A 144,179-nucleotide genomic window follows, 5' to 3' on the forward strand; every position below is an offset into this window, starting at 1 on the left:
TTTCTAAAACACACATAGTTTCTGGATTGTCTCTCTGATTTATTTTCAGAACAATCCAAAATTATTAGAAAGGTAAATATGTGGATGAAATCGTTTAGTTCTCCCTCCAAAAGAACTACCTTTACTATGCTTTGACTTTACACTTTCAGTTTATATACAAGTTTTCCACATAAAGCAATGTTCAGCTTATACAATCCACTCTATGCTTGCTATGAGGTTGTTTTACTGAAGATTTGCCTAACGCATTCTGTACTATTTCTTATTTGACATACCTCTGAAAGCATTTCTTTCACGACCAATTTCATGAATTGAAACTCTCATACCCTTCCTTTTAAATCATCTCAAGGTAAGTGGTGTGTCCTCTTCTGCTATACAATGTATATCATGTAGCTGATCACATGTGCCTTTTCCTTTAGTTACCAAGGATGTCAGGGTCAAATTAACAGCTAAAAATGAGTAACTGGATAAGACCTTAAGGCTTTTATAGTTATGTTCTTTATTGACTAGTGCATTTATGTTCTTTCTTTATTGACTACTGCACTTTTCTTGGGAAAAGGCAATGGCACCCCACTCCAGTACTCTTGCCTGGAAAATCCCATGGACGGAGAAGCCCGGTAGGCTGCAGTCCATGGGGTCGCTAAGAGTCGGATACGACTGAGTGACTTCACTTTCACTTTTCACTTTCCTGCATTGGAGAAGGAAACGGCAACCCACTCCAGTGTTCTTGCCTGGAGAATCCCAGGGATGGGGGAGCCTGGTGGGCTGCCGTCTGTGGGGTCGCACAGAATCAGACACGGCTGAAGCGACTTAGCAGCAGCAGCAGCACTTTTCTTTGCTCAGATGTTGATGTATTATTTTCTTTCAATTATCTGTTTTAATGTGTGCCTGCATCCAAATGTTCTTATGGAATCAGAAATGGAGTAAATAAATTAAAAAACAAGTAAATAAGCAAATTTATTTCTCTACTTTTTGGCAAAAAATGTTGAGTATTGGGTGAATATATATGGTTGTCAAATAAGCTTGTTTTTAACAAGGTACTAAAATATAGAAAAATGATTATCTAGTTAGCTATGAAGAGAAAAATGTAATTTATTATGCTTATTAAGCTAACAGAAGAAAATTTCTCTTTAACTATAGATCAGCTTTATTTCAAAACATATTGTTTCCCCATTTCTCCTTCTATTCTTCTAAATAGTGTCTTTTGTATGACTAGGACTTTTTCTTATGTCAGAGAGCAGATTTATTAATTATCTATCTTGTCAGAAGGTGTGGTAACTATAGAAATGTAAAGAATATGACATCCCCGCTCTAATGAATATATTTGAGAATGAAGGTGTCACTAAGGAACTGGAAGCAAAAATTTTCTCTAACAAGACAGGATTCTTTTCAGAGGAAAATTTTGTTACTGTGAATGCTTGTCACCCTGGTTTCAGCTGACTGCTTGCTCTCAAGTTTTCTATAGTGGGATCCTCTCTTGACCTTATTACCATGTTACCTTCAGCTTTTCATGGAAATCTATATCTTGTCTGGCTGAAGTTTGTTCAGTCTTTCTGAGTTAAAACGTTTGAAAGTAGCTCTGCTTTTTTTTTTTTAAGTTGCCATTTATTCAAATATTGGATACTACAACTTTCAAATGCCAAACTTAAAAAAATGTATTGAGGACAAATGTAAATTACCTTTTTGTTATAAATGTTAAATATCAACCCAATGCTTACTTAGCTTTAGATGGTATTAGATAATTAATTATGTCCAAAAGTCACCTGTTTGTTTTTAAAAAATACATTCTTATTTGGATTGTCACTTTTAGGTACCTATGGCTTATTTTCTACATAAACAGTTTCAATCTTTTTGGAAGGTTAAGACTGCTTTTGAAATTTCAATAGGAAATCTATGTCCTCATACACTTGCAGATAATTTTGCTTACAATTCGTGGCATTCATGGACTCTTGGAAGTCCATTTTTATAAATCCCAAAGTAATACAAGGAGTGATTTTTAAATTTCTGCTATAAATAAATGGTCTGTGGTCTCATTCTCAGTTTTGCAACCAAGTACTGATTGTCTTAAAGTTCTGTATTTTTTAAACTGCCCTATTAATTTTCAATTTTCTTTCCTTGGAGTTCTTCCTCCAGGTCATCTTACCATCTGATCTCTAGAGAGTAGTCAATGCTGAATATGCTGAAATAAGATTAAAGAGTATTGTAATAGGATGATTAAATTTGATTAGAAAACGACTGTGGGATTTTTGTCAACAGTGAAGAAATTATCTAAGTAAGTGGAATCATAAGTGAATTGAGCATGATGATACTTCAGTATAGATAATGATCTACTGCTGGTCTATTTAATGAGTCCCATTGAAAATGAGATGGTATGTTTTGCTGGTAAACTGCTCTGTAAAGAAAAATGCACTAAATGTGTCAGTTCAGAGTGAACTTTTTAAATGAAGTTTCATTTAACTGGTTTCAATTTAACTGCCCATAAGCCTTAAATCATTTCATATAAACTGCACTTCAAGTCTTTTTTATATTTACTGTTGAATCTTAACGAATATGATAAGGTACCTTGGGCACAATGAATGTGTGATCCATAACCACAGTATAATGTTTAATTGGCTCAAGTTATCTTGCTGGGTTAAAGAAACAGAGAAATAGAATCAGTTTATTCTGCTATAGTGTATGTTTCTGTAATATGCATCAATTAATTGACAAATAGGGATGCCAAGAGAATGTGAAAATCAAGGTTTATACAAGATTTTCCCTAAAACATTAGTGTTTTGACTACTTGGTAAAGGAATTTAATGCTAAATCTATTAACACAGCTAATGCAATAAGCTTGAAGGAAAGCAATCCTATACACACTACCCATTCACTCCTTCTTCTTCCTCTTTGCTCAGTTCACCCATATGCTCTGTCTTGAACACACAGAGTGATTTCCTGATCTTTGTGCATTTGCCCTTGTTTTCATAATTTACCCTTTCCTTATGCTTTTTCATCATTCTCTCTTAACTAAAAAAATTTTGGTCAAGTTCTAGATATATTTTAGTTTCTATTTTTAACTGTGCTCGTATTTTCATTAGGTTTCTAAATGTTTTTGTAGTGTTTTTGGGAAGTTGCATGAGTTTTACATGGATTTTTCTCCAACATGATATTTTTTTCCTAAATTTTGCCAATTGTTTTTTCACTGAATAAACTTTATTTTGTAGATTAGTTTTAGGATTATATAAAATCAATCAGAAAGTACTGAAAGTTCCTCTATATCTCTTTTGCCCTTACTCCACAGTTTCATCTGGTATTAACATCTTGCATTAGTGTGGTACATTTATTACAGTTGATGAACCAATACTGACACATTATTACTAAGGTCCATAGTTTACATTAGCGTTAACTTTTGTGTTGTACAGTTCTACATGTTTCACCAAATGCATGTCGTGTATCCAGCATTATAATATCTTAAAAAAATAGTTTCATTTCCCTAAATAACTCCTTGAGCTCCATTTACTCATTCTCCTCCTTTCCCTAACCCACCAGGTTAACCCTTGGAAACCATTGTCTCTATTGCTTTGTCTCCAGAATGTGTGTATGGAGTCATACAGACTCTGTTACCTTTTTCAGACTGGCTTTTTTTCATTTAACAATAAGCATTTAACTTTCTTTCATGATGTTTCATGGCTGGGTAGCTCATTTCTTTTTATCACTTAACATTCCATTGGATGGATATACCATAGTTTGTTTAGCCATTCACCTACTGAAGGACATCTTAGTTGCTTTCAATTTTTGGAAATTAAAAGTAAAGGTGTTTTAAACATCACTTGTACGTTTTTGTATGAACATAATTTTCCAACTCATTTTGGTAAATAACTAAGTGTGTGATTTCTGGATTGTATATGGTAAGGGCATGTTTAGCTTTGTAAAAAGTTAACATGCTGTCTTTCAAAGTAGGTCTATCATTTTATGTTTCTACCAGCAATAAAGTAAAATTCCTGTTGCTTGACATTCCTCATCAGCATTTGGTATTGTCAGTGTTTTGGATTTTAGCATCCTAATGGCTATGCAGTGATATCTCGGTGCCATTTTCATTTTCAATTCTCTTATGACAAAAGATGTTGAATATCTTATGCTGATTTTCCATTTGTATATCTTCTTTGATGAGATGTCTGTTCAGATAGTTTCTGACTTTTTAACTTGGTAGTTTGTTTTCTTATCATTGAGTTTTAAGAGTTCTTTGTATAGTTTGGAAATATGGCCTTTACTAGATATATGTTTTGCAAAGATTTTATCCTTATCTGAGTCTGTCTTTTCATTTTCTTAAGTTGCCAGGTATTTTTAAGAATGATTTTATAGAACATGAGTTTTTGTGTTCAGAAATGCATGCATTGTTAAATAAGAAACACTTGTATACTTGATATCAGATTTGTAAAACCAAGGTAGCCAAACTGAACTCACATCTCTCATAAGTAAAGCTAAACTGAATGAGTATTCAGTAAGACTGAAAAAGCCTGTGATACTACGTAAAAGTTGGTATAAAATAAGTTGAAGCTAGTGGCTATGTATAAAACAATACTTAAAACTATGACAATTTTAAGGAGAAAGTATAAAGCTAATGGTTTGAGAATTAAATATTTTTTACATGGTATTCTCTATACACAGTAATCCTTATATAACTATTCCAAGACTTTAGATGATGCTCAAAGCAATAAACATTCGGGAAGAATAAAGTCTGAGTTTTCAGAAAAGTTTTGGACAGAATGTCAATCCTGGGACTGTCAGAACATCTGTCCTCACAGTACTACCATGCATCCTTAGTAATATGAAGGAAACTCTGGGGAACTCAGAATTGAGATTTGTTAATGGAGCAAAAAGTATGAAATAAATTACAAATTTCTTTTTTTTTTAATACACTTAGACTTATTTAGAGGTGGAGGGATTCCTGTCTCTAATGGACACAATGAATGAATGAACAAATAAACATAGTTATTCTCTCCTTTGTTTTGGGATATCTCACAACATATACTAAACAGCTTAGACATTGTGCCAAGTATTATTTATTGATACTCAGCATTATTCTCACCCTTCTGAGCTCCCTTGTATGAGACATTTCTCACACTCTGCTAATTCTAACCTAAATTCTACTTATGAGAAGCTCAGATATAAAATTTAAAGGAAGGGACAGAGAAACCACTAGTCTCAGCAACTAGGTATCAGCAAATGGCAGATAAGATGTTATACCAGCAGCTTCAGGGCATAAGGAAGTTCTGAGACTTACCTGCTGCTACATGAAACAAAGATAATTAGTGGCGGTTCCCATGATTCCTGCCCTGCTTAATTTTTCAAACCCTAGCAATAGTTCCTGGACCTTTGCTCCATCAATCGCACAAATTATTGTGTAAACCTCCCTGTCTTTGTGCATTAGATCCTACATGAAATGCCTACAGCTGGATCAAAAGCTTTTATTTCTTTTCCTGACTGAGTACTGAATAAAGAAAGAAGTAAAATCATGGAAATATACCTAATCAACTCTGTTTATATACATCAATATGTTTACAGTTATGCATATAGACATATATATTTTTAACATGTTTAAACAGTTTGTGAGTTGAAATATGACATGAAATCACTTCAGCCTACCAGTCTGTAATACACCATGAAAAATATATACATCTGTATACTACTAAAAAAGTATTGTTTCTAACAGAGTAAGCTCTTATGCAGCTATAAGCAAAAGTATCACCCTTGTTATAAAGGGTTGCAAAAGGGTAGAATTTTTGGATTATGTTCCATTTCATGAAACTGTGGTAATAGAAACCCAATGCAAGGCCTAAAGGGAATGGAGGTTCTTTTTCTCCCCAAGCAAGAAGTTTTTATATAGGCACTCTAGGGCTTATACGCTGGCTCTGTGAGGCCCTATTTTTGTATATAGGAATACAAAAATAGGTCCTAGGTTTGTATATAGGCAGTCTAGGGCTTATCCACTGGCTCTGTGAGGTCAGGCTCCTATTTTTTTCTGATTTGCCATCTTTAGCTGGTGGCTCTTGTCCTCAAACCTGTTACCTCATGGTTTTAGAGGGATACTCCACCATCTAGCCTCACAGGAAAGCAGGGGGGCAAAGAACTTATTAGGAAAGCTTCTTCTAGCAATCCAAGCGTATTTATCCTTACAACTTCTTAGAGTTGTGTCCTATGACCACTCCCAGTATTTTAGTTGGGCATATTGCTACTAGACAAATTGTGGTTCTGTCGTTAAAAAAAAAAAGGAGGGAGACTGGATATCAGGCAGGAAACTTGTACTGTTCTACAGTAGACAGCAAAGGAACAAAAAAAAAACCAGTGTAAAGGATGTCCTCAAGAAAGAGAAAAATATAAAGCTGTGTTTGTGTGACCACACTGTAGACTACTGAAGCAAATTGGTTTTTACAAAAAAACTTTTTGACTATCAGGATTAAGTTTAGCTGTGCTTAACAGTAAGACTCCAAATAGTAGCATATTAATCAGGATAGAGGATTTCCTCCAACTGAGAACAAGCTTGAGATAGGACTATGAAGGTTGTTTGTGGTGGCTTCATGGTGTCATCAGAGACCCTAATTCTATTTTCCTGTTCTAGCAACGTCAGTCCTTAGCTTTCAGTCATAAGCTCACTTCACGGTTCATCATGGTTGCCAGTGCTACAGACATCGTTTGTCCATTCCAAGCAGCAGCCAGAGGAGACTAGAGAGGACAAAAGTGCCACTCTTCCAGTTAGGTCAGTCCCTTCTAAGGAACCTCCTCCTCAGTCCTCACAACATTCCTGCTCATATTCTAATAGCCAGACAATAGATGCGTGGCCACGCACAGTGGCAAGTGAAGCTAGGACATTTGGACTTCTGTATTCACAATCATCTTAAATAAATTTCTATTATCAAATAAGAGGAATATGGATTATATTAGTTATTAAGTCTATCATTACCATTTACAGCAGCAGTCCCCAACCTTTTTGGCATCTGGGACAATTTTTCACGAACAGGGGAGGGAGGGGGTGGTTCGGGTGGTAATGTGAGTGATGGGGTGGGGCAGATGAAGCTTTAGTCCCTCACATGCACTCACTTCCTGCTGTGGGGCTGGGTTCCTACCAGGCTCTCTGACTTGGACTGCTATCTGTCCGAGTGTCTGGAGTTGGTACCCCTGATTTATAGGATTATATTCAAATATGCATGACAGTGTGTGGATTAGACCTTATTAGTCAACACTCTAAGAAATGTATTGTCCCTTCTAAATGTGGTAACTAAACATTGAGAAGACTCTTGAGAGTCCCTTGGACTGCAAGGAGATCCAACCAGTCCATTCTGAAGGAGATCAGCCCTGGGATTTCTTTGGAAGGAATGATGCTAAAGCTGAAACTCCAGTACTTTGGCCACCTCATGTGAAGAGTTGACTCACTGGAAAAAATTCTGATGCTGGGAGGGATTGAGGGCAGGAGGAGAAGGAGACGACAGAGGATGAGATGGCTGGATGGCATCACTGACTCGATGGACGTGAGTCTGAGTGAACTCCGGGAGTTGGTGTTGGACAGGGAGGCCTGGCGTGCTACAATTCATGGGGTCGCAAAGAGTCAGACACCACTGAGCGACTGAACTGAACTGAAACATTGAGAATGACCTTGCTAAAAAGGGCAATTAAATTAAAAACAATGTTTGCTACACAATAATCATTTTCATGAATACTCCTTGAGCTAGAATACCAAATTTGGAATAGTTAAAAATATTACCACATGGTATCATGGCTTTGGACAGAGGAAACCTAATTCATGAACTTACTACCTGAGAGGAGGGGGTAGCTATGCCTATAGGAAGGAAAGTAGGGCAGAACATTTAGAAATTTGCTCTTCTGATCTTTCTTTTAATGGAGTTACTGGAATGAGATTGAGGAAAAGACATGGTGATTTAAGGAATTAGAAAGAAACCAACATGACATTGTAAAGCAATTTTCCTCCAAAACAAAAAGACAATGAAAAAAAATTGAGACTCAAGTAAGTACCCAGGAATTAAAGGAGTGTTTAATCTTCAAAGGAGAAAACTGTCCCAATATTGCTTACAAAAATCAAAAGTAAATCTGTTAATGGGCAATGATCCTAGCATTGTAAAGTGGAAAAATGAAACAATTATTAAAGGAATTCAAGCAACAATGTTGGTATTACCTGAATTATTTGAATAATTGAAGTGAAAGTGGAATTCCTGCCCGGATTATTCAGATAATTGACTTAATTCTAAACTTCTCTTAACTAGTAGAGAACTTTCTTAAGTATGTAATTTTAATATGATAAATGCTAAAAATGACTCCTAAGTTACACAGAGTAATAGGAGAAGAAGGGAAGAAAAAGAAAGAAAAAGAGTAAGTAGTTAATTGTCAGAATAAATCTATTCTTTCAAGTGATAATAACCAATATCCACTTTTTCATCACAGAATGAGCTTCTATGGTGAAAAAGTGAACTATATATGTATTTCACATATAACCTGCAATATTTTTTAGTTATAAATTCCTTTCTTAGTTTCAGTTTTCTAAAGTTGGGAAACAGTGGCTTCAAATTCAGCCATTTAGTTTTGTAAAGCCAAGTAAACTGACTTTAAAAACATACCATTTCTTTGACTTCATATTCTTGGTCTTTGCCTTCAGTACTTAAAGCCAAATTAAAAGAATGCTAGTGGCTACTCCATTCTCTTCTTTGGTAGCAGAACCATAGGCAATGAGCCCAGTTGCCAACCTCCCTTACAGATGGGTGTGTTGTGTTGTTACCGAGTCCAAGCTCGCTCTGCTTGCCACAGGATAGGTGTTGAGGCAAGGAAGAGACTTTAATCAGGGAGCCGGCAGATCAACCAGATGGCAGGCTAGTGCCTCAAAATAACCATCTTCTTGGGGTCTGGATGCCAGGTTGTTTTATAGATGAGAGAGAAAGAAGCAATGAGGAACTAAAGTCAAAAGCAGAATAGAGAGGGAGATGCAGTGGGGAAGTAAAGTGAAAGAGTCCTCAGTCTTGCAAAACATCTCCAAGGGAATGTCCAGCCTTGAGAAAATGTCAGCCTTCAGGAGAAAAGGAAAGATATACCCATTTGAATGCAGAGTTCCAAAGAATAGCAAGGAGAGACAAGAAAGCCTTCCTCAGTGATCAATGCAAAAAAAAAAAAAAGAGGAAAATAATAAAATGGGAAAGGCTAGAGATCTCTTCAAGAAAATCAGAGATACCAAAGGAACATTTCATGCAAAGATGGGCACAATAAAGGAAAGAAATGGTATGGACCCAACAGAAGCAGAAGATATTAAGAAGAAGTGGCAATGATACACAAAAGAATGATACAAAAAAGATCTCCATAACCCAGATAATCACAATGGTGTGATCACTCACCTAGAGCCAGACATCTTGGAATGTAAAGTCAAGTGGGCCTTAGGAAGCATCACTACGAAACAAAGGTAGTGGAGGTGATGGTATTCCAGTTGAGCTATTTCAAATTCTAAAAGATGATGCTGTGAAAATGCTGCACTCAATATACCAGCAAATTTGAAAAACTCAGCAGTGGCCACAGGACTGGAAAAGGTCAGTTTTCATTCCAATCCCAAAGAAAGGCAATGCCAAAGAATGTTCAAACTACCACCCACTTGCCCTCATTTCACACGCTAGCAAAGTAATGCTCAAAATTCTCCCTCCAAGCCAGGCTTAAACAGTAGACGAACCGTGAACTTCCAGATGTTCAAACTGGTTTTAGAAAAAGCAGATGAACCAGAGATCAAATTACCAACATCCACTGGATCATAGAAAAAGCAATATATTTCCAGAAAAACATCTACTTCTGCTTTACTGACTATGCCAAAGCCTTTGACTCTATGGATCACAACAAACTGTGGAAAATTCTTAAAGAGATTTCCTGACCACCTGACCTGCCTCCTGAGAAACCTACATGCAGGTCAGGAAGCAACAGTTAGAACTGGACATGGAACAACAGACTGGTTCCAAATGGGGAAGGGAGTATATCAAGGCTGTATATTGTCACCCTGCTTATTTAACTTATATGCAGAGAACATCATGCAAAATGCCAGACTGGTTGAAGCACAAGCTGAAATCAAGACTGCCGGGAGAAATATCAATAACCTCAGATATGCAGATGACACCACACTTAACGGCAGAAAGCAAAGAAGAACTAAAGAGCTTCTTGATGAAAGTGAAAGAGGAGAGTGAACAAGTTGGCTTAAAACTCAACATTCAGAAAACGAAGATCATGGCATCTGTTTCCATCACTTCATGGCAAATAGATGGGGAAACAATGGAAACAGTGACAGACTTTATTTTCTTGGGCTCCAAAATCACTGCAGATGGTGACTGCAGCCATGAAATTAAAAGACACTTGCTCCTTGGAAGAAAAACCATGACCAACCTAGACAGCATGTTAAAAAGTAGAGACATTAGTTTGCCAACAAAGGTCTCTCTAGTCAAAGCTATGGTTTTTCCAGTAGTCATGTAAGGATGTGAGAGGTGGACTATAAAGAAAGCTGAGTGCTGAAGAATTGATCCTTTTGAACTGTGATGTTGGAGAAGATTCTTGAGAGTCCCTTGGACTGCGAGGGTATTCAACCAGTCTATCCTAAAGGAAATCAGTCCTGAATATACATTGGAAGGACTGATGCTGAAGCTGAAACTCCAATACTTTGGCCACCTGATGCGAAGAACTGACTCATTTGGAAAGACCCTGATGCTGGGAAAGATTGAAGGTGCGAGGAGAAGGGGACAACAGAGGATGAAATGGTTGGATGGCATCACTGACTCGATGGACTTGAGTTTGAGCAAGCTCCAGGAATTGGTGATGGACAGGGAAGCCTGGCATGCTGCGGTCCATGGGGTTGCAAAGAGTCGGACATGACTGAGCAACTGAACTGAACCGAATCTCTTCTATTCACAAGAGAGAAGGGACAAACTATCTCTCCGTGAGCTGAACAAAGGCACGTTAGTTTAACAGGGAGGCAGGGTCCTCCAGACAAGCCACTGAGTATGATTATAATAATAAAAGCAAATCAAAGAAACAGTTTCCAACATGGAGTCAGAATTGGCTTCTGCCCTGCAATAATGCGACTAAGTTTTGACCTGTGAATGGGAAGTGTTGTGTGAGACTTCTGAATAGGAGCCTTCTTTTCTGAACAACTTCTTGCCTTCAATCCAGACAAGATGCCTAGATCTCCAGTAGCCAGCTTGGGCCCTAGGGTGACCTTTAAAATGTTTGCCACACACTAGGGTGGTGAAAGGTCAAGAAAGAAGAAAACTGTTCAGTTCAGTTCAGTTCAGTTGCTCAGTTTTGTCCGACTCTTTGCGACCCCATGGACTGCAGCACACCAGGCCTCCCTGTCTATCACCAACTCCTGGAGCTTGCTCAAACTCATGTCCATAGAGTTGGTGATACCATCCAACCATCTCATCCTCTGTCATCTCCTTTTCCTCCTGCCTTCAATCTTTCTCAGAATCAGGGTCTTTTCCAATGAGTCAGTTCTTCGCATCAAGCAGCCAAAGTATTAGAGTTTCAGCTTGAACATCAGTCCTTCCGATGAATATTCAGGACTGATTTCATTTAGGATTGACTGGTTGGATCTCCTTGCAGTCCAAGAGACTCTCAAGAGTCTTCTCCAACACAACAGTTTAAAGGCATCAATTTCTCAGAAGAAACCTGAGTCCATGATAATTGTGGAGCAACTATACCTGCTCTGGGATGCCTTCTTCTACACTATTTTTACTTAAAAGAGTAATAAATTCTATCTTGTTTAAGACACTATTATTTCTAGACTCTGTTACTAACAATGCAATTTCTAAATGATACACAAATTATTAGTTGAAAATATTTTGGAATTTTAGTATTAAATTTCCAGGTATGTGTAATATAATGGTTCTTTCCTTAATCTCCCTCCATCTCCCCCTCTCCTTTTCTGCCACTCTGTTACAAATACATTTCAATTTGTAAGAGAGAAAACTGGGTAGTTATGTGAGGTTGCATCAGTAATGCATTTTGTGCCATTGCAAAGGATGAATTTTGTAGTAGGAATTATGAGAAAGTAAAAGCTAAATCATTACTCAAGATTTTTCAGTATGTGTATATGGACTTAAAAAAATAAGTGTGGAAGGAAAATATAGAAATGGAATGTAACAATAGTATGTTAGCAAATGTGTTTAAAAAATTTTTTTTCACGTTTTGCTAAGGTAAGTAAAATATAATAGCAAGTGAGGGAGGAAAGATCAATCTATAGAGCAGTCAGATGGAATAGTAGTTATTCAACATTTTCTCTTCAGAAGCTGCCCTAGTTCTCTCCATCTTTTGAGATTCAGCTCTTCTGTAAAGTTCTCACGGATCTCCCTATAGAAATTAACCTCTGCCATTTATGCATTTATCAGGACTAGAGTTAAATTACAGCAAGGGAGGTACGTGTCTTAGGTACATCATTTAAAGGATGCCAAAAAGCTCAGTAATCAAGATAAATATTTTAATGAAACATTTTAATTAGCACACTACAGTAATGCAGGCCAGAGTCCTGATTTTGTAAATAAATTTTAAATTATACTTCATATTTGTCCCAATTACAGCACTCAAATAGTGCTTTTTATAAGTGTTCTCCCCTAATAGGGAATAGACTGTATCTAGTTTTGTATTCCTCATGTTCTTACTACTCTGTTTTAAGCATAAAGGCCTCTTAAAAAATATTAAATTGAATTTTTTGAGATTTTGCAAGAATATACAAGAGACTGCAGGTTTGTTTTCATCTTAAATTCAGTAACAGCCAAAGAATAACAGAGAGTGATGGGTGTTTTGAAAGTACTTACAATTCAGTTCTATGAAAACCACTTGACTTTTCTTTGATTAAAACCCTGCTCAGCCTGGAGAGATAGGGAATTGTAATACTACTTTATATTCATATAGCAATTTGCCCTACATAAAGTGCTTTCTTTTAGTCCTCATCTTAATGTTGCTAGGTAGGTATTATTATCCTTACTTATTATGGAAAGATTGAAAAGTTAAGTGACTTGTCCAAGGAGTTACAGGCAGACAGTGGCAGAGCAGGGGTTGTAACCCAGTTTTTGTGTGTCAAAAATCCAATGACTTCTGCTACTCCAAATACTAAATCTTGGGAGAACTGACTGAGGAGAAACAATTCATGCAGTAACAACAGCCTGTGTTGTGTTTTTGAAACAATGTCAGTGGCACCCTAAACAGTAATATTTTACCAAGTGTCCCCATCTGATTAAAATTGTTCTGATTTTCATGTGTGTGCGTTTGATGAAGTAACTCTTCTGGCATAGAACTGGCTGTTTTATGGTATTTTTTAGTTGAAGGGAAAAACCCCTACACATTGAAATGTCAAGGAAACAGGGTAATTGAGGAAATTATGTATTACTTGGGTATTAGTTTCTAACTACAGCTTTACCGCTAATGTGTGCATGATATTTAGCAAAGCATGTAAATCATACATGTTTGCCTCTTTAGGAAAAGAAAGGTTTGGTAAGGTCTTTGAACTTTTCAGCTGAAAAAGGTTATTTCAATGTGAAATATTATTATGGTACTCCCAAGTTAGAAGTTGATTAAGTTTAATGAGTTTCTTTTTCATACTTGGTGGGGGGAGGAAAATCTATGCCTATATTTTAAAACTCCATACGGTAATTAAATTTGTTTGAGAGCCTGTAACTGCTTCAAACAGAATTTCCATCAGCATATAATAAACACAACCAAACCCCCAAATGTTCATTATTGGCTAGTCTAGTAGGTTTCTTAGGAAAAGTATAGATTCTCCTCATTGATTGCTGCCTGGAGAATTAAAACCTTTAGTCTTCTTTTTGCCTTATTCTCTAGAACAACCAGAACTCAAAGGAATTCAAAGCCATTCTTTCTGGTGAATTGCAACCAGTCATCAATGACTATTTATTGAATGTCCACAGGGTGCCTAGGCACTGAAGTAGCAAGTGATTTATTTGCATTATTCAAAGGATTTCTAAGGGGAGTCTGAAGATTAGCAGACGTTTGTAAAGATGCTAAGCGGTGGGTGCTTCTCTAATTTAAATTGCCCCTACAGGAAATGATTAGAATAGTCTAGGTTTCAGAGCCCTAGGGATTTCTAACACCCAGAGCCGACTTTTGTTAGTGAAGACCCCCCCGGGTGCCACAGGACTGAAGGGGCTGGGGCTCAGAACACTGCCCTACCACGGGCTTCAGGACAAACCAAGCCCTCCTTGGGCAGGGGCAGGACCGACTACGGCCATGGTGGCTCACACACGCCACCAGCCCATCCTTCTACTCCCCTCCCCGCGCACTCCCACTCCCTCCCCTCTACCAGCTCACACCATCTCCCAGTCTCCCAGCCCTGACTGGTTCTCGCGAGATCCGGGCAACTGAGCGCTCGGGGCCTTTTCAAATCGGGATCCGTTACCGCTTTGCCGGCCGCCGCCATTGTCGCGCTCGGAGCCCCTCAGCGCAGGCGGCGGAGGCGGAGGCCGTGGCGGTGGGATGGCTGACGCCGACAAGCCCGAGGTGCTTAGGGCCGCTGGCGACGACAGCCCGCATCGGCAGCCCTCGGAGCCGCCGGGCGAGCCCCGGCGAGAACCTCACCCGCCCGAGCAGGAGAAGCAGCCTCCGCAGCACAGCAGCAGCTCCAATGGCGTTAAAATGTATTGTCTTTTCCTCAGGGGACTGGGACGAGGTGGGGGGCGGGAGATCGACCTGGGGGCGGGGGGTGCCGAAGCCGGGGCTGAGCCTTGGCGGAGGATAACCGTCCCCGGGCCGTGGGCGGCGGGTTGGTGCAGGTGCAGTCGGCCCTCTCGCGGGCCCTCCCCGCCCGCACCGAACCGGGGGAACCCGGATGCGGGCCTGGGGGCTACCCTCCCCTGCTACTGACCCAAGACCGCGAGTCACCCCCTCTTCCCGGACTTCGGTTGGAGAACCCTTACGCAGAACTCGGCGGTCGCCACGATTTGCAGGAAAATGGTCCCCCCCTTTAAAGGCCAGTAGTTAGTGTTCATCACTAGGGAGTAACTAGGGATGACATCATCGGACATTGCCTCTTAACCGCCGAGAACGTTTGTAAAAGGAATATCTGCACACCCCCTCTCCCCCGTCTTCCCGGCCTCATTCTGAGCTTTATCAATTCACTGTTGTTTTCTAAAGTGTGTATTCACTTCTTAACTGATTTATATACCAAGAGGAAGTTTAGTAATGTGCTGTGAGACCGAATCCATTGTGTTATCCTTGAACTGGTGAGAGCTACTTTAAAAAGGGAACGGTGCGTGGTGCCTTGCTCCACCCCCTTCCCTACCGCTTCCCCATGTTTGTCAGCCACACAGGCTTTTAAAAAAAAACTCAGTGCGGGATGGTAGGATCTTAATTTTGGTAAAATAAGATCGTTTTTTAGTTGAAGGAAACCCACTACTTAAAACATTGCAGCTGTCATCAGTTGCCGATGAAGAATGTGATCGGTTCGAGTCATAATAATTTCCAGTTAAAAGGAAATGCTGTGCTTCCCTTTGTTCTTGTTATATAGAAGGAATATGAAGTCAGACATTTCATCTGCACATGCCCAGCTCTTTAAACCTGAAGTTGAAAGTATGTTAATAATTTTGTGAAAACACTAAATTTACTAGAAAGTAATAATGTTCACACTAAAGTAGGAAAGATAAACGTTCTTACTTTTCTTTGTATCAGAATGTTTGGAACACTATGTAAGACCTGGACCAGTCTAAGGGTTGATTGCAGATGAAATAGAGTAGGTCTCCCAGCTCGGTTATGTGCTCTTGCTCTCAATTGGATTTGAATAGGATGGGCATTATCTTCTAGGAAAAACAGAGATGTGGGTATAGGAGATTTGACCTATCTCCTAGTGGAGTTTGTTCCTGGGTGGAACCTGGTGCACTTAGAAACTGAAGACCAAAAAAGTGAATGAAGCATTTTCAACCCTTCCTGCCAAACTGTGGGCTTTCAGGGATTTGGCATCATAAATATAAGTGAAAACCAGTGGAATGAGAGATAAGAAGTACTTTGTTTTATCTAAATATGGGCCTGCCACCTCCTTATCAAAAAGTACAACCTTGAATTATGGAGAGAAGCCCTACTGTACTCGTGTATGATTAGTATAATAGTCTTGGTACAGATAAAGCTGGTGTCTGAACTTCCATGAGATCGGAAAGTCTCTAATCCCTTTTTAAGTCCCATGGGGGTGTAGATAGACAAAAGAAGTGAGAAGTGGGAAAAGAATCACTTTCACTTCTTACTGAAGCAGAGGTAACTATAAGGTGAGGAAATGTTACTGGTAAATACAAACGCAGATTCTTTTCCTATTGCTTATAACTCATCTTTCTCCCTGCCTCTTTTCCCAGTTGTGTAAAGAAACCAGTTTACTGTTGGGTTTCTTGTACTGTCTATTTCTTGAGAACGTACGACAGACCATCATGGATCACTTGGGCTTCCTAGGTGGCTCAGTGGCAAAGAATCTGCCTACCAATGCAGGAGACCTGGGTGTTTAATCCCTGGCTTGGGAAGATCCCCTGGAGGAGGAAATAACCCACTCCAGTATTCTTTTCTGGAAAACCACATGGACAGAGGAGCCTAATGGGCTACAGTCCATAGGATCACAAAGAATCAGATGCTGAGTGACTGAGCACACAGGCATGGATCACTCACACTAAGTAACTAGAGACATTTACTTACATCAGCCTAACAACCTTTTTTTTTTGACTCTGGGCACCAACAGAAGTAGTCAACAACCCAATACATAAACCTTGAGTTGATTCACCATATATTCTTAATGATAAGAACTTGTAGCACTGATAAAAATGGCCACGTATTGCCTTAAAATGTTGCTTAGAGGTGAACAGAGTGCTGTTTGTCATCAAGAGTGAAATTTTTACTGAGGCTAGTCCATAGTAATTGAGAACGGAGGCAGCTATGTCGGCATCAGCTATGTCTTACTCCTCTTTGTATTTAAAAATGCCCAGTGAACATTTTAAGAAATGCCAAAGTGAGCTTTCATATGATCATGAAACTTGAATACAGAGGATTTATTTGGCATGTTCACATCTTTTGACAAGAAATTAAAGATATTTCCCTTGGTCTAGTCTTTTTCGTTACGCCAAAATGGTATACTAGCTCTCCTTTTCTTAAGTGAATGTGAGGAAAAATAGCAATGTTGTTATAATGCTTCATTATTTATGTGTGACTAACAACTTGGAGCATATGGAGATTGAGAGTTACATTATGATGTTTGTATATTTCTTTTTTGAAATTTATTTTTATTTTACAATGTTGCATTGGTTTCTGTGATGCAACAGCATGAATCCACCAAAAGTATACGCATATCCCCTCCCCCGTAAATGTTCCTCTCACCCCTCCTCTATTATTATAGTTCACTTTCTTAACAATCAGACTATACCTTTAGCAACTACACTGATTTTACCTTCTGTAGTAATCTTAATTTGTGCATTGTAGATGAGCAGTTTAGCAATATCTTTAAGATGCCACTAATTGGGAAAAACTTGGAAGATGTCTCTCCCTCTGGTAATCCCTTGAGCAGTAAAGAGCATATCCTTTACTACTCAAAAGTGAAAGTGAAAGTCACTAGAGTCTGACTCTACTGAAGTGGGTAGCCTTTCCCTTCTCCAGGGGATCTTCCCAACCCAGGGATTGAACCCAGGTCTCCCACATTGCAGGCAGATCCTTTACCATCTGAGCCACTGGGGAAACCCAAGAATACTGGAGTGGGTTGCCTATCCCTTCTCCAGGGGATCGTCCTGATCCAGGAATCAAACTGGGGTCTCCTGCACTGCAGGTGAATTCTTTACCAACTGAGCTGTCAAGGAAGCCTTTAATACTTAAGGAATTATATTATTATTACTACTCAAGGGATTAATAATTAATGATTTTACATTATTGCTTTTTAGTGGAGTTGTCAGATTGTTGTAACTTTACAACATCTGTGTAAGAATAAAAGAACATACTTCAGAACTTTGTGCAAATTTCCTAGTTGGTTTCACGTAGGAAGAAAATAACGGGAAGGGGTATTTGGATAGGGACTGTATAGTTGTCTGCTCACCTGAACAGAGACTTTAACAATATTTGTTGAATTCAGACTGTAAATAGGTTCTTTGGGGGATGGAAAGGATTTGTTTTTGTATCTGATGTACCTGGGAAACAGAAAAGTCCTCTGTGGCTTTTGACTGCTTGCTGCCGTTTATAGGAGTGCCACTCTGTTTAGACAGGTGGGTACTTGGTGGAGTACAGTTGAGGAGATCACTTCCAGGCATGCCATTTCTAATGAGGGAAGATGCTGGATAGTGAAGTTGTCCCTGTCTAGGTCTGAAGAGGTGGCAAAGCATATTTGGCCCTCATGTGTCTTCCTTGATTTTAACAGTTTTTCTGGCAGACAGTAGCATCGTCTGTGCTCAGATGAGTATGGTTTCTTAATTAACTATTCATTCAAAAATGAACATTTGTCAAGCACGTATTACCATACTAGATACTGCTGATATCACTGCAGATGGTTTTTGTTCTCTAGCATTTTACATACTGTACTCATGGCTAGGTTGTTTCCTGCCCAGAAAAACAGTTATCTGAAAAATTCGATGTATTGTGGAACAAGTGACTACAATTAGAAGTGTGTGAAGTACTGCAGTGTATAAATCACACAGTTGCTTGGCTTAGGAGATAATATGGAGCCTGAAACCTGATTGGTTGTCAGAATAATCCAGAAAACCTAGGGCATCATTCTCAGAGATTTTTCTTAATATGGGTTAGTGAAAAATTGCTTTCAAATTGAAGTTTTAATTAAATACTTTTAAGTTCAGTAGGATCATTGGTGACTTAAAAGAAATCTGTTGTTGCTTTTGTTAAAGATTACTTTTGAAAAGTAAATTTCATTTTTAAAATGTATATCCAAATTTTTGTCTTTAGGATTTACTTTGTTTACCTACATGTTACAGATGCTTGGTGAATAGCGTCATGTAATTGAAATGTGATAAATGTCTTTCCAGTTAGGGCCTCATTAAAAAGTAGATTTATACATTTCTGGTTCATGTTACATTTAAGTACTGCTTCTCTCCTCCATCCCATCCCACCTATTATAGATATTACTCTTAATAAAAATGGCTCGATTCTGTGAAATACCCTATCCTAATTTGTAGGTTAAAACAGAAATACTGAACATGAAAATAATAGGATACCTTATCAGGTTGGTCAAAACTGGGAAGAGACAAAAATTGTGAGAGTCATATGGGGAGTGTATAGATATAGATATAACTGTGTTTTGATTATGTTTTTAAGCAATGAAGGAGAAAAATTCTGGGAGGAAACTGTTATTAACCTTTAAGATATGAACTTTTTCATTGTGTCATTTTGTAAATTAAGTTTTTAGAGTTCTGAATGAGGCCCAGAAAGTTAATTCTCCATTAACAGTGGCAGTTTTAATATACTCTAGGAATAAAATCACCCATTTCCCCCTCTTGTTAGGTTCTAACAACATTTATTAAGTAGTATGATGGGGAAAACTGGGTTTGTTTGAATGCTGCAGCTATTTAATATGGAAAAAAGAAGGGTTGTTAAATGAGAACTTTGATAATATGCTGAAATCATTGCTTTGAAAAGACATTGATTGGGTAATTTCAAAGGCAGTAGTTGACTCTCCAGCTGCTTTCCTTAGGTCTAACTTAGGGGAGAATTTTGTGAAAAGATAAATGTGAAATACTTATTTTAACATAGACTTCCACTATTGGAAGCACCACTGAGGTTTTCTTTTTGTTGTTCTGTTTTGTTTTTAATTCATAGGGAGAATGATGAATCAGTCAAAGAAGAGAAATCTGAATTAAAAGAAAAATCTACAGGGAATAAGAAGGCCAATAGATTCCATCCTTATTCAAAAGATAAGAATTCAGGCACTGGAGAAAAGAAGGGTCCAAATCGTAACAGAGTTTTTATTAGCAACATCCCATATGACATGAAATGGCAAGCTATTAAAGATCTAATGAGAGAAAAAGGTAACTATTTTTGATAAACTCATTGTTGGATGATCTTCATTTAGAATGGGGAGGGAGATAAGCAAACTTTTTTCATTCCTCTTAGCCACACAGACTCAAAAAATTGATTTTTGTTTATTTCTTGACACATAAATTAATCTTTTCCTCTTCTTTCACTTGGTACAATTTCATTACAAGGTAGTATGGATAAATGAAGTTTCTTTTTTTTTGCCATGTTAGTGGGGAAGGAGCGAGACAACATATGCATGCCACCAAGAATTTTGTTAAAGTGATTGCTTTGTCTAGTTGAAGTTTTTATAGATTTTTTAAAGGACTATTGCATTAGGTAAGCAATACATTTAGTGTGTTAAAGTATGAATAATAAGGTCTGATTATTTCTTTTTCCAAAAGCTGTTTTGTTATTATCTTGGTGGAGTCTGGAATCTGGCTGTGGAATTCATTTTGTTTGCATTGTCATGAATGCCATGATGCTGTCTCTGCAGTTCTATATTAAAATTGCGTTACTGCTGTTGCAGTTTTGTTTTCAGAATAACCTGAAAACCTTCATTTTATATATATGGTTTGTTTTGGGGAAAAATCATTTTAATACTTGATCTTGTAAAAGTTAGTTTTGTTATTTCTTGAAAAATTGAGTTTCAATAGTCATGCAAACTATGTACTTGGTTTTGAGGCTGATCTAATAAATAAAAAAAATTTTTTTGCATTGGTGTATCTGTTGTAAGGTGACAACTATTTGATTGGTTTTATTCACTGACTTTATTTAGAAAGTGTGTGGCTTGCTGTGAAGCATGACTTGTAAATTTAGTTTACTGACGGCAAACATGATTTGAAGACATTCAGGTAGAAAGTCACCTTAAAACAGCTGTTGTGTGTAGGGGACCAAAGTTATTTGAAAAGTGCTAATGTTGATGTTTTTAATATGATAGGCTAAGGGACCTTTTGTATGTATATGTGCATTTGTTCACCAACTATATCATGCTGGCCAAAATATGATCTGTAGCATGAATTAGGTTAATATGGTTGTTAGCTTTTTTTAGAGAATGTGGATGATGTACATTTCTGAAAATTAGTTAAATTTACATAGTCATTGACAGGAGGTATGTTGGTCTGGTTTTGATTGTTGGTGAATAATAGGTGCTTTTCTGTAGAGTTGTGCACAGGTGTGCAGTAAAGCAAGATACTGGTGTTTAAATGTATTGTTTCTTGGTATCTTCCTTTTGTATGTCTTATGTAGTTGGTGAGGTTACATACGTGGAGCTCTTTAAGGATGCGGAAGGAAAATCAAGGGTAAGTGCTGTGGGCAATAATCTGCTTGAGGTTTAAAAGTTCCTCAGCAGTTTACTTTTTGTATAATACTTGTACCAGTTTTTGGAAACTTAAGTTTCATTTTGTTTTACTCTATTATGAAAGATTTGAGGCTTTATACTAGCAAGTCTGACACACAAACCAAACTAGCTGCCTTGAAGAGGTGGGTTTTGAAAATGCTCATAAAAGGCATTCACTTTTCTAATGCTCTAAGGTAATGCTTCTTAGCCAATAGATTTTAATATAGGATTTTTTTTTGTTGTGTTCTGATGTCTTCAAGGATATTTTAAAAGTCACTGAAATGATAATATTTCTTCAGAGTTCCATGAGAGGCCTGTAGCTTAAAGGTGTTATTTCAGAATGTATGTTTGAAACTTGCACTAAAGAGCTTAATTTGGTAGCCTACAGGACTACAGAAAAGGCAGTGCTCTGACCAATTGGATGAATATAAAAACATTGATGATTAAATTGACAGGGAAGGAATAGGTTGATAGATTTTTATCTTTAGCAACAAAAGCAACATATTGAAGAATATAATGGAAAACTTTTTAACAATGTTTAATTATATCAGCAAAAACCAGTTGGGTATGATAAATAAAACTTCTGTAATCATATTCAAAGGGCACTTTGAATATAATAATGACAAGGAACTATTTTAAAAAATGATTCTATTACTTTGTTTCTTTAGCATTAATTTTTTAAAACATAGTTACAACTGGATGTTATTAAATTGTGTGTAGCCAGTTTTCTTTGAGAACTTTGTAAAAGTAAAATTGGAAAATTTACATTAAAATTATTTGTACACCATACATCTTTCAAAAACACATATAACAATGTAAGGATAGGTATTTGAGAGCCTGCAGTTATTTCCTTGATTGAATTTGTGCGATGACATTGCTTTAGTTTTAAAGAACAGTCATCTAAAAGTAAACGTGCTTCTTAGATGCCAGATTCTACAATCTTAAATGGATAGATCTAAAAATTTATAGGAAATTTGTGGTCATTTGCCTGTTCTGGAGATGTAAAAAACAGAGTGATTGTATTATCAGTTGCTTTAATGATTTAAATGTTAGAATCTATCATTAACTTCATCTACTGATCCAAAACTTTTTTTTCTTTTGCATATATTGACAAATCTACCTGGATGTAGGGTTGTGGGTAAGAATTTTTTTTTTTTTAGTATCTTAAGTGAAATTTAAATTTATGATTGGAAAAAAATCTTAGTACATAAACATTTCCTATAAATTTTTTTCCCTTTAAGTGTGGTTGAATTCAAAGATGAAGAATTTGTCAAGAAAGCACTAGAGACAATGAACAAATATGATCTTAGTGGAAGACCGTTGAATATTAAAGAGGTAAGATTTCTTGTATTTGAAATAATTTAAACATTTGAATAAAAGGACATGGTTTCTTTGGATTTTCATCTGGTAATGTTATTTATCTGATTACAACTTTTTTTAAAGCATAGATGCTTATTAAAGTGTTATATAGTTGATGACAGTTTGGCTTGTACATGGTTTCATATTTGCTTTTAAGCAATATCCTATGTATTTGATTTGTCACAAGTTGTTATAAGCAGAGGTGTATGATTTGTAAAAATTACAGGGTGCAGAAATTTAAAGAGGGCAATGCTGACTTTGGTATAAACGCTTTCAGTTTTCAGATTGTGTTGTCAGATTTGAAAAATATTGCAGATATTCTTGTAGTTGATAAAGTTTACTTAGTAATTCAAATACCTTATAGATTTAAATAAAATTGATACTCACTTTTAATAAAATTAACCTGAAACTATCCCCGATTAAAATTTAAGAAAAGTTATAAATCTATTAGTGAAATATATAACCAGAACTTATATAAATGGGATGTTTAGATGCCTCCCTTAAAATGAAGATATTCACTGTGTGAAGCAGTGTAAATATGTTGACAAAAGAATGATCGGAAGATAAAATGAAAAACTATTTACAGTTAGCTGTTTAATTAACCTTGGAAATGGCTAGCTTGAGTAGAAGTCATTTTCATGTCTCTCTTCAGTTCATATTGTTAATCTTACCTGAATAGTTTGATCACATACCACTTAGGCGCATATCCTTTTTAAAGTCTGTAATAAGAAACAACAGAAGATATAACCTTGGGATGCTGAAGAGTTTCCACCAACATGGATACAAATCATTGTGGAATAGTACTGTCAGTCACAGTTTAATGTAGTATGGTGTTGGTTTGAGTCCCAGCTCTATCATTTTCTAGCTGTGTGACGAGTTAACTGTAATAATTTTGACTGTTGTTATTGCTGCACAAGCTGGCAGTGTAACTTGGTCCTTGGTCTTGTGTTCCTGGAAATGAGATGAATAATAGCTTAAAATTAAAGGCCATGCTGCCAGCAAATAAAAGTATCCCTTATCTCTTTATTGGAGTCAGCTTCTGAGTTTCTCTAATTCTGTTTGAGCCTAAGGGTTTTTTCGTTTTTCTTGTTGTTAACATTTTGACTGAGAAGTAGAAAATTGGTAGAGGAAGTTTAGACTCTAGTAAGCTGTTCCATTTATTTGATATTAAATAATTTTCATGCATAAGCCAGGACCAATTTTTCAGAAATGTGTTGATACCCTAATAATTTCCCGTAAGGAAGTAACATTTGTAGAACAACCACCATGTAGGAAATTATAATTTTGAAGATTATGACTTACTTTTTTATGATGTTTCCTATTCCTCTTCAAAAGACAAGTATTACAGGGAATTCTCGGGCGGTCCAGTGGTTAGGACTGTGTGTTCTTACTGCCAAGGGCTGGGGTTCAATGCCTGGTCCAGGAGCTAAGATCTCACAAACCTGACAGTGGGGCCAAAAAAATACCCCACAAGTATTATAGGTTCTGTGTGTGTTTTGTTATTTTTTAAACTGGGAACAAAGCCCATACTGTTTGTGTTCTTTTAAGTTTTAGCGCACTGTAGATCCTTGGTAATATTTCAGAGACCCTATAACAGATTTATGTGATCCAAGGTGATATAGAATACTTCTTATCTTTAACTGCCTAAAGAGAAGAATGATTGAGTTGGCCGAGCTAAATGATGAGGTGTTCTTTATTCAATTAACTTTTCTGGAGTATTATCTCTAAAGGTTCCTTTCTTGAAATTATCTGATTTTCACATGGGTGGTAGGATCATTGCCGAGAAATACTAGTTTGAGTCTAGGGAAAAGTATATTTCCAATGTTCATTAACAGATATTAGAATTACATTTTTAAATTTACTTAATGTGCTTGATAGCAGTTGTAAACTTATAGGCTCTCTCATAGCAATAGTAGACAGTGACAGACAGACTGACACCTAATGGGAGCGGAGGACTAAAAACCACGCTGTATAGTAGGTGGTTTTACATAAGTTGTATTTTATATATGTTTTATGATATATATGTGTGTATTTTGTGTGTATATGTGTTTATATGTATGTCATACATTAAAAATAAAAATATAGCAATGTGCTTTATTAATATTAAGATGTTAAGGAGAAACCGACTCTCTTAATGGCTCATGAAGCATCTCCCCTGCTATGTCCTCCTCCTTCCCCCACGGATAACCACTATTCTCAGTTTTGTATTTGTGCAAGTTTTTGAAACCTTAGGCCTGAAGCATTTATTTATTAACTTAAAAAGTTATGTAGCATTCTTCAGAACATTTCTTTGTTTTTATATTTCTTTTTACTTCTTCATCATGATGGAATAAATTGAATGGCAGAATACCTTTATCCTTACATTCACTTCACCTTCTATTCTCTTAGCCTTCCTAGAAAATTTATTAAAGTCACCCAGCTTTCTTTTCATTAGAATTCCCTGACCATGACCAGCAGAGTAGAGTGTAGATGGTAACATGTATCGTAATCATTTGGTATTGCAGATAGTAGTCTGTGTGTTTATGTGGTTTTTGTATTTTGTACTCTACTGAGATAAGTGAGAAGTATGTTTAAGCTTGCCTTTTTTGTTTTGTTTAAAGGCAGAATGTTTCTCTTAAAAGTTAATGAACTAAAGAAAACAAAAACCCAAACAATGTTTAGTACCATTCTTTACTTGGTACTTAGCCTTTCTTTATCTTCTTCTCTCCATCTCAAATTGTAATCATTTTTGAGGTTGGAAAGTATATAATTCTCTTTTGTTCAGAAATAAAATTTGCAGATTGTAACTGTTCCCCTCTACCCCAGTATTTCTGGGTTTTGTAATAATTTGTTCTCTGTTGAAAGCTTTGCGGTAATATGAATTTGGCATTGCTTTGGGTGTATCTTTACCGCATTTTGAAAAGGAAAGAGTCACAGTAAGTATTTGTTCCTCTTTGAGTTATTTGTATGTGTATGTGCCATATATTTGTATACCTGTGTGAGGACAAAATTAAACTAATTTCAAGTTCTTAAGTGACTTTAGTGATTGGAAAGAGGTATTTAATTGATATCCCTGGAGACTGAAATCTTTTGTCTGTCCACAGGTTTTTATGGGACTGGATTCTCTGGATGAGAAAAAAGCTCACTCTTCAAGAGGGCCAGTAATTTGAGCCAGTTTGGATAGCTGCTATAGAATTTGAAGTTGTTATTTTAGTGGTATAGATTTACTGATGTATATAGTGGCACTTAACATTGACTGTGTATTATAGGATCCTGATGGAGAAAATGCTCGTAGGGCATTGCAACGAACAGGAGGATCATTTCCAGGAGGACATGTACCCGACATGGGATCGGGATTGATGAATTTACCACCTTCCATTCTCAATAATCCAAACATTCCTCCTGAGGTTATCAGTAATTTGCAGGCTGGTAGACTTGGTTCCACAATTTTTGTTGCTAATGTAAGTGTAAGCTTTACTCTAAAATTTTGCCATTTAGATATTTAGTCCTAATCATGAGATTATTAGATGAATGGGTTACAGGTTTATAAAACATTTTGCTTGTTTTTAACTAAAGTAAGCAAAATAGTAATTATTATAAACTCAAACCCAATTTGAGTCCATAAACACAAGGTTAGAGTATAAACACAAGTATTTAGGATTTTTAAAAATAGAACTGTAGAATTTATAAACAAACAGTTCTTGATATTATATACTATTATTGTATGTGACTTTAGTCTTATTGGTAACTGGATTTCTTTCTTTAGATTTGATATTTGTGAATGTGCATGTTGTCATTGGTTTGTCTTAAGCTTTTGAAAGCCAGTGATATCAATTATACTTTCCAAAATCTGAATTTCTGTCAGTAAAAATAGATATGAAAGTTTCAAAATGTACAAAACAGGACTGAGCAGCACTGAGAGGCTGTTTTTGAGAATTTAAAAAAATCAAGGGTAAGGAACAACATAGATGTAGCTTACTGATCTTTAACAACTTCAGATGTTTCTATTTGATACTGTTGATACACTGTTTTACAAGAATTAGAGTTCTTTATATTTTGGAGAATTTAGAAATGATTTGATTAAGTGGGGAGAGGGGTTAATAGATGTGTAACTTTATATGATTTTATATTAAGCTTGACTTCAAAGTTGGTTGGAAGAAGCTAAAGGAAGTGTTCAGCATAGCTGGAACTGTAAAGCGGGCAGATATTAAAGAAGACAAAGATGGCAAGAGCAGAGGAATGGGCACAGTCACTTTTGAACAAGCAATTGAAGCAGTTCAAGCAATTTGTATCCTGATTTACACTTGAGCGTTGTTTAATAAGGTTGAAGTTTGATACCATTTTGTGGGGATCATGGAATTTAAGGTTGCCTTATTTAGAAATGTATATTAGAATTTGGTCTCCAGTGCATAAAACCTTTATTATGTCCAAGTACTAAAGTCACTTTTAAAACTTGAATTAGCCATATTATACAGGCCTGGTATTAGCTTTTTCCTACTTTTTCTTGCTACTACAACTAATTGTATACATGTTGTTGACAGTAATGTATCTCATTGTACATTAACATAGTTGCTTTAAATGATGCCTAGTTAGTTTTATTTTTTCAGTGGCTGGATTAAAAGATATTTTATTTATAAAGTAAAACTATAAAGCAAAAAATTGAAGCTTTTCTTTGAGCATGTGGAAGAAACTAATACAAATAAGTAAAATATTAAAAGACGTTGATTAAAATATTAGGGGTAGTTTGATGCTAAATATGATTATTAAAAATGTGTTTGTGTTCAACTATAATTTCATAGTTGTTCTGACTGGCTTTCCTTGACTGAACCAACAGCTATGTTCAATGGGCAGTTTTTGTTTGATAGACCTATGCATGTGAAAATGGTGAGTTCCTGTATATCACTTCAACTCTCCAACCTCAAAGTTTACCTGCTTTCTTCTACATTACAGATCTTTTAAGTTATATATTAACCATATAATAAACTTTTTTGCAACTAGGATGACAAGTCTGTCCCTCATGAAGACTACCGGTCGCATGACAGTAAAGCGCCACAGTTGCCACGTAAGTGAAGCCGTTCCTAGACGCAACGCAGACGGTCATAGGTGAAACAGGACTGTCTGTGCTTGCATCCCCAGTTGCCCGCTGTGTGGTGTTTCGAGTTATGGAGCTAGTTTGTGGTAATTAATTAGGAAGACTGAGAAGATAAATATGTGCCACTTTCTGTTTCCTTTTTGTAGTTTTTCCTGATTATAAAAGCAATATATACTAAAAAGTTCGTTAAGGTCTTATGTGGGTGGGGGAAAGTCTTTGTAATTTTATTATCCATAAATAACCTCCATTATTATAACATTTTTGTGAATTTCCTTCCAGTGTTTCCTTATATATGTATTTTTTTTACATAGTTGAAAACTACCACATAAATAATTTTCTATTTTTTTTGTTTAGCAATTAGAATGTAAGCACTATTCCTTGTTATAAATTCTTTCTAAAATTTTTTTATTGGCTGTTAACCTATCATATGGATATAGATAACTATATCCATATGATACAACTCCATATCTCCATATAGCTCCATAACTATTTCAGTGTTATGTATATTTTAGGTATGTTAACTTTTTTTCCTTTAATCACCAACAGAGTTTTCCTTTTTTCTTTCTTTTTGTATACAAGTCTTTGGTATGTTTTTGGTTATTTCCTTAGGATAGATACCTTGAAGTAGATTTATAGGTTTTCAGGTGATCAGTGTTATCAAAATTATTTTCCAAAGGATTATAAAACATCAATATAATATATTTCACATCTGTGTCTCAATGCTCCATCTTTAAAATGAGGATTCTTATGGTACCTACTTTATGGATTGGCATGAGAATTATATGAGTTAATATATAAAGTGCATAGAGCAGTTCTGCGTAATGTAAGCACTCAGTAAATACTATCTCTTATTCTTTTTGTTATATTTTTCTGTTTATTATTAAAGTTTTTTTTATCATAAACTGTTTATATAGACAAATATAAAATCACTCATGTAGCTATCATAGACCATATTTGTTTTAGGTGATTTTTTGTTAACATTTTATAGATAAAGATTCTCCTCCCTTAAACCACCTCCCATTAGATAACTTTACCTAGAAGAAACAACTTATGGATACAGTGTTTATCATTTTATCTGTGTTTTAATAATTTGATTACACATTTATACATTCATAAACATTATATGAAATTGTTTTGCTGGATTCAAAATTTGGTGTGAGTGAAATTACATTGTTTATATTTTTCTGCAACTTGCTGTTTTTGGTTTAACATTGTTTTTGAGATTTCATGTGTGTTGAAAAATTGTAGCTCTAATCCCTTCACTTCAGTGGCTAATGCCACATTTTGTAAATATATGTGTGTGGGTATTTTAGGTTATTCTAATTTTTCTGTTATAAGAAACAATACTACTTTCAGGAGAATTTGTCGCTCTCCCTGAAAATACTCTGTTCTCTCAACATTGGCTAGAACTTATTTGTAAAACTGGCCCTGATGTATAGTGTTTGGGAAAAGATTTTTACTTACTAACTTTATTTACTATTATTTATATACTATTATTTACTGTATTTACTGTTGCTTCTTGAGTCCATTGTGGTAATTTCTATTTTTCTGAGAATTTACCATTTTTGTTCATTTTCAGATTTGTTGGCATAAAATAGTCTCTTTCAATTTGTGCCACAGCTATAGTTCTGTCATTTTTAAATTCCAAAGGTTTGCAATTTCTCTGTTTTTCTTAATCAGTTTTGCTTGGAGATTTGTCAGTTTTACTTGGAGATTTGTCAGTTTTATTAGTGCTTTTGAAGAAGTAAATTCCATTTTTTTATATCTTAGTTTATGCTCTTAGTTTTATTTCCTTTTCTATTTCTTTGGGTTTAGTCTCTTATTTTTGTCATAACTCCTTAAGTTGAATGTGTACTTCACTAATTTGTAGCCTCTTTTTTAATACAGATAGTTATGACTATCAATTTGGCCACTATATACAAGTTGTGCTAGAGTGTCTTTATTGTGATTTAATTTTTATTAAATTACCATTATGATTTCTTCCTAAGTTATGTATTTTTGAATTTCCAAATGTATAGGTTTTTTCTTATTAATTTCTAACTTAGTGTGGCTGTGGCTGTCTATATGATTGTGATTCTTTGGAATTAATTAATTTGGACTTTTTATTGTGGCCTACTATATGACACATTTTAATACATATTCCAGGTGTTCAGTATACTGTTGTGTGTGTGTTGTGTGTGTGTGCATGTGCAGTCGCTCTGTTGTGTCTTACTCTTTGTGACCCCCATGGACTGTAGCCCTCCAGGCTCCTCTATCCATGGAACTTTCCAGTCAAGAATACTGCTGTGTTTGCCATTTCCTATTCCAGAGGATCTTCCCGACCCAGGGATGGAACCTGCATCTCTTGGGTCTCCTGCATTGGCAAGTGAATTCTTTACCACTAGTGCCACCTGGAGAGTCCTGTGTTCATTAAGTCAAGTTTGTTAATCATTTAAATTACACCTTTGCTAGTAATTTTGTCTACTTGTGCTGTCAATTACTGAGATATATTTATGGTAAAATCCTATGCTATTAAGGTGAATTTGTCTGCTTTTTCTTAGTTTTACTTTATTTCAAAACTAATTCAGTAGATGCATACAAGTATAGAACTGATACATTTTCCTAGTGAGTTAAGATTTTATCATTGTAGAATGATTTCATATTTAGTAACTGCCTCTACGTCTTTTGTCTAATAGTAATGTAGATACAACAGCTTTGTTTTATTTACTTTATAGATTTATTTGGTTTAATTCCTATTATCTTATTTTGTGTTTTATTAGTATTTATCTGCTTTGTACAAATATTTACTTTATATTTCTTTTTCTATCTTTCCCTTTCAGTGGTTATCCTGAATATTTTAGTGTGTTGATATAAAGTCTGAAGTTAATAGGATTATTCTCAAAAGCCAAATGACCTTTGAATGCTCTAATTTTAATCACTTTCCTACTGAATTATATGCTATTATTGCTTAATGTTTCAGTTATATATTTACTTTTTATCCAGTTCCACAAAATAGGCATTATTAGTACTTACTTATCTTATTATTTACTTTCATAGATCATGACACTATTATTTTGCCCCCGAAGCGTATATTTTAAATCTCTTTCAATGAGTACCTGTTGTTAGTAAATTCTCTCAATTTTGATTCGCCTATAAATGTCTTTGAAGATGAAGTTATATAGTTTAAGATAGTTATTTTCCCTCAGCACTTTAAAAATATTCCAGTCTTCTGACTTCCATTATTGCTATTGAGTCAGCTATCAGCTGAATTGTCCTTTCTTTGTAGGTAAGCTGTGTTCTTCCTGTAGCCTATTTTAAGATCTTTGTCTTTGGCATATAGTTTTACTACATTGTGGGTGTGGATTATCCTTTATTGGGCTTTCACAATTGAGAATTCAGTTTTTTTAAATAAATTCTGGAAAATTCTCAGCTTAACGTGTCTTTGAATATTGCCTGTTCTCCCTTTGTAGGGCAGTCCTTCTCTGCCCTTCCTTATCACTTAGGGTGTCATCTTTTAAGATCCTGGCTCTGTAAAGTAAGGGCTTTCAATTTTCTTTTCCACCACTAGAACTCTTCAATTTATTTAGATTAAAAATAATCCTTTATTATATTCATATTTATTTTATATCTATTCTTTTCAAGATTTGTGGTTTTATGTACTCTTTTCTATTGAGAGGTAGTGTGAATTCATAGACTTGGACAGAATCAGTTTGTTGTTTTAAGTTAATTATTTTTAATGTGTTTATTCTTTCCTTTCTCCCTCCACTTCCACTTCCTTTGCTGAGATTATTGTAACTTGGCAAGTGGAGGCTTCTTCATTTCTTATGCCTCTGATATTCTTACTTTCTGGCAAGAATGGAATTTCCCAGATCCATGATTTTTCTTTTTCTGAGACATGAAATTGGCCTACTTTCAAAGAGTCCTGGTTCCTTTTAATGAAGAATGGTATCAAAGATGAAAATAAGAGTGTTATGTGTAGACATGAGCGTTGTTGATAGTTAAGTGTGCTATTGCTTTGAATCATTTTTAGGGACTGAACTGAAAAAAAGGTATTTCTTTTACCAGGTCACACTGATCTTCCCAATGTAACACAACATGCTTCTATACTGTGAAAAAAAAGTATATAATATATGGTTTTCTCAACCCTTAGCACTTACTAATTGCTCCATTGACTAGCAGGAACTTTAAGACCAAACTCAGAGTTAGTAGAATAAAACAGTTCCCACTGTCTTTAAGGTCATCAGATTATCTTCTTAGAGTCTATTTTCAGTGAACTTAAGTAGTTTAAGAGAAGTAAAAAGAATACTGGATTTAGAGACATAAAACTTGAATTCTAGTGTTAGCTTAATCACATAGCATTTTGCAAGTAACTTAAGGTCTCAAAAATTACCTCATCTATGCATGACATATATGAAAACACTTAAGATACATATAAATATGTCAATGATAAACCTAGGTAATATAACATTCACTTTATTCAATATTATGTTTACTTGGTGGTTGACTTTTTAGTTTCTTCTGAATCATCTAAAAGTAATTCCTAGATTTTAAGAGGGTCTACAGATTTAATACGTACATAATTTTAAGATATGTAGGTCATTTATAAAGTGATTCAGAATGCTCTTAGTATTTCATTACTCTTTTTCAACATGCATTTGACTGTGATATAAGATGAACCTGCTTCATAAAACACTTCTCTTTAATAAATGATATAGTAAGGCCTCAGTGTGCTACGTTTCAATGAAAGCAAGAACTGTTACTCTTATTTACAAATTTTCAAACTTTTAGAATTACTACTATAAGCATATAGCTTTAAACTTTTCAGTGGCAGTTAGTTGATCAAATATGAATTGACCCTTACTTGTGTTTTAGGTGGTCTTGGGGGCATTGGAATGGGACTTGGTCCAGGTGGACAACCTATTAGTGCCAGCCAGTTGAACATAGGTGGTGTAATGGGAAATTTAGGTCCAAGTGGTAAGTATTCTAACTTTATTATTTCATTTTAAATGATACATTTGCTAGATTGTAAAGCTTATACTTACTAGTTTGTAATAATGTTGAAAGGACTGTAGTTTATAATTGAATATTTAAGATGTTACTTTAGTCTGAAAAAGGAAGGAAACCTTGAGAGCAGAGAACAGGAAAGAGATTGGGCAAAGGTCAGGAGGGTTCCTCTGAGGCCAGCCATGTTACAGTTAGCCTTTTAGCACTGTGGATTTTGAATTGTCAAAGGAGAATATTCAGTATTGTCTGTGCCTTGTATATCATGGATATACTTTCTTTGTGGAATGGGTGAAATACTACCATATTGTAAGCAATTTAAATTTGAATATCTAGTTGGGAAGGTAGCTTTTCAGATAGCTGTTTGACTCTTCACCTAGAGTAATCTACAGTTTATCTTTGAAAATTAATTTTTAAGCTTTTTGGTTTCAGAACCCTTTTATAAACTTTTAAAATTTGTTGAGGACTCCAAAGTGCTTTTGTGTATGTGGTTATATTTGTCGGTATGTACTTTATAAGAAATTAAAAATTAGAACTTAAAAATTTGCATGTTTAAAATAATAAACTTATTATGTGTTAACATAAATGTAGTCTTTAAGAAAACAAAAATTAGAAGAGTGATATTTCACCTTTTTTTGCATCTCTTTAATGTTTGGCTTAATGCAAGATAATCATGCTCTTACATTTGCTTCTGAATTCAATTCATTACAATACCATCTATTGTGTAGTTTCTGGAAAATTCCACCTTATACTCAGGAGAAAGTGAAAATAAAACAGTCAATATCTTAGTATTATTTGAATAGTAAAATAGTTTTGATCTATTGAACCCTCAAAGGTCCCCATACCATATTTTGAGAATTGCTATTTTAACTGATGAACTAATAAATGCTGTCTGGTTTCTGTTTTTGTTGAGGTGCTATAGCTACAGTTTAAATTGTGAAGATAGTTAAAATAATCATTCTCATCTAAACGGGTGGAAATTTTCTCCCTTACTCCTAGGCCTTCTGCCCTCCTAAACACATACTATTTTTATTCTTTAATTTTTTACTGCTCCCTTAGCTGCCATGTTTGAAGGAGAGCTGATTTCTCAATCTGCTGTAGTGATATTTGTGTGTGTGAGCTGAAAAAATAATGAACTCTTGCCCAGTCCTAGATATTCTCTAACCGAATGTGAGCATGACCGGTGAATTTTGTTTTCTTGACTAATGAATTTTCACTGAGACCTTTTTAAAGACTCTTGCTTAGACAATTGCTATGGCACAGCACTTAAAACCATCCTGCCTGTGCCCTGCTGCTTCTCTAGTGTTCCGCTGTGACTAGACCAGTATTACATCTATTGTGCTCTTGCATTATGTCATTCTTTAGTCATTAAAATAAAGTTTATTGAAAGTAAATATTGTGTATTTTATTTGAGGTATGGGAATGGATGGTCCAGGTTTTGGAGGAATGAATAGAATTGGAGGAGGTATGTATAAGTATTTGTTTCTTTTTTTTTGGTATGTACCCATCACCATGTTGAGTGAATTAGAAATATGTTGAGAATTCTAAGGAAAACAAAACATGATTTACTATTGGTTCACGTCCTAAAGGCTGTGAGCAGAAATTTGGCCTAGTACCTACTTAAGGGCTATGGAAGGTGATGTGTTATGAAAAGTTTACTGATGAGACTTAACATTTACAAAATGCACTATTCAGCTATACAACTGACAGTCACATCTCAAACTTAATCTTTATTTCATAGGAATTGGGTTTGGTGGTCTGGAAGCAATGAATAGCATGGGAGGATTTGGAGGAGTTGGTCGAATGGGAGGTAGGTAATTGTATATAGTGGGATATGTGTGGTACATTTCATTGTCCTTATTATTAAAAATGTCCCCCCTTTACTTGGGGATGGATACCATAGATATTTTCAGAGGATGTATGGGCACTAGGGGATAAGGACAGATATAGCAGGACTGGGATATATGTGGCATAGAAAGTAGGTTGGGTGAATCACGGACTTTCTGTATTGTGACATTTGCTGTCTTTACAGTTTAGTTTCAGTAAGTTCCTAAATAGATTACTGTTTATTGATAATACTTGAAAAAGGGTTAATTTGTTGCATAATCTTTTCAGAGCTATACCGTGGTGCGATGACTAGTAGCATGGAGAGAGATTTTGGACGTGGTGATATTGGAATAAATCGAGGCTTTGGAGATTCCTTTGGTAGACTTGGTAGGGCTGGCTGTTTACTTCTCCTTTTCTTTTTGCAGGTTATATTTTTAGAGTTTGGCTCTCTTTTTTATGAAAAAGTAGACATTTAAAATGTTTCATGTAGTTTATTACTTGAAGAAAAATACTTTAGAGATTTTAATGTACTAGCTCTCTTTTTCAGTTACATATCTGAACCCTATTTCTAGAAGACTTTGTATTTTTCAGTTTTTATACATCTTCTGAGAGCATGGTACTTTGGGAATTTTAAAGTATGATTATTAATTAGTATATTATCTTTCCATCCTTGTTTAGGCAGTGCAATGATTGGAGGGTTTGCAGGAAGAATAGGAGCTTCTAACATGGGTCCAATAGGATCTGGAATAAGTAGGTTTAAATTTTACTAGAATTTTATAGTAATATTTGAGTACTTGCAAAAAACTTTGCAAGAGTAGTTATTGTAGTATAGTAATACTTTGTTCTTAAATGTTACTATGACTTGTAATTTAGAGAAACTTTGATAGTTATTGAGCTTTACTGTTTGAAATTTCTAAACTAACTTTGAATTTTACTTCTTTGACATTTCTAAACCCCAGAATATGTGTTTAATGTCACCCAATTCAAGAACATTTATTCTAGCTAATGAATCTGGGGATTTTTCTAATCGTGTCAGGAACAACATTAGCTTTAGCATCAATTTTGTTTCCTTGCTTATATTGGAGACTAACTTATTTCATCTGTGAGCATCTTGTGTCTTCTGGTAAACATGGGTGAATTGCCTCAGATCTAACACTTCTTGAGAGACCTCCTGAGTTTGAGGGCAAGATTGAAAGAGATGCTTATTTCCTTGCCTCTTAAATCTTTCCATGATAGAATCAAGAGTACCATTGTTGCAACCCTAGAGAATTCTAAATTTCTTCCCTCTGTTTCCACTACTACATTTTAGAACTTATGTTAAGCCTTAGCACAAGGCTTATAATTTTGAATTCTGCTGAACCATGTCTGTGTGAGCTCTCCATACTTTATTGACTTCCTTTACTTGATTGAAATCTCACAAATAGGAAACACAGTCTACTTGAACTGTTCTAAGAGTGAGTTTAAAAAAAATCTTGTCAGTGGAAGATACTTACTCCATTGTACTTTGCTTCTCACTTTATTCTTTTCAACATCTTTTGTCAACCTTGGCTATTTATTTCCTTGTTAAATATAATATCCCTATCTTCCTTTTTCACCTCAGTGTTTATACTTCTGTTCCCCTAATTTTATATTTGTTATTAACAGAAAACCAATTTGAGGGTGATGTTAGTTTTTAGAATGGGGATACTAGAATAGCTATGAGAAACAAGGATACATTTGAGAAAGAGTAGAATTGGAATAAAGAGGATTCAACTTGAATATAGCAATCAAGTGGGTATGAGATACAAGCTAGATTCTCAGGCTCTGGCTAAAGGGATGTGATTGTGTTTTTTGTTATCTCTACAAGTTCTGTATAACAGAGAGACTAAAAGTTAGGTTCTTTGGTTATTGGAAATTGAATTGATAATGCAAGGAGAAATTATATGTGAGAAAAGATATTGAGATAAAAGGTAAGCTAGGGAAAGAATATTATGTAGGACAGTATGATGAGAGCAACAGTTGATGTGTGAGTTGTAATTATTTGAATTTATCCCATATGTCTTTGTTCTAATAATTACTAAACTTGGTAATGTTAGAAAATGAAAATGAGGGTAAAAACCACTATAACATTAATGAATAAAGCATTAACAATTGGTAGAAAATTTATATTATGTTTTATGATACGAATGTAACTTTATAGAAGTGTATATGTCTAATGTAGTTATACAGTGGCTAGAATAAACTGATTGAGTTAGCCATTAACATTCAACTAACCTAATATATACCAAATTAAAATTTGTTCCTTGGAAGATCGTTATATCACGTGTATGAAAATAATTTTATGTTTATATATTGTCTAATCACATAAATTAATTTTTATCTCCCTTTCTTTCTCAAAAATGATTGTCTCCCTCCTTTTTCCCTCCTTCTTCTTCCTTCTCCTTTTCCTTCTGCTTTTAAAACAAAAACGCCAAACTCCCAAATCCTCCCTTCCCTTCTTGAAAATCCAGGTGGTGGAATGGGTGGCATGAACAGTGTGACTGGAGGAATGGGGATGGGACTGGATCGGATGAGTTCCAGCTTTGATAGAATGGGACCAGGTATAGGAGCTATACTGGAGAGAAGCATCGATATGGATCGAGGATTTTTATCGGGTCCGATGGGAAGCGGAATGAGAGACAGAATAGGCTCCAAAGGCAACCAGATATTTGTCAGAAATGTAAGCAACTAAATGTAAAGGATACTTAAAATTAATTTTTTCCTTGTATATCTGTTACTAATACCTTTTTTCATTCTAGCTGCCTTTTGACTTGACTTGGCAGAAACTAAAAGAGAAATTCAGTCAGTGTGGTAAGTATGCCAAACTGTAGATATATTGATATTGACTATGGAAGAAAAATTGATTTTAAACTTTTAAATACTGCTTAGATCATTACCTTTCCAGACGCTTATTCCTGGGTTAATTCCACTTCAAAGAAATGAATTATTTTGCTACCCTCTGACATAACAGCAGTGCATATTAGTACTAAATAACAAGATTTAGAGTAGAGTTTGTCATTGAGTAGAGTCTTTGTGGATAAAGAAGGTGCATATTGTAATACCTGATTTTTAAATGGTTAATATATCATCATTGGTTGCATTTAAAAGGAATTTTTTTCCTGTGGGAAATACTGAGGAGTGGTATTTTCTTTGTTTATGATGTAGTGCAGTGCATTGTCAGTATGACCCAATGAAATCCTGACTTCTAAGTGATATGGAGTTAATAGATGAGACCCATTCTGCACACTCTTGTCACTTGTACAACTCAAGTAGCTTAGGTGGTAGGTAGCATAGAACCCACTGTATAGAATACCTTAGACAGGTACATGTTGTTGGCCCTTCTGTTTCTTTTATAAACTGTTCTTGGCTATAATGATACTACCTGTACAACTATAATATGTTCATTAGCTCTGTAGAAAATTAGGTGGTTTATTACTTTTAAAAGAGCGACTTTTCTTGTGATGATGAGAGAATTAGTGCAAGTGGAACAAAGTAACAGATTTCCTGCTAATATTTGTCTGTTCTTGCATCATAACCCAGAGAGTATAGTCATTAATAGTAAGCCATGTAGGTGGCATATAATGATGAAAAATGACTAAATAAAAGTGATACATTCAGCCTGTGAGAGCCCTAGGATTTCTTTGGAAGGAATGATGCTAAAGCTGAAACTCCAGTACTTTGGCCACCTCATGCGAAGAGTTGACTCATTGGAAAAGACTCTGATGCTTGGAGGGATTGGGGGCAGGAGGAGAAGGGGACGACCAAGGATGAGATGGCTGGATGGCATCACTGACTCGATGGATGTGAATCTGAGTGAACTCTGGGAGTTGGTGATGGACAGGGAGGCCTGGCGTGCTGCGATTCATAGGGTCGCAAAGAGTCGGACAAGACTGAGCGACTGAACTGACTGAACTGAACTAAGAGTATTTGGACTATTATCTTTAATTTTTAGAGATCGTGAAGGGGATAAGTTTCAGTGTTCTCCTGTAAAAGTAGCCTTTGTCGCCACTATCACAGTGATAGTGATCTTTTGGAAGCTATAATCTGAGAGTACTTTATACTTAACTTTCTTATAATAATCTGTTCACATATTTCTTTTTCCCTCCCAGATAGAGGCTTTTGAGGGCAAGAACCATCATCTTTTTATTTTAGCATCCTTCATTTCTTCTGTACATATAGTAGGAGTTTATTAAATGTTTATGAATGAGTTAAACATTCTGAAAAGATCTTCATTCATTTATTTGCTTATTTAGTCATTAATCAGATCTCCAAATACTATATTTTTGGCAGTCTGCTTGTCATTAGGATTAGAAAGAGGAAGAAAGTAAGATATTACCACTGCCCTCAAAGAACATACAATATGAATCTGTCTATAATGTTCTAGTGGCTCCTTTTAGCTGACTATCCTCTTATTTATATTTATGTAGTTTATTCAAAGAAGAGAAACATAATTTTTCTTGATAAAAAAGTTGTTGTAAATAAGTCAGCTAGTAGTAATAGTTGCTACTAAGAGAAAGCAGAATTATGAAGTTGTTTTGAGGTATTAGTAGTCTTTGTAGGAGTAAGAAGATCTGCCAGAATGAGTAAGCAGCAGTTAGCCATGAATCCCATAGCCTACAGGGAAGTGAACATTATCAGGGCCTTAGTGAAATACATCAAATAAGGGAGCAGTGGCAGCAAGTATAGATAACCCTTGCTATTGTAGTTTCAGTGAAAAAAAAAAAACCTCCAAATATCATATGATTAAGTAGAAGTGAAACAAGATAAAGAACAAATGGGACAGATGGTGACATCAATGGAAATGTGACCAATATTGAATTGACTCTTCTTTGTCATATGTAGGCAGATTTCCTTTCGAGGTCAGACATTGTAGCACATTGAGGTCTTTGGTGGGCTTCTGTACTTGCTACTGGCATTGTTTTGACAGGAGGACATCATCGACTCAAAAACATGTTTTAAAAGGAAAAAACTAATACCTAAATCTACACTTTAAAAATCTGTACATTTTAGCTAATAAAATAAAGTGGTTAACTTTGTTATTTTAGCTCTAGTCTTATGTCCCTTGTTGATCAGTCTGTGTTATGTCACGAAAGTAATGATATTTTTTTGTTTTCTCAATTGTAAAAGCATCTGATTTTAGATTGATATTAAGGTAATATAAGAAATTTCTTACCATTTTCCTTTTTTAAACTTGAGCTTACATTAGTGGAAAGGAAAATAAGTTATGGTAATATAGAATTAAGTGTCCAGCTATTGACAACTATGAAAATTATTTATTTGGCTTGTATGAACTGAACAATTTTCTGCCACATCACTTTATTTATTTACTTTTAAATCTTAAGAATTTTTCTTTCTTAGAATGAGAAGTTTGTTTTTAATCTGCTTCAAGCCTTTAGTGGCCCTTTTTGTAGTATAAGTCAGTGTTTTGCTTTTTCTTAACTCCCTTGGACCCAATGTAAGTTAAGTATATTCTCTGGGTTACTTACTAAGAGTCTAGTGGTACTCCATGCTCTCTGCTAAAATAGTAACTGTCAGCAAATGACCCATCAGCAAGCCCTCTGATCATTAAATGTCTGTAGTGTTTAGTTTTCCTTAATGGGGCACTTACAAAGGCTGAGAAAATGTAGTATGAGTTATATAACCCTCAGTACAGCATTTCCTCAGCAGATAAAATACAGGAAAAAAAAATCTGTTCAGATCTCCAAATATAACAAGATGAGAAGTTAAGTGAGAATAGTAAAGTAGATCTTCCTTTATTCTGCTCGGTGTAATTCCTCAGAATATGCATTTTTAAGAAGGCAGACTATAATATAAGTGAACCATTTAGAGTTGGATCCCACATAGGTTTAGGTTATGCTACCGAGGTCAAATAGGCATAGCCTATCAAACTTCGTATAGCCTGTACCCTTTAACTGTACTCAGTGGTCTAGTATGATGCAGGACCATAGCATTGCAGTGCAAGGAAAGCCCATCTTAACTATTCCTGCTCTAAACTGTAACAAATGTAACATTGCGCTACAGGTTTCCATAATGTAGTTTTCTATATCAATCAGATCTGTTAACTGCACAGAAAACAGAGACTTGCGGTAGATTTTATTTTGCGGTAGATTTTATTTACTAAAATACATGCTGCTTCCGTTGTGGCTCAGCTGGTAAAGAATCTGCCTACAATGCAGGAAACCTGGGTTTGATCCCTGGGTTAGGAAGATGCCCTGGAGAAGGGAAAGGCTACCCACTCCAGTTTTCTGGCCTGGAGAATTCCATGGACTATGTAGTCCATGGGGTTGCAAAAAGTCGGACACGACTGAGCAGCTTTCACATGCTGCATCAAGCATGACTTAGTGTACTCAAGATTAACATAACAGTAAAAATAATGCAATAAGAGTAGAAACACAATATGAAGAACACTCACAGATAATCACTTTCTATTGTTTGTAAAGAAACACTAAAACTTTTTTGTCTTCTATTTCATAATTATAGTTTCTTATAGAATATCTTGATTTTGCATTTTTTCTCCCATGGTTATATTAAGCTATACTTTGGAAGTCGATTTTATTAAACTATTTAAATGTACTTTAACTTGGCCTGTTTTTGGATATGCTTTTCCATCATTTTCCAGAGTACACCCCACAAGATAAGTCAATAGACTGAGTTAAATAAAGTAGAAAGGTTTCTTTTATTGCAAGGAAGTAATTTTTGTAGTTAGTGTATGTAACAGCAATATCTTTGATCATTGTAATACTGATTTCTCATTTCATACTCTTTTGTCCTGCTTGTTGTTGTTCAGTAGCTCAGTTGTGTCCTACTCTTTGCAACCCCATGGACTGCAGCTTGCCAGGCTTCCCTGTCCTTCACCGTCTCCTGGAGCTTGCTCAAACTCATGTCCATTGAGTCAGTGATGCCATCCAACCATCTCGTCCTCTGTCATCCCTTTCTCCTTCTGCCTCAGTCTTAGGGTCTTATTTAATGGGTCGGCTCTTCGCATCAGGAGGCCAAAGTATTGGAGCTTCAGCTTCAACATCAGTCCTTCCAGTGAATATGCAGGGTTGATTTCCTTTAGGATTGACTGATTTAATCTCCTTGCAGTCCAAGGGACTCTCAAGGGTCTTCTTCAGCACCATAGTTCTAAAGCATCAGTTTGTCCTATACGATTGCTGAAATAGCAGTACTATTTTATTTTTCATGAAATCACCTAAGATCAGGAGATTTTTAAGTCATTTTGGAGTCCTCAGAGCATGGAAAAAGCCAGGGAAATCTGATAATAATCACTTAAAGCTAAATTTTTTTCTCCTCAATTATTTATCTTTAGAAAAGAAAATATCTCTATTGGTGTTTTTATGGAATTAAGAAGAAACTTGGATAACAGAACTTTCCAGTTCTATGCCTAGGAGCTTTTTAGGGCAGTCTAACCGTGAAACAAGTATCTATAAGTCACTTTCTCTATAAGCCTGAGTGTCCAGAATATAAGAAAATTCAGTTATCTTAGCTGATAGACCTTGTCAGCTGGAACAGCCTTGTGATCATTGTGAAGTCAGGAATTTGGGGGTCTGAATCATGATTCCTAAAAAGAGGGAAAATTTAAGAGGAAAAAATGCAGAAACTTGTCCTGGGAGATTAACAGATTTTTGCAAGAGATAATTACATATTTTCCTTTGAAGTTACGAAGATTTCTTGGTTGAGTGAACCTCAGTATTGCTGTTAAATCTATGGTAGGATACTTAAGATAAGAAAAACCCTAAATTTTTAGGTAAATTTAGGATAACGAAGAACCTTTAACCTTAAAAGCTCTTGAATGTTCTCCACAGTCCTCTTCAAAGTCACTGAAAAATGCTGCCATATACTAAGGTGTACTTCTTTAATTAAACGTGCTTGTTTTCAGGTCCCAGCATTTGAGTTACTAAGAGGACTCTGGAAATTGCTCTGCGTTTATCTTTAAAGCTTTTTTAAAAATACAGTTTTTTATTTCATTTTATGATATAAAATGTTTCATTTTATGACATTTATTAGAAAATACAATTTCTGTGTATTTTTTTTTTTTACTTTTTATTCCAGTTTCATTGAGATATAATTGACATACAGCACTGTATAAGTTTAAGGTGTACAGAGTAAATGGTTTGACTTACACACGTAAAATGAGTATTACAAGAAGCTCAGTGAACACCCATCATCTCATAGAAACAAAGAAACAGAAAACAAATTTTCCTTGGGAGTTAGGATTTTTTCTGAGGATTTATTCTTAACAACTTTCATATGTAGCATATAATAGTGTTAATTATATTTATCATGTTGTACATTACATCTCTAGTACTTATTTATCTTATAACTGGAAGTTTGTACCTTTTCACTGCCTTCTTCTAATTCCTCCTCTCCAGCCCTCTCCCTGCCTCTGACAACTACAAATCTGACCTCTTTTTTTTTCTTACTGAGTTTGTTTCTTTGCTTTTGAAGTTTAATTAATCTACAACTCTATGTTAGTTCCTGTTACACAACCCAGTTACTTGATATTTCCCTACTTTTTAGATGATCATCTCAATAAAGTCTAGTTACAATATATCACCATAAAAAGATGCTAGTTATTGACTGTGTTCCTCACATAGTATGTGTCATACCCGTGATTCATTTATTTTGTGATTGGAAGTTTGTATTCTTAATCTTCCACTCAGACAACCTTACCTGTTGTTTTCTGTTTAACTGTTTCTGTTTTGTTTATTTGTTTTTTAGATTCCATATATAAATGAAATTATACAATATTTATCTTCCTATGTCTGACTTATTTCACTTAGCATAATAACCTCTAGGTCCATCCATGTTGTTGCAGATGGGAAGATTTCATTCTTTTTTTGGCGTTTTTAGTTTATTTCCATATCTTGGCCATTGTAAATAATGTTGCCATGAACAAAGGGGTGCATATATCTTTCTTAATTAGTGTTTTTATTTTCTTTGGATAAATACCCAGGAGTGGAATTGCTGGATCATAGAGTATTACTATTTTTAATTTCTTGAAGAATCTCCATATTGTTTTATATAGTGTCAACAACAATTTACATTCCTATTAATGGTGCACAGGGGTGGTTTGATTTTTACCAGTTGTAAGTTAAAAATTGTTTGGATAAACTTTAACTATTGTAATATAATTTCTCTGGAAATTAGTCTTAGAACTTTTAGAAGGGCCTTCCCTGGTGGCTCAGTGGTAAAGAATCCTCCTGCCAATGCAGGGGACAAGGGTTCAATCCCTGGGTCAGGAAGATCCTCTGGAGAAGGAAATGGCAACCCATTCCAGGATAATTGCCTGGGAAAACCATGGACAGAGGAGCTGGGCAGACTATAGTCAACAGGCTCACAAAGAGTCAGATGTGACTTAGCAACTAAACAACAAATAAATTTTAGAAAACAGTTAAGGAGAAGGCAATGGCACCCCACTCCAGTACTCTTGCCTGGAAAATCCCATGGACGAAGGAGCCTGGTAGGCTGCAGTCCATGAGGTCGCTAAGAGTTGGACACGACTGAATGACTTCACTTTCACTTTTACTTTTCACTTTCATGCATTGGAGAAGGAAATGGCAACCCACTCCAGTGTTCTTGCTTGGAGAATACCAGGGGCGGTGGAGCCTGGTGGGCTGCTGTCTATGGGGTCGCACAGAGTTGGACACGACTAAAGTGACTTAGCAGCAGCAGCAACAGCAACCTGGGTTATAGGTCATGGTTTTGGCTCAGTGTGATATAATGAATAGTTAATAAAACTTGAACCATTTAATTAGCATTAAGTAGATGAGTAACTATCAGTTTAAAAAAAACAAATGCAGTAATGGGGCAAGGTGGTGATGGATGAATAAACAAAAGTAAAAAATAGTCCAGGATGTTGTAGCAATCATTCAGATCAAACTTTAAACAGGAAAAAAATCTTACTCTTGCACTCAGATTAAAAATTCATCCCATCATGTGGAAAGGGCTTATGCAATTTTTTGATAAGCCCTTTTCTTTTACCTTCCTCCCTTTTCTGACTCGTTGATTTTATTGCCAGACTAAAGTTAGCCCATAGTGATCTGGCAACTACATATTCCAAGGGGGGGAAACACTGTGGTAAGTAGTTACACACCTCATTATCTAAATCTGTGTGAACTGGGTTATCATACATCCCTGTTTGCCTGGGGATAGTCTCAGTGTTTACATCTGTTATTTGTGTGTACTTATTACTATCTCTCCCTTTTACTCTCAAGTTTCTGGTTTGGATGATGGGTTTTTATGGCCATATGTTTTTATAAATGATATGCGTTTATTTCAAATACCAGTCTGTATAGAGTCAGTAATGATATTAACTCTAAACAGAACCATTGTCTGGTTTTCTTCCTCCTTCTGAAAGTTCCTCTCTGAGGTCCTTCTTTATGCTCTTGTCATCATCAGTGTTTTCTACCTTTATTGATTTAAATCTATAGTATCTCTTCCATGTCTGTTTCCATAAATACTTGGTGCCACTCTTAGATGTAGAGTTCAAATTAAGATATTGAATAAATGACTTTGCACTGTGGTTGAAAACAGAATTAGTGGAGCCCTTTGTGGACCTGGTAAAATTCCTGGGTTGTTGTTACTGTTTTCAGGGATAAACAGTGATATGGAGGATAAAAGGGAAAGAAAAGAGATTAGGGGATTGAGTATAAAACAAGAAATTAAAAAAAAAAATTTTGTTTGGATTTGTGTTTGTTTTTAGGCATGGTAACTAGGTATTGTTTTGTGCTAGCTTACCTTATTTTGCTATAAAATTCAAGTAAAGATTTACATTAAAATTTTTCATTCTAAAAATATTAAATCCTAAGCAAATCTATTTTTATTTCAATTTTATATATTATAACATTTATTACTGTATATGAATTGCATTATATACAGAATATAAAATGATGAGAGTAATACTTATATGATGTGCTATTTTAAAATCATTAATGTTTTTAGCCAAGTTACTTGTCACTTCATAGGCTATGAGAAATTTCAAACCTGTATACTGAAATGGAACCTGTTTAAACTGACAGGTAATTCTATAATTTTTCTTTTACAGGTCATGTAATGTTTGCAGAAATAAAAATGGAGAATGGAAAGTCAAAAGGCTGTGGAACGGTCAGATTTGACTCCCCAGAATCAGCTGAAAAAGCCTGCAGAATAATGAATGGCATAAAAATCAGTGGCAGAGAAATTGATGTTCGCTTGGATCGTAATGCATAATTTGAAACCACGGTTAGAACATTCTTACATCTGTTTTGCTGAATCTCCTAGTAAATGTCATTTTTTTAAAGTAATACTGTCTGCTTACAAAAAGTTGTAAAAATGAACTTCTAAAACTCCCACCAGTTTTTAACAGTATAGTGTTAAATATACTGTGATTTTTTTGTTAATCTCAAGTTTGGGTTTTTAAGACAGCAAGTCTGGTCATTCAGTTTAAATGAATGGTTATACTGTTTTTAATGAAGTAAGCCATTTTCTTGTTATTTTCAGTTCTGCATAGTGGGATTTGTTTGTTAAAAGTGTCCCCAGCTGTTATCAACCTACTGTAAGGTAAAGCAAGGATGGTTTTTTCCAAAACTTCTGTTTAATATATGTAATTGTCCTTGAAAAGAAAGGGCTCAGACAAATTAGGAAATGATTTTGATTGGCTTTAAATAACTTTTGTTGGTGATAAAAAATTACTGTAAGTAAGTTTTAAATTCTGAAGTTCAGAATATTTTTTATTTGAGTTAAATGAAGAAATGAAGTTTTTCTTCTCTGCCCTTCCCCATCATTCACATTTTCCACATAACACTGTTAACATTAATCACCACAGCCCCTTATTTTATTGTTTCCAATAATTCCAAGTTCATATAGAACTGATAATGTTGTAAGCCCCAAGTACAGTAACAGACAGACTACTCCCAACTTTCTGTCTAGTTTCCAGCCATTGAGGTGAACTGCTAAGAAAAGGAAAACAATTGAAATGTTGAGAAAGATGGTTATGTAAGTTAGTCCTCTACTGTTCACTTCTACAGGAGCAGATGGATTTATAAATGCAGTTTTAATAAACCATGGAACACCTAGGCATAGCATATCAAAGACATTGGATCCCACGATGTTAGACATAGCCATATCTCCTTTGCCTGCAAAAAAAAAAGCATGTTGTTAAATGTGCATACCAATACTGTATTTTATTAATAAGCTTCATAAGAAAAAACACTGGATACATTTTCTGTTTGTTTTGGAAAATTATTGTATTAGAGCAAAAGTCTTACTGAATTTGTATTTTTAAATTTTAGGGGGTTAGTATTTAAAGTCTTAACATTTATTTATCTAATAATAATTATCCGTATTTATTAAACCATTTTTCAATAAGGTATGTAGATTACTTGTTGCTTTTCATTCTAACATGGTTAATTACAATTTAATTCACATTTCAGGTGAATATTATTTAGGAGATTAGATTTAGTGAAATTAATCTATTAAATAGTAAATGCTTCCTCTTGAGTTCTTTTTTCTTCAAAGGGTGTTACTGAGGAAATATTTTAAAGGTATCCTTGCTCATTGTATTTCAGTCAGGCTTTTAAGAATGGGCATTGCAGCTTGAGGGACCCAGTTCTTACCTTTTCTTGCAACCAACACACTTGCGATCGTGTCTGGTATGCTTGTTCCTGCTGCTAATAAAGTAAGGCCCATTACTGTATCTGGAATTTCTAATGTTTCCCCTGTAACAAACACAGATATTATATATTACAAATCTTATAGATTCACTAACTGTTCTCTGCAGATATTTCTTTCCTGAAAAAGAAACTAGACATATTTAGATTTCAGAACCAATATGTACTTAGATTTTAGGTAGCAAAATATTTGAATAATATTGGTGAATTGGTAACCAAGGTAGCACAGATTTTTCATGACAGATGGTGATATTTAATACACAAAATTCTACCAAGGAATAATTTCCCTATCTGGTATGCTTATAGAAGTTTTGGATGTCCACTGTTATCAAGGCTGTTGCTTAAAATATGCCAATAAGATTGGTCATTTTCTCTTTTCCTTTTTAAAAACATTTCCTAAAGAGGTCAGATTTAAGCAAATTATTTATAGCTATTTTTAGGCTGTAAATGTGTTAACATGGTATGCATTTTTAATGTTCTACTTTAGTGATATACCTTAGTTTAGGTGTTTCCTTTGGGAAATCATAAATCTGAGGAAAACAGAATAGGCTTCTACTTGAGTCTTTCTAACTTTGTGGTCCGGGTTTAATACTTCTGTTAAATCTGATGGCAGTTCATCATTTTTCATAAATGTATGCATTTTGGGAAACAACTAGAATGTAACTGCTCTTAATATTGTAATTGAAAACTTGCTTTACAATTCTTTTTTTTTTTTCTTAAAATGTTACTTAAAAAAAACTTCAAGTAGCATATTTATTGCATGCTTATATATATTGCTGTTGGAACTGTAATTGGTTGTTAATTTGTTAACTGGTTTGCCAGAGTTCATATGTACATAAATAACACTAACATTTATCATTTTGGGGACTGTTCTGTGATCTAGTACTTGATTTTGTTCTTTTCTTAATTTCCTAATGTCAAATGTGATCTGGCTGAGAACATTTATGGAGAGCTTTAATAGGAAGGCTATTGGATTTCTCTATATTACTCATAAAAAAAATGTTCTTAGAATAGCATACTATTCTGAGTCATATATTAATTTGACAAAAGTCAGAGGTCAGGAAACTTTTTTTTGAAAGGGTGAGATAGTAATTTTTTTAGGTTTTGTAGGCTATACAATCTCTGTTGCAGTTATTCAGCTCTGCCAGTGTAATGTGAAAGCATTCATGGGTAGTATATAAATGGATGGGCTTGACTGTTTAGTAAAACTTAACTCGCAAAAACGGGAGACTCAGTGTTTGGGTACACAGGTGGTAGTTTGCTCACCTCTGATTGACCTTTTTGGGAGAAATTCCTGGTTTTTTTTTGTACTTTGCTTATATTCAGTTTTTCCTTCTGAACTAGGAGTTCTTTGGGACTAGAGCTGATTATGGCCAGGCAGTAATAGTTAAATCTTAATCATGAAAGCAGTAGAAACTAAAATGAGACTTTATTTTATACCCTTTTAATTCATTTTATAGTATGTTTATATTGCCATATTAAAAAACAAAATGTAATCCAGTTAAACAGTGAATACCCATTGTTTTCTCAAAACACTGGCACCTTGCTATATGTTAAATTATGGAATGGCATTCAGTATAAAGACTATCTTGTGGACCCATGCAATGTGATTTAATTATTAGCAACATAGAAATTCTGTGAATTTGATATAGTTCATAACATGTTCCTTTGACTTGTACCCCTGGGCTGTGTAATAGTGACCATATAGCTGACATGTGGTACACACCTCACAAAACCTGAGTGAGCTTGTTGGTATATTAATATTTAATCTTTTTGTAAATAGCACTAATCTTTATTTTTAGTCTTTGCTGAAAAACAAATTTTCTCTTTAACTAGACTATACTTAGTGAATATATGCTGTTCTTATATACAACTGATTATTTTTAAATTGTGCTCTTAAGATATTATACATACCAGTTATTGTGACCATCCAAACCAGGATATATGTAAATGCAGATATCCACAGTGCTGACATAAAAAATGTTATCACAAAATACTTTCTCCAAAACTTTCTTCTACAATCTGGTGTGGTTAGAAAAAGTAGTATAATAATGGGAAGGGATAGTACCCAAAAAATTCTTTTTAAGTCTGCTTCAGGCATGTTGAAAACACTTGGCGGATCTGTTAAGGAAAAATTAAACGATTTTGAGTTTTCTCAAATGGCCAATTAAGTTAGAATGTCCATTTAAGAAGCTATATTGAAATAAATTAGCTGTATCAGTTTTTAAGAGGCTATTTAAAACATTTGAATATCTCATTACTGATATTGCTGGCAAAAAGAAGCTAATTGAGACTTCAGGGCTGACTATAAAATGTGATACTCAGCATTTCTTGATTTGGGGTCTTAAATCCATCAAAGTGTTTAGGGTCATTCACTAAGTGTGTTAGAAATATAATGTTTCTGAAGTTTCAGTTCAACATCTCTTGATTTTCTACAATGTGGATGGTTTTTAGTAACTTTTGCTTATGGGATTAACCTGGTGTCTTCCCTTAGCAACCCCAGTTGTCTCCACTTCCCAGTATTGATACCTCTAGCCTGCCCTATGTATCACAAAATGTATACTTAGGGAGTAAAAGATAGCTATAGCATAATCTTTTTATTAAGTTGAATATTTCTGATTCTCAGGTGATTTTATGGGGCTTATTTCATCATTTTCTTTCATTAATTTACTAAACAAAATTCACCACAATTCTTAGAACTTTAAGAAAATTGGAAGTAGTATTGAATCTACAGTGTAACTTATAAAACTTGAGTTTGTTTTTTAAATTCAGTTTGTTCTATTAACTTGGTGGAAGAAGTCAATAATAATATATTAGATAAAAAGGAGACTTCACTTTAGATTGTTTAAATTTGTATGGCACTTATAAAATATTGGGTTGGCCAACAAGTTTGGTTGGTTTTTTCCATACCATCTTATGGAAAAAATTGAACAAACTTGTTGGCCAGTCCAATATTTTGCCCATCTATTAGGTCACATTACAATTAATACTAGTAAAATAACTCATAATTTTTTCTTTTTGCCACATTGCAGCAAATGGGCCAGAAAGTAACAGATATAATTTTATTGTAATAAAAAATGTTTGGACTGTTTTTTTTTTTTTAGTTTCTTGTTATAAAATTTAACTTAGAAATGTGTACTTCTTGTACCTGAAAGACTAGAAACTATAATCTTTGTAAGAAGGGGAAAATTTATGTTTTAATTTTTTCAGATAATAAATTACTAAGTTCCCTGTCTAATGTACTAAATAAAATCCAGAATCTGTTTCTTGAAACTACTTTATTTAAAAAAAAATCCCTAAATATGTATTTCTGGCTGTAGCTGAATTTGACTTCCTATATACTAAACATGTTAGTTGCTCAGTCGTGTCTGACTCTTTGCGATCTCATGGACTGTAGCCCTAACAGGCTCCTCTGTCCATGGGATTCTCCAGGCAAGAATACTGCAGTGTGTAGGTCATTCTTTTCCCCAGGGGATCTTGGAGGAGGAGGACATGGAAACCCACTGCAGTATTTTTGCCTGGAGAATCCCATGGGCAGAGGAGTCTGGTGGGCTACAGTCCATCAGGTCTCAAAGAGTCAGACATGACTGACGCGACTTAGCACATATACTATAAACATTTATTTACATGTTTTGCTACTGCTTCACATGTTTAAAATTCAGCTGTCTCCTTCCTACTTTTTCTTCACACCAGCTCTTCTTCCTAAATTCCTAGTTTTTGTACGTGGTATTCTCAGTGTTCTTACTTTGTCATGATCAAAAGCCTCAGAATTATCTCTGCTCCCATGTAGCCTTTCAGTTGCCTGGTCTTGGTGACGCTTCCTCTGCATTGTCTCACACCTGTTTTCTTGTATTCCCACTGCCTTCACCTTGTCTGCTGCTGCTGCTGCTAAGTCACTTCAGTCGTGTCCGACTCTGTGTGACCCCACAGACGGCAGTCCACCAGGCTCCCCCGTCCCTGGGATTCTCCAGGCAAGAACACTGGAGTGGGTTGCCATTTCCTTCTCCAGTGCATGAAAGTGAAAAGTGAAAGGGAAGTCGCTCAGTCATGTCCGACTCTTCGAGACCCCATGGACTGCAGCCTACCAGGCTCCTCTGTCCATGGGATTTTTCAGGCAAGAGTACTGGAGTGGGGTGCCATCGCCACCTCCGTCACCTTTTCTAAGCATCTGTTAAACACATCAGTTGGTTCAGTAGCATGTCTTTTATCTCATATTTCAGTTCTGATAATTTCTCTGCAAACCTGCAAACGCTATTAATCTAGCATTTAAGACTGTCGTATTCCTTCCGATCTACTTTTCTTCTGCTTCCATTCTGCACATTCAGTCCTCCAGTTATGTTAGTACTTGACAAGCCTTTTTCCCATGTTATTTCTTTGTCAGTCCATGGAATGCTTTTTACTGTTAGCTCTGCATCATTTACTTATGACATATGAAGTCTGATAAAACTTCAGTAGCTATTACCATAAATCAAGTTGTTAAAATCTTACTAGAATATTCTACAAGGCTTAGTTTGTCTCTGTGATAATCTTTCCTATCTGACCATCCTCATCAAATTTTTTTTACCATCTGTCCCATTTAGGAACTATGTTTATGCTTTATTTCTTTCTCTTTACAGTATTTAAATGTTCATATTTTAGCTATTTTGGTTTTTTTCTGAAATATTGGAAGCTTCTTTAAGGATAGGTCTGCCTCTTGATCATCTCTAAATTCCCATAGTATTTTTAAAATAGTAAGTGTATAGTACTTGCTGAATTGAAATGAAATTAAGTTTTGCTAGTAATAAACTTAATAATGGTCATGATGTGGTTATTACCTTCACAAACCTGACTAAGACCATGTAAACTTAAAGAAAGTTGGGAGTAGCCAGAATCTTCATGAAATATTCCACTGTCAGTTCTTGATTGCCTACGGATGAATGGTTGATCCTCATCTTCCCATCCCATCAGTGGCTGTTGTTCACTTCTCTCTTCTATTGCTTTGGCAAGACAGGTACAGCAAGGACTGCATTTCTTTATAATATATTGGTTAATTTTAATGTCAAAACACAGCACCACAACATATAATCCGTATATCAAAAGCAGTAAAGTTCCTTCATACCTATAAATTAGAGAAATTTGTGTGGTTTTCAACTTAAAGTGAAAGTTATTTTAGAGTTAGTAGTTTTGGGGCAGTATCTGCTTAATTTTCTAATGAAACAATAGAACAGAAATATTCTAGATACATTTTGATTTTGTAGATGGGTCCAGATTTGGTTACAACATTATAAAAGACTTACTGATGAAAGTTCTACACTGTCCTTTTTGTATTTTAAAAACAAGGATTATAAACTCATTCTTAATTTGTAGAATCCTTCCAAATAGCAGGCATGGAAAGTTCTTTGAAAATGTGTGTTAGTCACTTAGTCGTGTCTGAATCTTTGCGACCCAATGGAGTGTAGCCTGCCAGGCTCCTCTGACCATGGAATTCTCCAGGCAAGAATACTGGAGTGGGTTACCATTCCCTTCTCCAGGGGATCTTCCCAACCCAGGGATCAAGCCTGAGTCTCCTGCACTACAGGCAGATTCTTTACCCTCTGAGCCACCTGGGAGGTCCTATTTGAAAATAATAGTAATTACAAATTTTCAAAGTGAAAGTGAAACTAATGAATAGTGATAGGGCTTCTCCACCTCAGTTCATTGAAAGAAGATAATAATTATAAGAATATAGTATACCTTCATTTCAGTTGTTTTGGTATAGGAATTCTATGCTAAATCAGAATATGTTAGACTTTGGCTGAAGCTTTTCAATTCGCTATACTGAGATTTTTTGATGATTTTAATGTAAATAAGTTTGGCTTACACCGTTTTCCTATACTCTATTGCTATTTAGAGAATTTTGATTATCTGATGCCATCACATTTGAACCTTGCATTTACCAATTATTTTATAGCTAGTGAATCACTGCTACAGCTTGAAAGCACAGAGTTCTTGATTCCCCTTATGAAAGGAGCATTACCTTGGATACTCCCACAGTCATTGTCCCCTGGCAGACAACTGCCAAGTCCCAGAAGCACTTCTGTTGTAACCAACAGTCTTTCCTTGGGAGACAGACTAGATTTCAGGAAGATTCACTTTGAAAATTTACTCCCTGCTAGGTCTGAAGTTTCTTGATAGTAGGTATTAGAGCAGCACTGCCAAACTAGTATTCCAGAGGGGTGCCATTGACCTCCACCATCAGGCAATGTATAGTCTGTGTGTCTGTGTTTTACATTTATTCATCTGTTAAGACTCATATCATAGTGATCAATACCTAACAAATACCTGGTACGTGTTAGCTGGAAAAGTGACTGTTTCCATTTTCTTAGAATGACAAGGCATGGGGAGATTATAAAGAAAACAAATAGCTTTTAGTTTTGAAACCTAAAACATTTTTAATTTTTAGAGGAAGAGGCCTATATTTCTCTTACTAAATGAACATCAGGGAAAAAGTTGGAGGAATTCAAAGGGACTTTGTTTATTTCTTTGTTATCTCTCTAATTGTGTGATCATGGCCACTTCTAACTGAGGAAAGGTAAACAACCCAACAGATGAAAAAGCCACCTGTTGGGGCTTTAACAAACATCAAAATTTGGAAACTTTCTGAGAAGGTAGTCAGTAGGGAAAAGGAAGGATGGTAACATCCACTGGTTAGACCAAAAGGAAGACTGATTTGACTGAAAAATTGCCAAGGGAGAACTACCCAACCAGCAAGTGTGATGAGGTTAGCTCAGATCTACAGGAAAAATGTATGGAAGTGGTAGATAATTAAGAAGTAAAAGAAATAACGTTTCTGAAAAAAAAGTTACTAAACTAGAATTTTATAAAAGTACTCTCTAATTGGTTTACATAAGAGTAATGATTGTTTCAAGCTTACCAGTAAACTTGGTTGTCAAATATTATGGCAAGAAGTGCTGCTACACTGATAGCATATGCCACACAGTCTCTGAATAGGGGCCAACATGATAGTGTTGAAACCTGTAAAAATAATTAATGTTTCCATTACACTATTACTTCTTCAAGTACTTGCTTAGTGTAATACTAAAATTATTTGTATATTTGTAGTTAAACATTGTTATCTTTTACATATTGCTTTTAGAGAAAGGAATTTTAAGAAAAATTGTGTTTCTAAACCTAGTCTGATTTTCATAAATTTGACCAAGAGGTATTTGTGGGTTAAAATTGAATACATGTTGTTTTTCTACTGATTAATAAACTTAATTAAACACATCCCTAGTGCCTTGTTTGTTCCAGACTATAAACAGTTCTTTTTTTTCTTTGTCTTTTTTTTAATAAATTTATTTATTTTTTAATTGAAGGATAATTGCTTTACAGAATTTTGTTCTTTTCTGTCAAAACTCTGTCAAATTCTGTTGTTTTCTGTTATTTCTATGGATGAAGCTAGAGCCTATTATACAGAGTGAAGCCAGAAAGAGAGAAATATCATATACTAATGTGTATATATAGAATCTAGAAAAATGGTACTGAAGATTTATTTGCAGGGCAGCAGTGGAGAAACAGACATGGAAAATAGACTTATGGACATGGGGAGAGGGGTGGAGAGGATGAGATGCATGGAGAAAGTAACATGGAAACATATTACCATATGTAAAATAGATAGCCAACGGAAATTTGCTGTATGTCTCAGGAAACTCAAACAGGGCCTCTGTATCAACCTAGAGGGGTGGGATGGGGAGGGAGATGGGAGGGAGGTTCAAAAGGGAGGGGATATATATATACCTATGGCTGATTAATGTTGCGGTTTGACAGTAAGCAGTTCTTATAATTTGTCCAGACAATATATTTTGTTGAATAAAGTTTTCTTACGTACCACATTAGATAGTAAGCCACAGGCTGCACAGATACCAAGGAGGTTATAGATTGCAGATCCAAGAATGGTGCTAATGCCAATATCGCCCTTTGTGATAAATACACCTATGAGCCAGATTGTAGCTAAGTTAGTGTTGTCTTGGAGAAGATCAAATAACACCGATTAAGCAAAAAAAATATAAGGAGTGGTATTTACCTAGGAAAGCAGTAACTAATTCAGGAGCTGAACTACCGGCTGCCATAAAAGTTGCACCTGCAACATCCTGGGACAGTCCAAAGGCTGAAGACAAATGAAATTATATTATGCCTGGTAGAGTGACAAACGGGAGCGCATGTTCGCAGAACTAAGTATATATCAAAGCAACACTTTCATAGAAAGCCATTGTTACTAGCTTCAACTGGGAAACAGCCAATAGAGGAAGCCTTCTAGGCACTATTTACCCTATATCAGAAAGTTAAAATTAGAATGAAAATTCAGGTTTCCAAGCCATTGATAGCAATCCTTTGTCAATGTTTATTGTTTATTATTGATTTTTGAGTCTTCCCAGACCCTCAGACTCTGGTGTGCTTGGTTGAGTCCCTGTCACCTGTAGTCAGTATTTCCTTATTCTTACCTGTGGGACCATTACCTGTTGCTTATTCTCCAGTCCATCTCAACTTCTGCTTCTCTACTGAGATATCTGCCTTTGACATTACTGATTTCTTTTTTTGTTGGTGGTGTAGCAGGTTGAATTTTATAAAAATAGCTACACTATTTCTGCCCACATGGTTTTTCAGAACCTGTCCATTCCCTGTCAAACAAACTAAAACAAAAAACAAGGTGGAGTTTTATGTATTTTGAGCCTAGATGAGCCTTTGTGACCGCTGAAAGTATTGCAGAACCATATGCCTGAAGCTAGGACATAAAAGGTGATTTTTCACCTTTCTAATTGTTCTCTCTAGGGACATTTGCTTCAGAGCCCTAAGCTACCACATAAAAACCATGGCTGCCATATAGGAAAGACGCTGTGAAGAGCCCACATACAGATGCCTTAGGAACCCCTGCTGTTTCAGCCCCTCAGTTTTGAATCCTCCCGTCCCAGCACCAGACATGCGAAGGAGGGAGCTTTCAGATAATTCTAGTCATTTTTCTGACTATCACTGCATGAAAGACCTCAAGCAAGAACCGTCCAGCTGAGGCCAGTAAACCCTTAAAGCTATGAGAAGTCTGAAATGATTGTTCTTTTAAGCCCCTAGTTTTGGGGTGATTTCCTAAGAAGCCATTGATAACTGGAACACCTGTTTATCTATTTGTTGTATTTATTGACCACCTACTGTACCAGATGCTTTTTTTATGTGATAGGAATGTGGCAGTCACAAAACAGACAAACATTTCTCTTCTGGAATTTAATTCCAGTGAGCGCAAACAGACAAGAAAAAATACGTACTGTGTTAGAAGGAGCAAAAGTCAGGTGTGAAGTTGCTCAGTAATGTCCAACTCTTTGTGACCCCATGGACTATAGCCTACCAGTTTCCTCCATCCATGGGATTTTCCAGGCAAGAATATTGGAGTGGGTTGCCATTTCCTCCTCCAGGAGATCTTCCCGACCCAGGGACTGAACCCGGGTCTCCCACATTGTAGGCAGATGCTTTACTGTCTGAGCCACCAGGGAAGCTCGAAAGTCAGGAGGGGGGATATAAAATGTCATGGAAGAAAGATTGTAATTTTAGATTGGGTAACCAGAAAGGACTTCACCGAGATGCTAACAAAGTGAGGGAGTAGCCACACATAGACCTGGGAGTCATATAGGCAGATGGAGTGCATGCAAAGGTTTTGAGGTAGACGCTAGCCTATATGTTCAAGAAACAGAAAGGCCAGAGTGTCTGGAATAAAGCTTGTGAAGGAGAGCTGCAGATGATGGAGTCCAAGGTGATAGATGGCCAGATCATATAAAGCCTTGTGGATCCTAGCAAGCACTTGGGCTTTTACTGTGAAAAATATGGGAAGTGCTTGGAAAGATGGGCTTCCCTGGTCGCTCAGCTGGTAAAGAATCTGCCTGCGAGGGAGGAAACCCTGGTTCCATTCCTGGGTCAGGAAGATCTGCTGGAGAAGGGATAGGCTACCCACTCCAGTATTCTTGGGCTTCCTTGGTGGCTCAGCTGTTAAAAAATCTGCCTGCGGTGCAGGAGACCTGGTTTGGGAAAATCTGAGTTTGATCCCTGGTTTGGATAACTTCTCCCCTGGAGAAGGGAATGACTACCCACTCGAGTATTTTGGCCTGGAGAATTCATAGAGTTGGACACGACTGAGTGACTTTCACTTTCACTTTTGGAAAGACATCTACAGTGTTGCTGGTGATACTAGCCACAGTCATCTTTTGTTTATCCTCATGAGGCTGTCTGGTCTCAGTGGTCAAACCAGCTCCAGTCAGAACTGTTTTGCTACCTGTTATGCCTCCACTGGGAAAAATCCTCTCAGGATAGTTGGAGTTACCAAATCCAGGTTCTCTATCCTATTTGCCTTTGGTCATGTTGCTTGATGAACACTATTTGTGGTGACTAATGAAGGGACAGAAGTAATAATTTATGTAAGTTACATTTCATAGCATTTCTTTAATTGGTTGGAGTGATTTACATTTCATAGCATTTCTTTAATTGGTTGGAGTGATTTTGCATGTATATATAGTATTTATACTTTTACTACAACTCTGATACATAGAAGGTCCAGTTGGTCATAAAACTTAGAAAAGATGAAGCATATTGTTCTATTAACTTCTTAAAAATTTTATGAATTAAATAATATATTCATGGCATACAATTCACTTTCATATACATAATTTAATCATCTCAGCTATTCCTTGAAATGAGTGTTAGTTGCTCAGTTGTGTCCTACTCTTTGTGGTTCCATGAAGCCTGTCAGGCTTCTCTGTCCATGAAATTCTCCAGGCAAGAATACTGGAGTGGGCAGCCATTCCCTTCTCCAGGGGATCTTCTCGACTCAGCTGAAACCCAGGTCTCCTGCATTGCAGGCAGATTCCTTACCATCTGAGCCACCAGGGAAGTTCTGAGTTGTGGTGTTTCCATTTCACATATAAAAAACAGATAATCAGAAGGTTAAGTAACTTAAAGTGACATGGAAAGTAAGGGTCTTAAATGTGAGGAGTTTGGGCGTAAACCCCAAGTCTATTGATTCTAAACATGAAACATGAAAGTGAAAATCACTCAGTTGTATCCCACTTTTTGCAACCCATGCAGTCCATGGAATTCTCCAGGCCAGGATACTGGAGTGGGTAGCCTTTCCCTTCGCCGGGGGATTTTCCCAACCCAGGGATGGAACCCAGGTCCCCCGCATTGCAGGTAGATTCTTTACCAGCTGAGCTATACCTAAGTCCAGTGTTATTTCTTTTTCACCACAGAAACTCAGTATCAGAAAGGCACTGAGGCAATTTAAGATGGGAGGTGGTTGAGTCATTTTCTTCCCTTCCTTGTGGCACTGGTACGTAACTTCCCCCATTGTATTCTTTTCTAGGGGGAAAAAATAGCTAGTGAGAGTAATAATTCAGAAGTTTTCTAGCATATTTCAGAGAATGTATAAATTTAGTGATATTACCATGAATTCTTGAATGAAATCAGGGTTAACTAATACGTGGAGGAAATTGAAAAAAGAACAAAATATGTTAAACTGTCTAAACTTGGGGCAGCTGAAGAGTGATTGGCTGATCTGCATCTAGTGCTGGCTGAAGAATGCTTCATTAGAAGAATTCAGTCTGGAGAGAGAAAAAGCGATCCATCTGGCTGTTGCAAGGTAAGAAAATAAGTGACCCTTCTGAACACTTTCTTTCTCAAAAGGCATTAACAATAAAGCTTGTTGCTATTCACTGGGCTCTGTTCCAGTTATGAAAAGAAGAGCTCTCTACAGATGAATTATAAAACTTCAAAGATATTTTAACAAGTTATATCTTAAGGTTCTAAGCATATTTTGTAGAATGGTTTATACCTTTGAACTTTAGAATCGACTGGCTTTGTCTTCACTGACCTTTGGGTAGCATTTCTCTCTGTTATAGTTTATTATTAAAGATAAATTGTTCTGTCCCCCCCCCCCCAAGAGCTATTACTTTTTTCCCCCTCTCTATTACTCTAAAGGACTAATCATATTTCCTTGAGGATATAGTAGAAATGTTCAAGGTGAGTTTTCTTTATAGGTTTAGATATTACATTGGTTATATAAAGTACAACTTTATGATAATGAACTGATTACTAAAACTCAACAGACTTTTTCTTAAGTGTTTTCTCTTCTCTGATACCGTGCTGCAAAGTTTATAACCATCTTTGCAAATCTTTTTCTGGAAATATAGAAAAAGAGTTTTAAACTAAAATGGAAACCTGGCTTCTGGCCCTGCCAGTACCTTAATGTGAGAATTTAGATAAGTCATTCAGACAAGGCTTGTATTTTGCCATCTGTAATAGGGTTGGAATATACAAATCTTTGAGGTATCTTCTAATTTTTATCAAATTTAAAAATTATAAAATATGAATTCTATGCCTTACACCTCTGGACCACCTCTTATTGTTAGATAAATTCCTTTTATAATTAAAAACCCCTAGGTTAACTGAAAATTTAGAAGATAGAGGAGAAAACAGATGGGAGGGAGCATCATTTATACTTTTACCATTGTATTTTAACCATTGCTACCTTTTTAAAAATGTATTTTCAATTCTTTTCACATGTACATTTAACAGAGTTACAAGACTAGGCTATAAGCAATTTGGTGTCTTCTGGTACAATTTTATAAAGTCCTCAGTGATAGCAAATTTTTATGCTTTGTGAATGGATTTGAGTTTTGGAAGCAATTAAGTCATTCAGACCCAATTCTAGTGACTATGGTGGGTAGTCATGCTGAGTAACTCTACTTAGGATTCAAAATGAAGTGTGACAGCAAACCAGTGTTTTGTATGATTTGCAAAATTGGTTCTGACATTAATTTCAGATATATTTCTAGAAATATTTTGAGTAAAGTCAGCATCACTGGAATAAATGCCTAGCCTCTCCATGCACAATTGCATCTATATGCTCTGTGATGCTTCTAATAGTAAATAAAAACATTTTGAGTACTTTATAGTTATCATCTCATATCTTGTTTGAGCCATAACGGAACAAATTCTGAAGCTCTGTATAATGCTTTGAAAAGCCCGATTCCACTGAAAAAGGACGCCCCCATGCCCTAATCTAACAGCTATTAGTTTCCACTTGCTGTAAGTCATTCATATAAAGCCACATGCAAGACTTTTTGTGTCCAAACCTCACAATTATCTGAGTTTTGTCTCCATAACTTGCTCAAGGTCACATAGGTAGTAGTTGCAGAGATGGGATGGGCACTTAGATCTTTCTGAGTTGAAAGAGCTGCTGTTTCTGTTATCCATGTAGGTAAGTGAAGAGATTTAATACATAGCTTTATTATTATTATTATTGCCTGTCTCTCCAATAGCATTTGGGTAATATCCAGACCACTTGACATTTATTTATCTCTGTATACCTAAGGTAGATTTAGATGCAATCCAAGGTAACCACAATGTATTTATTTATATTTTAAATTCAGATTAGTTTAGATCAGAGGAAAAAGAAAAGCAAAGAGGATGAAAATGCTCTTAAGAGGAGGATGAGTGCCTGTGTGGCCGGGAGGAAGCACTCTTCTTAGATTCTTTGTTCTTGAGGAAGGCTTTGCCTCTGTAAATTTCATAAGGATTAAGAATCAAACAATCCCCTGAAACTGTCGGCTATCCAAATGCCATACTCACAGAATTATTTGACTCCCTTTCAATTTTATCAATTTAGAATAAATTCTACCTGGAATTAAAACTTGTATTTCTTTCTTATTGTCTGTTTCTGAAACATAAAATAGAACATGGACAAATATTAGTTCAAAGCAGTATGAATAAAAAGAATTTTTAATAAAAAAGTAAATATTTTATTTAAGTATGTTTCCCAAAACCTTATTAAGATCATTTTCACTTAAGACATGTTATACTTCAAAGGATCAACATGGTGGAGGGATTAGAGTATCAACTGAATAGCATATTAGTGTAACATTTAAGACAAAAAGTTTCATAACTAGCTCATTGTGGACTTTTGGTAGTATCAAGTGACTGACCAATCACTAGGGGTTCTCAGTCTTCTCTGTAGTTAGCCTCAGAAAAGTTAAAGAAAGGTACTCTAAACAGTGATTAAATAACTCTAGAAGATCCCCATTACATATTAAAATGATATATAAAGGATTTGTTTTGGCTTTCTGCTGAACTTCTGTGTTTCTAAAAATAAACTGCTTATAAAGATGAGAGGTAATCATCCTACTATGGGCTGTAAGTTAATATAGTTTCTATTATATACAAATGTGTTCAAAGAATCTTTAGCCTCTTTTCCTTTAGAACTTAAATGGATAAAAGAGAAGATAGGATTAAAGGAAGGTGGTATAGCAACAGCATTTTCTCAGATTGGATCTACTTGGTTAAAATGACAACAAAATGTCTCAGGGTTTGTGTGTGCTTGCTTTCCTAGTGTTGAGGTGCAAAGGAGAGGTTGTTTGACTTTAATGATCATGAGTAGAGCAAGAAAGAGAAAGATCCTTAGTGGAAGCCTCAAGTGGTAGTGGTTCTAGAGGTAACTGACAGACCAATGTATATAGAACCAATGTGTATAGCTACAGAGAACGAACTCAGGTGTCTAAGCTGGGCCTGACCAGAGTATCAGCCAGAGGCTCTGTCCTCCACCACCTCCAACGTATCCCCTGCATGGAGACTGCAGTCCTAGCCACTTCAAGAATTCACCATGCTGAAGCCCCTTGTGCTAATAACCAAATGAACCACTGTCAGTGATTGGAAGAGTGGGTCATGGGACGATGGGGCTGAGGTGGGCCAGGGGCCAGCCAATTCAACCATTGTATCCTAGATTGGAACTCAGACGTGTACTCCACAGAATGTCATTGAATCAAACATGATGGTTTGGTTCCACAGTACGATGCTATAATCTCATGTGCATTGTAAACAAAATGCTTAGTTCTCATATTAATTATTGTGGGTAACCATTTATAACATTAATTTACAACCCCTAGTAGGTTGCTGAAATTCTTAACTGATGTTTTAAAGTGACTCAGTAGATTCTCATTATTTTGTAGTATACTTCCTCTGTCATTACAATGACTATTTGACGTATTTTTTAATCAAAATTTTTGGTGCCTTTGGGTGGAAAATACCTTTTAAAATTATTTAAATAACAGTTCTTCTGAAACAACCATATTATGACAGCTAATCTCAAATAAGGATATGTAAAATTATATAGCAATTGAAAACATTCTTGGGTTTTGACATTAAAGAGATCAGGGCTCTCCTGTGTACTGGCTCTGTGTGTGTGTGTGTGTGTGTGTTCAGTCATGTCCAACTCTCTGTGACCCCATGAACTGTAACCCACCAGGCTCCTCTGTCTATAGAATTTTCCAGGCAGTAATACTGGAATGGGTTGCCATTTCTTCCTCCAGGGGATCTTCCTGATTCAGGGATTAAACCTGCATCTCTTGTGTCTCTTGCACTGGCAGGCAGATTCTTTACCACTGTGCCACCTGGGAAGCCCTGTGTAGTCTTGAGAACTTATATATTCTTTCAGCCCCAGTTTTTTCATTAGTAAAACCAATCTAATAGTCCCTACTTTGTAGGGTTTTTTGGAGAACTAAAACCTTATATATTTAATTTAGAACTATGCTTGGTCTTCTATAATTGTTTATGAAAAATAACTATAATAAATACATAAGTAGTTAACATTTCAGTACAATGTATAATGCTCAGTAAATTATTTTGAGGATAGTATTAATACTTAGTTGGGTGGGACTGTTATAACTCATGCTCATCAAAGAACTATGGGGAAATGTAAAGCAATTACAGACTTTCTGAAGCTAGTTTCTGTGGATGTAAACAAATTTCAGAGAACCTGTTTTTTATTGCTGATGTCCTAATTTGGACAAGACCATGCTAAGACCTTGAAAAGAGAAATGACAGAATTAATTTGTAGGCATTTAAAAATGAATCAAGCTAGCACTATTTTTATTTCATTTTGTTGCCAGTATTTTCAATACTCAAGACAGGGATAAATTCCTAGCAGCTGAAGATAGGCAGTGGCATAGGCATCCATCAGTCACACATCCATAATAGCTACTGTGTTATATTTCAGAGCAAAAGGCAATTCACTTGAGAAACGCATGTTTGCTGATGATGTTCAAGGTAATTCCACAAGTGGCATTGTGGAAGTCATTATTATAGATATTTCATGAAGTTACTTAAAGAAGATTATTTTGAAGTATCAGTCTAAATTTTAATGCAGTAGTTTCTTCTGCAGGGCCAGAAAAGTTATTTATTTATTTACCACTCCCAAGACAGGTTTTTAATTAAAAAAAATTATTGATGGGTTAATTCTTTCAGTCAAGAAAGCAAAAAAAGGGGGATTTATTATTTTCCAGAAAAAGAAAGATTCTAAGTAGAGAGATAGTACCTTGAATTTTAAATTTCTTAGTTTTATATAATTAATATGATTTAGTTTTTCTAATGAAAAGTGTGGTATTGGCACAAACATTAATAGATCATTAGAGTATAGAGTTGAAGGTATAGAAAATGGATCAACTTTTGGTAAAATAGCAATGTACCGTATAACAAAAGAAATTCTTAGTGGAAAAAAATAAAAATACTCAAATAAATAAATGTTAAGAAAAGAAAAAACTATCAGTAGAGAGAAGATGAAATTTTTTCTGACCTAGGGATAAAAGGTATTTCTAGGTATAAAACCAAAAAAGAATCATAAAGGAAAATATTTATAAATTTACCTATGTACACTTCAATGCAGTAAACACAAAATACAAAACCAAACAAACCATAAAAAGCATATGATAGGAAAATTATGTTAGGAATTTATATTAAAAAAAAATCTTGGATATCAATAAGTAAAAGACAAATACTCCCCTAATTAGAACATGGGGAAAAAAAAACCCACAAGAACAAAACCACAAATTTCAGTACCTATATAAAATGTTTAACATCACAAATAATAATGCAAATTTTATAAAATAAACTTCTATTTTAAAGCAATTAACAAATTTAAAATGATATTATTCATGGTTTTCGGGAATGGAAGCTACCAGACATTGTGGAGGTTTTTGTTGGCACACCTTTTGTAAAATGTTTTTGGCAATGTATAAAATAAAGCTTAAAATATACATAGCTCTGCGTCTTTGTTAGGAAATGGTCAGCGAAGTTTGCAAAGATTTGATACAAGTATGAGCATTATGTAGGACAAAAAATTTAAAAATCAGATGTCTAATATACTTCAGCTACCTCATGCGAAGAGTTGACTCTTTGGAGAAGACTCTGATGCTGGGAGGGATTGGGGGCAGGAGGAGAAGGGGATGACAGAGGATGAGATGGCTGGATGGCATCACTGACTCGATGGACGTGAATCTGAGTGAACTCGGAGTTGGTGATGAACAAGGAGGCCTGGCGTGCTGCAATTCATGGGGTCGCAAAGAGTCGGACGTGACTGAGCGACTGAACTGAATAAAATTAATAATTTAAAAAATTGATAAATTTCTACCGAGTGCTCATTCTGTATAAAAACCAGTGTTAGGTGCTGAAATCATTTACAGAAGCAGGAAGTATTGTGCTACCATTAAAAATCGTGTTTTTGAAGGCTATTTAATAATATGGGGAAATGTTCACAATAAAATAGTATCTTAGGAAAAAGAAATAGTCTCAGACTGTATGTGTAGCAATATCTAAAAGACTAAAAGGAAATATACCAAATGACAACTGTGGGGATCTCTGGGTTATAGTAATGTAGGAAAGTCTATGCTTTTTCTATTTTTCTTGCATTTCATCAATCTAAGTAAAATGTTATGTTAATTTCTATTAAAGAAATGTCCATGTCAAATATAATATCAAAGTAAAACTGTATAAATAAATAATAATTATAATAAACTTACACTGACCTGTTCTATAAATATTTTGAATTAGAGAAATAAGTGTTGAGTGAAAACACTGTTGCCACATCCTGTTTTAAGTCCTAAGAATATTGCTATACTGCACTAACAAGAGAGAAAAGAGAAAAAATGACTTGCATTTCAGCAGGGGTGGGGACGGGGCCATGGGAAAAAGGGGAAAAGGAGAGTTTACATTCATGCTCTTTCCCTCTGTGAAGAAATGCTAGCAGTGTGTGTGTCTGGCAGTGGGGAAGGGGCATGCTATTTCTGTGCAATCCTGGGAGTATGCAGTGGGAAATCTAATCCTGAATTTCGACCTTCTCTGAAATGAGCATGCTCAACCAGTTAAACTAATTAAACAGGAGGTAGAGCCTGGAAATGCAGGCACTTTTGCTTAGTCATCATAATACATCACTGGTATCCGGATTTTAGGGACCAGTGCACCCATGTAAGGTCTATGCTCAGAATGCTGAGTGATACACATGATTGAAGAGACAGAACTAAAGGACTTGGCAGGTCTTATTTCCCAGAAACCAATAACTGAGCTTAATTTTTAATTACCTAATCCCTGAGGTCACTTTACATAAGATGCAGGACTTATTTATATATTTGTTGGTTCATTAACATGAATTAGTTTCCTTTCCCTCCTTGTAGGAGACTGGTAAAGGAAGAGGTAGGAGGGTGATCCTTAAAGGCATTTGTTTATCATCTACCATTTCTAAAAAGTTATAGAGATTTCAGAGTAAAAAATTTTTTTAAAAAATTGAAGTATTTGATGGCAAGTATTAGGAGCACCAAATGCATGTGTATAAAATTCTAAACAGTTTACTAACAAATAGCTAGACAATACAGTAGACAAATTGGCAATTTTTAGACGTAGTTGGTAGGATAGTTGCTTTATACCCATTAAAGATGCCCTGCTGTACATGAGCTACCAAGAAAAACCACAGTCAGGCCAGTTCCTCACGATACAGGATGCCACAACACAGACGTTAGTGTTCTGCAGCCAGGTAAGATGGACAGGATTGTTACTGAGCTTCTCCAAACACAGGCATATATGTGTGTGGCATCACTATTCTGGGAAGTTATAGTGGAGATTTCCAGCAACTTACATTCACTGATGATTTCCAAGGATGGTAGGAAGTACTCATCGCAGACAAATGACACAGCCATGAACATGTAAAGGATAATTAGGAAGTAGATTATGATGCCTCCATCTGCACGTTCCTGTTTCGTGAAAAACCCCTCAGGAAACTCCGATGATGGGGATATAACACACTGGGTGCTATTTCCTGGTAAGGAAAGGGAGGTGAAAATCTGAAGGATATTGGAGTCACGCATTCCAAGCCCACAAAGAGAAATTCCTTAAGAAAATAGTAAGTGTGGGGTTTCTGGGTGGAATTTTAAGAACTCTGGTAAAAATGTATAAATCTCTTTAGACTATGATATAATTATAGATCCTTAAAAATATTAGTCTTTGGGACCCAAAAGAGGTGTTTTAATAAAATAAAGATAGTGGATGAATTTAAAAGAAGAAATAATGAAATCGGTTTTCCTTGTCTGTTTCAACTCTAGAAGGGAATTCTGAACCCCTTTTCCTCCTAAATTAGAAACTGTATATCTAAAGATAAAAATTTCTAATATCTGTGCAATCTCATTTTCCCATTTCAGAGCCCAAATTGTCCACAAATCTCAAGGCCCACAGAAAATCATTGTTGCAGACAGCATTTATAGGATGAAAGATTCCTTTTTCTGTGAAGTCTCCAGCAATAAAATCTGAAGACTCTACTGTTTCATGATGTCTGTGTGTTATTTCAGAGCCATTTTCAAGAACCTACCCGAAGGACCGAAAGTATTCGATATCCTACCAAATGCTAAAATAATCTAAATGCTCAGTCGTGTCTGACTCTTTGTGACTGCATGGACTATAGCCCGCCAGGCTCTTCTGTCCAAGGAATTTTTCAGGCAAGAATATTGGAGCGGGTTGACATTTCCTACTCCAGGGGATCTTTCTGATCCAGGGATCAAATCAAATTCGTGTGTCTGGATTCTTTACCACTGCACCACCTGGGAAGCCCCACCAAATGCTAAAAATCCAAGCAAATACAGCGGCAAGCATAAGCAAAAGTGAGTCACGTAAGAATTCCCCTCTCTTTGTTTATTTGTATGTGGCAGTAGCAACAGGGGTGGCTGACCCCAGTGTCCACCTACCTGTAGCCCTTGGGAGACGCTGGGCCAGGGAGGCCCCTGGGGGAGGCAAGTGTGCAGTAGCCCAGAGGAGGCCGAGGAGCAGGGCCCGTCTTGCCCACCGTGGGCCCCCTTTGATCTGCATTCCAGTAGCAATCTTTCTGCAGCGTGCAGCCTTGGGAAGGGAGAAAAGGAGGATTAAGCTGGATCATGTGAGGAGTCTCCTTCCTGCCCCACGCCCTGCCCAGGGCACATCACAGCAAGGCCAGTGCTTGAGGGAGGGTGACTGGAGTAAGTTAAGCTACTCTGCTCAGCAGCTGTAAGCCTCAGAGAGGCTGGAAGAGGTGGAGAGGAGGGGGACAGTCCCCTGGCCCATGGTCCCTGAGGGCAGATCGAGGCAGCTCGTTCTTATGTGGACTGATTTTATTGTCTTCATAGTGGCTTTGCTTTTTTTTTTTTTTTTAAATTGAGGATAATTGCTTTATAGTATTGTGCTGGTTTCTGCCATACACCAAGGAAAATCAGTCATAATTCTATGTATCTATCCCTTCCCTGTTGAGCCTCCCTCCCCACTTCCATCCCACCCTCTAGGTCATCACAGAGCTCCAGGCTGGGCTCCCTGTGTTGTACAGTAGCTTCTCACTAGCTATCTGTTTAGCATATGATAGTGTATGTACAGCAGTGCCACTTTCTCAGTGTGTCCCACCCTCTCCTTCTTGCTCTGTGTCCACAAGTCTGCTCTACGTCTGTGTCTCCACTCCTGCTGTGGGCTTTCTCCAGATTTCTAAGAACCTGAGTTTACAAGTGCTTCTACCCCTCTCTCCAGCGCTTCTAGAAGTTGTTGGAGCTGATGTCTATGTGTTCTTTGGCTGTTTATACACTTTTATACTGCTGTTTTGGGGCCTCTCATTCTCTCTCCATTTAGGGCTCCACACAGGGAGGTCATGAAAGAGGCTCCTACAATAATCTCCTGGAGAAATGATGGTGACTTGAACCAGAGCAACAACAGTGGGGGAGCAGAGAAGCGGGCAGCTTCAAGAACTAGTAAGAGCCATCGTGGATGAAGGCTATTTGATCATTGATTAGCTGTGCTCTCTGCCAGAGGTTCGAAAATGCAAACTGGACACGCCAGTGAGTGTTCAAATATAAACTACTATCTTCCCTGCTTAAGCATTTACTGGGCTTGCTGGAATGTTAAGAACTTCTGGCAGTGTGGTAACATGTAGCAAATAGCACAGGCTCTGAAGCCAGACCTCTTGGTTTGAATCCTAGCATTGCTACTTACTAGCTATAAGACCTTGGGCAAGCTATTTAACCTCTCTCCTCTTCTGTTCCGTTCTCTGTAAAACAAGAAGGTTATAGTACCCTCTATTTGGGCTGTGTGCAGATTACATAAATGAATGCATGTCATCTGCTTAGAACAGCCTCTGCCCCTTGGTCAATTTTACCTAGCTATCTATTATCTATCATGTTCAGTTCAGTTCAGTCACTCAGTCCTGTCAGACTCTTTGCAACCCCATGGACTGCAGCACGCCAGGCTTCCCTTCCTTCACCAACTCCTGGAGCTTGCTCAAACTCATGTCCATTGAGTCAGTGATGCCATCCAACCATCTTGTCCTCTGTTATCCCCTTCTCCTCCTGCCTTCATTGTTTCCCAGCATCAGGGTCTTTCCCAATGAATCAGTTCTTTGCATCAGGTGTATTATTATTGCTATTTTATTACTTTTGATTAAGATAGAAGCTTGGCCATAAGGGTAATTTTTAGTTTTGCAGCTCCTGTGGTTCCTTTGCTTTGCAGAAAAGAGCATAAAAAGTGTTCTATTTGCTTAGTTTTAAATTTAGAAACTGGTTTTTTCTGGTGGAAAGGAGTAAGTTGCTTCCGATGTTTGTGATCTTGATTTGGTGAAAATTCTCAAACACCCCCTTTGTTTTGCTGGGAATTGTTACCCATTATAAACCTCTCAGAAACCATCATTTCCAGGAACTGGCTACCCAGATGTGTGGTGTGGTTGTGAAGCTGGGATAATGAGTCACCAAAGTGTAGCCCAGGAACAGAGCAGATTCCCAGCAAGCAGAGTTCTGGCTGCTGCTACCTGCAGGAGGTGGCACCCTGGACCACTGGCCTGTGGTCTCAATGCCAGCAGTGCTAACCCCCTGGGAAGATACCACTTAACTTTGTGTGTGTGGAAGTGTTTCATGAACCTTTCCTCTCTGAAATGCAGTGGTTTAACTAATTAATAAAACTAAACATTATAAACAGACAAAACAGGAAAACGCAAGCCCAGGGTGAATACTTATACAATGTATATTGTTAATCCAGGAAACAGAGCAAATATCTGAAGAGAAAAGCCAATGACTATGAAACAATTCCAGTGGAATCCTGTGCAGAGTAGGTACTTAATAAACATTTGTTGATTGATTAGATTGTAATAAGTCTTGAAAACACATTCCCAGAACACACATATACTTGTTCTGAACAAACTATCTGATAAAGCATAGTTTTACCAAGAAAAGAGAATTTAGGAGGCTAATTAGATTTACTTCATACATTTATGCTTCATTTGCAAAAGAATGTTTAAAAGCTTTCTATTGTAAAATAAAACATATAAAAAGCCACATAAAATAAATGTATAGTTTATTATTATATTGTTATTGAAGAACCTAAGCCACCCCATTTTGTTAAAAAAAGACTCCATTTTAGAGTTCTGAGGAAAGAGTCTTTGGATATCCCCTGACCTCACCTCACCACCTGTGAGCCAATCAGATCCCAGATCAGGATCTCCTGACTTTATGTTCAGGACTTATGACCTGCCCAGGAAATTCGAATTAAGCCCGGGAAATGGGAACCAATCAGAACCCGTAGCCAGCCCGGGAAATGAAAACCAATCAGTACCCAACACCTAACCCTTCCACAGAAGGTAACCAATTAGACATCTTCCAACCCAGAAACTCCCGTTTTTCAAATTCTTCATGCGAGAATACCCTATATAAGCAAAGTAACCCAGAGTTTGGGACTCCTCTCCTTAGCCCCTGCGTCAGTAACGGTGGGAGCCCCCAGCTTGAGCTTGGTAATAAAAACACTCTTGCTTTTGCATCGGATATCGGCTCCCTGGTGGTCATTGGGAGATTTCGCGACTTGGGCATAACAGTTATTGTTGTTTTATTTTTATAAGATGGACTCCCTCATAAACTCCCCAGGTCAAGAAACAGAAGTTTACCAGACACCTCAGCAATCCTTTCATGTGCTTCAGTCCCAACTTATCCTTTTCCCTGAGAGTAACCAGGCTCCTGACTTATATAGTAGTCACCTCCTTGTGGGTGTATTTTTAATAGTTTATCACCCATCCCTAATTGGGTGCATTCTTAGGATACTGCAGCTTAGCCTTGAAAGAAGGCTTTTAAGACTCCTTTAGTTTATAGGTTTCCTCTCTTTTTTTCTTCTCCTTATGGGTTATCTGTTAGAAAACCCCGGGCATTTGATCTGTAGAGTTTCTCACAGTCCTGATTTTATCGATTGTGTCCTATGGTACAGCTCAATAGATGCGTCCGTTTTCTATACTTTTGTTGATTGACAGCTGGATGCAGAACTTGATTAGACTCAGTTCTGCCCCTTTGGCAAGACTAACTCTGCTTGCTCAGAATCTGCTCTGCTACTGGGCTACGCTTTGGCATCACTAAGGTGGTGGTGAGGTCTTTCCTTATAAAGCACACAATGTCTGCTTCTCTCTTGTGGTAAAGTTATTAATCACAGCCCTTCATGCTCATTACCTAAATCCATTTATTCTTTAGCAATCCATTCACTTGCAAAAGAAAGACATTCTACTTCTATGATTTCTTCTTCATTTATCACTTGGAATGTTTTACAATGAGATAATTTCTATCATCCACTTGGTAGGTTCCCAGGGGTATATAGAAAAGACAATATATGTGCTTGACTCTTCTGTATTTATCACTTCTCAGGATGACTGGCTCTCTGTTTTCCTCCCAAATAACCAATTCTATTTAAACATTTATTATGAATTAATGTACTTAAATATTTTGATGGGTTCCAATTATAGTTATTATCACTTCTGAAGTTCAAATTGTCTCATCTTTAGGCAGAAGGAACCCTTCAATATGACTTCTGAGAGCCTTAATAGTTTCTGATAGCTTTCTTACTGCCTAATGTTAAAAAAAAAAAAAAAAGATGCGCTAGGCTTGTCATTTACCTCAAACCAGCCATTGTCCCAAATGTCTCTCTGTTTTTTCAGATGTTAAGTACATCAAGACCACAATCTAAGAATCTGGGTTGCCAGGGATGTCCATCCTTTCTCTCTTTCTGTCTGTCTTTCTCTCTCTCTCTCACACACACACATACACACACACACCTCTTAATAGATTGCCTCATGAGTTCATACCAATAGTTCTCATTCAAGGTTCTCATGTACTAAGGGGGGGGGAGTAGAAAATCCAGTGCTTCATAATTACTCATTTGCTGATCCTATTTATGAACCTCAAAATAGTGATATTGATGTCACCACCACATATATAATTACTGAGAAGAGTTTTAAAATGCAGTATATGCCCTTTCCATTCTCTTTCTATGCTACGATCTATAGTCTATATTCATTGCCTGAGCATACAGTCATTAAATATATTCTTTTTTCTTTTAACCCTCATCTAATCTTGGTACTACAAACAAATAATTACATTATCAACACTTGCCACCATTCTTAGGTTGATATTTCTCTAGATACTCTGATGCTCAAATCTTATATTCTAGTAGATTCTTTGGAAGGGCTCATGGGAACTATATTCCCTGAGTTCTTTCATGTTGATAGCATTATTAAAGTTTGAACTGTGTCCTGTACTCACAGTGAAAACTAAAATAAATAAAACATAAAGACGCCCAGAACAAGCAGTCTATTGAAACAACCAAGTAAGCTACCCTGGTAAAATCAGTGCAGAGGTGGTCATTGAGTCGATGACTAGTAGTAATTTTTTTCTTCTGAGGAATAAAACTGTCAGAATTACTTTCGGCTCTTCCTTGCTCACTGACCAGCTTCAGTTTCACAGTCTTCTCACAGATACCTGGACCTCTGCTGAGTTAGCACCTGCTATATTTGGAATCAAAGGTGATAGTAAAGTTATGTTTACTAAGCATGAGGCATATTCATATGTATTATTCAGTGTAATTCTCCCTCTAACCCTAAAGGGTAGAGGAGTAGTTTTTACTTGTTGCTCAGTAGAAGTATCTGTGGCTTTTAAAATTGCTGATGACTTGACACTTACTCAGACCAATTGAATCAAAATCTAAGGGGTGGCTTAGGCATGGATATTTAGTTAAAATTTCCCAGGTGATTCTAGGGGTGTTGAGAACTACTGGGATAGATATTTCTACCCTTGCTTTGTAGATGGTAGATTGAGTCAATTGCCTAAGATCTAAGGTTATATAGTTCCCAACTAAGTGTCAGAGCTAGGATGCAGGCAAAGGTCTATTTAATGTCAAAGTACAAGAATGTCCTCATCTGATAAGTTGAGCCAACTCTTTATAGTGTAAGTTTCATGAGGGCAAAACCATGCCTATCTAGTTTCCTCCAGCATTTCTAGTGTTCAACACAGTGCTGGGCATGTGGTAGACATTTATTAAATATTGTTGAATGGATGAGTGAATGAAATAAAATAGGGAATTCCCCAAAGACTTTTCCTTCACAACATCCACAGGATAAGAATACACAGTATCTTCTGTAAGTTGACCCTTTGTGCCATCCAGTTCCCCAAGCATCTGTCAATCAGCTCCCCATCTCTACCTGCTACTACTTCAAACACCATGTTGGGCTTTCCAACTTCCTGTTGGAGGAAGTACAGGAAATCTACAATGAGGAACCCTGTGAAATTGGTCATTTGATAAGAGATTTCGACTTTTCTTCATGAGAAAGAGAGCTAGTAATGTCTTTAATTATCTGCACCCAGCCCTGAAGTGGAGGCTCTTGTAGGCATCCCAACTACTGTGAAGAACGAGGAAGGGAAAGGAAACAGATGGCTAAGGCTGGTCCTGTGCTCTGACTTCAGCTTGTCATTATCACCTTTTTATTTTTTAACTTTCTGTTAAAATACATAATATACCTATACAACTAATATACAGAAAGAGGGCACATGCTTTGCCATTGCTTTTTTGCTATTTAAACACAGAGTCAAGCCAGGTGGGGGCCTCTTAACAAGATAGTGATTGATGGTCACCATGTTAAGAACAGTCTGCAAGGGTGGAGATGCAGCAAGCATTGACTGCAAGTGCATCATCATAGAGAGCCCTCTGAATCTCAGCTGCCGCTGCCCCATGACTGGCTTTCCCTCAGGCTGCTTTCCTAGGAAGTAGCCTAGGAGTCCTCATGACAAGGAGCTTTCAGCTCAGTTTACCAAGCTGCTTCATCTTTTGTCTCTAATCAACAAAGAAGTTGCTAGCTGGGACCACAGACCTGGCCGTGAGTGAGCAACGTCTGCTCAGTGTGGTTCACACATTCCCTTTTTACCTGCCAACTTTCTCACACTCTCATCCTTAGTGAGATTATCAGCAAAAGTCGGGATCATGCACTGGCTGCGAGTATGACTGAGCGTTTCCAATTTCTAACCCAGTTCAGATTGGTCTCATTCACTGCTGTGTGGGTCCTACTCAGTGAAAAGTGTTTAAAACATTTTCAGTTCCTAGAAGGGCTTCACAGTCTTCTCAAAATTTGTATTTTTCTCCCCCTGGAGGGTATATTCAATTCTCTGAATATGCTGATCATGTTTTATAGATCAAATATTGTTTAAAATAAAAAAACACTTTAGAGTGTATATAATTTTAAAATTAGCTAAACCTGGGTTACAGCTGCCTTCTTCATTCTTTCTGAAACTCAATAAATGGGGGTAATACCACATGCTTTTGAGATTACAAACCTAGAGCATGAATATTCATCCCCTTTTCCTCTGGAATATAACTCCATGAGAGCACATTTTATGTCACTAGAACTTGGCAGAGTGTTTGGCTCTCAATGAAATTGAATGCATTGGGCAGGCCATGAGTTGGGGGAAAATGAATAGATAAAGGATTTTCATTAGCTATATTTATAAAAAAATGTTTGCTTTTTAGCCTGCATTTTGGTACTTGTTACACCTTCTTCATTTGTGCTAGCCTTACTCTGTCTTCCTTCGCCAGGTTTAAATATAACATGTTTCAGAACTTGGTGGTTTAATGAGTGATCTGTAAAAAAGCTTGATCCAGCCTGTTTTTTTTTTTTTCACTTTCTCCTCCAGCTCTATTTCACTGAGGCGTTCTGAGGGGGTGGCAAGTGTGAAAAGTGGAGGGCAGGGGGCCCTGACTCACATGTGCTGAAGTGGGAAGATTTATTTTCTTCACTTTAATATAATAAACCCCCTCAGGGTCTGAGTTAGCATCATTATTTCTCCTTAGTCTGCTCTGTGAAGGCTGTCATCCCCACATGAAGAGATTGATGCCTCCTTCACTCTAAATAATAGGGACGAAGGCATCAGGGATTCTTCAAATTTTGCTGGGCTTAGAGTTTCTTGCCTAGGCTAGGAACTCAAGAGCCCTGGTGTTCATGGGGACTGAATGTATAAGACTCTGGTTTTGAAGAAGGGAAGCCAGTAAGCACTTTATAACTCTTTCCATACTGGGATAGGTTACACACATCATGTCATGTGTTCGAAGTCCTTCCTTAGCAAGTAGAGCTGGAGGTGGTCATAGCTCTGCTGCTATTGTTGTTGGGAGTATGGAGCTAGAGGGGAAGCAGGGGAGTTGACCAAGAGGGCTAACCACAGTAACACGAGTAGCTTGTACTCCATGCCCATGAAGGCCAGGGCTGTTGTTGGTACTATGACCGTGGCCACTCTTTGTAAATCGATCTGTTGGCATGGTTGGCACAAGTCTCTGTGAAAAGGTTCCTTGCTTTCCAGACTGCGAGTCTTCTTAGCCTGCTGCATCTTTGGCTGGGTATTCCCAAAGAACTAAAGTTACACTACTTTTATCTAGAACCTAAGGACACGCATATTTCACTGCTTGCTTTCTCTCCCTCTTTTCCCTCTTCTTCCCCAAACTGAAAGTTCTCTGAAGGAGACACGGATATGTACCTCACAGATACCCCTTGAAGGACTTGCTATCCCAGGATGGGGGTTGCTGTCAGCAGATGGCCTCCAGTTTAGCCCTGTCATGGACTGCCTGAGCCGAAGAGCCTCCTTACCTAAAACCACACCATCCTCTGGGCAGCCCACATCTAAGTAAGGCAGAGATGTAGAAGCCCAGTCATTTCAGTGCCACGAAGACAACTCTGATGGGCAGTGTGGTTTCAGAGCCCCCCACTGATTGGACCAGAGCTTCTTTGGACCTGCCTTGAAGTTCAGCTTCTTTAACTTCCAAATCCTGCTTCCTCCCTTTCCTCTCACAGGTGCAGAGCCCCAGTAAACATCTTATACCCCAACTCCATCTAAATGACAGCCTCAAAGAACCATACCTGTGATAGGCCCTAGCCTATTTTGTAGCTTTGTTTATGCTCAGAACTCCAAACTTTACCCTTGATATTTGAACAGTGAGTTTTAGATCTGAGAAAATGCTCTTTTCCTTCAACAAACCTTGGCTTTCAAAATTGTTGCCTACAGATGGAAAAACAGATTGAATTTGAAGCTCACAGTTAAGGAATAACTCCTTTGTTCTTTACTGTGTCTATCATTTTCTTGAAGCAATGAATGCCAGTGATTCCTTGGGCAGGTTTCTGGAAATTTTCTAAAGGATGTGCTGTATGCAGCCCATTTTCCTTCCAACTGAATCTCACTGAAGGATACTGCCTGGTTGTCATCCATGATTCCTACTTCTCCCATTCTCTACCATCTCTATCAATCACCAAGTCCAAATAACTCTTTCTCCTGAACATCTCTTGGGTCCACACTCCTCTCCATATCCATGCTACCATTGTCTGTTGCCCAGATTTCTATAGGAGCCTCCTGACAAGGATGTCATCTCAATCCCCCATTCCCGCTGTCCTTCCAACACCTGTGTGTGAGGTAGGCAGTAGAAGATAGTACACGCTTCCTAGATGGTGCTGGCGGTGAAGAACCCACCTGCCAATGCAGGAGACATAAGAGATGTGGGTTCAATCCCTGGGTAGGGAAGATCCCCTGGAGAAAGAAATGCAACTCACTCCAGTATTCCTGCCTGGAGAATCCCATGGACAGAGGAGCCGGGCTGTACAGTCCATAGTGTCAAAAAGAATATGACACAACTGAAGCGACTTAGCACGCATGCACACAGCTCAGAGGTGCAGCCAGGTAGAGGAGAAGGAGCCAGCCAGTGAATTTCAGAAAGAGGGTCACTGAGGCAGGAGGAAAACCAAAGGAATGTGGTATTGCCAGAGCAGAAGATGGGAAGTTGGCACTGAGGACTGGTTAGAGGTTAAGGTGAAATACGTAACAGTCCATAATATTTGGCAGCACAGAGATCATGGGTGATTTTCAAGAGAGAAGTTTCAGTGGAGTCCAATGGGTAGAAGTTAAGTTGGAATAAATGATGAAGAGGAGAAAAGTAGAGGGTTTTTGATTGTTTTATGTATGTGAAAAGGAAATTGAGCAACTGGAGGAGAATATTGGGTGAGGGATCTGGGGTTTTGTTTGAATGTCATGGGATATTCTATAGCAGGTTTTTGCATTGATTTGGATGATCCAAAAACAAGCATTACTTGCAAATGCAGAAGAGAGAAGGGAATCCCTGAGAAAGTTCTGGGGGTCAGGGTTTCAGAGCTCCAGAGGGTAGGTGGACTTTTGCTGGAGAAACTCTGCTTCTTCCCCTGAAAGAGAAGGAATGGAGAAGATGGATATAGAAGATGGATATAGAGTCACAGATTAGGTGGGGAAGAGGATATATACTTTCTTTTATGATGGTTTCTATTTTTAAATCATAAATAACATTTTAAAAATCATGTTTAATTCATTTTTGAGGAAGGTTAGAGAAGAGAAACTGTAGAAGATATGAAATGATCATATTGATATTGGAAAAGCTAATTTACTAGGGAAACGTAAGAGCAGTGTTGAGTGTTTTGTTCAGGTTTTTGATCATGAATTTAAAGCAAAACTGGTTACCTCCATTCTGTGTGTATGCATTCATCTTCCAGTAATATTCTATTTTTAAAATGCAGGTGTGGGGTAACTGGACTCCACTAGGTGTGTTTTATTCCAAATAAGTGTTGATAGACATGAGAGGTGTAAAGGAGGGGAGGAAATTTTCAAAGAAGTGCTTATAAATTATGGATTATGTGATCTAAATGAATCAGAAAGAAAATGAAAAGAGGGGACTGATTGGAGGGTAATGAGAACATGGCTGATGGTTTAGGGATATTGGTGAGGTGAAAAAATCATGAGCATGAACTGGAGTTGGGGATGGGGGGTGTGAGTTCGAGATAGGTGGGGAGATTAAGTGGGGAGGAGGATATGTAAATTCTTAGCTGATGGATTTCTATTTTTAATCATAAAGAACATTTAAAAAATCATGTTTAATTCATCGTATATTTGGAGATTTGCAGATTTGGAAATGGCGCTGATTGCAGTAATAACCGGTTAGTGTGTGATAATAAGACTAGAAAAGCAAGTGGAGATGAGAAGTTCAAGGAACTGAAAGTCCAGTTGGGTGTCCTCTCATCTTGCACACATCTTGGCGCTTTGTAGTTGTTGGTCTATCTTTCCAACAGGTATTTAGGTCAGGATCACATTTGTCACTGCTTCCTCCCTAATGCCCAGAATGGTACCTGACCCATAAAATACTCAATAAACATTTATAGAATGAACAAATAAGTCTATTCTTTTAAAAATTCTGAAACTGATTCCTGAGCTGAGAGCTGCTCCCTGGGACACCACTGTCTTCCCTCCTTGTGGACCACTCCTTATGGGCAGCCTTATGGGTAATAACATTTACTGCTGCTGTGGATGCTGTGAGAAGCACTCTGTAATTCTCTGTGGTATTTAGTGTAGGTTGCTGAGGAAGTAATTCACTCCCTTACACAATATTCCTTCCATTAGGACCCACAAGGGAAACTTTTCTAAGATTTCATTGCTAGGAAGACCTGTGACTCTCCTGAGTGAACTGACAATTTGTGAGTCTCATAAGTGAATGTGTTTTCCTCTTTGCTTTGTCTATTACAGCCAGATTTGTGGCGGAGGCTGAGGCTCAGCTTCAGCAATTATGCAGAAAAATATGATATCCATTTCTTATGAATTATTTTATCCTTTGCTTTATCTGATTATCTTTTCCTGATTTCCTCATCTTGGTGATTTCTTCTCATGTTTCTTTTTCTATTCTAGAATCTTTCTTGAATATTTAATATTAAAATATGTCTCCCCAAGGTTCAGCTGGGTGAAATTTTCTCCTGACCACTTCAATTGGTGCAAATTCCTGGTGATCCTGGGGAAAGCAAGCCTGTTATAAACCTTAATAGTGAAGATTAAGATTAGGTCCATTTATAAATAGTACATGTTTCTGAGGATTTATTGAGTTAATTAGTGTTGAGAATTTCTATAATATAAATATTCAAAATGTCATCTATCTTAGACAATACCAGGTACAAAATTGTTTATAAAAAGTAAACATATTTCTGAAGATTTATCAATTAAATTTAATTTATCAATTAAAACCTCTGGAATTCCAGCTCCCCACATCAGGCTTTGCTGCTCCCTGAGCCTCAGTGGCCCCCTGCTCTGACCATGGCCATTTGGAGAGGCTCCAGTTCCTATCTGAGCCTTTATTAACTTAATTAAGGCACTTTATGAATTTTTGAAATATATTTGCTTAGTCAAATAATTTAAGAAATGTAAGATGAGCTAAATCATGTCTAAAGACTCTGGGAGCCTCATAAAAAACGCAAATATGGTAGTAAAGTGGAGATCAAGATGACAAATACAGACAGAGACCTCCGAGGGATGATAAGAATGAATGGGAATGAGAAGATGAGTGAAACTCTACAGGACTAACCACACGGGAACACTCAATGTAGAGATCTTCATGCTATAAAGAAAATGAAAGGCAAAAAAAGAGGAAGCCTGTTATAGCTATGAGCTTTGCAGTACATCATAGTGGACAGTCATTAAATACATTACGTACACTAAATACTGTTACTGTGGGAAACTGTATTCCAGATCACTCGTTGATGCCTACTGTAATTTTATAAGAGCTGCTTTCCTCAGATGGAAGTGCGAAGTTAGCAGGACAGAGAATGAGCACAACTCGGCATGGGTGCTGTCACAGTGGGGTGGAAACCAGGCCACTGCATGCATTGACTGAGGGTAACTGAACGTTCTCTCAGGTTTGATCACTAGTCTCAGTAAGTGTTGTGCATAAGAAGAGTGAGATTGTTGAATGAGATTGTTCAAAGTGTTTGCTGTAAAATACATGAATAAGCAAATAAAATGCATTAAAAATTTATTAACAATTGTAAAAATATTTGAGAACAATATAAGTTATGTTGGTATAGCTAGTTTTACATATTTTTGTAAACTACCTAAAATCCTTCTATGGGAGAAGCTGAGTTATTCATTAAACATAAAATAGGACTATACCAAGTCATATTTCTACTATTGAATTGAAAAAATGACTCTAGGGATGGAATGTGTATTATTAGAATTATTAGAACTACTAGTTACCGCACATGATGTGCATTGCTGTTGTTGTTCAAGTCACTAAGTCATGTCTGACTCTTGCGACCCCAGGGACTATAGCCCACCAGGCTCCTCTGTCCATGGGATTTCCCAGGCAAGAATACTGGAGTGAGTTGCAATTTCCTTCTTCAAAGCATCTTCTTGACCACCTCTGGAATTCCAGCTCCCCACATCAGGCTTTGCTGCTCCCTGAGCCTCAGTGGCCCCCTGCTCTGACCATGGCCATTTGGAGAAGCTCCAGTTTCATAGTGAAAAGAGAAACATATATTTGCTTAAAGTCAGTTTGAAAAACAACAAGGTATCTGTTCTGCTGTGTGAAAATCAGCTGAAGGGGAGTGCCTTAAGAATCATGTGTGCTGAGTTAGCACTTCTAAAGTGTTACCTGGAGAATGTGCACCTGCAGAACGTTCACACGGCTTGAGGGAAATTCACATTGGGCCCTTGCCTGAGTCCTGTAAGTTAAAGTTGATAGTAGAAACACGTTTCTGTTTCCCTGTTTAGCCTCCTCTCATTTGTTTTCTCTGTCCTGCTATAGTAGCTTCTGGAACAATGTACAAAGACTATGTCCCTCTTAACACTCAGCAGACCACTTCGCTCAACTAGAATTGCTACAATCTTCCCTCTCTCCCTGGAGCCCTCCCTGTAGATGGCAGATAGTCCCTGGCTGGTCCCATGGTGTTGTGTGTATGGGCTGGGTTTAATCCCCCTCTTTCTCAATCCAGGAATGAGCATTAGTAGTAGGTGCTTGTTCTTAAGAAGGAAGGAAGAACATGCTATTGAGAGGAGACTGGGTCTGGGATAATTCCCAGAAGAAACCCTGGCGCCTTGATGTACAAAGTAGTAGTCTTCTACTTGACACAGATTTGAGTAGATCGCTGAATTTTTGGAGGTGTCAGAGACAGATTTAGAAGAACTGTAACCTGTGAGCTCATTTGCAGCTTATTATCAAGTGCGTATAAAAAGCACCTTTAGGGGACATACCTAGTGGTCCAGTAGTCAAGGCTTCACCTTCCAGTGCAGGGGATGCAGGTTTGATCACTGGTGTGGGAGTTAAGATCCCACATGCCTTGCAGCCAAAAAACCAAAACATAAAACAGAAGCAATACTGCAACAAATTCAATAAAAGACTTTAAAAAGTAGTCCATATTAAAAAAAAAGAAACTTTTTTTTAAGAAAAGCACTTTGAATATGCACATCACAGTTCTTTTTAAATAAAATGTATTAATTTAATTTTAATTTGATAGTATGATATTTCACATCACAGTTCTTAACCCAAGAAATACAGAGAGTACATGGTCTCATGGGAGAGACAGACATTAAGAAGATCATTGCTCTCAGGGTTATAAGTGGTGTAAAGTAGGCAAAACAGGGTGATGTTGAAATACAAATAGTAACTGGGGGGATTCCAAAAAAGCTTCAAAGAGATGGAGTTATTGGGGTGGGCCTTGAAGGAAAAGAAGAATTTGCCATGAGAGAAAGAAAAGAAGGGTAATATTTCAAGGTAGAGGAATTCTGTGTCCAAAGACATGGAATCCGGAAGTAGCCTGGCCTCCTCAGGAAATAGCACACAGGCAGGAGGGAGCTGCTCCTGCAGGGAATTGGGGGAGCAATGGCTGGAGAGGAAGCCGTGCCACACAAGGTGCCTTTGGTTCCCAGCCAGGGGCCCGGGGCCTTTTTCTCTCCCTCTGTGGAATGGAACCATAGATTTTGGAACAGGAGGATGTCTTAAAAAACATCTGGCTGATAAAGAACCTGAGAGCCACATGGTGAATTGATTAAACTACATATTTAAAAATAGAGCATGATTTAAGAGTTACTGCCAAATGAGAATCTCCTGCAGATTTTTGTCTTGCTTGAACACATATGTATTATCAACATAACCATTTTGTTTCTTAGGTGTGCATGTTTGCAAATGATGGACAGTGTGTTGTTAGGGCTTCGTGTTCTTATAGACCCAAGAAGTTGGGTCTGTCAGTGTGTTTACTGTGCAGAATTAAGATTAATGCTTTGGACACTCACTCACACCATGCAGGTGGGAGTATACATTGGAACAGTTCTTCTGAAGGGCAGTTTGGCAATGTACGTCAAAACAGCATTTGAAATCTGAACAGCATTGACCTCAAATTCCTTTTTAAAGAATTTGTTCAAAGGGACTGGCCAGAAATGCATCTAGAGTATATTCGTTCATTGTAAGATTGTTTATAATGTCAAAAAACTGGAGATAACATACATTTTCTAATAAAATAATTATGGTACAGTGGAGTATTCTGTCAATAATAAAATGATTAAGTAGAGATTTTTGAAATATGAAATTTTTATATGAAAGTATATTCCTAAATGAAAAAACAGGTTACAGAATGGCATGTATAATGACCCTAATTCTGTAAGAGTTAGATATTTTTACAAGATTAGGTTTATTTCCTTTTACAAAAATTAGTCTACTTATGTGTACATATGAAAAAAATCTGGAAAAATTTATACCAAGATGTTAATAGCAGTTATTACTGGGTGGTAGGATAGTAGGCAATTTTTAATTTCTACTATTGTCTTATCCATATAATTTCTAGGATTTTGGTTTATCAATAAACAAGCACCACTTGATTACTTGTGTAATTAAAGAGTTACACATCATTTCCCCATGTGAGTGCAGACTGATTATCTGCCTGTTTGTTGTTGTTGTTTAGTTGCTAAGTCGTGTCTAACTCTTTTGCAACCCATGGACTATGTATGGCCTGCCAGGCTTCTCTGTCCATGGGATTTTCTAGGCAAGAATATGGGAGTGGGTTGCCATTTCCTTCTTTAATTTACCTGTTTACTACACCTATTTAAGATATTTTGATTGTTTCTTCTGCAACTGTTTGCCAGATGATTGGGGAAAATGAAGAAGTTTGGGGATAATATATAATGGCTGGAAAACTTCTGTCTTTTGTAGGTTGTGTCTGTGATGGGAAAGATAGGCTAGGTTTATCACTACTCCATTTTGGAAAGCACAAATCTTTAGGTTAAGCATGGCTGGCTGACTTCCAGAATTTCCATTTCCTTAGTGGCTGAATGACATAATAAATCGGATAAAAGCATCTGCTATTTTTCAGATCATCTATGCTGTGCAAATGTCTCACCGGACACTGGGATCCCCCTTCAAAAACTCTGATTTTTCATATTCTGCACATAGAGATGGAACTAATCTGGGGTTGAGCCAGTCCTCTTAGTGGGTGTTTCATACTTGGTTTGTCCACTTAATTTGGACACTGGTGTTCAAGTGGGCGTCACCCACATCTAGAGTTTGCTTCTAACACTTTTAGAAAGGATTCTGTACCTTGGGTTTTATGAAGATGGTTAATGTATTGTGGAGAATGAACTAAAACACCATTCATTGTTCTTACAGATAGACTTCAAGCTGTAAAGGAAAGATACACAGCAGGTTTGGCCCTTTTCTTCTCTCCTTCCTCCCTAAGGAACTTAAAGATAACTTTTTACTAGACTAGTTTTGGTCCAAACTGGTTTCTTTTCTGCCTGTTTCATGTTGCTCTTATCTGAAAAGCTCCCATCTGCCCTGGGGTATCTACATCTTGCTCTTGTCTTTATTATAGAGTCTTTATTTGTGGCAGAATGAAGAAATGACCTATCAATTGGTGTGAGTTTTTCCATTTTTTTCTCCTTCCCTGTTTCAGGTGGGAAGCAAGGTTGTTCTTATTTCTTTACCTTGGAAACTTCTGCAGGGAAGAGAGAAGAAACGTCAGAGGACAAGAGCTCTTCTAACATGTTTGAAGATCTTGAGCTTTTCACAGTGATGGCTTTGGGTGTTCTGGGGAAGACAGATGCAGAGGGAACATCTTTAAGCACAAGGTGGAGCAGGGAAATCCAGATATTAAGAAGATCTGGAGAATGGCCAGTCTGGAGAGTAGTTAGGACCCATGCCCTGCTCCTAGCAGAGCTCTAGGAGGGCAAGCTTTCTGAGGTACCATAGGAGATTTACCACATTGCGTGTGTGCTCAGTTATGTCCAGCTCTTTGCATAGACCACAGCCTGGCAGGCTCCTCTGTCCATGGAATTTTCCAAGCAAGAATACTAGAGCAGGTTGTCATTTCCACCACTGGGGGATCTTCCCAACCAAGGGATCAAATCTATATCTCTGTGTCCCCTGTGTTGGCAGGAGTATTCTTTACCTCTGCGACACCTGGGAAGCCACCATGGGGAAAGAGGCTGGAATGAAGTCTGAGAGACACTGCATCTCTGGCTCTGAATGACATGCACTTTGAGGTACACTTAAGCTGATGAGAAGAACATGCTTTTTCTGGCTCTGGTGTCACTGGCTCTGAGTCCATCAGATGGACTTTTTTAAAACGCCTCGGTTTCCCTTCGATAGCCCTCCAACATGCTGCCTATGGTTCATAGAGATTTCTGAGTTTTTTTTGGCTCTAAGAAGAGATGGACCAGACCACTGCATTCCCTTTGTGAGGATTCATAGTTTGGGGGCCAGAAGCTGAATATTTAAGGGCTGTGGTTAGTAATAAGGTTTGCACTCCTTTGTGTGAAAAAGTCACTTCCAGGTTGGAGCTAAGAATAGATAACCCATTTTCGTAACTGCATGAGATTTCCTATTTCATGTTATTGAACATCAGCCCTCCCTTCTGTAGCAGCTCCAGCTGTAATTGTTTTTCTATGCTTAGGAGCAGGTAATCCATTTTTAGTTGCACTATTAAAAACTGTGCTATTGATTATTTCTTGGTTTGTGTCATGGTTTCAGAGGCTGTGATGATATAAAGTCACTGTATGTTTGGATCTCTAATCATCGTTGCTCATGCATCAAATGGGGCTGTCGATGCAGACTGGAGCAATAAGGATGACACAACATGAAAATGAACATGGATGACAAGCTGAGGATGAGAAATAGAGGCAGCAGCACTGACCTCAGGTCTCTGAGAGCTCAGGGGGAAAGTTAGAGCATAGTCACCAGGACCTATAATACACGAATAACATAAAATAAGGCAGGAATCGAGGGCCAGAATCGAGTTACAAGGCATTATGCACACTTAGAGAAAGGAGTGTTTATACCTGGATGAAGTATTTTAGTCTTGAATGATGTATAGGATTTGTGTATGCAGAAGAGGAAGAGTAACTCATATGTCTATTTTTTGGTGAAGTATTGCAACTAAAGCCTGTGGATCTGGTTCTTAAGGTAAGTTACAGGCTACACAATCCATCATGCGCCATGCTTTCCTACCATATCTAAAGCCTGAGTTTGGAGTAGATTGGAAGGTAAAAATCATGTTTCATTTCCTTTTAGGAGAGTTTAACTCAACTTTCTGTTTTTAAAAAATTGTTAATTGGAGGATAATTGTTTTACAATGTTGTATTGGCTTCTGCCATACAACAATGTGAATCAGCTTTAAATATACATATATCCCCTCCTTGCTGAGGCTCTCTCCCACCCCACCCGCCAACGCACCCCCCTAGGTCATCACAGAGCACCAGGCTGATCTTCCTAAGCTATATAGCAACTTTCCACTAGCTATCTATTTTACACAAGGTAATGTATATATTTCAATGCTACTCTCTCAATTTGCCCCACCCTCTCCTTCTCCTACTGGGTCCACAAGTCCGTGCTCTATGTCTGTATCTCTATTCCTGCCCTGCAAATAGGTTCATTAGGACCATCTTTCTAGATTCCATATATCTTTCTGTCATTCCTCTTAATTGAAGATTTCACTGAGCCAATGATGTAAGTTCAGGCATTGTCCAGAGATGAGGGATGGCTGGGGATGAGGGAGGGTTTTGTGGTCTCCCTTATCTTCCACTGGTCCTTGATATTCTGCCTGTGCTTAAGAGCAGTTATCAAAGCAGAGTAGAGGAAAGGATAGGAAAGAGTTCACATTTCCAGGTTGTTCAGTTATAAATTTCTGGATACCAAACATGGGAAACACCCAAGGTAGAACTGATCCTGTGAAACGTGGGGGACAGTGATCAACAGAAAAGCATTCTCCGTGCACTGATCAGATCATCAGTGAGGCCAAGGTGAAAAGGAAAGCACCTGGATAGGAAAGTCTCCAGACATGACAGTACCAAGTCTGGTTGTTGTTACTATAATCTCAATATAATTATAAGAGCTAATCTTTACTGAGTACTTACTTGCTGCCAAGTTCCTGACATGCATTATCTTTCTTACTCCACATAACTATCCCATAAGAGAGACACAACTGTTCTCTTTTACAGATGAAGAAACTCAGGCAGAAAAGTTAAAGACAATTGGCCAAGGTGATTAGCTAGGAGTTAGTGGAGCATTTCAGTCTGGCTCTTGAGCCTCAACATGTAATTCTTAGCCAGACTGACTGTCTGGTTTCAAGAGAGCAGATGGGAGTGTGTATAGGGGATTTCTGCTGGTGCTCCCAGTGTCCTGGTTGGGGGGGGGGCGGGTAATGGAGGCATTGCTGAGTTTACTTGCATCATCAGGGATAATTTAATGGGCTTCTCTGGTGGCTCAGATGGTAAAGAATCTGCCTGCAATGCAAGAGACCTGGGTTTGATCCCTGGGTAGGGAAGATTTCCCTGGAGAAGGGAATGGCTACCCACTCTAGTATTCTTGCCTAGAGAATTCCATGGGCAGAGGAGCCTGGCAGGCTACAGTTCATGGAGTCACAAAGAGTCGGGCATGACTGAGCAACAAATACACTTTCATTAAAACAAGACAATGCTGTGTTCACAGAATTCATGTCCCACATTTCCTCAGATGTTTTCTCTTTTATCCTCTGCCATCAATAGAGTTGTGACTTTATGGTGGCATTTGTGAGAAGCATCAATAATGAATTAAAATAGGTTTTTGATGGAAAAAACCATTGATAACCTATAAAAGAGTAACACTCTTAACAATTCATTTGCAGTTGATTGAAGAGAGCAAATGAAACAAAATTTGTAGCATGTTAGATTTTGCTGGTTTAGTTTCTGAAAAATAAATAAGCCAATAAACTTCCACTGAAGATTGCTGGCTGTGTATGTTGAGTTACAGGACTGTAATATTTATTCACCAATCAGGAAACATGAGTTTGCATTCCTAAATATCCCTTTGCTTCTCAGACACACATTTGTATAATTCTTTGGCTTCCTGTAGGAGAAGTGATGTTGAACCTATCTCTTATGTTCAATTGCTGTTTACAAGTTCACAGCCAATTCTAGACTCTACCTCCAATACAAGAAAAGAAGAAACATTTCTAAGAAAACCTTCAGGTTTTCATTTCCAACAAAGCTGTGGCACAAACACATGGAATTAATTGGATATTTAATGTTATGCCTTCCTAGAGTTGGCATGCACTATTTTCTAGGACCCTGGTGCATTGGGTCTGTTAAGAGCACATAGAACCTTAAAAAAATATTTTGGCAAAAAGGTAATGCATGCACACAAGACAAAATACAAGAGATGTTTATCATGTAGTTTGAAAACTAAGGGTGTCCCCAACTCCATTCCATGGCCATAAAAATTACTGATTTCCTTTCTTGTGTCACATGACATCTTGACTCAGACAATTTAATATGACAATAGTTTGATTTGATTGACTGAAAAACAATTAAACTTCTATCTTTAAAGAAATTACTAAAGAATAGTCATGTACAATGCATCATGGCACTCCTCACTTCTTCCCTTATAACCAGTTCTTTCTTTACCACAACTCTGCTGCTCACCCCACTAAGGGTGATACAAGGAAGAAGAGAACAGAAGAGAGATCGGATTGTGGGGCTCAGGTAAAGGCAAGGATGGAGGGGTATCAAGTCTAGATCAGATGAGAGATGGAGTGAGAGCTCAGACTGTGTGTTGTGTAATTAAGTTTTTAAATCCAACTTTTAAAACTCTAATTTGCTGGTTCATAATGTGTTTTATGTTAAGTAAAGCTTTAGTGACAGCCTTTAGTTGAGCTTGAAACCTGATTAGGACATTTGGTTGTTCAGGTCACATGACAGGCTTTGTGATGAAGCCCTGATGGTGAGTAGGCATGGAAGGTGATATATGCATCCAAACCTCTATGGCCAGTGGGCTTGGGCTGCACCCTCACTTTAAGCAGAGTGAATGTGGGGGATGCGGGGGTGGGGAGAGAGGAGGCTGATGTCAGATATGTTCTTGGAATTCTCCAAAGATCTTCCATGCCCACAGGCTCTGCATATTTTTGCAAAACTTGCTCTTATCCTCCCCACCAAAACCAAAAACAAAATAACAGTTTACCATGGCTTCTAGTTCTGATTCATTGCAATGTAGTGCGCTGGAGATTTGGAATTCTCCAGGCAAGATCAATGAAGTGGGTTGCTTTTCCTTTCTCCAGGGGATCTTCCCCACCCAGGGACTGAACCCACATCTCCCCCGCATTGCAGGTAGATTCTTTACTGTCTGAGCCACCAGGGAAACCCAGTGGATATATAATTGCATTTTCCAGCAGGACAAGAGGAAGGTGGAGTAAAGGTAGGGGACTAACATGAGCCAAGGCATGGAAGAGTGACACCCTCTGTGTTTGAGAGATGGGCAGTGGAGGGTGTGGTGAGAGCAGGTGAGGAGTGGAGAGTGCCGGTGAGGAGCGCAGAAAGACACATTTCTCTAGAAGAAGCTTGGGCTGCGCTGGGCACAACATTGTATGGCCTTGGGCCATTTGAATCCGTAGATCAGGAGTTCAGAATGACCTCCCTGGTTACAATGTGGAGGGTGAAGTAGAGGGGGAGATCAAAATTTTTAGTTTGTACCACGCACACTGACTAGCAGTCCTAAATGCTACTGCACCAAGAATACAGGAATATTCTTAAAGCAAATCCTCCGTCATCTTTCACCAGAGACAAGAGAAATGTGAATGACGATTGTCTTCTTATATGTCAGGCTTCTTGAGAAGTGAATTCAGGTATCTGGCTCACTCTTTGAACACTAGCTGGCTGCATGACCATCTGTTTGGAGGTTGGAACTCAGATACTTTGGGCTTCTCCATCTTGCCTCAGTTGTTTATGTTTTTTAGATTGCTGAGTTAAGAATTTAGTTAATCTCTGACTGGGCAGGTCAAAACTGTCAGTTTACAGGTAGGTGCACCATGTCCCAAGTAGGCTGAAAACATGCTTATACAATAATATTGGCACAGCAAAAATGACAAGGGCCAAGGTGCGATTTCTAATGTTGGAGCTAACTCACTCCTTCAGAGGTCTTCGCTGATGGCTCAGCAGTAAAGAATCTGCCTGCAATGCAGGAGTTGTGGGTTTGATCCCTGGCTCAGGAAGATCCCCTGGAGGAGGGCATAGCAACCCACTCCAGTATTCTTGCCCAGAGAATCCATGGACAGAGGAATCTACAGTCCATAGAGTCACAAAGAGTTGGGCACTATTGAAGGGACTGAAGATGTACACACACCCATTCAGAGCCACGCTTGTGTGACCAGCACCCCCCCCCCCAGCAGGACATGTGAGGACAGTGGACCATGAACCTGGCTGGCTGGTTCCTTTATGGTGAGTACAGGTGAGTGAGAGTGATGAAGACAAATGCTATGAGAAAATGCCGTAGAAGAATTTCAAGCAGTGCAACACAAATAAAACATGATGAAAGTGGAAGATGCTCAGTCGTGTCTGACTCTGTGTGACCCCATGGAATTCTCCAGGCCAGAACACTGGAATGGGTAGCCTTTCCCTTCTCCAGCGGATCTTCCCAACTGAGGGATCGAACCCAGGTTGCCCGAATTACAGGTGGATTCTTTACCAGCTGAGCCATGATGAGTGAGAAACTATAAGCGCAGAGCAAGCTGGCTCACAGCACTCAGTATGGCCCACTGAGCTGACCAGGGACATATACTGATGTCCTACTGTGTGCTTGGTACACAAGACCAAAATGGGGAGAGTAAGATGTGCTTTCTGCCTGCAAGCATCTCTCCATCTTAGCGGGAAACAGACTAGGTGGTGGATACATGAGATGATTTCTTCCTCAGAGCCTCTGGAAGTAATCAGTCCTGTCAACACCTTGGATTTGGAATTGGAGCCTCCTGAATTGTGAGAAAATAAATTTATGTTGTTTTAAGCCACCTGTGTGCATACTCAGTCACTTCAGTCATGTTTGATTCTTTGCAACTCTATGGATTGTAGCCCACCAGGCTGTTCTGTCTTAGGGATTATTCAGGCAAGAATATTGGAGTGGTTTGCCATTTCCCACTCCAGGGGATCTTTCCAATCCAGGGACTGAACCTGTGTCTCCTGCACTGTCAGGTGGATTCTTTACCACTGAGCCACCTGGGAAGTCCTTTAAGACATCTACTTTATGGCAATTTGTTACAAGTAGGAAACTAATATCTAGATAAACTTGTGATGGTCCAGCCTCGTTTTCAAGTAGAAATCCGGCTCTGATGTCTCAATGAAAACAGGTTGGAAAGTTCATGATGCCAGGCACATGGCAGCTTTGCTTTGCATGCCTGGGCTCTGGGGAGGACCTGGGAAGGGGAAAAAAGGCTACCATAGGAGGTTACCAAGAGGACCACATACAGAATTCAATAGCATACAGCACTTTGAAAAATAAGTGTAACATGCAGGGCAAAAAGTGTGAATTTCATTACATGAAGATCCACTATCAAACAATCAATAAAAAGATAAATACCTTTTAGGAAAATGACAAAAGTTGAGAAGCAATCACTATACAAAGGAAACATGCAAATGATGAATGGATCATCACCTGAATCGACCTGGGCTCACTGAGCATCCTGCCTCCTCTTAAACTGGTACTTAAGATTTGCTCTTTCAAATGCGTCCTAATGATGCATGCTTAGCACCCAGCTTGTGAGCACCAGAGAGAGAGGGGGCTTTTTTCAGCCCAGAGGAAGCAAAGGTGGGTGCTGCACAGCTTGATGCATCAGCAGGAGTAATGCTGAAGCATGGAAACAATCCTAACCTGGAGCAAAGGGGTGTTGCAAAATAGGAAAGCGTCGTCAATTGAAGAATCAACACACACGCATTTGTTGAAGACCTATTTGACTCCAGTGGGGAGCACAAAAACACCAAGCTGTGCTTCTACTCCCCTCCCCTCTACCCCCCACCCCGACCCTGTCACAGAGGAGAAAAGTCTGAGGGATAAGAACAACAACCCAAGGAGGAATGAATTGTTTGGCCAAGAATTTATGAGTGGTTTTCAGTTCTGGCTGCACATTAGAATCCCTGGAGAGCTTTTAAAAAATACAGATGCCTACTGGAATGTTCATAGCAGCACTGCTTATAAGAGCTCCAAACTGGAGACTATCCAAACGCACATCAACAGTAGTATGGATAAATAATTATGGATCATTCACATAATGGAGTGCCACTTAGCAATGAGAAGGAAAGATTGACTACATGCAACAACATGGATAAATCTCTTCACTATAATGTTGAGTGAAAGAAACCAGATAAACAAGTGTCACGCTTAAAGGTACCATCACAATGGAAGATGCTAACAATAGAAAAAAGTAGGTGTGGGGTACACTGGAATTCTGTATTATCCACACTTCTTTTTTTGTTGCAAATCTGGACTGCTCCAAAATTCAGAAGTCTATTTAAATATGAGTTATACTGTATGATTCCATTAATGCCAAAGACAGACAGCATTCATCCTAAGCTATTAGAATTCAGGAAGATGCTTACCCTGGAAGGCATAAGTCTGGGAAGGGAACTGGGGTGGTATCTTTTTTTAAAAAATTGTTTATTTTTGGCTATGCTGGGTCTTCATTGCTGTGTACAGGCTTTCTCTATCTGCAGCAAGCAGGGGTTAGCCTCTAGTTGCAGTGTGGGGGCTGCTTATAATGGGGGTTTCCCTTATTGCCGAGCACAAGCTTGTGGGCTTCAGTAGTTGAGGCTCACAGCCTCAGTAGTGGTGGCTCACAGCTTCAGTAGCTGTACAGCACAGGCTCAGCTGCCCTGTAGCACGTGGGATCTTCCTGGATCAGGGATCAAAACCTGTGTCCCCTGCATTGGCAGGCAGATTCCTACCCACGGGACCACCAGAGAAGTCCTGTTCTGTGACTTAATCTACGTGTTGGTTACATGGGCATGTTCCATTATGAAAATGTATTGAGCAATTTCTGTATGTAATATTTTATTTTGATAAAACGTGAAAAGCTATGCTAATGTCTAATCCTACCTAGACCATCTAAATCAGATTTCTTAGAGGAGGGCCTGGGCATTAGGATTTTTAAAAACCTCCCTAGATTATTTGAATGTGCCTCCAGGATTGAGAACCACTGCTATTTGTCCTGTGGGCAGTGAGAGGAGCCAGAAACCAGTTTAGACTGGAGGCTTGGGTACAAACTTCCCAGAGAAGCAGAACATGCATGAATCCTGAAAGGCTGGGAGAGATTGTTTGAGGCCAGTGGGGTTCCACTATACATGAATGTTTCAAGCCCAGGAAACATTCAATTTCCAATTCTCATTTTTCAGTTTTTCTGGTGGTGGCTACACTTTTGCTTAGAAACTCGATTTCCCATCTTAAATGCTCTTGTCATATGTTGACCCCTTCAGTTCAAGAGCTGTGAATAGGGTGTCACCGGGCTTCATGCAAATGGAATTATAAAGCAATTGGTTTTGTGTACCTTATGCACTATATTTTATCTAATTTGTAGTCTCTCATATTACTGCTCAAGCCTCAGTAAGCCCTGAAAAAAGCATGCTTATAATAAATGACTAGAAAAACAAGCCTTGGCGTTTAGGTTGGATCGCAGACGCATTCCCTATAGTGTCAGTAATCAACTGCTAAGACATAATACATTTAAGTGTACCAAACGGGGAAGGGAGACTTCTTTGGGGAAAGGATTGATGGATTCCTGGCTTGCGCAGAAACTTATATCTGAGTGTGTCACTGCTGCTGGGATTATTATTCTAGACCATCCAGTGGGCTCTCTGGTAAGTTCCTTACTTGTAAGGGCGACAGGAGCCGTATGGAATATTCACTAAGAGTATTTGTGAATTTACAGTGTTGTTTTGTTCTGATAGCCTTTACTTCCTTGGGCTCATCCTAGGTAATGAACGATGATAACAGCTGGCCTTTTTTGAATACTCACATCATGCCAGGCACTTTGCCAAGCCCCTTCCGTGGATTATTTCATTTAATCCTCCCTTCAATCTTAAGAATCCCCCCTTGACAGATGAGAAGTCTAACATCCAGGATTAATAATTTACCCAAGGTCCCTACCCGCCATCAGAAGCAAAGCCAGTTATGTCAAAGCAACTGACATTCAGACCCTGCTTTTAACCATGGTGTGGCACTGCCTACAAGGGTCCAGGAAAGTTGAGGTGAGGCGACCTTGTCACCATCTGTGCTCACAGCCCGTGCCTCCCCTCGTCCCCACCTCGCCTTATGTCTCACGGTCTATCACCTCGTCCTCTCCTCTCCCTCTGTCCTTTTCTGCCCCCTCTCCTGGTACTTTGCTCCTCAGCTCATCTCCAGAAGAGTGGATGATAAATCTCACATTTGCGATTTGCTGAGTCATTTCTCTCAAGAGTGACAGCACATGAGAAACTCCTCCAGGAGGACCATGCCTGCCACCCGTGAGTCATGAACGTGACATCAGCTGGCCCAGGAGACAGCAAACTCTGGCCTGCTGGCCAGATCCTGTGTTGGTAAATAAAATTTCAGGAGAACACAGCTGTGCCCCTTCGTGTATTTTTTAGCTGTGGCTGCTGTGGCACTACAGTGGCAAGGTTAGAAGCTTCTGACAGAGGGTGTGGACCACAGAGCCTAAGGTATCTGCTCTCTGAGCCTTCTGGAGAAACTGCCCACCCCAGTGACACTACAGAAAGGCCCTACTGCCGAGCGCGGGGCATAGGGCTCCATGGTGGCTACTTCCCCTTCCGCGGGTTTCTGGCGGCTTCCTGTGGTGGATTCCGGCTGTCGGAGCATTCTGAAATCACATCACGTGGGTCACGGCTGCCCCTGCCCATTCATGGCAGGCAGCGGAGGCCACAGTCCTCGCTGAATATTCATCTGCACTTTGGCAAGTGAAACAGTGACAAGTGTCCTCATAGAAACAAAACGATGTATTATTCATTCTGCAGAGTATTTCCAGGAAATCCCCAGCTGGGGTGGAAGCAGCCTGGGACTGGGAGCAACATCTCGGTGCCAGGACCAGTGAGAGGACTACAGCGATGGCTGTTTCAGTGTGGCAGATACCGGACAATTATGTGTCCTGACAGCTGTTGCCTTACCAGATAAAAGAAGACACTTATTTTTTTTTTTTTTTTTCTTTCAGAATGTGTTTGAAATCTCAAAAACTGGAATTAGTCATGAAACACTTCAGGTTAACTGCTTGTCTGCTTCATTATGATATTTCTGGTTAAGGACCACTTTCCATCAGGCGACCCTTGTTTTCCACTGGTTAGTGGCAGGGGTGGCCCAGGATTGCTGTGGAAGTGACGTGGCTCAGTCGTGTCCGTCTCTTTGCGACTTCATGGACTGTAGCCCACCAGGCTCCCCTCTCCATGGGATTCTCCAGGCAAGAATAGAGTGGGTAGCCATTCCCTACCCATTCCCTACTCATTCAGGGGGTCTTCTTGACCCAGGGATCGAACCTAAGTCTCTTACATTGCAGGCAGATTCTTTGCCATCTGAGCCACCAGGAAGGGTTTCTGTTGACAATATCAAACGGCCAGGCTGCACTGACACTGCTTCTAGGTCCAGTTCAGGAAGCCATTACACGCAACCTCCCAGATTCTTCATGAATTCTACTTTCTTTAACTTGTGGGGCTGGAGGCCTCGCATTTGTGGACCATTTTATCCAGGAGCTGTATTTCCCATTCTAGGGATACCCACGTACCGGGATCTAATACTTTCTCCTGGATGACTTAGAGGGTCTTACCTTCTTAAACAGATAATGTGAATGTGAAATTGCTCAGTTGTGTCCGACTCTTTGCGACCCCATGGGCTATAGCCTACCAGGCTCCTCTGTCCATGGGATTTTCCAGGCAAGAGTACTGGAGTGGATTGCCATTTCCTTCTCCAAGGGATCTTCCCAACCCAGGGATCGAACCCGGGTCTCCCACATCGTAGATAGACTCTCTACCATCTGAGCCACCAGGGAAGTCCTTCCTAATCATGGCTCTTGGCGCTCTCAGTAAAATCTAGTCTCTGTGAAATAGAGTGATGAAGACTGGAATTAATATGAAATTAACCCTGCAGTGTTAGCCTGGCTTCCCCCAAAGCCCAGGTTTACTGGAAGAACATAATGCCTGGAGCAGGACTGAGGGCAGAGGGAGGGGAGACAGGGAGGAGGAAGGGTGAGGTGAGGTTGGGCTGTGGAGCCAGCCTTCTGGAAGTTGCTTCACCTCCTGAGGCCATTTTCCTGGAAGAGATACAAGATGCCTCTCAGTTCAGTTGACCCTGACGGGGGGAGAAGGGAGAATTTATCTCCCAGCTTTTGTCTCCCCACCAGGACCTGGCTACCAGGTTTACTCCATGGGTTCTTAGTGCCTCCTGGCTGCATGCATGGGCCCTGAGTAGGGCCCTGAGAAGACCCAGGGCTCCCGTTGCCCTCTGGTCAGGCCTTGCCATGCCCCTCAGTGCACCTGGCTTTCTAGGGGAGCACACTTACAGCTCTCCCCAGAGAGTTAACATCACGGAGAGTGGAGAGCTCAGAGTCCATGGCTAAATAAGCTAGTGTCTTTATCCTTATGTGAACCAATGATGAAGCCTGTGCTGTCCATTATTCCAGAGGCTTCCAGTGGTCGAACCTCAGTTACCACTGCAATCACCTGCTCGTTGTCAGACCATTTATGGGCTTTCTTCTCACCCCATCTCACTCCCCTCCTCCCCTCTCAGTGTTCCAATCTTTATTTCAAAGTCCGCTTCTGGGAGAACCCAACCAAAGACCACAGAGAAGCTGTGGAGGAGGTGAGAGGCCCAGGGAACAAGCACGCAGCGTGTGCCACCCTACTGCACCTGCGGGAGTGCTCCAGGGGCAGTGATGATGGAGAGGAGAGTCAGGGGAGGCCTAGCGGTGAGGGGGTGCAGCAGGCGTCTGATGGGCGTCTGCTCCACCTGCCAAGAAGGCTTACAGTTCACTGATTTGAACCAGGCCCTGGGTAAGTATTTACCATACGCAGAAAGAGTGCTGAGCACTCCCTGGGGATCAATGCATTTAAGGCTCACCATTGGGAAGCAGCCACTATTATCATTGCCCACATTTTATAAATGAGAAAACTGAAGCTCAGGAGGATGAAATAACCTGCCATCATCCTTCACCATTACTATTAATACTTGAAGATTTACTATGACCTAGTTTAATTTTAGGGGACAGAGCTATTCAGGCATCCTGTTCCATTGATCTCTTACCAGACACAGTATCTTAGTTGGGTGTGTGAGTGTTTAACTGTGTGTATGCATTGGGTGGTGGGGACATGGGAGCTGGGGGTTAAAATGTATACACCCATTTCCCCTCAGTGTGACCCAAAGAAATAACCTCCCACTGTTTGCAATCCAAGCAGAAGCTGGTCTGAGTCTTGTGTCTAGGTTGGGTCCTTTTCCAGGACTAGAAACTGTTTCTAAATTAGACTCGAACTTACTGACCAGCAAATAGCACAAAACAAAATGTTTTTATGATGATTTAAGTGTAAATGAGTCAGAGGCAGAGAGATTAAATTTTCCCTCAAATACACAGGGGTTAAAAAAATTACAGTCTCCAGAGAGGCTGGCTCCTTGAGGACTGAGTTTTCGCCAAGTCAGCACATTCAAGAAGGAGTTTGTGACTCTCTGCCAAACCCCAAGCGCCACTGGCTTCTTTGCCTTAGTTTCTTGCTGAACCCTGGAGAAATCTATCTTCCTAAATCCTCGCTGTCTGTCAGAACTGAAAGCCCATTTCTGTGCAAATGATTCATTGTTATAATTTGTGCCACCTCCTCACAGACCTTCAGACTTTTCATTTTTTACATCAATTCCTATGTAATATTTCAACAAGTCTCTTTTTTCTCCTCTGTCTCCCTCCTGTCCTTCCACCATCAGCTCTCTGCCAACAGATTCGAAACAGGAGTTCTCCACAGAGCTTTTTTTGATTTTAGGCCTGAATCTCACTCTGCCTCTTGACTGTGTGTTTCTGACAGGTGCAGAGCAGGCAGGAGAAATGACAGCATCATGCAGAATGCAAGCAGATGCAGTGTCGTGCGTCACTGTTTTTCCTGCTAGTGTCCCTTTGGGTTACAGTGAAATCACCTAGCAGGACACGTTTTATTCTTTTCCTTGAAGGAGTCACTGTGGACATCATTCATCCCCCCCATTCCATGTCTAAGAGGATTCAAATGATTTGACTATCTCTATTCCTCCCATTCCAAGTTTTGGGGTAACAATGTGTCCCCCACTACTGGGAGGTCCATCAGGGTGTCCCTGAATGTTAGCGGCAGAGGATAGCAGGACCAGCTGATAGCCGTGAGTACAGCACACAGCGGGTCAGCTTGCCTCCATTTGCTCAGTTGCAGGCAGTTCTAGTTGCAAGGTGAGTGAAATGAACAGCCAAGGACCAGGAAAATAAATCTCTTCTTTCTGCATTTTAAAGACCAGTGAATATGATTTCCAAACCTGAGCTGCTGGCCCTTGCCAATTCCTGTGCGTTTGGCGTGAGTTTTAATGGGCACCCAGAGTGTCGTTGTCTCTCACAAGTTTTTTGCAGAATATCCAGGTGATGCCTCAGGAGAACTCCACTTGTAAAACCTACAGTGTCCCCACCTGCAACACTCTAGAGAGCTGGTCCACTCAGACACTTTTTGTTTGGTGGATTCTGGAAGGCTGTTAGGTCTGAGAGGGGGACAAGTTCCAGGAAACATGCACACCAACCTGTCAAACATTCTGCTGGATTGATGGCATACGCCGGCATAGAATGGTGCCCACGGAACGACCTGTGAGCCACTCATGAAAGGATTCTGAAGTGCAGCCTGCTCTGATACCGAGCCACCCGTGCAGAAGCCATGGTAAAGTTGAACAGCAGATGGAAAACTCAACCGAACCTTTTATTGGCCATATGTCACTTCTGAGTGTTGGCCAACAAACCAAATTTGCAGCTAATATATAATGATTTAAACAGCTAAAAGAGCAGCTGCACTTTGATTTCTGATGCCTTTCCTCCCGGCTTTCCTAGGTCACTGGAGTTTCTTAAATTACTTTCCTTAATCCTGTGTGCTTCACTCTGAATCTTCACCAGGTGGCACCATCTTCAGATGGTGGTGTTGCTGGTTCTGTTGTTGGCTGCATCCAGCTTAGTCGGTCCATCTCTCTGCTCCTTCTGCCTTGTAGCAGTTTTCTAACTTCTTTGGAAGAAGAAAGTGCTACAAAGCACAAGACTCAGGTATTTTCATATTTCTGCCTGCTGGGCTGTTTCTATTCTTTTTTTCCCAAGTCTCTCTGATTTCCAAGTCCCAGGCTTCCCTGGTGGCCCAGTGTTAAAGAACCTGCCTGCAATGCAGGACATGCAGTTTCGATCCCTGGGAGGGGAAGACCCCCTGGAGAATGAAATGGCACCCCATTCCAGTATTCTTGCCTGGAAAATTCCATGGACAGAGGAGCCTGGTGGGCTACAGTTCATGGGATCGCAAGAGTCTGACACGTCTTAGCAACTAAACCACCAACTACCACCTGATTACAGGGATGCTTGCATTCTTTTTTGGGGTGCCTGGGCTGGCCTTCTGCTGAGCCTAAAGGGCTAGTCCTTGGAGTAGATTGTGGGAGGGCAGCTTGTTCTGATTTATGAAGACATGACCTGGGATGGAGCTTCTCTGGAAAATTCAGCTCTCTTACTGTCAGAATCATCTAGAAGGAAATGATTGATGTCAGGAATAAGCAGAACAGCCCTCCTCTTGGCTCTTTAGTCTCGCTGGCTCTTCTATCCCATGTAGTTTAACTGCCAAGTCTCTGCTCCCAGCCATGGACATGCTAAGCTGGCTTAGTGCATGAAGCTTCATGGAAGAAGAGGCTCCTTGTTATAAATTGAGGGTTATATAGTTGTTTCTGGGATGAGTGTGCTGGAAACTGCCAGGAAAGGAGAGAGAGAACAATGCCAATTTAAACTTGCATGCCTGCCAACCCACTAACCTGATAACTCAATTTTGGGATAGAAGATTCTATTGCTGAAGCTGTACGACCATAATATGGCTCTATAGTTGTCACTCTAACGAACTCCAGCTCAGGTTTCTAGGTATTAATTCCTGCAAAACTCAGCCACCTCCATAATGTTATTCAAAAGACTTTGAACAGCATTGTGAATAAAAATTATCACAGACTACAGCAAACTCAGTGATTTCTATAACATCTGGAGCCAAGCACATTAAATGGGGAGTGAAACGTACATTCATCATGGGTGTTTGCGTTTGTTTTCTGTTTTTACAAAGAGAGGAAGTAAGAAATATCTTTCCTGTAGGGATTTTTAGTTATCTGTTCCTGTGCTAAACTGGACACCTCATGAAAGAATTATAGCCTTGGTTTCTGTGTTTATGGGTTGATCTTCTCTTTAGGTCTGATTAAGACTTTGTCCTGCAGGAACTTCATCTTAGTGAATTTATCCTAAGAAAGAACTGCTGTGTAGAACAACAGTGTACATGGTTAACCATCCTAGCATTATTTATGGAAGCAGGAGATTGGAAACAACCCAAATGTTCATCAACAGAGAAGAGATTAAATTATAATATTATTCACACAGCTGTATGAAAGAAGGAAGATGTTCTGTATATACAGAGATGGAAAGAAGTCCAGGACACTTGTTAGGAAAGGTCAGATACAGAACACAGTGTACAAAATGCATTTCAGTTTAATCCATGTAGCATTTGTATACACGTTAAGAAACTCTGGGCTTCCCTGGTGGCTCAGTGATAAAGAATCTGCCCTGTCAATGCAGGCGACATGGGTTCAATCCCTGGGTAAGGAAGATTCCCTGAAGAAATAAATGGCAACCCACTCCAGCATTTTTGCCTGGGCAATCCCATGGACAGAAGAGGCTGGTGGGCGGCAGTCCATAAGTTCACAAAGAATCTGATGGGACTTAGTGATTAAACAGCAACGACAAAGAAACTGTAGAAGGATACATAGAAATAGGCTACCAGGAAAGCAAGAACAGAGCCCCCAGAAGGGAATAAATCATTCATTTATTTATTTAAGTCAAATATATTTGACATATAACAATTGTCCTAAAAGTGTCATACACTTTAAAGTGTACAACATATTGCTTTGATACATTTATGTATTGTAATGTGGTTGCTGTTATTATCTATATTTATCACAGTATGTAGTTATGATATTCTTGTCTATATTCATTCTATTGCACATTAGATCACTATGGCTTATCTATTACTCTTTGCAAGCTTGTAGCCTTAACATCCCTCCTGCTTTCCAGTGACCACCATTTTTTGGCCCTATTTTTCATGGGTTTGACTTTATTAGGCTCTGTATATAAGTGATACAGCACTTGTCTTTACCTTACTTCACTTAGCATAATGTGCTCGAGGTCCAAGTGGCAGGATACCCTCCTCTCTCACAGCTGACTAATATTCCACTGCGCGCGCGCATGCACGTGTGTGTGTGTGTGTGTGTGTGTGTGCATTTTAATCCACTCATTCTTTGATAAACATTTCGGTTGTTTCCATATCTTTGCTTTTGTGAAAAATGTTGCTATAAACATGAAAGTGCATATGTATCTCCAAAATCCTGTGTTCATTTTTCTGGGTATATAACCAGTAGCTGCGCAGTTCTTAAGCTGGCTTTTCTGTCCACTATTCTGAAGCAAATTTTCCCTACTGACTCCCCTAGTATATCCTAAATGCCAAACTCTCAACCTCCCTGATGTCACTGACCACCGTGGACCATACATTCTTCCAGAATGAGGTAACTCCAGTGTATGGGTATCAGAGATTCTGCCAATCCTTACCTCTGTGTGCATAGAATGCCTGTTAACCTTTATGAACTTCAGCAGACACAGAGAGGAAAGGAGGGAGCTAGTATTTCTGAGTGTTAGCTATCTTTTAAAAGAAATATCTCTTTTAATCATACAATGGCATTATGAGGTGGGCACTCATTATCTCCATTTAACAGATGAGGAAATTGAGGCTCAGAGAGCTTAACTGAGTAGCCTCAAGCCATACAACTCCTAGGTGATGGAGCAAGATCTGAACCTCAGATCAGGTCACTGATGCAAGGGAGCCTGGGGCGGGGTAGGGGGGGTGCAAGTGCACCAGTGCTTCCCTTCACCACTCTTCCCTTCTCTCTGACCTTCACCAGATTCCTTCTTTGACTACTTGAGCCGCTGCTCATTTCCTCATTCCTTTGCTGGCTCTTCTTTCTTCTCCTCAAATAAGATTGTCTCCAAGGTCTGTCCTCATCTTCCTTTCTCTAGCTAATCCCACTTTCCAGAAGAGTTCTGACTCTCAACCCTATTGGGTTCACTTTCTGGGCATTTATTTCCAGTTACTTGATGGACGTTTCCACCTGGACATCTTGCTGGACCCCAAGAGCCAGTATTTCCCAAACCATATAGATCATTTTTCTGTTCACCATTGGATTCTTTTCCTTCTTATCATTTCCTGATAATACTACCCCAACTTCATCATTCTTAAGCTCAAAGCCTTAGAGAAGGCTTTGATTCCTTTTTTTTTTGTTTTTTCCTCCCTGGCTTCCAGTTTCTAATATAGAAAAAAATCCTGTTGTTTTGACTTTGACTACCTTCCTATATAACTCAGTTGTGCATTAAATATTGCCTGGGGAGTAATCTCTTAACTGACCACTCCACCTTCAGTTTTGTTCACCTCCTAATTATCTAACTAGCTGACAAATAATCTTTTTATATAACATGAAACTCATAACATTTTATGAGGAAAACTTTCAAATGCTAATGAGAGACACACACCCCAAAAAGACTTCATAAATGGAAAGGCCAGAAGCACAAATTATTATAAAGCTGCCAATTCTTCTGAAATTAATCTATAAATTTAATGTGGCTTTAATAAAAATACCAATATCTGAGAGGTGTTATGGAAAATAAGTATGCTAGAATACTCTTAAGATAATTCTGATATGGAGAAATAAAAAATAATCCTAAAAGATATTATAATTATTTATATATATACAATTTATATTATCAGTAATACAGTTAAACCCATGCAGGAATAAACAAGCAGAACAATAGACAAAACAGAATCAGAAATTGAACCCAAAGTTTTTATAAGAATTTAAGATTTGATAGATGGGGAAACAGTGGAAACAGTGTCAGACTTTATTCTTTTAAGCTCCAAAATCACTGCAGATGGTGACTGCAGCCATGAAATTAAAAGATGCTTACTCCTTGGAAGAAAAGTTATGACCAACCTATATAGTATATTCAAAAGCAGAGACATTACTTTGCCAACTATGGTCCATCTAGTCAAGGCTATGGTTTTTCCTGTGGTCATGTATGGATGTGAGAGTTGGACTGTGAAGAAGGCTGAGCGCCGAAGAATTGATGCTTTTGAACTGTGGTGTTGGAGAAGACTCTTGAGAGTCCCTTGGACTGTAAGGAGATCGAACCAGTCCATTCTGAAGGAGATCAGCCCTGGGATTTCTTTGGAAGGAATGATGCTAAAGCTGAAACTCCAGTACTTTGGCCACCTCATGCGAAGAGTTGATTCATTGGAAAAGACTCTAATGCTGGGAGGGATTGGGGACAGGAGGAGGGGACGACAGAGGATGAGATGACTGGATGGCATCACTGACTATATGGATGTGAGTCTGAGTGAAATTCGGGAGATGGTGGTGGACAGGGAGGCCTGGCGTGCTGCGATTCATGGGGTCGCAAAGAGTCGGACACGACTGAGCGACTGAACTGAACTGAAGATTTGATAGTTTGCTTGTCTTAATCAGTGGGAAATATTTACAGTTCAATAAATGGTATTAGGACAATTGGGTCAGATCTCCTTCAGAATGGACTGGTTGGATTGGGTAGCCACTTGTCAAATAATAAAGTTGTATTTCTCCTAAGTCTTCATACCAAAATGAGTGCCAGATGGACTACCAACATGAAAGCTAAACTATCAAGGTTGTAGGGAAAAAATGGAAAAAATTAATAATCTTGGAATAGAGAAGAAATTTCTAAGCATGATAAAATTCAGGAGACATAAAAGAACATATAAGTTTGGCTCTAAAGATCAAATATTTCCACATGGTAGGAAACTACAAATTGAGTCAAAATTAAAATCATAAACAGGGAAAAATATTTGTAACAAACTTGTCAGATAAAGCACTGAATCTATTAATATATAAAGGACTTATTCAAATCAATAAGAAAAAATCAACACTCTTAATAGACAAATTAGCAAAGAACATGAACAAATCTATCACAAAAGGAAAAACGAATGGTACAGATAGTTTAAAAGATACTTAGGTTCCCACATAGTAAGTAAATATAAGCTAAAACTGTATTTTTCACTTAATATCCAAAGTTTCTTAAATGTATTTTTGACAATTTATTTTCAACAAGGGTATAGGAAGACAGACATTTATACATTTTTGAGGTATGTAAATTGATGCCACCTCTAAAGAGGGCAATCTCAGAATATTTATCAACATTTAAAATGTGCATACCCTTTCACACATCAATTCCATGTTTAGGAACTTCTACAGTTACGTTTAAGCTTCTGCCTGGAGAAAAACATAAGGATATTTACTGTAGTGTTAAGCATAATAGCATATTTTACCATCTCAAAACAGAAATGAAAAAATAGTAAAGCTTGTTTACCCTCTAATCCTCTGATTGTTCCCCATCAGTTATTGAAATTCTCCTGATCTGGCCCCAGCATACTTTTTCCATCCTGTATCTTGCTACACCCCTTACACTTGGCCAAATGAGCACTCTGTTTGCCCTGCCCCTTCCCTGTCTCTGTACCTCTTTGTGCAATCCTGTTTCCTGTTGCATGACTTGCACTGTTCCCAGCCTCTCCTTTCTTCCACGTGAATCCTGACTACCTTTATAACCTGACTCATATGCTATCTTTTCCTGAAGATATTCTTGGACATTGGAGCCTCTATGATTTCCTATACTTAGTCGAAAATTTCTACCTGTTCTGACTTTTTTTTTTGGCTTCTCATAAAGTTGCTTTAGATTCTAAACCAAAGCAGAGAGAAGAGATGACACCCAAGTTAACCCATCCACTAGTGAGTTGAGACCTCTCTCCCGGAAGTGCCTGACTCCACCCACCGGAAGCTGCTGGCAGGGCGGGGTGTGGGGTGGAGTGGGGGTGGTCCAAGGCCCCAAGGCGCTGACCCGTTCCTCTGTCACCTCCCTGCTCCCCTTCTCCCCAGTCTCCTCCTCCTTCTGGATCCAGAGCATCAGCTTAGCAGTACTGTGGCCCCCAGGGCATGACCGCAGGCAGGGCGGGGCCTTCCCCCCAAGCAGAGGAAGTACAGGGAGAGGGGCCCAGGGCCGGCAGGGGCACCAAGAACCCCCACGGTTGGAGCAGCTGAGGTAAAAATTTTAAAGCTTATTCATGGGGACGTGGTGTCAGCAATCCTCATGGGTCAGCTGTGGGCCTCAGCTTGGGCCTCGCCATCCTGAGGTCGTGGTGGTAGAAGAAGTCTGAGCCCTGGTTGAGCAGTGGGGGGGGGGGGGGGGGGGGGTCTTCACGCTGCAGGGGGCCGCCAGGCGGGGCCTTCACGCCATTTCACCCAGCATCCACCCTTGTCCCGGGGACCTGCCTCCTGATGACGTCTGCGTGCTCCCAGGCCTGCCTTCGCCCTCTTCTCATTTCCTGTGCATCACAGAGGTGTCCAAGTTGGCAGGTAAGACGGTGTTGAATTCGTTGAGTAGGGAGATGATGCTCAGGAGGATGATCCCATGTTCTGGGGGCGTTCCCTGGCCCAGTTCGTCTAGCGGAGAATGAAGGGGGGAGATGCACACGTCTTGAGCCTATTAGATGTCGGGGCACCGCATCTTGGGGGCGGGGAACGAAAGGCTGGCCAGGAGTAAGGGTAGCCAATGGCGATCTATAGGTATGCCTTCAAGTAGCAGCCCTCAGAATAGGTGTTGGGGTGCTGCACCTCTCAGTAGGCAGATCGCCCTCACACACCGAAGCCCTCCACTGGCTCCTCTTGCAGCCCCTTGAGCTCTGGCAGCAGGGCCTTCTCTGAGCTGGGCGACAGCGGAGAACTGGCTGGGCAGCTGTCCTCCCTGGCGCCTCTCTGGGTACTCCCTTGCTCTGGCTTTTAACATGTGACTCTTTGGGGGCTGGAATGATAGTGATATTTTGATGTCTTTGCCCTTTGATGCAACTGTTTTAATCTGGGGAAAAAGATACAACCTACATAAGACACTATTCATGTACACCCTTACCCCCCAACCCCAATGAAAATATCTTTTCTGTTTCTGATTATATAACATTCATTTATAGTTGACCCTTGAACAATATGGGTCCAATTATACATGGACTTTTGTTTTCAATAGTAAATGTACACTGCAGTACCACGGGAGTTGCAGTTGGTTGAATTAGAATTTGGAACCAGGCATAGGGACGAAGTGGGCTTCCTGGAGGCTCAGTGGTAAAGAATCTGCCTGTCAATGCAGGAGACTTGGGTTCAATCCCTGGATCAGGAAGATCCCCTGGAGAAGGAAATGCTAACCCACTCTGGTATTCTTGCTTGGCCAGTCCCATGGACGAGGAGCATGGCAGGCTACAGTCCACGGGGTCCCCAAAGGGTCAGACACAATTTAGGGACTACAACACAGGGAGGAAGCACCTATAGAGTGCCCTATCCAGAGTGCTGACGGTTCTCTGCGCAGAGGGTTGGCACCCTTAACTCCCTGAGTTGTTCAAGGGTTAACTGTACTTAGAAATGTGGAAAACCAAACACTCCTTTGTGTTTATGCTGTGCTCTGTGTGTGTGTGCATAATGGAATAAAAGAAAAATAAATTTCCTGAAATAAATTCCCTAGTCAAAAAACATACATGTTTAAAATGTTACCAAATGTTTAAAATGTTACATCCAGAAAGATTTATGATCCATTTAACATTTATTGAATTCCTAGTGTGTGGCAAGTACTGTGTGCTATTTAGGGTACAGAGATGAGCAACACCACGTGTAGTCCCTGCCCTTGTGGAGTCTGTGTAAGTATTTCTAACAGAAGACACATATACTGTGAGAAAGTACAGTAGTGCGAATTCTGCCTAGCTGGGGAGTTCAAGGACGACTTCCTGGAGGAAGTGATGTTTCAGATAAGGCCTGAAGCTTCAGTTGGAGTTAACTAGACTGTGGGGGAATTGAGGCGGGTAAGAGATTTTCAGCCTCAGCCTTTGCAAATGTGGCTTCTGGTGGGGCACGGGGTTGAAGAAGGCTTGTGTGGCTGGAGTCCATGGAAAGGGAGGGAAAGCACTAGGCAAAAATGAGACTGGAAATATAGGTAGAGAGCATGCTACTGGTGGATTCATAAGTCTTGTTAAAAATGTTATTGTTATTCCAGTGCTAGGAGAGATATAAGCAGCGATTGGGGATTATATTTACTTTTTAAAAAGATAACTTTGGCTGAGTAGAAAGGACTCATAAACAGAGGCAAGAATGAACACAGGTTGACAAGTTAAGAGGCTAACTGTCTAAGTGACAGATGATAACACTAAACTAATCCGAAGCATGGACAATAATAAGAAATCAAGGCAAAAGTGGACGAAAATGGATGCTTTTATGATTTTACCAGTTAATACCAATATTAGAAGGGATATCATTGATCTTTTTTTGTCTTTGCCAATCTAAGGGCTATATGCATAGTATAAATTATACAATATGGATTATATACACAAGTTAGAATATGAATTATGTATACAGTTTCCTTTGATTATTGGTAAGGTTGGACTTCTTTTTCTTTTCCATTGGCCATATTCATTTTTATTCATTTCTTCCTTTGAATTATCTGAACATATACTTGGTCCATTTCCTTCTTCTGTCCTGGTATCCAGCCCAGAATCCCACCTTGCACTTAGTTGTCATTTCCTCCTTGTCTTCTCTGGTCAATGACAGTTTCTTAGATGTATGCTTTTATTAATCATTTGAATAAATCATTTTTATGCTGATGCAGGGCAGAGCTTGGTAAGAATCTAAGTGCATAATGAAGGCAAACTTAAATCAGTCTAAAAGAGAGCAGATGATAGTCTGTGATATATGTTGTAAATTTTTTAACGTTTTTTTTTTTAACTTGGTTTGTGTGTTTGTGTCTCTTTATGTGTGAAATCACATTATTTCATATTATTGTTTCTGGCTTTGGGATAATGCTTAGAGGTCCCTCCATCCCAACGGATAGAACTCTTTATGTGCATTATATTCTGTCACTTTGACAACCATATATTGTCAGGTTACATCAAATAAGATACAAATCAGACATCCTCACCCTATTCTTTATTCTCTCCACCCTCAACTTCAGCAGATGGGACAATAAAAAACAGAACTCAGGTGGCGCTTATGATACAAAATCAGCAGTGTCAACATAATGATGTCATGATGTCTTGCTCCGCTCTGAATTTCTTTGACTTTGCACCTTACCTGGGTCTTGACCAAAGCCTTACCTGTTTTGGTACTATTCTTTGTCTTTCCAGTCCTACCAGATCATGAGTTACTTGATCATAGGAAACACGTTTATCTCATTTTGTGTAATACACCTGTGACTGGGCCCGCCTTCACAGACTCTGCCAACATAGCATTTTAATGCATCTATTCCCATAAAGAAAAGAGAAACTCAAAACACAGTGATGAAAATGTAGAATTTCTCAACAGTTTTGTGAGGCATTTATTGGAAATAAGAGTCCCTCATAAATCATACAGCAGGACAATCACATTTCTACATCAGGCAGTATTTCTGTGTCCTTTCTCTTCCCCTCTGGTCTATAGTTTCTCTTCAGTGAGAGTAAAAAAATCTAGTCAGGAAAATAAAGCTCTCCAAGTTAGCCTAATAAGGGCCACATATTTTTCTTCAAACCCCTCCTTAGGGGTTTCAATTCATTTTATCATGACTGTGTCCCTTGATTTTTTTATATCAGGAAACTTTGGGCATGGCAGAGAGTCATCCAGTGCTTGTGGGAATCAATGAATTGGGCCGTGATGCTGCTCTAATATTGGACTTATGCAGTTGATTTGTTGTCTAGGAGGTAAAAAAAATAAAGCTATTTACTTTTCTAATTCCTCTTTGTTTTCACCTGATGGAGAAAATTAGGACTCTATTGGAAACCCACAATAATTTTTATGGGCTATCAGGTTAATTATAATAAGGATCTATCTTATATTCCCACTAAAGGGCTTAGTTACTGGAGCAGCATTTTCTTAAATGGTACCTTAGCACGGACCCGGAGGACAGTGTTATTGAAAAGTGAGCAGATGGTCTGGATAAGTTGAGAGTACGGATGTCACCTGTCTGCCCTGGGCGGGGGGGGCAGCCAGATGCAGATCAATTTGGGATGAAGCCTTTGGGCTATAAGCCAACAGCCCCTAAATGGAATGTTTTATCTCTTCCCTGAAGAGAGGAGTTGAGAGGCTAGAGCCATACTGGACAAAGAAGGTGTAACCAATCTTAGTCCTAAGAAGCAAGCCATGTGCCCACAGGTGAGCAAACGAGATTAGAGGTGGTTGGCAACACTGCTTAGCTTCACATCCCTTGCTGCTTAATTCAGAGCTGGGTTAGTGGAGGAGTCATGGAACATTTGAATATCAACTCAGTGCCAGGGCACAAAGTAGAGTCAAGTTTACATTATTAGAAGGTTAATGTCCTGATACCTAAATTCTGGCCTATGATGAGTAGGGTCAGTTTCCCTCTTTTGCTCCCTTTTTCACGTCCTAATGGCCTCACTCTGCTTTCTGGGCCCTACTTAGCCTTAATTTACATATAATAAGTTCCCCTTATGTGAATTGATCTCTTGATGACCATGTGACCTCTACAGAAGTCACTTTCTGTCTCTTAGCCTCAGTCTCCTCATCTGAAAAATAAAAGGAAAATAATGAAAGATAATATGGGTAGAGCAACCGGCATGGTGTGTGTGTCTGACTCTGTGCAACCCTATGGACCATAGCCCGCCCGGCTCCTCTGTCCATAGGATTCTCCAGGCAAGAATACTGGAGTGGGTTTTCTTCCAGGGGATCTTCCAGGGATTGAACCAGTATCTCCTGTGGGTCTTGCATTGGGAGGTGGATTCTTTATCACTGAGCCACTAGGGAAGCCCAACCAGCACAGTACTGGTCACCTAGAAGGTGCTCCTGTGATTCATCTTAGGAGAAGCTAAGGCTGTTTCTAGATGTCAGGACACATGGGGCTTCACATTCTCTCAGAACATTGGAAGGGGATACCTCAGCAGCAGGGGTAGAAGGAGCCTTGCTCCTCCTGATTCTTCACAGCATGAGTTCTTAGCATTTATATTCTTGCCTATTTTGACACCCAGATGATGACTCCCTGAAATTTCTTTGAACGCCTCAGCCCCTGAGTTATAGCTTCCACTGACCACTCTGCGGGGGAGGACAGTGGGCTGGGACAGCTGTGGGAACCGTGGTAAGGAGCCAGTAGAATCAAAGCTGCAGCTGGGTCAATGACACTGCAGCGTTGGGGTGGCTGTCGTGAGGACTGTAAAAAAAGGCAGAAAAGAAATCCCAAGACCCAAACAAAGCCAGATGTGACTTAGGAAAAGAACATTAAGGGATTGCAGTATAGAAATTTGTTTTCCTAACGGCAAATAGCTACTTAATTGGGTTAAAGAAAATCGAAAGACATTTTATATTTACATCAAAATTAACCAAAAAAAAGGAAGATAGATGAAAATCTAACTTTTTCTACTCTTCCATTTCCCCTTTTCTTTCTTCATTTTCCTCTCTTCCTCTGATACAATGAAATGTTCCTTCTAATTCTCCCTTGGGGCTCAGGTAGGCTGGAACCAGTGCTATATGGTAGATGTAATCCATAAATGGGAATCTTGGAAATGTCACCTTCCCCCCAACTTCTGCCACTAAGCATACTTGAATCTGAGGCAGAAACCTCTATTAATATAAATGTGAGGTTAGTGTGCTAAACTCACATTTAGAATCCCATTCTGGGGACAAGTTGGGTTTGAAATCCAGTTTCTGCTCCCCTTGCCAAGTTTCTGCCTGCCCAGAGAGGGTGACTTTTCTTGATAGTGGGCCTAAACAAAAGACCTCTGTGAAGTGGGGCAGAGATGAAGAAAGGGGAAGACATTTTTGAGAGACCTGAAAGCCCCATGATGTGACTATGCTTGCAAGAAGGTCAGGAGTGACCAAAAGACAGGAGAAGTCTGCAGGAGCCAATACAATTTAGGAAAGTAGAGAGGAGGCTGAGAGTCTAGTGGGGAGAGGAATCCAGGGAGAAGCCTGCAGAAGGCTGGGGAGGAGCCCTTCTCTGAATGTCAGGGTGACTTGGAGTACAGCTTGGCCTCATTGCAGTGATAAGATGCGGAGAAGCCAGACAGAGAGGACTGTGCATCCCCACCAGTCACACAGTGGTGAGAGATGCGATGTTTTGACTGGAGGGGAGTGGAAGACCCAGTTGCAGGGCTGCAGGGTCACAGGCAAGGAGAGGGAGTGGGTAAGAGTAGAACATGAGAATGAAACAGACTCCAAGCCTTTGCTCTGGGGTCCGGAATATCTGTGATTTGTCTACTTTTTACCAAACATCATTCTGTTCCTTGTAGCTAACTCTATTACCCTCACTGAAATACTGGTCACAGAAACGGACACACTCACAAAAACTCACCCTTGGCCAACATAGCCAAATAAGATTTAGGCCAGAAAAGAAAATCAGACAAAATTATATTCTTATGTTTCTTTAAATCTACCATAAAACCCCAAACCTCCAATGAACTAGAAAATCTCTCCACAAAAATCATTAAGTTAAAAATAAACATTAAAAATTGACTGCAGTCAACAAGAATAATAGAAAATGTAAAATCTTCAGACAAGAGCAGTAATTATCTTATTGATTTGAAGGATTAAGGGGAAAAGAGGGGCCTTGGGGATAAGCTATGACTCATGATTGCTGCCCTTTGGCTGGAAACTTCAAGGCCTGATGGGTGGTTATGTTTTAGGATCCCAGAAGGAGGCCACCCACCCCCACCACATGAAGAAATTTGTTCAACAGACTGTACCCTAAAGCAGTTTTACTAACAATTTTAATGTGGCCATGCCATCAAATAAACTAAAAGTTCTTTATAAACTGTGATAGTCCTCACAAAAGCAGGTGGTACATTAGTCCTGGGGGCCAGAATTTAGATCTGGATCAGTGCTGTATTCTCAGAGAGGTTGGACTTATTTGTTGAACAAATGAGTTAGATATTCTGCAGATAATATGTGTGTGTGTTTATGCTCAGTCATGTCCGACTCTTTGTGACCCCAAGAACTGTAGCCCACCAGGCTCCTCTGTCCATGGAATACTGGAGTGGGTTGCCATTTCCTCCTCAATCTATGGATCATACTCTTCTGATATTACTCTTTCTGATTATATGCAAAGATTTGGGGTGGGGATAGGGAAGATACTCATTTACCATCTGCATGCGTGTCTGCTAAGTTGATTCAGTCATGTCTGACTCTTTGCGACCTTGTGGACCATAGCTTGCCAGGCTCTGTCCCTGGAATTCTACACCAAGACTACTAGAGTGAGTTGCTTGCCCTCCTCCAGGGGATCTTCCCGACCCAGGGATCGAACCTACATCTCTTACATCTCCCATATGGGCAGGTAGGTTCTTTACCACTAGCACCACTATTTGCCTTCTGTTTGTCACCTAAACTGTCCTGGGTGACTCTGTTAATTCCTGTTCTGACTGGAGGGATCCTATGGAAAAAGAGTCCTCTTACTCAGAAGGAGGTTGGAGAAGATGGCATTGTCAGTCTTCTACCATGTGGGCCCTTCAGGATTCTCCTCGTGATACCGTGTGACTTGCCCCTCACTGTGCTCACTGCCACGCTCCTCTGTGGCCTGTTTGGGCTGTCTCAGGATGTTCATTTCAGCCCCTAGAAACTCAGACATCACTTGCCTTTTGTGATCCAGTCCTTGGAGTTTTCCTTCCCAAACCACAAATAAATCCACAGTAGGTAACTGTGGTTTTGTTTTTAAGGCTTCTCTTGAAGATAGACTCCATTCACCATTTATTCAATAGATGTTGTTGATGACTTACTCGCTGCCAGGCTGGCTGCTGTTACTGAAGATCTAGCTGTGAACAATACCAACGAGTACCTCTTCTTAGGGGTCCTGAATGTTAGTGACTGGGGGAAGGTCCTGGTGGACCAGGCTCCCTCTCCCATCCCATCCTGGGGCAGGCTTTGCAACAGGAAAGGGAAGAGAAGTATGTCTGCTAATTCCATGTACGTAACAGAAATGACAGTACAGCCTTACCCTCAGCAATTTAGTCTAGTTCACCTTGTTTTTCTGTGGTTTTTGGGAACCTTTACATTGTGATTAGTCAGAGGACTGGGCTGCCCATGCAGATGGCCTTGGAGAGTAGGAGGAACTGCTCCCAGCTGTGACTGCCTCCAAGCCTGTTAATTGTGCCATCCTTTTCCCTGTCTCTTGGTAAGAGCTGTGGAGCATAAGTTGATTGATATTCGTGGGAGCTATTTGGGTTGAGACTGAGGGTCAATGTTTGCTGTCTCATCCTCAAAGTGTACCCTGGTATGAACCTTTTCTTCTTTCTGTGGAGCCATGCAGCATGAAACCTGGGCTTCCCGGATGGTGCTAGTGGTAAAGAATCCACCTGTCAATGCAGAAGACACCAAGAGCCGTGGGCTAGATGCCTGCCTCAGGAAGCTCCCCTGGAGTAGCCATTGGCAGCCCTCTCCAGCATTCTTGCCTGGAAAATCCCATAGACAGAGGAGATATATAGTATAAAACCTATGACACTCCAGTTCTTGGCTGTGCACTTAGGCCTCTTGCGTCCTCCTTCTAGGATCATGGTGGAGCAAGGCTTTACTCTGCTCCAGGAGCGGATGCTTGGCTTCATGAAACAGTGAGCTCTTGCCACACTCCTGCCCTCTGCCTTGGGTTCCTGCAGAGAGCTAGTGGGGAAGGTGTGACCACCGCACCCCCTCTGCCAAGGCTCGTTGCCTTCTCGTGCAGTAGGAATGTGTATGTGTGTGTGTTCCTTGCTCAGTTGTGTCCAACTCTGTGACCCCATGGATTATAGCCCACTGGGCTCCTCTGTCCATGGGATTTCCCAGGGAAGAATACTGGAGTGGGTTGCCATTCCCTTCTCCAGGGCATCTTCCCTACCCAGGGATCAAACCCAGGTCTCCTGGATTGCAGGCAGATTCTTTACTGTCCGAGATGTCAGGGAAATCCCAGGAATGTGTATAGTGAGGTGCTACTTAGTCCTCCGAAAGCTCTGATAAGAGAAGCTGACAAGTCCATGAATGGGTTTTCCTCAGGGGTCTGTGTGAGGGCGTATTTCACCCAAACTCTGGGATGACTCCAGCCCAGCTGTCAGTTTTATTTTCAGGAGTCCTTGAACAGGTCTGATCTGGTCATGAGAGCTATTTGGGAAGATAGCTCCATATGCTATCTGTTCCCAGGGAGCTTGAGTCATTTGTTCAAAGATTTGGGATTGTTTCATCGATTGTCAAAATAAATTAATCACAGGAACTTTTTGAAGCTAGCTAAATCCGTTCTTGAACAAGGTGAGCTTATAAATACAGAAAATAGTCAAAATAAAGAATGGGTGTTTGGTAGTAGGGGACCGTGCAGAGAATGGGAAACACTCACAAGACTTGCCTTCACCATAACAAGAATTTGCCCTGTAGACCTCTGTTCACTTCACCCTGTTTCGTTGCCTCATGATGTACACAGCTCCTTTTCAATAGCTTGAATTCTGCCTCCCTCTTTCCAAGTTTTTTTTTTTTTGGCTGTGCAGTGTGTGTTTGGGACCTTAGTTCCCTGACTGGGATCGAACCTGCGTCTCCTGCAGTGGAAGAGTGCGACTTAACCCCTGGACCACCAAGGAAGTCCCTGCCTTCCTCTTTCCCATTTCCCCACCCTCCCTTGACATGGGGAAGCAAACAGCGAAAACACAGAAAGAACAATGCCCCAAACTACAAAACATTAATGGAATATTCACCCCAAATGAGATTTTTAAAGAGGCACTTTAAATGCAGCGAAGACCTAAGCACTAACATGAATATTCTTGTAAGCAGAAAATAAAATCTACAAATAAAGTTTTAGTGGAAGGTGTATCATTTTATTTCATTAATATTCATATTCCAAACTCATATACTCAGTGACAGAGAACTTCAGGAGATAATTTTGCTCCTAGGAAATAAACAACAGCCCCAGACCAGCCTAATAAACATTCAAAACAGCATCCACACCAGGCACAGGTGTTCTCCAGTTGCCTCTGTACTGATGTTTAGTAGGTTAGAGCTCTGAGCAGCATCATGACTGGTGCTGTGGCTTTGCATCCCACATGCTGGTGGAGTGAGATGGGCTGATTTGTCCTACCTCTGTGTTGGAGGGGACAGGGTCCCCCAGGATCTTCCTAGTAATATATGTCTTCCAGCTTTCCATCTTTGTGTTTAGAATGACGCTTCTCCCAGCCTCCTCTGACTAGTCAAGGACAGGCTAACTTTGAAGAAAGGTGATTGAGTCTCCTGGCCTCTGACTCAGTGCAGAACCCTGCTGACGCCTTTAAACCTGAACTCCAGTGACCTGCTCTGTGTAGCTATAAGATGGTGAGATAAATGCACATACCCCACCCAGAACCAAGAGAGTCTGATTTTTTGATAGTGACCTGACCTTGGAGAGGCTCAGCTGGTCTATGGGAAGAGATGGTCTTTGAGGCATATGTGTTGTTGTTTAGTTGCTAAGTTGTATCCATTCTGCAACCCCATGGACTGCAGCCCACCAGGCTCCTCTGACCATGGGATTTCCCAGCAAGAATACTGGAGTGGGTTGTCATGTTGTCCTCCAGTGGATCGCCCCAAGCTAGGGATCAAACCCACGTCCCCTGCACTGTAGGCAGATTTTTTACAGCAGAGCTTTATTAACCTACCGCTTGTGTGCTCAATTGCTCACCAGGGAGCTCCATAGGTGCAGGTTACACCCGGAGAAGCTAAATCATCTGCATGAGGAGCAACCTGCGGAGAGGAGGGGAGGTCTGACTCTTTGTGACCCCTATGGATTGTAGCCCGCCAGGTTCCTCTGTCCATGGAATTTTCCAGGCAAGAATACAGGAGTGGATTGCCATTTCCTACTCCAGGGGATCTTCCTGATCCAGGTGTCAAGCCCATGTCTCTTGTGTCTCCAGCATTGGCGGGCAGATTGTTTACTGTCGAGCCTCCTAGGAAGTTTTTCTGTGTATAAAGAAGGACTATGCTCACTGAGTTACTCAGCCTTCACAGTGGGGTTCCCATCTTGCCCCTGAGAAATCCAGAAATGACCTTCCCACTTTGCAGGCTCTGAACACTGGGCTTTTGTTCCCAATCCAGTGTTGCTCTTCTCATGCCACAACTGCCCTGGAGATAAACTGAGAAGCCTTATGAATTCCCGAGGGAATCATGTCCACATTCAAATTCCTCACAGTCATATGGGAAGGAAGGCCAACAGAAGAGAACATTCAGATTAGAGATGCAGGGAAGAAACCCTGGGGAAAACCAAGGATTTCAGCAGAATACATTTGAATGGGAAGGGATCCTAAAGACACCTCATGGGAGAAAACCACACAAATTGCAGCCAAGAAACCCGGAGAAGTGTCTGACCCAGATAAGTAAGGTTGGGTTTAATCTCTCGATTCTGGTTGCTTAATTCCCAGACTGTTTTGCTGTCAGGTCTGCACAATTAATTGGTCTAAGGAGATAAGGGACCTCTTTAGATTAACATCAGAAAGAAAAAAAAAAAAGGCACATTCTCTGGTGAAAGTGTCAGTTTTTCTTAGCTGACAGAGTAGGTAGAACAAATGGGAGATTATGGATGAGTTTCACATTCCAGCTCACTGGACGAACCTCTCGACTTCCCAGAGCCTGGGTCCCCTCCTCTCTCCCCACCTTCTCTGGAGCCCACCAGGCTCCTCTGTCCATGGAATTTTCCAGGCAAGAATACTCGAGTGGGTTGCATCTCCTTCACCAGGGGATCTTCCCGACTCAGGGATTGAACCCTCATCGCTTATGTCTCCTGCATCGGCAGGTGGTTCTTTACCACCAGCACCATCTGGGAAGCCCCTGTTAGGATTACAGCTACTGGTCTGTTTTTCGTGACAGCCTCCAACCAGGCTTCGTTCATCCACTCTTCTATTTCAGTAGTTCCTAGTAGTTATGTTTCCTGGACTCAACCCCGGAGCTACAGAATCAGAAGCTCTGGTAGGAGCCTAGGAATCTGTATTCTAATAAATGTCCCACAAGCCTGGAAAACACCAGCCTGCTGAGCAAATTCTTCATCTGGTCCCTGAAGGCAATTTAGGATCAAGCTTCCAGCACTTAGGCCTACTTTGCATCTCCTCAGCTACTCTGCCCACTGGCCACATCTGCCTCTGGGTCCGTGAAGCGTTCTCTCTTCTCATGCCATGTGAGGAACTGCCATTCTCCTCCAAGAGCGCGTGGACGATCCTGCATCCTAGCTGTGCTCTGCTATCCCTACTGCCTGAAAGGCTCCCGTTGCCAAGCCCTCCCCAACTATCATCCCAGTGTTAGGCATTTTTTCTTCTTTTCTGCTTCTTTCCCTGGTTCAGCGCAAGTCCTCAGGTACGCAGAGCCAGCGGTGGTTGTCTTCTCCATACACTTGTCTCTCAGCTCACCTACAGCCCCCTCAGAGCTGGAAACTGGATTCCGATCATGAGAAATGAAGGAACCATGACCTCTGTATCACCAGTTGGTGGCTCCTCCCCCGGTGAGGGTGGGGTGGGGGTGAGATCGTCTTCTCGCAGGAGTCAGATCCTGCACTTTTTCTTACACTTGCTGGTACTGAGCCTGCATCATGTGGCAAACCCTTGGCCCCTCCACAGCCTATTTAAGCCCTTTCCCCTGTGTTGAGCCTGGTTCCCCGGAACAACTCTGCTGCCAGTTTACTCTGTCCACCATCACTGCCCGCACAGGATGTGGGTGCCCTTCCCACCGCCCTAGCTCAGGGTTTGAAACAGCCTCATGAAACCACCCCCTCCGTCTGGCCTGCCCTGACCTGGACTGCTGAGCACAGCCCTCTGCTCTAGGCACTGTGACCTTGCCGCCAGTGGGAAAGAATTCTGAGGCCTGGGTTGTGATGCCCATGGTGATAAGGAGGTCAGGGAGGAGGCTTGGGACTCCAGCCCAGCCCCAGATGGCAGACCTCCCTGAAGATACAGGAACTGCCCACGGGGCAGCCAAGGGCAGACATTCCTGGTGTTTTGACTGTTGCCTTTGCCACCCTCTGGGGCTCGCCACATACTCTTTTAGGTCTGTTTTTTGACTTGCTTTGTTATCAGATCCTGTTTCCCTCTGCCCACCCCCTCCCTTTACTCTGTCCTCTGCCCCAAAGCGGGTGAGAGTAGAGAAGTGAGCAGTGGGGTGGAGGGAGATGCACTTTGAGGGGTGGTCTTCAGCAGCCCATTGTGGTGCAGGGACGCCCTCAAGGCTTGGAGCCACAGCCGGGGAAGCTTCTCTGTCTCCCCACATGCTGTTTCTCCGAGGGCATGGAGAAGGCACAAGCGGGGGTGCTATGCTGTTGCTGGTTTTAGTTCCTAAGTTGTGTCCAACTGTTTGTGACCCCAAGACAGAAGTTGCACTTGGATTGGCCTTGCAGGACAGGTGGGTTTGTGTAACGAGACAGGTGAGGTGGGCACCCCAGGTGGATGTATTGACCTGAGTAGATATAGGGAGATGGAAAAGTTCTGGTATGATTTGGAAGTAAATAATATTTAGTTTGGCAAAAACTTTGCATTATTTAAGGGAAATCGTGAATGAAAAGGCTGGATAAGTTAGCCAAATCAAGCCTTTGGAAGACTTTAGACTCAAGACTAGGGGTTCTGACTTGACTCGGTCAGATATGTATCCACTGGAGGCTGTTCTCTTGTAGATAAATAAGTAACCGCGACAACATATTGGACTTTAAGAGGCCGAATCTTGCCTTCTTGACCCGGAGGCCCATAGGCAAACAGCTTTGGAGGAAAAGAGTGGTAGCAATGTGAATATAAGGGAAAAGAGGAGATACTGAGAGTGGTCCTGAGGGAGACTGAGCAGGATTTGGCAATCTAATGGGGATCAAAGAGAGCTGAGGGATCAGGAAACCATCTTGTGCTTTTATATAGATTCCTGTTGGCTAGAAAGCTTCTCCATTCAATATTTTCAGGTGCTTGGCATGCTGCAATTCATGGGGTTGCAAAGAGTCGGACACAACTGAACAACTGAACTGAACTGAACTACCATGTGTCTTGTATGAGAATAAGCAGTAAAGGAGCAATGCAGGTGAAGAAAACATTGTCCTTACTCTAGCTGAGAAGAGGACTAGGAAGAGAGTCCAGGTCAGCTCTTACTGTTCTCTCTGGAAAGAAAGTTAGAGATGATTGAATATTTTCTTTAGAATCCTCCGTGAAGTGTGGATGAGGAAAAAGGGATCCAGGTCCACCAATTCCCTGGATGGTTCCCTGATTTCGTTTGACTTGGTTTCATTCAGTAGCTATTTCCTTTGACTCTAACATGGAATGTGCACTGGGTCACAAAGCTGAGAACTCCCCCAGTGTCTCCTAGCTTTGGAGGAGGATAAGAGGAGCACAACAAAAACTACAGGGCTTGGAGTCAGGAAAAGACACAAGGGGTTAGCATGGGCTTGAAAGGCGGGTCTCATGCTTTAGTTAGGGAAAGGAGCTGGGGGCATCTTTGTGGGAGAAGTGACATCTAAACTAGACTTTGGATGGAGTAGACATTCATTAGGCAGACAGGGGAAGTGAGAGACACAGGGGAGAACAAGGGCAAGGAAGCAGAGAACATGGGATCTGTTTGGGGAATGTTGTATTGTCTTGTTCAGAAAGCTTATAGTCCGAATATAGCCTTGTTTATACCAGGATTTGGTTTTGTTTTGCCAGTGAAGTCAAGAATAAGCGTTGGAAATCCAATGAAGTGGTTTATAGTTGTGGTTTAGTTGTTTCCAGTTGTACAATGTTCTGGTTGGTCCTAGAAGACATCTTGGTTTGTTAGCTAGCTGCCAAGAGTCCTGTGATTAGGTGACTCCTCCACTCCAGCCTGGAAGTGGGTCTGTAGAGCTTTTAGCTTTACAGTGAATGTTTCTTTGAGAAGGAGACTGGTTACTCACCATCCAAGGGTGGAAATCATGCTGCTTTCAAGTCTGCTTAGTGTGGGTTATAGGACATATATGGGAATCACCAAGTTACATATTCAGGGAAACTCAAATGCTCAAGGCCAGGGCCAGGCTGAAATTGGTCGTTAATACTTTCTTACTTCCTCATTCTGGATCTTCCTTCTCTCTCAGAGTTGTTGATTCATTAAAGAGCAACTCAAAATATTATGACAACAGTATCTTTCTCATTCTAAATAGAAGGACAAGGAGGACCACCCAAGGATAAGAGGCATAATTAGCCAACTTAATAACCAGCAACAAATTGTCAGTTATTCTTAACTATGTTCTCTTGTTAACATTCTGTACTAGGGTGTGACTAAAGTAAATGCAAGAGTAGATTTTTTGTCTTTTTGACAGGGCATAGTAGGGGACTTGGTGATTGGAGTTGGGGAGCTACTTGTCCAAAAAATAAAAGGTTCTAATACATCCATGAAAGCCAAATCCTAGACATGTTTCCAAGCATGAAATGTTGAACCTGGTACCTGATTGTGTTGCTTTCCTAGGGCTGATGTACCCCAAACAAAAGAGATTAATATTCTCATAGTTTTGGAAACCAAAAGTTTGAAATCAAAGTGTTTCCAGAACCTCATTCCCTCTGAATTCTCTTGGGGAGAATCCTTCTTACCTCTTCCAGTTTCTGGTGGTTCCAAGTGTTCCACAAACACCTTGATGCTGCACACTCTGATCTCTACCTTCAGATTCATATGGCTTTTTTTCTGTGTGTACCTGTATTGAAAATCTTACTCTGTGTTTATCTTATAAGGCCATCTTTCATTGGATGTAGGGCCCAGCCTAAATCTAGGATGATCTGAGATCCTTAGCTTAGTTCCACTTGCAAAAGCCATTTTCCAAATAAGGCCACATTCATAGATTCCAGGGATTAAGATACAGACATATCTCTTTGGGAGCCATCATTATTCAACCTATGATGCCAGAGATGCATTCTCTGCTGGCACAAGAATGTGCCCCTGTTCGGTGGTTAAGAATCTGCCTTCCAATGCAAGGGATGTGGGTTCGATCCTTGGTTAGGGAGCTGAGATCCCACATGCTGTGGGGCAGCTAACACCACACTCCGTTTGTAGAGAGAAGCCTGTGCACTGCAATGAAGAGCCCTCCCATTGCAACAAAAGATCCCACATGCCGCAGCGTACTGCAGCTAAGACCCACTGCAGTCAACTAAAGACGCATTGTTTTAAAGTTCAGTTCTTCTTCTTCTTCTTCTTTTTTTTTTTAAAAAAAGGAATGTGCCCCTGGATTATCAGCAAATCCTTGTTGATGACTATGGTTAGGACAGCAGAGCAGGGTTGGACTGGATTCAGTATAAGAAGTTTTAGCAATTCTAAGGTAACCTGCATTTGAAACAAAGGGAGTTATGTAATTTGCTGGACAGAGACTATAAATTTGTTTTACAAATCACGATGTATTCTGGAACAATATCAACTTTCCTGGTAGACACCAAGGCTGAGAGTTAGAGATCCTCAAGAAAGGAATTTACATGGTACATTTTGTCATTTGGAAGATACTTTGCTGTTTCTTGATATTTTAAACTCTTTCTTAAATTTGAAAACTTTGAGTTTATCCAGTTGGACATCTGAAACTCTGAGAGCTCTGAAACACTGAAATGTTAAGGAAGCAAAAAGTACATTTTAAAGAAAGTCTCCTTTAAATAAATGGAAGGCAGCCCGGTAATTAGTAAACATATAAGAAATTTTCAAGTATAATTAATGGTACCTCATAAAGGTCAGAGTTCCTTGTTTTTTGTATGGACATATTAAGATATAGGTCTTAAACGCAATATCAGCTCCCTAAATGATAACTGCAAAGTTCTTTTTTCTCTTCTTCTAGTTGAGAAACATAGCCATGCACATAAGCCTGCTCTTCTACCCCAGTGCTTTGCGATGGTGCTGGAAAATTGCAGGGAGAGCACTGACTCACTGGAAAGATTCTCCTTTCTAGAGTAAGCAGCAAGAACAAAATCATGTCAGCACCATTTCCCAGTTTTATTTTTAATGGGTTAATACGCCTTTGATCACTGAAGGGGAAATAAGTGAATGAGGGCTAGCTCAAGCCTAAGGACCAGCAATATTACCTTGTATGTTCCTTAAGATCATTTCCCCCCATCCACCTGAGATGCAGTTATTTATTAGCATAATATGGATACAGATCTATCCACAGGGCTTAAAGATGGAAATTGAAACTGTGATGATTTAGCCGAAAGTTACTGGAGCATTCATAAAGCTGTCAGAATTACAAGAGAAACCACATTAAGGAAACGCCAGCAATAGTTGCTATTAAACAGATATTCAAACATCGTCAGCACTGTTATGCACAGCAGGGTGGCCTAATTTATAAGCTTCTGTACAAGAGGATAATGGTGGCTGCAGGTTCAAAGGCAAGTGGATCACAGGAATGATATAAAGCAGGGTAATCTCATGTTTTAACACATAAAATCAGGACACAAGACTGAAGACTTTTCCCTGGCTTGTTAATCTGTTTACATCTTTAAAAAGTATTCTCAGCAATAAATCACATCTATAGAAAACAATAAAACGAACTGAAGAGACACAAACTCAATATTTTTTCAGTCAACAAATACTTACTGAGTGCTGTTTGTACGCTGGGCACAGTTTTAGGTACTGGATAAGATGTAGATTGAACAGGCAAAATACTGGCCGTAGACAATATTCTGTCATTCTATCCTCAAAAGTTTACTGAGTGGCTGCCACATGCCCGATGTGTGCTGTGGTCGATATTCTATCAATTCAGCATCATTTGTGATCACATTTACTTGGAAAATGAAGTGCTACTGATTCTGTGACCCTGAGGATTCCTGGGAGTACCTAGGTGTCTCCAGTGAGTCTTGACCATTGCCTATTACTCTGCGAGCCAAGCTAGAGCTCTGTAGACTTGGGCCTTGATGTATAGAGTAGCTATTGTGAGCTGAATTTTTACTCCATTTCTATGGCTGCCTTCATGGTGTGGAGCTGGAAAGCTGGGTGTGATGTTGGTGCCCCTGGAACGGAGCCAGGTGCCCTGAAGCTGATGACCTGTGTCTTGACTGTCCTTCTCCAGGACACTGAGCTCAGGTTTCTTGAGCCTGGAGTGTTATGGCATTTAACCAGGCACTTTTTTCAATGCTCTTTCCCAAGCAGAGACTCCATTGCAATCTTGCAGCCCACTTGACACATCTGTACCCATTTCTTCAGCCCCAGGTAAATCTAGGATGTCAGTGTGTCTGAGGAGCATGGAGGCGCCTCCTTCCACTCATTGTGAGCCCCTGAAACCTGGGCCTCACCAAGCCAAGACTTCTTGTCATGCACCACACATGTGCATCTTTGGAAACAAGATGGCTGGAAAATATCTTGGGCAGATGGCCTCAAGGAATAGAGCCACATGTCCAAAATTGAATGTCACATAGTTCATGGTAGAAAAGCTAGTATTCTATGGAAATAAACAGGAACACAAACCAGGAGTCAATTATTAAGGCAAGAAACACATTTAATTATGAGCCCCATACCCAGAAACGAGGTTGAAATTAGGATGTAATAATTACAAACTTTGGAATTTGCACCTGTTAAATTGGCAAAAACGTAATCATCTACACTCAGATCTTTACAAGGGAGAATTGTTACTTACGTTTATTCTGCCATTCAAGTTATGAATACTGAGCTCCCCTCTGATGCAGACTCTGCAGTAGGTGATGGGGATATAAAAATGAGTTCTTTTCTTGCCTTTAAGCAGCTTACAGTCTAAGACAAGGGTCAGAAAAGTACAGCCTTTGGTACAAATCCAATGAACTTCCTGTTTTTGTATAGCCTGCAAATTAACAATGGATGTGCTGTTTTTTTTTTTTTTTTAATTTTTATTTTTACTTTATTTTACTTTACAATACTGTATTGGTTTTGCCATACATTGACATGAATCCACCACGAGTGTACATGCGTTCCCAAACATGAACCCCCCTCCCACCTTCCTCCCCATAACATCTCTCTGGGTCATCACCGTGCACCAGCCCCAAGCATGCTGCGTCCTGCATCGGACATAGACTAGTGATTCGATTCTTACATGATAGTATACATGTTTCAATGCCATTCTCCCAAATCATCCCACCCTCTCCCTCTCCCTCTGAGTCCAAAAGTCCGTTATACACATCTGTGTCTTTTTTCCTGTCTTGCATACAGGGTCGTCATTGCCATCTTTCTAAATTCCATATATATGTGTTAGTATACTGTATTGGTGTTTTTCTTTCTGGCTTACTTCACTCTGTATAATCGGCTCCAGTTTCATCCATCTCATCAGAACTGATTCAAATGTATTCTTTTTAATGGCTGAGTAATACTCCATTGTGCATATGTACCACAGCTTTCTTATCCATTCATCTGCTGATGGACATCTAGGTTGTTTCCATGTCCTGGCTATTATAAACAGTGCTGTGATGAACGTTGGGGTACATGTGTCTCTTTCAATTCCGGTTTCCTCAGTGTGTATGCCCAGCAGTGGGATTGCTGGGTCATAAGGCAATTCTATTTGCAATTTTTTAAGGAATCTCCACACTGTTCTCCATAGTGGCTGTACTAGTTTGCATTCCCACCAACAGTGTAGGAGGGTTCCCTTTTCTCCACACCCTCTCCAGCATTTATTACTTGCAGAGTTTTGGATCGCAGACATTCTGACTGGTGTGAAGTGATACCTCATTGTGGTCTTGATTTGCATTTCTCTAATAATGAGTGATGTTGAGCATCTTTTCATGTGTTTGTTAGCCATGCGTATGTCTTCTTTGGAGAAATGTCTATTTAGTTCTTTGGCCCATTTTTTGATTGGGTCTTTTATTTTTCTGGAATTGAGCTGCATAAGTTGCTTGTATATTTTTGAGATTAGTTGTTTGTCAGTTGCTTCATTTGCTATTATTTTCTCCCGTTCAGAAGGCTGTCTTTTCACCTTGCTTATATTTTCCTTTGTTGTGCAGAAGCTTTTAATTTTAATTAGATCCCATTTGTTTATTTTTGCTTTTATTTCCAGAATTCTGGGAGGTGGATCATAGAGGATCCTGCTGTGATTTATGTCTGAGAGTGTTTTGCCTATGTTCTCCTCCAGGAGTTTTATAGTTTCTGGTCTTACATTTAGATCTTTAATCCATTTTGAGTTTATTTTTGTGTGCGGTGTTAGAAAGTGATCTAGTTTCATTCTTTTACAAGTGGTTGACCAGTTTTCCCAGCACCACTTGTTAAAGAGATTGTCTTTACTCCATTGTATATTCTTGCCTCATTTGTCAAAGATAAGGTGTCCATACGTGTGTGGATTTATCTCTGGGCTTTCTATTTTGTTCCATTGATCTATATTTCTGTCTTTGTGCCAGTACCATACTGTCTTGATGACTGTGGCTTTGTAGTAGAGCCTGAATGGATTTGCTGTTTTTAAAGCAGAGACGTTACTTTGCCAACCAAGGTCCGTCTACTCAAGGCTATGGTTTTTCCAGTGGTCATGTATGGATGTGAGAGTTGGACTGTGAAGAAAGCTGAGCACCAAAGAATTGATGCTTTTGAACTGTGGTATTGGAGAAGACTCTTGAGAGTCCCTTGGACTGCAAAGAGATCCAACCAGTCCGTTCTAAAGGAGATCAGTCCTGGGTGTTCTTTGGAAGGAATGATGCTAAAGCTGAAACTCCAGTACTTTGGCCACCTCATGCGAAGAGTTGACTCATTGGAAAAGACTCTGATGCTGGAGGGATTGGGGGCAGGAGGAGAAGGGAACGACAGAGGATGAGATGGCTGGATGGTATCACTGAGTCGATGGACGTGAGTTTGAGTGAACTCCAGGAGTTGGTGATGGACAGGGAGGCCTGGCGTGCTGCGGTTCATGGGGTCGCAAAGAGTCAGACACGACTGAACGACTGAACTGAACTGAACTGATGGTCAGGAAAAAAAAATCAAAAGAGTAATATTGCTGACACATGAAAACTATATAATTTAAATTTCAGTGTGTATAAATGAAGTATTATTGGAACACAGTCATGTTTGCTTATTCATACATTGTCTGTGGCTGCTTCCTGCTACAACAGCAGATTTGAGAACTTGCCACAGAAACCTTAGGATCCATGAAGCCTGACATATTTACCCACCACTGATTTGACAGAGGGTGTGACACAGGCAAAAGTATGGAGGTAGAGGGGACTTCCCAAGTGACGTTAATGGTGAAGAAACTGCCTGCCAATGCAGAGGTAAGAGATGTGGATTCTGTCCCTGGGTTGGGAAGATGCCCTGGAGGAGGGCATGGCAACCCACTGCAGTATTCTTGCCTGGAGAATCTCATGGACAGAAGATCTTGGTGGGCTATAGTCCATAGGGTCTCAAAGAGTCAGACATCACTGAAGTGACTTAGTAGACATGCACACATGAAGGTAGAGATGTTTCCAAGGATATTCTTAGAGCTCTGTGGAGGGGATTAAAAAGAGGCACGATTTTCAGTTCCCTTAAGATCACAAAGAAGACAGATGTGTAAGCAACCAAAGAAAATTTTAGATTAAAAAAAATTTTTTTTTTGCTATTACTTAAACAAAGAGCCTGCATACAGATTTCTCAAGAGGCAGGTCAGGTGGTCTGGTATTCTCATCTCTTTCAGAATTTTCCACAGTTTATTGTGATCCACAGAGTCAAAGGCTTTGGCATAGTCAATAAAGCAGAAATAGATGTTTTTCTGGAACTCTCTTGCTTTTTCCATGATCCAGCAGATGTTGGCAATTTGATCTCTGGTTCCTCTGCCTTTTCTAAAACCTAGCTTGAACATCAGGAAGTTCACGGTTCACGTATTACTGAAGCCTGGCTTGGAGAATTTTGAGCATGACTCTACTAGCGTGTGAGATGAGTGCAATTGTGCGGTAGTTTGAGCATTCTTTGGCATTGCCTTTCTTTGGGATTGGAATGAAAACTGACCTTTTCCAGTCCTGTGGCCACTGCTGAGTTTTCCAAATTTGCTGGCATATTGAGTGCAGCACTTTACTTTGCCCACTAAGGTCCATCTAGTCAAGGCTATGGTTTTTCCTACGGTCATGTATGGATGTGAGAGTTGGACTGTTAAGAAGGCTGAGCGCCAATGAATTGATGCTTTTGAACTGTGGTGTTGGAGAAGACTCTTGAGAGTCCCTTGGACTGCAAGGAGATCCAACCAGTCCATTCTGAAGGAGATCAGCCCTGGGATTTCTTTGGAAGGAATGATGCTAAAGCTGAAACTCCAGTACTTTGGCCACCTCATGCGAAGAGTTGACTCATTGGAAAATACTCTGATGCTGGGAGGGATTGGGGGCAGGAGGAGAAGGGGACGACAGAGGATGAGATGGCTGGATGGCATCACTGACTTGATGGACATGAGTCTGAGTGAACTCCGGGAGTTGGTGATGGACAGGGAGGCCTGGCATGCTGGGATTCATGGGGTTGCAAACAGTCGGACATGACTGAGCGACTGAACTGAACTGAACTGAACTGAAACAAGGAGCCGAAGGAATAACGACAACAAAAATTATTATATTTGCCACTTAACTATTACTTTTTTTTAAACTTACTTTATTGTTAGTAGTAACAATATTTCAGCTTTGTCTTAATACCAGTTTATACACACAGGTATAAATTTTGCCTTATTACCAGTTGTCTTATATGTATTATTAAAACATTATTTGTTCAAGAGATGCTGCAGAGAATGAGTTTTAAAAAGAAAGATTCTTTAATTTTTAAGTAGTCTAAAAGCAGTGGTCTGGAGCAGCTTGGTGGGGCTGGGTTTCTGCGTGCGGTTCAAATGTTGAGTCTCCCAGCTCAGCTTGAGAAGGAGTGCCCTCTGAGTGATGCCTTTTTATTGGATCGGTCTTCTAGGGTGGGGAGGGGTGAACCTTGATGCAGGCAGGACAGGGGTATACCAACCATGGCAGTTAGTTGACCTCAGAGGCATTTTTAATAGGACCTCATCCATAGCTGACCCAGGAGGAGAGCTGAGCAGGAAGAAAGTAGTTCTGGGTCCTCTGATTCCCATTTTTACTATCTCACTTTTGGCTTCCTCTAGTGACAGTAGAAGCTGATGCTCTAATGGCAAGTGGTCAAGGGCGCAGGCCAGTAGTCCACATTGCCTTACTGAGGGGCAGCATAGCACTGGTTATGGGGTTGTGTGTGCTAAGTCACTTCAATCATGTCCAACTCTGTGCGACCCCATGGACTATACCCCACCAGGCTCCTCTGTCTGTGGGATTGTCTAGGCAAGAAAACTGGATTGGGTTGTTATACTCTCCTCCAGGGGCTCTTCCCAACCCTCGGATTGAAACTTAGGTTCTCGTTCTCTTACGTCTCTTACATCTTGTCCCCTGTATTTCCAGGCAGGTTCTTTTCCACTGGCGCCACCTTGGAAGGCTGTGGGGTTAGGACACCTGGATCTGAATCCTAGCTCTGCCATTTAGCAGCTTTGGGGCTTTGAGATATTCACTTAGCTTCCATGCTTCAGTGCATTTTAAATGAGGAAAATAAAGCAGCTATCTCAGGATTATTGAGGATTAAATAAACTCACCCATGAGACCCATTTAGAACAATGCCGGGCACAGGAGTCCTTAACATTTGCTGTGATGATGATGATGGTTATTATTGTTTACTGTTCTCTCTCAAAAATACCAATTCCCTGTTAACCCTTAACATTATTTTTGAGTTTAAAATTTTTTTCCTGGCACTACATCTTCATAAGGGAGTCTTTGTCTCTTCCTGTTACTCTCTTTTTTCCCCCGAGGCCCTCCCTGCTGAATTTTGACCTCTTCCATTGTCTATTGTCTTTTGTCTTATTTCAGTCTTATTAATTCTGACTACAGCAATCTTGCATATATATGCCCAGGCACTAATTTTTATTATCCATGCCCAGAGGAGTGATTAAACACTCTATAACAGTACTATTGATGATCCATTTTCTGTTTTAGAGCATCAGTCATTCCCTTTGCAGCAGAACCAGTGATCACTATGTATTTGTTGGACTGCACTGAATTCTGTTCTTGTTCTGACAGTGATGAAGAGCCCATTCTCAAAAATTTATTGCTGCTTTAAATTAGCCTACAGCTTGAAAACTGGACAGGTATCCATTTATTTACATTCAACTACCTGTTATCTTCTGCCTGATTGTTTTGCTCTGGAAGGCAGAGTTTGGAATCTCTGGTTCCTGATTTATTCAGAGTATGTGTTATGATTGTTTACCTAGGTGATCCTTATCCCCAATTTCCTGGATGTCTTGCTTTAAATGTTTCCTTACGAGTTTCCTTATCTCTTCCCAACTAGTTTGCTACTGACTCAGCATTCTCCCTTTTCTTGCACTTAGCTGCTCATCGCTGAGTTTCAGAGATGCTTGCAGTGGGCTGATTTAGGATTGTAACAGAGGCTGAATGAGTGTTTTAGCTATCTATTTCTGTGTAGGAAATTAGTAGCTTGAAGCAACAGTGAATGTTTATTATCTCACAGTTTCAGTGGGCCAGGAAGCTATGACTGACTTAGTTAGGTTTTATGGCTCAGGACCTGGAGAAGACAATGGCAACCCACTCCAGTACTCTTGCCTGGAAAATCCCATGGACGGAGGAGCCTGCTAGGCTGCGGTCCATGGGGTCGCGAAGAGTCGGACACGACTGAGCGACTTCACTTTCACTTCTCACTTTCATGCATTGGGGTAGGAACTGGCAACCCACTCCAGTGTTCTTGCCTGGAGAATCCCAAGATGGGGGACCCTGGTGGGCTGCCATCCATGGGGTCGCACAGAGTTGGACATGACTGAAGCGATTTAGCAGCATGGCTCAGGATCACTCATGATGCTGCAGTCAGGGTGTCAGCCAGGGCTTGACTGGGTTGGAGGATCCACTGCCAAGATCACGAACATGGCTGTTGACTGAGGGCTTCAGTCTCTTCCCATGTTGGAACAAAGTTCTTCATGCAGAAGAGAAACTGGCTTCCTCCAGAGGCCACATGAATGAGCAAAAGAGTGCCTCAGATGGCTGCCACGGCTTCTATAACCTAATATTGGAGGTGGCAAATTGTTTTCTGTGTCATATTGGAAATACAGATCAACACTGGCATAATGGAGGAGGGGTCTTCACAAGAGTCTTAGAGCAGAATGTGAGTTCCTTGGGGCCATCTTGGAGGTTGATCACCATATTCTGAAACTCTGGTCCCTAAATGACGTACATCATTTCCTCATGCAATATACATTCATTCCTCCACAGTATCGCATTAAAGCATCAGCTTGAAATCCAAAGTTTTATTATTGAAATCGGGTCCAGAGAGGAAAATCTCCTCAGGCATCGTTCCTTAAATGCAAGTCTTCAAGTTCAGTTCCTCTTCACTTATGAACCTGAAGAAACATATAGCCAACACACAATAGGGAGACAGGCACAGGGTGACTTCTGGGGACATTCCTTCTCAAAACAGGGGAATTGAATGACACAAAACGGCATCACTGGTATTTTAGAAACAGCAGTTCTGGAATCCAGCTGATCAAATATTAGCTATTGCTTGATTAAGTATCAAGGTCTGGGAATAATTCGCCCCAGCACTCAGGTCTGTCTTCTGGCTTTGGTTTCTTTTCCTGAACCATTTTTCCTTTTTTAAAAGAAGTAAAAAAAAAAAAAAAAAAAAAACCTTTTAATTTTAGAATAGCTCCAGATTTACAGAAACTTGGGCAAGGTACTCATCCCCTCCAAGCTTCAGTTTCATCATCTTGCTTTTCTTCATTTGGAATGTCTTCTAATATTTTTCACCCACTTTCTTTGCCAAACCAGAAAACTCTGAATTGATTTTCCAGTCATTTTTGCCAGGGTATACTTCTTGCCCAAATCATGCTCGATGCGGAGCTGCAGTCTTCTGTCACACATCCTCTCAGCATCCTGTCATCCAAATGAGCATGGTGAACTGGAGTTACGTATGTGCGAGGCCTTTGTCACGGTGTACTGGGATTATTTATGTGCTAGTCCCTTGTCTGTTGTTTTACAGCACCTTGAAGGCTGGAATCCAAATCAGTGTCTGGAAAAGAGAAGACACAAGTATTTCTTGAATAAATTGAATACATTAAAAATTAATTTTTAAATAAACATATGGTAAATGTATAGATTCTTGTAGCTGTTATCACAATCAGGATACAAAACTGTTTCACCGTCCCATCAAACTTCTCCTTACTGTCCCTTCCTCCACTTCCTAACTGTAGCAACCGCCAGTCCATTCTCTCTCCCTACAGTTTGGCTTTCCCTGATGCTGTGTAAATTCGAGGGTGTATGTGACCTTTTGAGACTGATTTCTTTTGCTTAGCATGATGCCTTTGCTTAGATTCATCAGAATTGTTGTGTATTTCAAATGTTCATGCCATTTTATTGCTGAGTAGTATTCCATTATATGAATGTACCCCAGTTTGCTTAGCCATTTACTCACTGGAGGGCACTGGGTTAATCTGTTGGAGGAGGTAATCTACCAGTTAACCCAAGAGCTAGACTGGGGTGATCAGCGGCTCCTCACTGCCCCTGATCCCACTGTCTGCCCTCATCCTAAAAATGTAGATTTTGCCAACTAGTCCCACAGTGGGAGCTGTTCCAAGGACACAGCCTTGAAAGAGCACGGTGTTGAGACCATCTGGACAATATATGTGACAGAATCCAGTTAAGGCCGCTATCTGAACATTTAACTTCCTGGCAGGTGGATGTGGAGATTTACTTTCTTGTAGCTGCATAAGACAGAGCTTATATTTGAGTTTCCTTGCTTATTAAACCTGTCACCTACCAATCTGGAGTGGCTTGCCTCTTTCTTCAGTCTCTCCTTGCCCTCTGTGCATAAAGCCAGTTTCCAAACCAATATAATTCTATTTTTCAGTGATTATGAATAGAACTGTGATAAAAGTTCATTTAAACAGGTTTTGGGTGAATATGTTTTCATTTCTTTAGGCTAAATACTTAAGAATGGTATTTCTTCATTATTTAGTTATATATATACATATATATATAAGTCATTCAGTAGTTACAGCATACAGGCTTAGTTGCCCCACAGCATATATATATATATATATGTATATAATACACATGTATATATATATATATATGTATAAGTGTATATATATATCATAGTTGCTCAGTCATGTCTAACTTTTTGTGACCCTATGGACTATAGCCCTCAGGCTCCTCTGTCCATGGAATTCTTCAGGCAAGAATACTGGAGTGGGTTGCCATTTCCTTCTCCAGTGGTATATATATATGTTTAAATTAAAAGAGGGACTTCATTGGTAGTCCAGTGGTTAAGCGTCTGCCTTGCAATTCCAGGGACACAGGTGCAACCCCTGGTCAGGGGAATAAGATCCCACATGCCCTAGAGCCTGTGCCCCATAGAAAGAGAAGTCCCCATGAGCCGCAACAAAGAGGCTGCAAACCACAAAGACCCAGCACAGCCAAAAGAATTTGTAAAGAACAGCAGATTGTTTTCCAAAGTACCATATAATTTTATATTCCCACAGTAATATATCAGAAGTTTAGCTCCTGTGAATCTTTTCCAACACTTGGTGTTGTCAGTATTTTGGGAACCATTTTAGTAGATGTGTAATGTAATCTCAGATGGTTTTAATTTGCTTTTCCCTAATGGTTAATGATGTTGAACATGTTTTCATGTTGCTTATTTTTTATCCATATGTTCTCTTTGTTGAAGTGTCTGTTTCATTCTTTCTCCAATTTTTAAGTTGTGTTGTTTATATTATTACTGTAGAGTTTTGAGAGTTCTTTATTCTGTGTATGAGTCCTTTATTGGTTGTATATTCCAAGCATTTTCTCCAGTTTGTAACCTGTCTTTCTATTATCCTAACAGTGTCTTTCATAGAACAGAATTTAAAAACTTTGAAGAAGGCCAATTTATCTTTTTTTTTTTTTCTAATGGATAGTGCTTTTGGAATAATATCCACAAATTTTTTGTCTAAAGATTTTTTCCTATGTTTCCTTCTATATAGTTTTATATTTTACATTTGTATCCTGATCCATTTGAGTTATTTGTGTATAAGATATGAGGGATAGGTCAAATTCCAGTTGTTCTGGCCTTTGAAGTCATACAGAATAAATGTAATTTCTTCTACAAGAGTGTCTGGGATTACAAGTTCATTTTCACCACAGAGAGGAACAAATACCAGATTTCACTAATATCAATAGTTTATACAAAAAAATTAGGAATAAACTTTAAAAGAGATTCCAAGACCTCTGTAAATAGAACTTCAAATTATTTTTGAGGATTTAAGAAAAATAGAAACCAATGGAGAAGTATACAATGAGAAAGCAAGCAAGCAAGATTATAAAAATGTTGATTCCATCAAATTAATCATGACATGTAATGTCATTCAAACTCCAGTAATTTTATGTTTCAGAGGGGATATTTTATAGATAGGGCCTTCCAGGAAGCTGACTGAGCCTGAGGTTAATATTCAAGGCATTTGTTTGGGAATGCCGGGGTGGCTCAGTGGTAAAGAAAATGCCTGTCAATGCAGGAGACACAGGAGACTCAAGTTCGATTCATGGGAGGGAAAGATCCCCTGGAGCAGAAAATGGCAACCCACTCCAGTATTCTTGCCTGGAAAATCCTATGGATAGAGAAGCCTCGTGGACTGCAGTGCATGGGGCTGTAAAGAGTCAGACACGACTGAGCAACTGAGCATGCTTACATACATGTGGACAGGGGAAAGAGGAGGGGAAGAAGCAGGGCTGCACAGAAGTTGGTCTGCAGAGCAGTCTCAAAGAAGGCTTCCCCTGTCCCCTTTGGGGAGCCCTGGAGCTACCTTGAGTCCAAATTTACAAAACAGTGACAGCCTAGGAAAAACATCTGTGTCATCAAAGGCAAGAGATGACTATCTCTACTTTAAAAAGATTTGTTACAAATCAATATTGAATATGCAAATACTCCAAAAGAACATTCAAGAGTCTAAGATAAAGAAGAATGACTAATAGATATATGAGAAGAGCACATATATGAGAAGAGACCTTTACAATCTCACCAGTGAGGAAGGAACAAAGAATTCGAATGTTTTTCTTTTTGACCCTTAAGCCAAGAGTAAGAAGGTTTCTGTCCTAGAATGATGAGAGTGGGGATGTGGCCACTGTCATGCAGGTAGTGAAAGAGTCAAGAAGTGCAAAGTTTTTGAGATGCTATTTGGCAATATTTATCTAAAGTTTTGACCCAGTAATGCTACTGATAGGAATTTATCTTAAGAAAACAAGAAAAAAATATGATATATACTTTTACTCTGTGCTATAAGGATAATACAAGTTTATAAATATATATATGTCAACTACTATACTCTCATTAATGATAATGCATATCTAAATTATTCTAGAAAGTTGCTTAGGTTTTTTACTTAGTGAAAAAAGGTATGCATAGTGACACATTTTTGTAAATATAGTTTTAGGTATAATAATCTGGATAGATGTATCTAGAATGTTAGCAATACTCATCTTTAGATGGTAGGATCTTGGAAGATTTCCTCTTTTTGCTAAATTTATACTCTTATTTTTCTACTATTAATGTGTATGTCTTGTGTATGTCTTCCCTGGTGTCTCAGATGGTAAAGAATCTGCCTGCAATGTGGGAGACCTGGGTTGAATTTGTGGGTTGGGCAGATCCCCTGGAGGAGGGATGGCAGCCCACTCCATGGAGAATCCCCATGGATAGAGGAGCCTGGACACAACTGAGCGACTAAGCACATCACAGCATACTTGTGTATTACAAATTTTGGTACTTGATGTCCAAGTTTTGAGTAGATTTTCATTAATATCAAGTCTTGAAAATAGAAAACAGCAGTCACATTCATTGCTGGACAACTAAAATTTCTATAAAATGTGTTTAGACTGGCTTTATTTTTTTCTTGGTTTCAGTTTAGTTCATTTTTGAAATTTCAACTTGGATCACTTTTTTGCATGGTCCTGTATGTGCCTGTTTGCCCCCCTGTACCCAGAAAACTTGCCCTTTCATTTGGCAAGTAAAGCAGCCAGAGAACAAAGTTACCAATGTAATTTGAGTAGGTGTGGATCAGAATGAATTAAGCTGCAGGAAATGGTTTGGGACTGGTTTTCAAGATCTGTACTTTTTTTTTTAGTCTTTTGTATTCAGGGAAGATTGAAAGCTCAAGTGGGAGAGGAAGGCTTTCAGGTTCTCAGGTTTTTTAAAATGCAGGTCTCGGAGGCCTGAGCCTGACTTTCCTCAGCATGACAGGAAAAGAATTTGGTGGAAAAAGCAAGCAAATCGCCTTGGCTGAGGTATTATCCCTGTGGTCCCTCCCATCTCCTGAAGTGTCCTGGGTTTTCTCTGCTCTTCTCTGTCAAACACCCGTCTGCCTTTTCTCTACTTCTTTCTCCTCCAAACTCTGCAAACTGCCAGTGTCCTTGAATTAGGACGTCTTCCCAAAGAAAGTAGAATTGCCTAGGGAAGTAAGCAGAGAAAATGAGAATTTATTTTCCAGTTTTCAGGGGTGGTTTTTAGTGAGACAAGTACTCAAGGCTTGTGCCAGGTTTGTGTGCATGTTACTTTGTTTTGTTTTTGTGCATACTTGCACTGGCCTAATGCCGTATCTGGAGAAGGAAATGGCAACCCACTCCAGTATGCTTGCCAGGAAAATCCCATGGACAGAGGAGCCTGGCGGACTACAGTTCTTGGGGTCGCAAAAGAGTCGGACACGACTTAGCGACTAAACAAACAAGCAATGCCCTGTCTTTCTTACATCTTTCACCTACTGCTCCACTGTCAAACCATCTACACCCTCTTCTCATCCTCAGAAGCTTTCTAGTTGGGGTAGGGTGTGCGTGTGCTCAGTTGCTGCTGTCATGTCCGACTCTTTGTGACCCTATGGACCATAGCCTGCCAGGCTCCTTTGTCCATGGGATTTTCCCAGGTAAGAATACTAGAGTGGGGTGTCATTTCCTCCTCCAGGGGATCTTCCTGACCCAGAGATAGAACCGGCTTTTCCTGTGTCTTCTGCATTGCAGGTGGATTCTTTACTGCTAAGCCACCAGGGAAGCCCCAGTTGGATAGCAGTCATTAACAAAGAGGAGGGAAGAATGAGATATACCTGGTAGTGTTATTAGGAAAGGGTGTGGGAGATGGTCTGAATATCTATGTTCTGTTGGGTTGTCAGGATACCTATAGATATTCCCCTTCTCTTGGGATTCATTCATTCATTCTTTCATTTATTCATTCATTCCCTAAACATGAACATTGTTACTATAATATTAGACACTCTATCAGGCCCATGTTGTTGTTCAGTTGCTAAGTCGGGTCCAACTCTGCGACCCCATGGACTGTAGCATGCCAGATTCCTCTGTCCTCCACTATCTGCTGGAGTTTGCTCAAATTCATGTCTGTCGAGTTGATTGTTCTCCCACCTTGCCCACCACCAGGTCAGTGAGTGGATAAATCTACTGCCCGCTGTCAAGTAGTTCATAGTCTAGAGCCAAGATTCCCACATCTGTGTGCTCAAAATCACTTGAAGACTTGTAAGAATACAGATTTCTGGACCCCATTTAAACTTCGTCAATCTAAATTCCAAGGGAAAGGTTCAGAGATTGGTGTTTTAACCACATTTTCCAGAAAATTCTGTTCCATTAGTATGGGCCTGAGTACCAAAATTAGGAACTCATTAGTAAAAGTTCATGCAGAAAGAAAAATAATAATAATCAGAACTGAACGGCAATATAATTGTCAGGCCAGCCAACTCGTCCTCTGTCCTCTCCTTCCTACCATTTTTCCTCCTGTGAGTATTCTAGATAAGGGTGGCTGTTTGGTTTTCTATTGCTATAATAAGCTGTCCCCAACTTAGTCTTACAACAACAACAATTTCTTATTTCTCATGGTTCTGTGGGTTGACTGAGATCAGCTAGGTGGTTCTTCTGTTCCACATGATGTAGCTGAGGTCACTCAGGGGGCTGCATTCGGGAGGGAACTCCAGTGAAGCTGAAATGTCCAGGATGGTAGACATCTGACCCTCTGAGAGCCCCTCTCCACGTGGTCTCTCATGATTCAATAATCTAGTGCTGTCCTTCTTTACCACTTTTGCTGCTGACTTCCAAAAGAGAAAAGCTGATGCTGATACTTCTTTTAAGGCATGGGCTCAGAAGTTTCAGAGGATTGGTTCTATTTCATTCCATGCATTCTGTGGTCAAAGCAAGACACAGGGTGAGTGCAGGTTCAAGGAGAAAGAAATAGACTCACCTATCATTGAGAGAACCAGGGAAGAATTTGTGGTCCTTTTTCATCTACCATAGATTTTAAAAAAAAGTCCATGAGAATTTTCCTGCTGATTTATAAGTCCTATATACCCACTGACAGCATGATGACTTCAGGCTAGGGGTTTCAGATGCAGTTTTAGTCAGTCGACGTAGAACAAGACCTTGGCTAGTTGTATGAGTGGCCATAAATGAACAATAAAATTTAATAGGGACAGGCTGTAAATATAAGATGGGTGACTCCATTGTGACTACATTAAAAAAAAAAAAGAACTAAAGATAAATAATGGACAAACAAGCATGGGAATGTAAATAAGTCTAACCTTTTTGTCAAAAAAGGTTAGCATGACACTGGATATATCTAGAAATTCTAAAGTGTGGTAAGACCTTGATTGGATATCATCTTCAGTTTTAGGCAGCCTGTATGATAAAGAGTCAAGAATTGTTCTGGCTAGAAACAGACCTGATTCTTTTCTTTCTCTGTCATGTCCTGGGTCCTAGACTTGATTAGGGAATCCAGGTTAGCCTGTGCTCTGGGCAGTGAGGAGTTCGGATGGGAGGAGAGAGAGAGGTGGTGGGGTGCCAGGCCATCAGCCACCTGTTGCCTCTGTGCAACCAGGACTTAGGATGTAAATTAAGCCCTGTTCCTTCTCTGGTCCACCCTCCTCTGGCTACTTAAGTTACTCAGTGTAAAGCCAGGGTCCTTGCAGGAGCCTCCAAGTCTCCTAGTTTGGCCTCCATATCTGACTTCATCTTCTACAGATATTCTCCTTTCCCATTCCATTCAGAGCAGCCTTTGTGCTCTTTCTTGGAGAGGCCGACATGCCCCCGCAACTAGGCCTTTGCACTCAGTTTTCCTTCTGCCTGGGATGCCCCTCCTGCAGATCCCTGTTCAGCTCACAGCCTCTCTCCTCTGGTGCTGCTTATATTCAGGCCATTACTTTACATAAAGGAGTCAGTCCCCCTGTCCCCTCAAACTTCATATCCACATTACCATGTTTTTTCCCCCTCCCTGCACATGTGGGTATCTGACATGCATTTCAGTTCAGTTCTGTTGCTCAGTCGTGTCCGATTCTTTGCAACCCCATGAATTGCAGCACGCCAGGCCTCCCTGTCCATCACCAACTCCCAGAGTTCACTCAAACTCACGTCCATCGACTCAGTGATGCCATCCAGCCATCTTATCCTCTCTTGTCCCCTTCTCCTCCTGCCGCCAATCCCTCCCAGCATCAGAGTCTTTTCCAATGAGTCAACTCTTCGCATGAGGTGGCCAAAGTACTGGAGTTTCAGCTTTAGCATCATTCCTTCCAAAGAAATCCCAGGGCTGATCTCCTTCAGAATGGACTGGTTCGATCTCCTTGCAGTCCAGGGGACTCTCAAGAGTCTTCTCCAACATCACAGTTCAAAAGCATCAATTCTTCGGTGCTCAGCTTTCTTCACAGTCCAACTCTCACATCCATACATGACCACTGGAAAAACCATAGCCTTGACTAGACGGACCTTTGTTGGCAAAGTAATGTCTCTGCTTTTGAATATGCTGTCTAGGTTGGTCATAACTTTTCTTCCAAGGAGTAAGCGTCTTTTAATTTCATGGCTGCAGTCACCATCTGCAGTGATTTTGGAGCCACCAAAAATAAAGTCTGACACTGTTTCCACTGTTTCCCCATCTATTTCCCATGAAGTGATGGGACCAGGGGCCATGATCTTTGTTTTCTGAATGTTGAGCTTTAAGCCAACTTTTTCACTTACTTCATTGTTTATTATCTTACTTCATCTATTAGCGTGTTTCAAGAAAGCAGCAGCCCTTTTTTGTCTCCTGCTATATCTTCAGTGGCCCTAGCAGTGCCTGGCACCTTCTAGCTACTCAGAATGGGTTTCTTAAATAATGAATGAATTTTCTTATGAACCTTAGTAAACTGAATGCACAGCCTACCGTGAATGCTTATTGAATTGACTTGTTGGACCATTAAGCTCAGGAGACCTGGCTTTAAGTCCCTGTTCTCTGTGACTTTGGGAAAGTGTTTTGCCTCTCCAAGTCTCATCAGATATCTCCATACAACTCAAAATTTAATGGAATCCTAGATTGGAAAAGTATTTTGGAAGGAAAACTGCCAATGGCCGGCCCTGTATTATTCTTTAAGGGTCTTGCCTGGTGCCCAAGGCAAGAGAATTGCAGCCCACTCTCTCAGTTTAACTTTTTTTGCATCCTGTTGGTGGGGAGGGATACTGTCAACCCCAGCCACTGTTAATGCATGAGGAGGTGAGGGATTCTTAGAGGGGAGGGGAGGATGGGGCATTAGACACAGGGAGATGCGGGTTTTATCACTGTCAGAGTGGGTTAGAATACATATCAAGAATTCTTGGGCAGGGATTTATTAGGTTTTTAATCCCATTTCTGGTAGAAATGGTGGTTATTTTCTAAAATGCTCATGAAGATAGCAAGACCATGGACTTAAGCGTCGTACTGTGTGCATGCTAAGTCGCTTCAGTCGTGTCCGACTCTGGGACCTTTTCAACTGTAGCCCACCAGGCTCCTCTGTCCATGGGGTTCCCAGGATAGAATACTGGAGTGGGTTGCTGTGCCCTCCTCCAGGGGATCGTCCTGACCCAGGGTTTGAACCCGTATCTCCTTCATCTCCTGCATTGCAGGTGGGTTCTTTATCGCTGAGCCACCAGGGATGCCCTTAGGTGTCACATTACCTGGATTTGAATTTCACTTCAGTTTTTAACTGTGAGACCATAGGCAAATTTTTAATCTTTTAAAATCCCAGTTTCACCTTCTGTACTATCTACTTTGCCAGGCCATTATGAAGATTAGATGAAATGTTCCATGCAGAGTGACTGGAATGTTTACATGTTTATTAGTATTATCTACAATACTATTATGATTAGGAATAGCAGTAGAGTAGTAATAGTCATCTCATATCTACCACTTAAATCCTCTGAGTCTCATTTTCTATTCAATAAAATGGGATGGTAATCCACATCACACGGCTGTTATTATACCTTGCTTTCAAAGCCAAATGACGACGTATGTCACAGAACTTTATAAATGTGTAAATTTTATCCAGATGTTAGTTTTTACTGAATGTTACGATTCAGCTACTATCTCTGGCTCCAGGAATTCACCTCTGTCTCCCCTCCCTCGTGCAACACAAATGCTGGTCCCTCACCTCTGGCTTTGGCCCCACAATCCCCAGTCCTTCCAGCTGAGAGTCAGATAATCCTCTGGACTGGAGGGGGAACAAGAACATATGTCCCAGATGCAAAATAAATACAGGCCTTTCTTTTGTCAAGTTTCCAGGAGGGACCTTAGAGGCCATGATGGAAGGACCTACTTTAAGAGCTACCACTGCAGACCTATCTGAGGGTTGTCAAAACTGTCAATAAAGAAGGTTGTCAAGATTCTCTCCCTGAGGTTTTTAAATATGAGTCTTGCCTGAAGATGGAGTCTGAATGAGATGACCTCTCAAGATCACATCTCATTAATATTCCATGTCACTTCCCAAGTTTGTATAGCCTCTCTTTTAGGAAGTAAGGCCCTTCAGTAATTAAACATCTGAAGGAACTAGGCATTCATTATCTGAGTATTAATTCTGAAGGCAGATCAGGGGATTCTGCAGTTTCAAATCATTTTGGTAAATGGTCATTTGATTATTATCCAACTGATGGAATTATAAAGGGATCTTTGAACTCTATCTTTGTTCACAGCCCTGTTCTTAGAGTTTCTATATATAAAGGTCTTCGATTAACTTGCTGTAAAGCTGCTCTGTTGAATTTTCTTTGTAGACATGCCTATTCCCCCTGCGATATAGGGAGCTCCTTAGGGGGAAGATATTTGTCTTGTCCTTGTGTGTCTCTTATTGCCTGTCACTGCACAGGGTATCAGTAATACGAAGTAAACATTTTGTTTTCAATAAACAAATGAATAAAACTGCACAGGAACTAGTTGATTAATTGTGCTCAAATTTAGGATAACTACTAAAGTATTTCAGCATGCTTCTTAGATTTGGTTTGTGGTTATCTGTTATCTGTAAACAAAGTAATTGACAAACATTTCCAATGTTTGTACACTTTCCTGATAATTCTGAATTCATTCTAATGACATTAAGTACATTTCTGAAGTTTGCAAAAGTCATTTCAGCATGGGAACTTTATCCACAGAAGATAGGATGAGACTTTCTGGAGCATCCAGCAAATGGGGCAGAAGAAGGTCCCTAGACATGTTAACAGTGAAAGCAGATAAATTCATGTTCCAGGCCCATGCCATTTGCTTTGTCATCTGGTTAAAATGAAAATATCTGGCAAAAAATTGACTTGATAAGTATAGATCCATTTTTCTGAGCCAGGAGTTTCTTGAAAGAGGTGGTAGATTGAAGTAATGCGATTTGAATTTTGGTTCTGAGTTTACTTGATGCTGGGGACTCCAGTTTCTTTGTGGGTGTAATGGGGGTAGAGAGGGGAAACTCTGATGTTCTGTGACTCAGTGGCCACCCACTGGAGAGTGGAAATAGCAGGAACTTTATGGCTCTGACTGAATTCCTTGAGACCGGAGTGTCTCACAGCGCCTAACATGTGAGACATGGCAAGGGGTATTTATTGCCTCATGGGTTCTTGGCTGCAAGTGATGGTGGTTTGGGCACTGGTTTTGAGGATAGATGGAACTGGGTTCTTTCCTCAGACTTGCTGCCCATTAATCTTATTATTCTATGTACGTGTGAGCATTTCTCAGTTATCGTAAAATCTTAATATTTACATTTCACTGAAAAATGGAAATAAAAATAGTGCCCACAGTATAGGGTTGTTGAGAAGGACTGAAATGATGAGGTATGTAAAATGATGTAAGAAACACCTGATAGCAAGGGCTAAAAATTAATAGTCGCTAATGTGGTGGTGATGGATGGAAATGATGACAGCTATAATGGTTAACTGAGAGAGACAAGGGTGTCAGTTTCCTTATTGGCGCCTTAGACTGCCAAGAGGATTAAATGAGTTAATATTTGTAAAGGGGTCAGCAGAATTCCTGGTACACTCTAATCGCTATTAAAGTATTCATGTTTTAAAGAAAAATACATGAGTTTCCCATACTCTCCAATGTAGATCCAGCTTCCACTGTATGAAACTGGCAGAGAAGGAAGGTGTTTGCTGCCATTAAGACCTGTTCTCAGCAATGCTGTTTGGTTTCATGATGAAGAAGGAACCATTCATTCCCTCCTGGATGTGCTTTTGCCTGTAGACAACAGGTGCTCTGCCAGAGTATACCAAACACTTTTTTTCTTTTCCTTTTTCCTCACGCTCCCTCTCCTTTTCTTTTTTCCCCTCTCTTTTTGGTTTGTATTCAAGTAACTTTCCCTCTGCTGTGATCTTCCCCCACTCATCTGCTCTTATCCCTCCTTTGCTGCTAAGCTGCATGAGTCACGAGGACCACGCTGACAGAGGTGCAACTGTTCTTTGGCAATCAAAGGGCTTCTCATGCCCTGCTCCCAGTCACACGGCAATGCTGCAAATGCCAGCTCAAATGCCAGCACAAAGCCGGACCCCCTTTCATCTTTCCCCTTTGAAGAGCTTCTTTGTGGGGGTCTCCTCATGAATACTGTCTTGAGATAGAGTGCATGCTCACCCATTTGCTTTGCTTTTCTTTCTCATTCCTTGGACTCTGAGAGAAAACTCCTGCTTCAGCAGAGGGAGCCTTGCATGGACCTGCACCTCTCTCTCGAGTCAGAGATGAGGCGATCTCCCTGAAGGGCTGATTTGTCACACCTACCATCTTATGCAGAAGGCCTCATCTGCTTAGATTTCATTTGCACCTTCCGGGTAACTCAGGTGACCCCCAAAGATTATGGTGTGTGAGTGTGTCTGTGTTTGTCGCTCAATCGTCTCCGACTCTTTGCAACCCCGTGGACTGTAGCACACCAGACTGCTCTGCCCATGGCTTTCCCAGGCAAGGATACTGGAGTGGGTTGCCATGCCCTCCTCCAGGGCACCTTTCTGACCCATGGATGGAACCCACGTCTCCTGTGTCTTCTTCATTGCAGGTGGATTCTTTATTGTTGAGCCACCGGGAATCCCCTACATTGGTCTTTAAAATCAATGGATTTTCTCATGTGAAATTTATGAATCTGAATTAGCTTTGTCACATCAGATTTTTGTGTTTTAAATGTTTTAAGCTGGTTTGCTGTGAAGCATAGTGAACAACCTAGGCTCAGACTTATTTAGAGAGCATGTTGGATTCTGGGAATAGCCCCAGCCGCTAGTCCTTCTGTTGGAGCTTTTGTAAAGAGCTTTTTTCTTCTCATAAGTAAACACTTGAAAATGAGATTAAGATTCCTTCTAAGCCTCAGCATTTAACTAACCATTTTTAGTTACTTGCTGTTTACACTCAGTCTAAATGGCCTAAAGTAGATGTAATAATGTGGGAGAAATTAACTGTCTCCATTCTAGAACTGAGCTGATAATTTCTCAAGATGATATCCTTGTGAGATTTTCACAGGGTAATGAGGAAGAGCCTGAAGGATGGTTATGACTGGTCTTTAGTCTTATCTGAGTTATGACAAGCTTCATTGCTTGTCCAGGTACAGGTATGTCAGCAACCCCTGGGGGAGCGATACGTCATTTCTGCTTCTCTACATTTTACCTCCAGCCTGTACTGAGATGCTAGTATTGAGCATCTACTGTAGGCATGCACATAACATATAGTATCCCCAACCATTTTGAGAACTCTTTAAAGCGTTATTATCCTAAGTTTGCAGGTAAAGAAACTGAGGTTCAAAAAAATCAGTAACTTGACCTAATATGGCAGATTATAGTTTCATAATATGGCTACAGCAGTATTTCTTTGTCCAGAAATGCCTTGTCGAGAATCTTGCCACTATGCTATCCAGAGGTGAAGACCATTTTCTCTACCCTTTAAACCTGCGGGCCTTTGTGATTGCCTCAAGAAGTAGAATGTTGTAAAAATTTTGCATGACTTCTCAGGTTGGGTCAATGAAAGGGGTGTTTTTCTGTCTAGATCTCTGTTTCTCTTCAGGAATGCTCATCATCAGAACCCAGCTATCATGTTGTGAGAAGGCTCAGGCCACGTGGAGAGGCCACATGTAGATGTTTCAGCAGACAGCCTTGGCTAAGGTCCCAGCTAACAGCTACCACCAGTTGCCAAGCCTTCTAATGATTCCACCCCCTCTCCCAGCCTCAAGCCACCCCTGCTTATGCCTAATGGAGCAGAGATAAGCTGACCCTGCAAAGTCCTGTCCCACTTGCAAACTTAGAAGCAAAATAAACATTGTTGTACTAAGGTACTGAGTTTCAGGGTGGTATGTGACATAGCAATAAAACCAAAACTCTAAACATGTATAGCCACCCTATGGATGATCCAGCATTTGAATTCAAATCTGTATGACTTTACACCACTGTAGGCTGGTTCCATTGTCCTAGATCGTTATTTTCCTAAATCTCATTTCTCAAGTAACTCTTCTCCTCCATAGCCCTCTTTTAGCCTGGAACCCAGGGCCATTCAACCTCTGCTTGTTCTTGGTGTGCTCATTGCTATTAGGCCCCTAATTAACATCTGTAGTTATTAATAGACAGATGCCTGAATATCCATATTCACACTCCAGATGGATACTTGTCTTAAGAACTCAGGAGAGCTTTCCACATTAGAGTGCAGCTTTCATCAGTGTTTCTTAAAGGCATAATGATAAGTCTTCACAACAGCTAATGTTGTGTAGTGGTGAGTGGACAGGTTCTAAAACTTGAATGTCTCAGTTCAAATTCTGCCTCCTTCATTTACCAACTATTTGGTTTCAGGCATT

At 39.5% G+C, this 144,179-nt stretch overlaps 2 protein-coding genes across 3 annotated transcripts; one reads left to right on the forward strand and one right to left on the reverse strand.

The window, feature by feature from the left end:
* The first annotated feature begins 14,432 nt into the window (after positions 1-14,432).
* Positions 14,433-54,475, forward strand: MYEF2 (myelin expression factor 2). 2 transcript variants are annotated; one of them, XM_015097059.4, is made up of 17 exons: positions 14,433-14,651; positions 19,792-20,000; positions 21,235-21,287; positions 22,456-22,463; positions 22,567-22,660; positions 25,933-26,124; positions 26,798-26,951; positions 27,498-27,547; positions 27,662-27,725; positions 32,607-32,708; positions 34,150-34,200; positions 34,477-34,545; positions 34,851-34,949; positions 35,241-35,312; positions 37,052-37,260; positions 37,340-37,391; positions 45,628-54,475. In XM_015097059.4, exons 1-17 carry the CDS (start codon positions 14,491-14,493, stop codon positions 45,789-45,791), a joined length of 1,803 nt encoding a protein of 600 aa, XP_014952545.2. In that variant the 5' UTR covers positions 14,433-14,490; the 3' UTR covers positions 45,792-54,475. The 2 variants fall into 2 exon arrangements, with proteins under 2 accessions (XP_014952545.2, XP_027827652.1); XM_027971851.3 differs by lacking the exon at positions 35,241-35,312.
* On the reverse strand, positions 46,374-67,396 carry SLC24A5 (solute carrier family 24 member 5). The gene is given in 9 exon segments (NM_001252181.1): positions 46,374-46,696; positions 47,177-47,278; positions 49,145-49,351; positions 52,045-52,328; positions 54,123-54,223; positions 55,077-55,180; positions 55,272-55,355; positions 66,177-66,356; positions 67,276-67,396. Coding segments are annotated over 9 exon segments (1,506 nt in total).
* Between the last annotated feature and the right edge of the window lie 76,783 nt (positions 67,397-144,179).

Source organism: Ovis aries, chromosome 7, assembly GCF_016772045.2.
Source record: "Ovis aries strain OAR_USU_Benz2616 breed Rambouillet chromosome 7, ARS-UI_Ramb_v3.0, whole genome shotgun sequence".
Classification (NCBI taxonomy): domain Eukaryota; kingdom Metazoa; phylum Chordata; class Mammalia; order Artiodactyla; family Bovidae; genus Ovis; species Ovis aries.

Bases quoted from the DNA above. Each gene is read 5' to 3' on its own strand.
- MYEF2 (XM_015097059.4), top strand. From the start codon at position 14,491: ATGGCTGACGCCGACAAGCCCGAGGTGCTTAGGGCCGCTGGCGACGAC. The intron at 34,546-34,850 runs GTAGGTAATTGT...TAATCTTTTCAG, and splicing joins AGGAGTTGGTCGAATGGGAG to AGCTATACCGTGGTGCGATG. The intron at 34,950-35,240 runs GTAGGGCTGGCT...ATCCTTGTTTAG, and splicing joins AGATTCCTTTGGTAGACTTG to GCAGTGCAATGATTGGAGGG.